At 37.4% G+C, this 128,354-nt stretch overlaps 1 protein-coding gene across 1 annotated transcript; it reads right to left on the bottom strand.

Moving 5' to 3' along the window:
* Positions 1–48,579: 48,579 nt before the first annotated feature.
* On the bottom strand, positions 48,580–110,065 carry LOC100009776 (calcium-activated chloride channel regulator 1-like). Its single transcript, XM_056815394.1, has 14 exons — positions 109,853–110,065; positions 94,077–94,217; positions 93,759–93,906; positions 90,517–90,622; positions 85,158–85,335; positions 82,033–82,254; positions 80,620–80,847; positions 76,796–76,970; positions 72,049–72,155; positions 62,245–62,460; positions 61,281–61,542; positions 58,367–58,531; positions 50,057–50,290; positions 48,580–49,241 (listed from the first exon to the last, which is right to left on the bottom strand). The coding sequence occupies exons 1-14, from the start codon at positions 110,009–110,011 to the stop codon at positions 48,796–48,798; spliced, it is 2,787 nt and encodes a 928-aa protein (XP_056671372.1). The 5' UTR covers positions 110,012–110,065; the 3' UTR covers positions 48,580–48,795.
* Between the last annotated feature and the right edge of the window lie 18,289 nt (positions 110,066–128,354).

Raw genomic sequence — 128,354 nt, 5'->3', positions numbered from 1 at the left:
GCCTAATTCCCAGAAACTGGAGGATTGGTTTTTTAATATTCTGTTTTCTCAATTACATGTAATAATACTTTTTAACATCCATTTTCCAAAATTATGAGATCCTCATTGTCTCCCTTCCTCCTTCCATAATGGTTGGATCAGTTCACAACTCCTCCAACAATTGATAAGTGTCCCAATTTTGCCATATCTGCTTCACCATTTGCCCTTTTCCTTTATGTATTTATATTGGCCAATCTGATAGTGTGCTGTGATACCTGAGAGTTGTTTTAATTTTCAAGAATGATTTAAAATATTTTTCATGAGATTATTGATAAATTTTCTTTCTTCCTCTGAAAACTGCTTGTCATATCCTTTGACCATTTGTCAATTGGAGAAAGACTTCTATATTCTTATCAATTTGACTTAGATTTTTCCATTTTAGAAATGAGACCTTTATCAAAGAAGATTTTTGCAAAATTTTTCCCAGTTTGTTTTTTCCCCATCTAATCTTGGTTACTTTGTTTTTGTTCGTATAAAACCTTTTTTAATTTAACACAATCGAATTTGTTTATTTTATATCTCATAATGTTTTTTATTCTCTTGAATGCACATAAATTCTTCCTTTCTCTGTAGATCTTGTGAAGATAGAATTAACTTTGTCTAATTTTAGTGCATCAAATAAAGAACTCAGAATACCCCTGCTTAACACTGGAGTAAGATAATTCACAAGTCACTTACTATAGAAAACTCTCACCTGCAAAGGGACTGGGCAATGTTGGAAAATTGAAAGACTGCAATTGGTTTCTGTGAAGAGGGGGAGAGCCAGAAAATGAGGTGGAAAAGGGGTATAAAAGAAGAGACCAAAATCGTCTGGGCTCTCTTTCTTTCCTTGGTTTTTGGAGAGACTGGCTCCTGAGAGACCATTCCTTCCTTGACTTTTGGAGAGACTCTTTCCTTGGATTCTGCATCTTTGAGTAGAGCTGAAGAGACACGCTTTTGCTTGGAGTCATTCCAGATTGGTGAAATTCTGACTGAAAACACCACCAGAGCTTCTGGCTGAGGACTTCCTGGAAATCCACATGGAGATGGGGACTTGGCGAAGCTCCTGCCAGGGGCTGAGCCAGATTTCACCACAGTAGCACTTAGGGCTGGTAGGCTAGACCAAGCTTTGTCTCCTTCCTATATTTCCCACTTTCACTATTTCTACCTTGTAAATAAAAGTTGCTGGCAGTCATTTTGATTTAGGGGCTAATATTTTGTAATTGGCAACCACATTATTTTTTAACTCTCATACTGAGTCAAAACCTAAATTTAATTGTTACAACCGAAAGGTACATTATTTGATGCTTCCCTAATTTGCTTATGGTGTCGCACTTTATGTCTAAATTATATACCCATTTTGACCATATCTTGGTAGAGAGTATTAATTATTGGTCTCTATACCTAGGCTCTACCTTGGAGTTTTCTAGTTTTCATAGCATGTTTTGTCAAATATTGAGTTGTTATCCCAGAAGCTAGGATCATTATATTTATCAAACACGAGATTGCTAAGGTCTTTTAACCCTTTATACTGAGTAACTAATCTCTGTCTTAGCCAGCACCAGATGTTTTTGTTGATTATTGTTCTGTATTACATTTTGAAATCTGGTACTGCTGGACCACCTTTCTTCAATTTTTTTCATTAATCCATTGATATTCTTGATCTTTTGTTCTTCCACATGAATTCTGTTATTATTTTTCCTAGTTCTCTAAAATAATTTTTGGTAATTTGATTGGTATGGCACTCAATAACTGAATTAATTTTTATTACATTAGTGTGGCCTACTCATGAACAATTAATATTTTCCCAGTTATTTAGTTCTGACTTTATTTGTGTGAAAAGTGTTTGGAAATTGTATTAACATAGTTTTTGGATTTGTTTTGGCAAGTAGATCCCCAGGTATTTCATAATGTCTAAAGCTATTTTAAATGGAGTTTCTCTTTCTCTCTCTTGCTGCTGAACTTTATTGGTAACATGTTGAAATGCTGATGATTTATGTGGGTTTATTTTATATTCTGTAACTTTATTAAAGTTATTATTTCAACTAGTTTTTTAATTGATCTTTTCAGATTCCCTAAATATACCATTCTATCATCTGTCAAGAATGATGGTTTAGTTTCTTTACTGCCTACTTTAATTATTTCAATTTCTTTTTTTCACTTATTGCTAAATCTAGAATTTCTAGCACAATTTTAAACAACAGTGATGATAATGGGCATGCTTGCTTCACTCTTAATCTTACTGGGAAAGCCTCTAACTGAAACCCATTGTAGATGACATTTACTGATGGTTTTAGATATATTCTGTTTATTTTAAGGAAAGGCCCATTTATTCCTGTGCTTTATAGTATTTTTTATTCAAAAATATTTTATTTTCCCAATTACATGTAATAATAATAATAATTTTAAATATACATTTTCCAAAATTGTAAGATCCAAACAGTCTCTCTCTCTTCCCTCCCTCTACTCGGGAATGGTAAGCAATTTGATCTGGGACATATATTATCATATAAACCACACTTCCATATTGACCATTATTGTAAGAGCACCCCCCACAAAACTGAAACCCCCAAATAAAACCATAAATAACTGATATGAAAGATGATATGCTTTGATCTGCATCCATCTCACTCCAACAGTTCTTTTCTTGGAGGTGGATAACATTTTTCATAAGTACACCATGTTAGATAGGTACTTCAAACAGACAATGCACTGGGTCAGTCTGGAATCTTTCTAGTGTTTTTAACAGGAATGGATGTTGTGTTTTGTTAAAGCACTTGTTTGCATCTATTGAGATAATCATGTGATTCTTGTTATTTAGGTTATTGCTATGGTCAGTTATGCAGATAGCTTTCTTTATATTGAGCCAACCCTGCATGCTTGATAAAAATCCCACCTGGTCATTGTGAATAACCTTGTAATATATTGCAGTAATTTCTTTGCTAGTATTAAAATTTTTGCATCTATATTTGTTAAGAAAATGGACCGATATTATCTTTCTCCGGTTTTGTTCCTTCTGGCATAGATATTAGCACATGGGCACCCTTCCTTGCCTATTTTCCCAAGTTCTTAATATAGGATAGATGATATGGTGTTCAAATGTTGAATAGCATTCACTTGTGAATATACCTAGCTTTGGGAATTTTTCCTTGTTTGTTCAATTACTTTTTCTGAGATGGGATTATTCAAGTATTCTCTTTCCTCTTTTGTTAAACTCTGAAATTTTTATGTTTGTAAATAATCATCCATTTCACCTAGATTGTAACATTTATTGGCATATAATTGGGCAAAATAGCTCCTAATGATTACTTTAATGTCCTCTTCATTGATGGTGAATTTACTCTTTTATTTTTGATACTGGTAATTTAATCTTCTTCTGTTTTTTAAATCAAATTAACCAATGCTCTGTCTATTTTATTTTTCATGAAACAACTCCTAGTCTTATCTACTAGTTCAGTGGTTTTCTTAAATTCAATTTTATTAATTTTTCATTTTGAGAAGAGATCCACAGATGATAAGTGACAGGTTAAACCCACCATAATAGCCACTGAGAGAGAGAGAGAGAGAGAGAGAGAGAGAGAGAGAGAGAGAGAGAGAGAGAGAGAGAGAGTCAGCTTACTAAGGAGGCTAGTTCTTTTTATGTGAATTAGAGAGAGAGAGAGAGAGAGAGAGAGAGAGAGAGAGAGAGAGAGAATAAAGATAGAAAGAGAAAACACCTGAAAGACTGGGAGGGACCCCAAGTGAGTGATACACACAGCACACAAAGTTTGTGGCTAGGTCTACCATTTATTATGACAAAGAGAAAAGATTTTACAGAATGTTGAGTATAAACTAATGGAGAAGGCTATTACATTTGATTGTACCACAGTGTATCAGTCTCTGTGTACAATGTTCCCCTGGTTCTGCTCCTTTCGCTCTGCATCACTTCCTGGAGGTCATTCCAGTCCCCATGGAATTCCTCCACTTTATTATTCCTCTGAGCACAATAGTATTCCATTATGAACATATACCACAATTTGTTCAGCTATTCCCCAATTGAGGAGCATCCCTTCATTTTCCAAATTTCTGCCACCACAAACATTGCAGCTATGAATATTTTTTGTACATGCCTTTTTCCTTATTATCTCTTTGGGGTACAAACCCAGCAGTACTGTTGCTGGATTAAAGGTCAGACAGTCTTTTAGTGCCTTTTGGGCATAGTTCCAAATTGCCCTCAAGAATGGTTGGATCAATTCACATTACCACCAGCAAGGCATTCATGTCCCCACTTTACCACATTCCCTCCAGCATTCATTATTTTCTGTTGCTTTCACCTCAGAGTTGTTTTGATTTGCATGTCTCTGATTATAAGAGATTTAGAATGCTTTTTCATGTGCTTATTAATAGTTTTGATTTCTTTGACTGAAAATTTCCTATTCATGTCCCTTGCCCATTTATCAATTGGAGAATGGCTTGATTATTATACAATTGATTTAGCTCTTTGTAAATTTGAGTAATTAGACCTTTGTCAGAGGTTTTTGTTATGAAGATTATTTCCCAATTTGTTGTTTCCCTTCTAATTTTGGTTGCATTGATTTTGTTTGTACAAAACCTTTTTAATTTGGTGTAATCAAGATTATTTATTTTACATTTTGTGACTTTTTCTAGCTCTTGTTTGGTTTTAAAATCTTTCCTTTCCCAAACATCTAACTTCTGTACTATTGTGTGTTCACATAATTTTTTATAGTTTCCTTCTTTATGTTCAAGTCATTCACCCATTCTGAGTTTATCTTGGTGTAGGGTGTGAGGTGTTGATCCAAACCTAATCTCTCTCACACTTTGACAGTACTTTTTGAGGTGCTATTTTGAGAGTCTGGCCCTACCATAGCATCTCAGGAAAACTCATAAGTATGTCTTTTATGGCTGTTTTCCTCAGTCGATCTAATTTGTCTTTAAATTACCTCACATATCCTCATATCCTTTGATATGAGCCTCCTGTGGGAACAACTTTTCCATCCATGCTGTCCTCTCAAGGAACTGCTTCCCATCTTGCTGTTCCACCTTGCTATCCTCCTGGTCATTCTCAACATTTTTCTCTAAATTAATAAATTCCTCTCTTTATTTTTAAGCTTTTTGGAGTCTTGCATTCTTGCAAAATGTATCCTTCTTGAACCCCAGGGGTACACCTCTGCACCCCCACAACAGGCCCTGTCAACAAGCTGATCCAACCTGATCCAATCTCTACATGCATACGCCTTGCCTCCCTTCTTGTCTCGTCCCAGGCGTGGGGGCAACTGAAATCTCTCTCACAGCTAGCTGCAGATGTAGTTAGGACACATAACCAGGAACCAAGTCTAGACTTGATTTTTGTTGCTATGTTTGCAATTCTTGCCTGTCAGGTAAAGCCAGTCTCTGTTAATGCTCACTGGGCTTACTTCCCAGAACCTCCCATTCTTCACCCTGCCACATGGCTCAATGATTTCCAGGTATATGCCAATGATTCTGAATTTCTTCGAGGTCCCACAGATGAGTACATACTGCACACGTCTTCTCTTAATTTTACAAACTCAGTATTATCACATATGCCACCTTTATGGTTTACCAATTGGGCCTGACCCAACCTCAGGTTGTCTGTCAGGAGATTTTCGCTCATATCGCACTGACTCTCCCAGCAAAGACAACAAGAGACTTGTGTGGCTACTCCAAATGTTATTCCCTGTTTTCTCAATAGATACCTTTTCCGTTCAGTTAACTCCTGAACGTCCCCCTGAAAATGTCCCTGAATGTAAACAACTCTCAGACAAATATTGGCAACAAATTGACGAGGAACATGGTTTTCCCCCCTTGGAAAGAATGTGGATTTCCCCATAAGGGTGTCCAATATTTCATAATTAATAACTCATTCCACATCTTTGATCAGTTTACTTTTTGCCCAGGTTTCGATTTCAGAACATTTCACTCTCTTATCTCTGAATTTACCAAGGTTAATTGGACTAAAGTTAATCAGATTTTTCCCTCTGAAGAGCCAATATCCCGTTGGTATGGTCCCAGGTGGCTCTCATCCCTTTTGGCCTTTTTTGAACCCCCCCTTCCCCTCCAGTCTTCCATCACTCATTTCTGTTCATGGAGAGTGATTGCCTCACTTCGTCTTGCTGTTTTGTTATGCCCCAACAACAAAAAAAGACTTCAGATATGTTCATGCTTGTGTTAGATCTCCCCATGCTTTGCTTAGTCAAACAAAGAGCAGTTTCTCCTCCGTACGACGTGAATCTCTCACAACTTTTAAGATTTCTTGTTCAGGAAGTAGTTTGACAAACCGTATTGATCCATCTATTTCTGCAACCACTGTATTCATTGTGAAACAACCACCATTTCTTATGCTCCCTGTGAACTCGACAGCTGATTGGGATGATGATACAGGTGTTTATTCCTTACAAGTGATTTCTAACAGTCTAAGTCGTACCAAACGTTTTATTGCAGCCTAAATTCTGGGCATAACTGCTCGTATTTCAGTAATTGCATCAGCAATTGAGATTTAAATCAAAGTGCCATGCTGAGTACGAATGGATTTGTGTTTCTCCCCTTCCTTATATTCAATCAGTTTTTCCTTGGGAGAAAATACAATAACACATCTTTGGAATTTGGAACCACTCAGAATTTTCTATTGATCTGAAAACACTGCCTAAACAAATTATGGATATGAGCCATGCCAGTACTTCCCTTTATTCGGCCTCATCTACTGCAAATCCATTTCATGACAATGTTCCTTTCCTATGTAGCCCATAACAGTTTCATTCACACCCTCATTGCCTGTGGATTTGCTCTGGTCTTATTTTTTCTCATTCTTGCTCGCTTTCCAATTATTCTCCCGCGTCTAGGCTCCACCATCGCCCAGTCCAAATTGAGATGAAGTGGTTTACTTTAAAAAATAAGAAGGGAAGAGAAGCCGGAGGCCATCATACCCTGACGGGTTGACAAGGTCACAGTCCAAGGAAGGAAGGTCAGCAAAGCAGACCCCAGATTGAGGGCCCCCTGCTGATCCCCCTCTGTGACTTCTTTCCCCGAATTTCCCCACTAGTGGACTTGTTATGATTATTATTCTCTCCCTAATACAGGAGAAATAACATGAGAGCAAATACTTATAGGATCAATAAATATATGCCCTACTTTAAGCCCCCGAGGTTATTACCCCCAAAGGCGGCAGTTACAGAATAAAAGCCCAAAGACTACTGCCCATGATCCCTCCTTTCTCAAGCACGAGATACGCTCCAAGGCCCTACAACTTAATGAATCTTGTCCTACAGTTACCACACTCCAGTGAATTTGTTGGAACAGAAGCCAAATAGCATGGCTAGGCACTTCCAAGTAACACAAGAAAAACAGAACTCGTAAATTGAGGAAACCCCCCAAATTGGTCTGCCTAAAGTCCTCACACCTGGATGCGAATCTGTATTGTTGTTCACCTCCCAAGCAATTCTGATGGATAGTGAAAGCTGACCAAAAGCACAATGATCCTCTCAGCAGGTCAAGGGGTTCTAACCTACAAATGGCTTTATTCACATGAATCAAATGTATCCCAGAGTGTTGTAGAAACCCAGTAAATGGTCACAGAATTCTTTGTTGTAGCAACATCACAAGAGTGTTGTTGGGTGATTCGATAATATCCAGTCAGACTGTAGAATGTCTCATATGTAGAGAATTGAGTATGTGTGTGCCAAAAAGCTATATAATAAACATACCATGGCAGAGCACTGTGTGTACGTGGGCTCAATGCACGGTGTTATCTCATCTCATTCATCTGACCGTGATATCACATCTGGGCAGACAGACCCTGGTCCTCAGAGAGGCCGCTGGATAGACCTCAAGATGTAGGTTAGTAGTATGGGTGGTGATGGGGTATTGAAAAAAATCCTAACTTGTAGTCAAAGCACCTAGGTTCGAGTCCTGCCTTTGTAATTAAGTAGCCAGCTCAGCTTGGATAAATCATTAATTCCTCTGCACCTCAGTTTCCTCATCTGTAAAACTGGGAATGCTTATGCATCTGACTCACAGTGTGTGATGGGAACTCTGTAAAAAAAAGGTTATAGAAATGTGAGCCATTGGAATTATTAAGAGCACACGAGATAATATTAACAAGGTCCTGGCTGGATTCTTCCAGCACAGATTTATACATTATAATATGGGAGCAATATCTGAAGAGAAACTGCCTTGTTTGTGGGACAACAAAAAGACAAAAGTAGTAGTTCAAAGCAGCAACACGGCTCTTTTAGGATTAGAAATTTAAGGTAGGAAGGACTCTAGATTTCAGGCTTAAACAAACATCCATGACTAAAAAAGCATACACAATTCATGCTCCATTCTTCTGGTTCTCCTCTCTCTTTCCTTCCTTGTCTTCTTCATTAGGGCATAATTCATCAAATCCATTAGAATAGCTGGGTCCAAGATTTGCTAACTCAACACCCTTTTCTGTAGCAATATAACACACACTTAACAGAACATCTATAAATCCTTTGGCAGCTGCAGAGTAAAATGCCATAAATGGGAAACAGATATTTCTCTGAGCAAAATCAGTTTATTTAACAGTAGCAGGTATAAATTTTTTAAAAAGCAGGTTGGACTAGCCCCCTCCATGCGAACAGAAACCCTCATGAGAAGGGAATGACCCTTTTTATTGATACACAGGAAAGGAGAAGATCAAGATTGGCTACAGCTGACTTCCGGTCAAGATGGCAGCTTAGAGAAAGCTAAAGTTCAGATCTCTTGAAACCCTTCCTTACCGATCTCAAACCGAATGCTCCTAGGAAACCGAAATTCAAAACGATCAACAGCATAGACCCCGGGAGTCCTCCTCCTGGACCTGGACCTGGATCAAAAGGTAACCCCCCCCCAAAAAAAAGCCAGAACCCAAGACCACTCGGACCTTAGGGATAGGCAGAAGGAAGGTCCTAGGACCCATCCCCCCCAACCCATAGTGCTGAGTCCAAGTCGAGGTAGCAGAGGCAACCTCAGAGCCCCAAGGCCTGCTATTCTGCAGGCCGCTTCCTGAAAACAACCTAACCCAGTGGAGGGGGCACCCAGACAGCAGGGAAACAGAGAGGGATGGGGGAGCTCCTAACCCTCTGGGAGGAGCCCTCGGAGCTCCGGGAAGCTGCGGACCCTCCCCCTCAGAGAGCAGGGTCTTCTGAAACAACAGTAACCCGCAGGACTGACAAAAGGACCCCAGGGCCATCTATTCTGAAGGCCACAACCTGAAAACAATCTGACCCAATCGTGGGGGCACCCAGACAGCAGGGAAACACAGAGATGTGGGAGCTCATAACCCCCTGGCTGGATCCTTCCATTGGAGTCTCACGAAAAAGTCCCTGCCTCAAGGCATACTAAATTCAACCCAGGGAAAGCTAATCTCATAAGGAGCCCTGGAGCTCCAGGAAGCTGCGGCCCCTCCCCCCACAGAGTGCAGTTGCTGGCTGGCTAAGGCACAGGAACAAGGGCCAAGCTAGTCTTAGAGCATGGAAGTAAGGCAACAGAGAAGCATCAGGAGGGTGCCGAGGAGAGGAGGGCAGTAACAGGGACACACCAGCAACTCCTGGCTTCCCGGGAAGACAGACCAACAACTGCATAGAATGGACAATCTGCCTAGGGCTAAAACCTCTGAACACCAGACAGAGATAAGAAAAGCTAATCCCCCCACTGAGATAGAGATGGCAAACTCCACAGAAGCACAAAAGTTCCAAAATTAAAAAAAAAAAAACAAGAAGGGGGCGACTTTAGACACATTTTATGAAGCAAAAATACAAAACACAGAGGAGATAGAAGAGGAAACACAAGCAAATGCTTTGAAACCTTCCAAAGGAAATGGAAACTCTCCACAAACCCATGAAGAATTTGAATCTGAAATGATCAAAAAGATGGAAGCCTTCTGGGAGGAAAAGTGGGAAATAATGCAAAAGAAATTTACACATCTACAAAACCAGTTTGACCAAAGTGAAAAGGAAAACCAGGCTTTAAAGCAAGAACTAATAAAGCAAAGCCAAAAGGCCAAGAAATTAGAAGAGAACATAAAATATCTCACTGACAAAGTGACAGATTTGGAAAATAGAGGGAGAAGAGATAATTTAAGAATAATTGAACTTCCAGAAAAGCGAGAAATAAACAGCAAACTTGACATCATAATACAAGAGATAATTAAAGAAAATTGCCCAGAGATGCTAGAACAAGGGGGAAATACAGCCATTGACAGAGATCACAGAACACCTTCTACACTAAACCCCCAAAAGACAACTCCCAGGAATGTAATTGCCAAATTCCAAAACTCTCAAACAAAAGAAAAAATCCTGCAAGAAGCCACAAAAAGACAACTTAGATATAAAGGAATGCCAATCAGGGTCACACAAGACCTTGCAAGTTCTACTCTGAATGATCGTAAGGCATGGAACATGATCTTCAGAAAGGCAAGAGAGCTGGGTCTTCAACCAAGAATCAGCTATCCAGCAAAACTGACTATATACTTCCAAGGGAAAGTATGGGCACTCAACAAAATAGAAGATTTCCAACTTTTTGCAATGAAAAGACCAGAGCTCTGTGGAAAGTTCGATATTGAAAATCAAAGAGCATGGAATATCTGAAAAGGTAAATATGAAAAAAAGGGAAAAGGAGAAAAATGTTATCTTATTCTTTTACTCAAACATACTTCTATAAGGACTACATTTATATCAATCTATGTATACTAACAGGTGGGGAAAATGTAATGTGTAAATAGGGGGAAAAGTAAGACCAAATAGAATAATCATTCTCACACAAAGATTGACATGGGAAGGGGAGGGGAAGAAAACTCCTATAAGCATGAGAGGAAGAGAGTTTTTACTTAAACCTTACTCTCAGGGAAATCAACTCTGAGAGGGAAAAACATCCAGATCCATTGGGATTTTGCATTCTATCTTACCCAACAAGGGTAGGGAGAAGGGGAAAACCAAGGGGGGAGGGGGAGAGGGAAAACAAAAGGGGAGGGAAAGAGAGGGGGAGGGAGAGGGAAGAAAAGGGGAGGGACTAAAAAGGCAAACATATCAAGGGAGGGGATAAGGGGGACTGATTTAAAGTAAATCACTGGACTAAAAGGTAAAGCCATAGCACACAAATAATAAATGCAGCCTTCTCAGATCACAAGGCAATAAAAATAATGATCAGTAAAGGTACATGAAAAACCAAATCAAAAACTAATTGGAAATTAAACAATATGATACTCCAAAATCATTTAGTTAGAGAAGAAATCATAGAAACAATTTTATCGAGGAAAATGACAATGGGCGAGACATCCTTTCAAACCTTTTGGGATGCAGCCAAAGAGGTAATCAGAGGTAAATTCATATCCCTGAGTGCATATATCAAAAAACTAGGGGGAGCAGAGATCAATCAATTGGAAATGCAAATAAAAAAATCAAAAGCAATCAAATTAAAACCCCCCAGCAGAAAACCAAACTAGAAATACTAAAAATTAAGGGAGAAATTAATAAAATCAAAAGTGATAGAACTATTGATTTAATAAATAAGACAAGAAGCTGGTACTTTGAAAAAACAAACAAAATAGACAAAGTACTGGTCAATCTAATTAAAAAAAGGAAGGAAGAAAAGCAAATTAACAGCATCAAAGATGAAAAGGGGGACAGCACCTCCAATGAAGAGGAAATTAAGGGAATCATTAAAAATTACTTTGCCCAATTATATGGCAATAAATACACCAATTTGGGTGATATGGATGAATATATACAAAAATACAAACTGCCTAGACTAACAGAAGAAGAAATAGAATTCTTAAATAATCCCATATCAGAAAATGAAATCCAACATGCCATCAAAGAACTTCCTAAGAAAAAATCCCCAGGGCCTGATGGATTCACCAGTGAATTCTATCAAACATTCAGAGAACAGTTAATCCCAATACTATACAAACTATTTGACATAATAAGCAAAGAGGGAATTCTACCAAACTCCTTTCATGACACAAATATGGTACTGATTCCAAAACCAGGCAGGTCAAAAACAGAGAAAGAAAACTATAGACCAATCTCCCTAATGAATATAGATGCAAAAATCTTTAATAGGATACTAGCAAAAAGACTCCAGCAAGTGATCAGAAGGGTCATCCACCATGATCAAGTAGGATTTATACCAGGGATGCAGGGATGGTTCAATATTAGGAAAACCATCCACATAATTGACCACATCAACAAACAAACCAACAAGAATCACATGATTATCTCAATAGACACAGAAAAAGCCTTTGATAAAATACAACACCCATTCCTATTAAAAACACTAGAAAGCATAGGAGTAGAAGGGTCAGTCCAATAAATAATAAACAGTATAAATCTAAAACCATCAGCTAATATCATCTGCAATGGGAATAAACTAGACGCATTCCCAATAAGATCTGGAGTGAAACAAGGATGCCCATTATCACCTATTCTATTTAACATTGTACTGGAAACACTAGCAGTAGCAATTAGAGTAGAAAAAGAAATTGAAGGCATCAAAATAGGCAAGGAGGAGACCAAGTTATCACTCTTTGCAGATGACATGATGGTCTACTTAAAGAATCCTAGAGATTCAACCAAAAATTAATTGAAATAATCAACAACTTTAGCAAAGTTGCAGGATACAAAATAAACTCACATAAGTCATCAGCTTTTCTATATATCTCCAACACAACTCAGCAGCAAAAACTAGAAAGAGAAATCCCATTCAAAATCACCTTAGACAAAATAAAGTACCTAGGAATCTATCTCCCAAGACAAACACAGGAACTATATGAACACAACTACAAAACACTCTCCTCACAACTAAAACTAGACTTGAACAATTGGAAAAACATTAACTGCTCGTGGATAAGACGAGCCAATATAATAAAAATGACTATCCTACCCAAACTTATTTATCTATATAGTGCCATACCCATTGAACTCCCCAAATATTTCTTTCCTGATTTAGAAAAAACCATAACAAAATTCATTTGGAAGAACAAAAGATCAAGGATATCCAGGGAAATAATGAAAAAAAAAACAGATATGAAGGGGGCCTTGCAGTCCCTGACCTTAAACTTTATTACCAAGCAGCAGTCATCAAAACAATTTGGTACTGGCTAAGAAACAGAAAGGAAGATCAGTGGAATAGACTGGGGGAAAGTGACCTCAGCAAGACAGTATACGATAAACCCAAAGATCCCAGCTTTTGGGACAAAAATCCACTATTCGATAAAAACTTCTGGGAAAACTGGAAGACAGTGTGGGAGAGATTAGGAATAGATCAACACCTCACACCCTACACCAAGATAAATTCAAAATGGGTGAGTGGCTTAAACATAAAGAAGGAAACCATAAGTAAATTGGGTAAACACAGAATAGTATACATTTCAGTCCTTTGGGAGGGGAAAAACTTTAAAACCAAGCAAGACATAGAAAGAATCACAAAATGTAAAATAAATAATTTTGACTACATCAAACTAAAAAGCTTTTGTACAAACAAAACCAATGTAAGTAAAATCAGAAGGGAAAGAACAAATTGGGAAAGAAAATCTTCATAGAAACCTCTGACAAAGGTTTAATTACTCAAATTTATAAAGAGCTAAATCAATTGTACAAATAATTAAGCCATTCTCCAATTGATAAATGGGCAACGGACATGGATAGGCAGTTCTCAGATAAAGAAATCAAAACTATTAATAAGCACATGAAGAAGTGTTCTAAATCTCTTATAATCAGAGAGATGCAAATCAAAACAACTGTGAGGTATGACCTCACACCTAGCAGACTGGCTAGCATGATAGCAAAGGAATGTAATGAATGCTGGAGGGGATGTGGCAAAGTAGGGACATTAATTCATTGCTGGTGGAGTTGTGAATTGATCCAACCATTCTGGAGGGCAATTTGGAACTATGCCCAAAGGGCAATAAATGAATGTTTACCCTTTGATCCAGCCATAGCACTGCTGGGTCTGTACCCCAAAGAGACAATTGACAAAAAGACTTGTACAAAAATATTCATAGCTGCGCTCTTTGTGGTGGCCAATAATTGGAAAATGAGGGGATGCCCATCAATTGGGGAATGGCTGAGCAAATTGTGGTATATGTTGGTGATGGAATACTATTGTGCTAAAAGGAATAATAAAGTGGAGGAATTCCATGGAGAATGGAACAACCTCCAGGAAGTGATGCAGAGCAAGAGGAGCAGAACCAGGAGAACATTGTACACAGAGACTAATACACTGTGGTATAATCGAATGTAATGGACTTCTCCATTGGTGGTGGTATAATGGCCTGGAACAATCTGCAGGGATATAGGAGAAAAAACACTATGCATAAGCAAAGGATAAACTATGGGAGTGGAAACACTGAGGAAAAGCAACTGCCTGACTACAGCGGTTGAGGGGATATGACAGAGGAGAGACTCTAAACAAAACTCTAACGCAAATATTGACAACATAGAAATGGGTTCGAATCAAGAACACATGTGACACCCAGTGGAATCACACATCGGCTATGGAGGGTGGGGGGGAGGAAAAGAAAATGATCTTTGTCTTTAATGAATAATGCTTGGAAATGATCAAATGAAATATTTAAAAAAAAAAGATTGGCTACAGCTAGGGAATGTGGGTTAGCATTCAGGTGTGCCTGATGACACTCATCTAATAATTAAGAAATAGTAATTGCTTTATTGATCTTAATGGCCTCCTATCTTGATTAGAAAATCTTCCAAATTGAAGCTCACTGTTATTCTTCTTCTTGGGAAACATCAGATCATGACTTAATAGCACAAAGACATATAAAGTGTTATCTTTGGTGGGGGACTGGTACCTATAAGCTAGTCTTGTTTCCAGAAAAGAAGCAGATGTCCTAGACACTAGTAGCAAACTAGCAACAAAGTGATAACACGTTTCTGTTTCAACGACACCTTTAAGACAGTTCCCACTGGGAGAAACTGTGTTTTTGAGCAGGGTGAGTTCAGGCTGATGCTAACCATTGTAAAAATCAATACAGCAGACTTCCAGCTAAGCATGGCGGTCAGCTAAACGTGGTTTACTCACTCTTCCCAACATACACTGACAAGGACTACCCCAAAAGACCTTAAGAATCATCTTCATAGGAGTGGAGGAGCTGTAAAATGGGGTGCAGAATTGAAGGTGCATGGGATTGGGGCTTTACCAGTCTATAAGAGGGTGAAAGGGCTTCCACACAAACGTGACCCAGCCTCCCCAACCCACACCTAAAGGGCCAGAGCCAGGGCCAGGGCACACCAAGATGATTGAGCAAGAGGCGCCACTGAAATGAGAGGACTCATCTGCACCCTTGGGGGCTGACTAGGACAGCAGGGGACCCCCTTCCCCTGCCCCCAAGGCAGCTGGGCAAAAAAACACCAACATGTGAATGAGCACAGAGGTCAGGTGCTCAGAGCCAACGCTCCAACTGCAGGCAGGCAGAGTGCCTCTGGAATGAGCAGGGAGCATTTTTTGGGTCCTTGGGAACTGACTAGGACCTCAGGGGACCCACCCCTGAAAGCAGCTAAACCAGAAAACCAGGTAGGCGAGAGATCGCAGTCACTGAGCACCCCCTTGAGGGAGGCACCCAGAAAAGCCTCAAAGGACTGGGGAGAATTGAGAGCCTGCCTCTGCTCCTTAACTCCATACACAAAACTTGCCCAGCTGACTCAGATTTCTGACCAAAGAGGGAATTGAGAACATTCGGAAAAATTGTTAACTGTGCACTCGAACCTCGAAATCACTCTAAGAAATCAAAAAAGAAAGCTGTCACCATCGAAAAATTTTACAGAGGAAAAACCCAGGCTGCAGAGGTTTCAAATTGACCTTTTCATACCCTACAGTACTGATGGGGTACAAAAAAATTGGTGAACTTCACAGAAATCCAGAGTTCAGAGCCAACCCTGGATAGAATAAGCGCTCGATGTTTCCATTCCCTTTGAAGATAAACATGGAAATAACTTTTAAGTGTTTATATCTTTCTTTTCTGTTTATTCAAATCTCAAAGTGACTCTAGGCTTAAAATGTAATTTTTGAAAAAATTCATAGTGGCATATGTGGTATGTCCAATATCACGAACAGCAGTCTTTAGACTTGTGTGTGAGAGTGAGTGTGTGTGTGTGTGTGTGTGTGTGTGTGTGTGTGTGTGTGTGTGTATAAAATGAATCAAGAAAGGGAAAGAAGTTTAATGCTCCCTCTTTGAGTTCAGGCTTTTCCCAGGATATATGTTAGCTATATGAGTCCAGAGCATAATCCTTCATCATAAGAAGCACCTCAGACCTCAGGTAACACAAATAAAGAACTTCCAAGAAGAATAAGAGTGAAGAATGTGAATCATCAGAGAAGTATAATTCAAAAAGGATGGGTGGTCAAGGGGTGAGGAGATGGGGCATAACAGGAAGATGTCCCAAATGTTCTGCTGCTCTCCTTTTGATGTGGGGAAAAATTGAGAGAGGGCTCCAGGATGCCTGTTGCCACTACTATTACTGCAGGGGCTGCTACTGCCATGACATGGCAGAAAGCAAAATGCGGAGAGGCTAAGACCGAGACTGCAGTCTAGTTCTATGGAAGCCACACAGAATTAATAGATATAGCCTGACTAGGGATACTTCTTTTATTGTGAACAAAACAGATTACTACTTACTTTCTCATTCCATGAATCGTATACATTTAAACTCTCCCGAATGAGCACAGAGCTGACTCTTTAATATTTGTTTCTTAAGAGTTGGTTTTTCTTTCTGTTTTAAACCTGGTTCACCTAAGATAAAAGATAAAGTCAACTATTGTATTACTGGTCTGTGTGGTTTGGCATTAGAAGATAGCCAGGGTGAAGCAATAGGTGCTAAAGCTTTGATAGAGGGGAGAGAAGGGAGAGATTTTTGAACTGACACATCGACGATAATAGCTAATATTGGCTAACATTTATACAGCACTTTCTACGTGCCAGAAACTGTGCTAAGTACTTTATATATAAAATCTCATTTGATGCTGAAAAGAATTCTAGGAGGTAGGTGCTATTATCATTCTCATTTTATGGCTAAAGGAAACTGGGCCAAGCAGGGTTAAGGGCTTTGTCCAGGATCACACAGCTAGCAAGTATCTGAGACTTGATTTGAACTCAGGTCTTCCTGATAGCAGGTCCAGCAGGTTTATGGTGGGGACAGCTAGTAGTAGGAGGTATGAGGCAAGATGGTGGAGGCAGCTATTGTAGATCATTTCCCAAGAGACTGAGCCACACAAGGGAGAAAACATTTAGGATAATGATAATTTCTGGGGATGGATGGATCATGTGAGAGTTTTTTGAGGACAGGGTGTGTGTGTGTGTGTGTTGGGGGCATACATGGTCTTGTGTAAAGGCAGGAGAAAAGCAGCCAGAGCACAGGGAGAGATGGAAGACAGGTGCCAGCCTGGGGGTGGTAGTGAAAGAAGTCTGCTGGAAGAGACTCGAGGAAATGAGATAATTTGTGATTTAGAGGAGTTTTCCTTGGCCAGGAGGAAGGCTACCTTAGCATGTGATACTAAAGGAGAAGACAATGTGCTAATACACAAAATATAAGACTCCCAAGTAGATGAATTATGTGGAAATCGTTACCAACATATTGTGTTTTATCTTATTTAACCTTTACCTTCTTTCTTAGTATCAATTCTAAGACAATAGAGTGGCAAGGGATAGGCAATGGGGGTTAAGTGACTTTCCCATGGTCACACAGCTAGGAAGTATCTGACTTGAACCCAGGCTGGTGTTCTATCCACCGTGTCATCTAGCTGCCCCCTTGGCACATATTAAAAGCAAGTTCGGAGTCCCCAGGCTAAAACCCCTGTATTAGGCCACATTCCCAGAGGGCAATATCTGTGGTTACAGAGGAGAAGGAGAACAGCTACAAACAACCAATGGCCCAGTTCCATGAATGCAGCACCAAAGGACTATGACCAAGCTCTGCGTGAATACTCATCTACCTCCCTCAGGATGGGCATACCTAAAGGTGCCTTGGATCTGCCAGTCCAAGGCTGATGCATTTGTAAAAGGCCCTGGATCTCTTGGCTTTCCTATGTACAAAGTCCTGTAAGCCAGGCAGAGAGGTAGTTCAATGGATAGAGAGGCACGAATAAATAAAGCAGTGCAAGCCCCCTGTTCAGGAGCCCCTCGGGTCAGTCTACAGTTTGGCAGAGCTGACAAGCCTCTGGTTGGTCCTCTCAGGAGATGAGACATGACCCACAGCCAAAGAATGACAAGAAGGGCAGCTGAGTCACAAGCTGGCACACATGGTCTCCTTGTACTTCCTGCCTGTTTTTTTCACTTTGCAAAGAACAATTATTTCTTTCCTATCCTTCATTTAATTTAAAGGGAAATATAAAAATAAAAGCCTTTTAACAATTTATGTATAATTGAGAAAAACAAATGCCTGCATTGTGTGAGGGCGCCCAATATAGAGGTTTCATTGTGTGTCTTGAACTTATTGCCTCTCGGTCAAGAGGTGGATTGCATTCTTAATCACCAGTCCTTTGTATCCTTTATTTGAACATGCACTAAATTATCATTTTGAATGGAGTAGTAGAGAGATGTTTTCCAAGTCAGAGACCCCAAGGTTCAATCCCATCTCTGAATACAGCCAATAATGACTATGTGATCTAAGGAAATTCACTTAATCTCTCAGCAACCTAATGTCACTGGCATTGGTAGAGGAAGTTTCCTATTCCAAGGAAATCAGTTTGAGCATCCTCAAGATGTTCTGGGCACTTGGGATAAAGAAGAGAAAAATTAAATAGGTAGGCTTTGCTTTGAGAAGTTTGAGTGAATGAATAAAAAAGCCTTTATTAGGCACTTAACTGAGTACCAAGGACTATGCTGAGGACACAAATACAAAAGCAGAGGAGATAGTTTCTGCCCCATGTGCGTGTCCCAAGATCTCTGCTTTTGGACTTTACCACTTCTCCTTCTCAGGATTCTCCTCAGCTCCCTTGGATTCCATTAGCTCTGTGTAGATGACTTCCAGGTCTATATATTCAGCCCAAATTTCTCTGCTGGCTTCCTCTTTCCTGTCACAGGATTCCTGCTAGACATATCTACCTGGATGTCCTATAGGCATCTTAAACTCAGCACCTCCAAAATGAACTTATTTCATTCCCTTGTGAATTCATCCTTCCTGCAAGCTTCCCTGATTCTATTGGAGGGACCCAGCCTAAAGCACAGGTACTTCATACAACTCTTCCTCCCTTCCTGATGAATCTAGGATTTGTTATAAAGTTTTTTTTAAGTTCACTCTGCCTCATTAAGAGAAGAATATCTATGATAGAGGGAGTTACTTAATCTCCCTCTGTTGCTTTAAGAGAAAGTAACAGGTAGAATGGCCCTCTGTCTATTTAAGAGACCAACTATAAAAGTAAAGAAAGATCAGTTAAGAAGTTCCTTCTCTCTGGCTTTGGAGAGAGCAGGGCTGCATCAATGTCTGTCAAGAGGATCTGACAATTACTTCTGACAGTTTGTTTCCAGATACTGGGCTGGAGAAGTTAAAGACTTAACAATTAATGTTCATTGATTTGTTAGTTGTAACAATTAAAATAGTGGGAGCCATAAACTATAACAATTAAAGAGTTCTTGCCACAAACTTTGACCGCAAATATATGTTTTTTTATATTAAAAATAAAATGGTTGCCAGGGAAAAGTTCCCAAATATGAAATATACCCAAGTCAGCTGGGTTTTTATGGAGATTTTAATTAATACAAATTAAGGTTTTAATGAAAGGGAGAGAGAGAATAAGAGGAAATAATGAGAAAGGGGCCAGACCAGCCTAGGCCAGCCTTAAGGCCAGCCTAGGCTGGAAGCCTAAGAGAGAGATCAATCAGTCTTCAATCCACTCACCACAAGTTTTCATCCCAAGCAAGACTCTAGTGTTCAGAGACATCCAGTATAGCTCCTCAGCTCCACTTCAGTTTCCAAGGCTCAATTCCCTCCCAGAGGCCTTCTGATTATCCTTTTAAAGGGAATTTTCTCCTATGTCACCTCCCCTAAGTTCTCACATCTACCAATCACAGTAGACATTTTCCAAAGGACAGACCATTCTTAATTCACACCTGAGTAGACTAAACTTTTGAGTAATTCACACCTGAGTAGAGTAAAACCTCTGAGTAAGTTCTCACTTCTTTGCCTATTGCAAGTTTACAAGTTGCCTGACCTTTATAGGTACTTAACCCCCTTTTGCATTAGATCTAAAAATAGGCCCAGCTTAAGGGCTTTTGCCTTACTATAAGTATGGGTTAAGTACTTTTCATTGTTCAGTAAGGAGTTTACAACTTTATCTTCCCCTAAGGCATGCTTAAGTATGGGTGAAATAGAGGTCTCACCTTCCTGATCTAAGTCCCTTCATTGCTTAAAATGGGGAATGGTCTTAACCAAGTGTTCTGAAGTAGGGTCTGAGAATTTTTAAGATTCACATAGTTAAGACAGAGAATTAGCCAGACAGAGTAGGCCAGATAGTCCTACTTTGTCAGACAAGAAGATCCTGCCCAAGAAATGCAGTTAGAATGAGGATTCTTTAGAGATTTTAGTATAGGGTTTTTGTTTAGACATAGTTATAAGACTTAAGAGATATACTATCCTATTTCCTACCTCCTATTTCCTATCCCTACTTCTCCTTAGAATAAATAAGAGTTCCTGGTTTATAAAATTGCTCTCTGTAGCTTTCATCAAACTGCCACCAAATATTTTTAACCTCAGCTTTTCAAACCTTTCACAATCTGTCTCTCACCTACATTTCCAGACATCTCACATACCTCTTGTTCACACACTGTACATTACAAGCAGACTGGACTACTCAGCAATTTGTAAGGACAGCCAGAGGCCTTCCATTGGAGTCAAGCTCTGGAAAAGCCTAAACTCCATCCAGCAAAGCTGTGAACAGAGTAGCCCCCAGTAGTGCTAGTGGATCCCAATAACATCAAAGCCATAGTCTAGCTAGAGCCAAGAAACATAACCCTATGACTTCACCTGAGGGTTTTTTTTTACTTAAAAAATTTTAATAAATTTAGAACATTTTTCCATAGTTACACGATTCATGTTCTCTCTCCCCTCCTCCTGCACTCCCATAGCCAATGCACAATTCCACTGGGTTGTACATGTGCCATTGATCAATTCCTGTTTCTATATTATTAATATTTACTTTAGTCACCTGAGGTTTCTAACCCCTCTGTGTTGTGCATTTTAGAAACTGGATATTCTTACAAAAACCTACTGAAGCAAGCATTCTCTGGGAATCGGGCTTAAATGCTATACACTGACATATTGATTTATCAGCCTATAGAAAACTCTGTCCAGATTCAATGGGGTAAACCAAATCCATTGTACCAATCTTGTAAATCATTGACATCCATTGTGTATGTGAAAATCCTACCTAATCCATTAGTTTCCATAATGAATAACCTTTGCCGTGATCCATCATCAGTGTGACATGGTCCCTCTGGATCTCATAAACCTATTCATCCTTCCTACCCTGCCTCCTGAATCCACAATTACCTCCAGCAGGCCTGGCAGGTGGTACCTGACTGTGGGGGTCCCCTGGAGGCATAATGAGGGATTTCAGTTAATGAGACTCTCCCAGGGCATCAAGACAGGTATACCAGTTGAGTTGGACTCCCCCCTTTTTCTGAGGCAAAGGGAAAAATTTCTGGGGTCAATAGTCAGGAGTTAAACTATTGAGGCAAATTAGTTAATTCACCAGGCTCCTCTGAGAGATCCAAATACTGAATTCCATCAAGGAGACTTAGTTTTTTTCCTCTCTCAGAAATGGCCAATTTATCAAGGACAAAACCCTTTCTTTCCCTACTCACCCCCCCCCAAACAGTGGTTGGCTACTCCACATTTTTTTCTCAATCAGAAAAACCAGTTCTCCCAACAATTCTTTGGAAAGGTTCCATTTAGTAATAACCAAAGAATATTTAAAAAATTCTTGACTTTCAAAAGTTGTTAAAAAGTCTAGTAGAGACCACCCCTCAATCCTACTGCAGGTCAGCTGAAACCTTTCCCTCTCTGCTGCTCCTATCTCAAAAAACTCTCATTTTCTTAAAAGAAACCTGCATGAAGCAAACTTAGAAAAAGCTCTCAGGTTCAATAGCAATAATCTGTTGGAGATGAAAAGAGGTGATTGAACAATGTTGTTTCTACCTCCTTATAAAAAAATTAACCCCTTTTTGAATAACAAATGTAAAAAGGCCCAGAAAAAGTGCAAATAATTTTTAGGCAGCCAATATCCATCAGAATAGGGCTTCTAATGTTAACAATACAAGTCGGCCGCACTTCTATCTATCCCTCATAAGTCCATTACTCCATTTTACCAATTAGTAGCAAAGTTAATAAGTCATTGTAGGAGTAAAAATGAATAAATATTCCTAGTATTTAAAAATATAGAATTTTTTAAAATAATAAGTCACAAGAAAAGAAAAAAGGAAAAGGTTTCTTTTAGTCAAGTGAGCAAAGAGAGCCAGAGACTCACACCTGCAGCACTTTACCAAAAGCACAAGGCCCAAAAAAGAGCCCCGTGACATGGGTCTCAGCCAAATTTATCTACCAAGAATCCTTATGTAAAATGAGGATTGTGATAGGGAAATCACTTTAAAAGACTGATATATATTAATTTTAGGTCACCAAGGAATTCAGCTATGTAATTCCTAAATGAAAACTCAAGTCAGCAGTCAACCTTTTATGGAGTTTTTTAATTACTATATCCCCTCTGCTTAGGCTGGGCCAAAGGCCCAGGGCCTTAGATAGCCAAGGCAAAGAAAAGAGATCAGTCCCTATCACTCACGTGTCCAAAATGGAGAAACAGTCTCAGGGCCTCCACCTCAAGCACCAGGCAGCAACAACCTTTCCTCCACACAGGAAGTCCCCAGCCTCCTCAGCTGTCCTCTACCTCACTTCCTGTGTCTCCCTTGTGCCAATGGTGGCTCTAGCTTAACCCAGGACTGCCCAGAGGTCTGTCCCCTTTGCTCATGTCTGTTGAAGGTCATATTCTCAAATAATTAAATCTTGAGCTTTGCTGCAGCCCTTCCTAAATCTTGTTACCCTGAGTAGGGTGGAGATTGTAGTTTCCAAGACTTGATTCTGTCATTCCAAGTATCTCTATTGTTATTGATCAGGAAATAGCCAAATCCCATCCTCTAAAGAATGGTTTGAACAGGGTTGAGTAGTTTTTGAAATTCACAACCCCCCTTGAGGGCCAAGGAAGGCTAACCTCTCCAATGGGTCTTGTAAACATACTAGCTATGAAATTACAATAGTTAGAGATAAGGGAAAAATAAGAGAGATAGAGAGAGACAGCAAAACCAATATTTTTCTGGGAACATTGACAAAAGCCAATTAATGGGCAGTCCCCTTCAGCAGAAGAGTGTACATTCAAAATAAATTCAATCAACCTTCAGTTCAAGCAACCACACCCCAAGGTTCATTCTTGATATTGATGTAATGTAGGTTTTCTGGCATCTTTCTGTAACAGTTCATGCTCTGGAATTTAGGAGTTAGCAAGCTTCTTCCTTGAAGATGTTTCTCAAACAAACAAAAAAAAAACTTTTCAAAATCTTGGAATTTTATTAAAATACAATCCCCCCTGATGTGGGTGTTAAAAAATCCAATTCAGCTTAGGATGCATTGTTGAGTTATGGGGGTATATGAGGCAGTTATTAAAAGAATTCAAAAACAATACAAACAAAAAACAAAAATATATAAAGGGAAAAAATATGGAAGAAAGTAAAACTTTTGGGAGAAAGGGAAGAAAAAAAATTCAAAATCAGAATCAAAATACCAAAATATATGTATAAAATGTTGAGTAAACAAGAATAACTTCATAATGGGCCCTTGTAAAGGTACAATTTAAAGTAATTTCTATCCCACGAGTCTGTAGGACAGAATGCAGTAATATTTCACTTACTCACTTACAGCCAAGACTACAGGAAGTTGTCATATAATAAGAAGGAAAGGAACTAGAATTTAATTTTGATAAGGAAGAGTCATTCCCTGGTCTGACTTTTTTCATTCTCAAGGATATAGGGAGCCAGCATGATAGTCAAATTTTTGTACTTGTATGAGTACTTCATAAAGAGTGTAGATACAAGGAAGTCCTACGACTTAACGTATGTCAAGAGTCACAACCTCGAGTCCACATTAGTATTTCCTGTGTTCTCTTTTGGCACTATTCAGGTAAAGTCTGTGCTCCTTCTTTTTATCCCATTTCCTGGAATCAGACACAAACATTAATCATAGTCCCATAACATTTTATCAATAAATGGCAGGTTCCCACAGTCTAAAGCTATTTGGGTATGTATATTTAAACTTATATTACTGCAGAGAGAGAGAGAAAAAAATTTAATTGTGTTTACCTTTTGTACAAGAAATGAGGAAAGGGGAAAAAATTCAAATATTCAAAAGAAAAGCAATAATAAAAAATAAGGGAAAGAGAAGAAAAAAATCAGAAATTCAATGTGTTTTTGAAAAAACAGCATCCACTTGTCAATGGATTATTATCTTCAATGCATGTGATAGGATACAGTCAATCAGTCTCAGCAGAAAATGCTCTCTTTACATGTGAGCAATGAATCCAAGAGTCCTTTTCTCCAACCTTTATAGATGTTGGAGTAGTTAACAATATTTGGAATGGTCCTTCCCATGAAGGCTGAGTTGCTCCAGTATGCTGGAAATTTTTAATATACACATTGTATCCTGGGTTCAGGTCGTGAAGTGAAAAGTCTAGTGGTCTGGTTTGTACTGCAGCTCCAGATTCATGAAGTTCACACAGTTTATGCTGTAATTCCTGTATATAGGAAGCAATAGTAGTATCTCCCCCTAATAGTGATGTATATGCCAGGGAGAAAGGCTTAGCCTGTATAGGCGGATATCCAAAAAGCATCTCAAATGGTGAAATATGTAAGTCTCCTCTAGGCCTGCTTCTAAGATAAAATAGGGCCAGAGGGAGAATTTCAGGCCATTTTAAATGGGTCTCAGTGCATAATTTGCCAATCATAGTTTTAAGTTCTTTATTCATCATTTCAACTTGTCCTGAGCTCTGGGGATGATATGGAACATGGGTTTTGGGAATTATCCCTAAGCAAGAATATATTTGGTTTAAGACAGAATCGGTAAAATGACTTCCTCTATCAGAATCAATATGTGCTGGCAGGCCAAAAAGAGGAATAATTTCCTTTAAAAGCACCTTAGCAACAAAAGCTGCTGTGGCTCGGGTCGCAGGAAATGCTTCTGGCCATCTGGTCAGTTGATCTACTATGACTAGACAAAATTTATAATGTCCAGCCTTTGGCATTGTTATGAAATCTATCTGTAGGTGCTCAAAAGGTGTATAAACCAGAGGAAACCTACCGAAAGCTGTGCCACGAAAGGTGTGTTGGTTATATGCCTGGCAGGTAGAGCAGGCTGAACACACTTTAGAGGCTATGGTAGTTATACCGGGGGCTATCTATACTCTCTTAACAGAGTCCATGATGCCCTGGGTACCAAAGTGACCATTTTTATGCACAGATTGGCAAATTTGGTGATAGAAACTTCTAGGGAGCCGGGGCTTCCCTTCAGACAATACCCACACTCCATTAATCTGGGTTGCTTTAAATTTTTGTTTCCATTTTTCCACTTCCTTTTCATTATAGGCAAGTGATATATTTAAATCATGAGTGGTTGTTAATGTTAAAATTAATCCAGGTCCTTCTATGGCTGCTAGCTTTGCAGCGGCATCTGCTCAGTCATTTCCTCTAGAGACAGGGTCAGAGCCAACTGTATGGGCAGAGCAATGAACTACAGCTAGGGCTTCAGGCAGTTTGAGAGCAGAAAGAAATTCATTAATAATTTCTGCATTAGCTATGGATTTTCCAGCTGAGGTTAAAAATCCTCTCTGGAGCCATAGCATCCCGACTGAGTGTCAAATGCCAAAAGCATATCTAGAATCCATATAAATTGTTGCCTTTTTACCCTTTGCAATTATACAGGCATGTTTCAGAGCTATGAGTTCTGCCCCTTGAGTGCTAATATTAGAGGGCAGCGAAGCTGACCACTCAGTGGCAAATTCTGTGACTATAGAAGCTCCAGTGTAGCGTATGCCATCTCTCATAAAAGAAAAACCATCAGTAAATAAGACCAGATCTGAGTTGTTTAAGGGAGTGTCCAAGAGATCATCTTGAGGCTTGTTTTCATTGTTTAACAAGGTTATTTCATATCTTGTAATTCACTGATCAGAAAATGCCTGTGTTCTGTGTCTTAGCAACAATGCTTCTACCTCATGTGGGTACATAATTGTCAATGGGCATCCCAATACTAGATCAACAGTTTTGGTCACTAGTAAGGCTGTAGCAGCTACTCCTGTAAGACATGGTGGTGCTCCTGATGCTACTGGGTCTAGTTGGGCAGAATAATAGGTAATTGGGCGCTGAGAAGGTCCCAAAGTCTAAGTTAAAAAACCTGAAGCTACCCCTCTTCGCTCATGTACATACAAAGTAAATGGCTTGTTGTAATTTGGGATGCCTAGAGAGGGGGCAGACAGGATAGCCTTTTTTAGATCTGATAGAGCTGACAGGTGTTCAGGCTCTAATTTGAGGAGTTCAGGGACCGAATCCCCTTTTAGTGCTATAAAGGGTTTAGTAATTTCCCCATAGCAAGGAATCCATTGTCTACAAAACCCTGTTGCTCCCAAAATTGCTCTTAACTGTTTCTTAGTGGTCGGAGCACTTAAATTTTGAATATTCTCAATTCATTTGGGAGAAATCAAGGGGGCACCTGCAGACAGGATGAACCCCAAATATTCTACTTTGGGGAGGCACCACTGAATCTTATCCTTCGAGATCTTATGACCTCTTTTGTGCAATTCCAAAAGAAGGTGCTTGCTATCTTCCTGACATGTTTCCGCATCTGTTGAGGCCAAGAGTAGGTCATCTACGTACTTGATTTATTTTCTGTTTTTAAATATTATATTATATTATCTGTATCTTGGCTCAAAATTTGCTCAAATAAGCTCGGGCTGTCTACGAAACCTTGTGGCAGACGACTCCAGCAGTTTTGATGACCCTGCCAGGTGAAAGCAAAGTTATGTCTCAAGTTCTCATGTATGGGTATGGAAAAGAAGGCTGAGCACAAGTCTACTACTGTAAAGTATGTAACTGTGCTAGGAATAGAAGAAATAATAGTATTGATAATGGAAACTATGGAGTGTCTTTTTATAACGTGATTGTTCACAACCCTCAAATCCTGCACGAATCTATAGAGGTGTTTGCCATCAGGCTCTCTTTTTGGTTTTTTAATGGGCAGGATGGGCATGTTGTATTCAGATTTACAAGGGATTATTATTCCCTGTGCAATTAATGAGTTAATTACTGGGGTAATTCCCTCAATTGCCTCTTTTGAGAGGGGATACTGGGGAATGGAAGGAGGTGGGCTAGATTTAGTTTTTATCTGCACAGGAACAGTCGACTTAAGTAAGCCTACATTGGAACAAGATGTGGCCCAAAGAGACTCCGGTATATTTTCAGGTATTGCAAAGGTGGGATGCTCTTTTTTCTCTTGACTCTCTGAGAGAATTACAGGGAGTAAATTTAAAGATTCCTCTGGTACTTCCAATGATAAAGAACCATCTGGGGAGCAGGTTATTATGGCTCTGAGTTTGCATAGAAGGTCCCTCCCCAGCAAATTTAAAGGGGAGTCATGCATCAAAAGGAAGGAATGTTGTACCTCTAGGGGTCCTACAGATGCCATTCTAGGAGGAAGACTTTTAACTCTTTGGGTTAGTCCTGATACTCCCATTACATTCTCTGAGCCAACAGAATAACATTGTAAATCAGGTGTTCTCTTTAATACAGATCAGGAAGCTCCAGTGTCTAATAGACAATCATAATAGGTGTTACCCACCTTTAAAGTAACATGGGGTTCATTAGTATGGGGGGGCAATGGATAGGGACAAAAGATAGGAGGACATCAGGATCCGGAAAATCAAAGGTTGTATCCTCTGATTCCTGTGTCCCAGCCCCCCCCCCCCCCAGACACCTTCATTGTGTTTGGGAAGTTCCTTGGGCACCCCCCTGAAAAGTGCCCCCCTGAAGGGCAACCCCCTGAGCGGCATTCACTCCTCGAGTATATTTTGGACGAGTACCATTTTTTATATTTTTTGTGGACTTATTTCATTTGAGTTATCATTTTCCCAATATCCATTCTTATAGTCATCATTCCTAAAGTTGTGGTTTTCATTGTCATAATTATATTTATTTCTATAATTATCACTTCTGTAGTTGTTATTAAACTGAGTATTCCTTCCTATAATCTTGAGAAAAGCTCTACACTGTACCATATTGTGGCCCTTCTTCCCACAGAAGTGGCAGGTAATGGATTGATAATTAGGTTTCTGGAGAGGGGCAATTGTCATTGGTTCATTATCATGCCCACTTTCTAATTTAGTTATCCTATCTATTACACATCTCATTTTTTTCTTCATTTCCTCCATGTCATCATTATTTTCTTCTTCCTTTTCTTTGTTTCCTTTTAAAACATATATAGCTGTTTTTTGCAATTCTTCAAGGTCCATCTCTGACCATCTTGGACATTGTGTTCTAAAATAATTCTTAATTGCTTTGTAAGAGTTATTGACAAAGATCCTTCTAACTTGTCTTAAGCTACTCTCTTTAGTTAGGTCCCAATCTAAGTATCTGTCCCCAAACTCGATTATTCTATCCATGAATGTGGAGGGTGTTTCTTCCTCCTTTTGCTTAATTTTGTCAAGTTCCATCCACTTATCTGTATTGTCTACACATTCCTTCATTGACGTAAGGATGGCCTCTCTACAACTGTATAGTTGTAGATAATCCACAGGATTGTTATAGTCCCATTTGGGATCCTGAGATCCCAATGTGCTGCATTACGCCCCCGGGTTTTGTTGACAGGAGCAATTATTTTATTTTTTTTCACATTCAGTTAAAAAATCCTGTAGCAAGTTCTCAACGTCCTTGTAAGAAGGATTATACTGAAAAAATATGTCTCCCATCTTTTTTGCTACTAGAAAGGGATCTTGTTCATATGTGGGGATATTTCGTGTAAATTCATTTATTTCTTGGGGAGTAAATGGTATCCTATGTCTTAAAGTCACCACATCCCCATTCCTTCCTATTTCAGGTACTTCTCTTAGAGGAAACAGGCCTCTAGTTGAGTTTTGTACCTATGGGACAGTTTGACAAGGACAGATTTCTCTAGGAGGACAAGATCTCCTTTGCGTTAGAATTTGGTTTTCTGTAGGAGAGGGAACATGAGAAACTGGGATTGCAGGGGAAGGGTTTGGGGGATTAAATTCAGTCAAGATTTGCACTATATGAGAGAAGCAGTCTGTTAACTGAGCTATAGGGAAGGTTTTTTCCATCTCTATTTCAGGGAAGGAAATTTCCTCATTCAAAGGTTCAGAAACAGGTCTGTTTCTGGTAGAGTGGGTGTTTGCCAATTGATTCTGTAAGAAACATTTTAGATCTTCTAATTGGGCTTGCATTTTATCATCAATTTTTTTCATTTTAGCATCTCGAAATACCGTATTGAGGAGTACAAAAATGACAGTACCTATTAATATAAAAAATTGGAGGTATCCTGCATTCCTCAATGCCCCTAATTCTTCAGCTGCTATATAAATGTCAAAGAATGTAGTACTAATTTATATATATTTTGTAATTATTTCTCTTAACAGTCTTCACAAAACACGTGGGGAGCAGGGCAAAGCAAAAAACTTTCCACAGGGTTTTTTTTCCACTAATCTAGGAAGTTGTTCCTTAAGGGAAAGGATATTTAGAAACAGCTCTTCCAGCCAGGACTTTAGGGTACTCTTGCTAAGATTTAAAACAGCTGTTTTCTATCTAACTATCAGAGTCACACAGCTGGGAAGTAACTGAGGTCCAATTTGAACCTAGGACCTTCTGTCTCTAGGCCTGGCTCTCAATCCACTGAGCCACCCATCTGCCCCTTAAGATTAAAGGGAAGAAAAAGAAAAACTGCTGATTCCAATTTAACTTAAGGAGAAAAGAGAAGAGAGAAGAAGTTTTTATACTCAATTTTTCTAGCAGCTCTGTCTTTAAGTTGAGTTAGCTGTTAAAAGGGACTAAGTGGTGAGAAGGTATTTTTTTCAGAAGTTTTCAGAATTCAGAAATTTCTGAAGAATTCAGAAGTTTATTGAGAGAATTCTTTAGACTCCCGTGTGGTCAGCCACAATGTGATATGGAAATCACTTTAAAAGACTGATATATATTAATTTAAGGTCACCCAAGGAATTCAGCTATGTAATTCCTAAATGAAAACTAAAGTTAGCATCAACTTTTTATGGAGTTTTTAAATTACTAATAGGAGGAAGAAAGGTATGAGAGAGAGAGAAAGAGAGAGAGAGAGAGAGAGAGAGAGAGAGAGAGAGAGAGAGAGAGAGAGAGAGACAGAGACAGAGACAGAGACAGAGAGGGGAGAGAAGGGAATAGGGCTTAAATACCCCTCTGCTTAGGCTGGGCCAAAGGCCCAGGGCCTTAGATAGCCGAGGCAAAGAAAAGAGATCAGTCCCTATCACTCACGTGTCCAAAATGGAGAAACAGTCTCAGGGCCTCCACCTCAAGCACCAGGCAGCAACAACCTTTCCTCCACACAGGAAGTCCCCAGCCTCCTCAGCTGTCCTCTGTCTCACTTCCTGTGTCTCCCCTGTGCCAAAGGTAGCTCTAGCTTAACACAGGACCACCCAGAGGACTGTCCCTTTTGCACATGTCTGTTGAAGGTCATATTCTCAAATAATTAAATCTTGAGCTTTTCTGAAGCCCTTCCTAAATCCTGATTCTGTCATTCCAAGTCTCTGTATTGGTTATTGATCAGGAAATAGCCTAATCCCATCCTCTAAACAGGGTTGAGTAGTTTTTCAAATTCACAAGATGTAACTTAAAAGGATGCTGGGAATGTAGCTCAGGTGTGGCAAATTTCCCATCTGCACACCATTAATAAGTAGCATTCACAGATGGATCCTCTAATAGAAAAATAGCAGTATTTTCACAGGGTCAGACTTATCCCCAAACTACAAATTATTCTTCCACCCAGTGAGCTAAATGGCAGCAGTAGTCATGTAACTTTGCACTTTATTGCCCTATGAACCCCTTAACTTCTATTTTGACAGCCATTATATATATATATATATATATATATATATATATATATATATATATATATATATATATATATATAATCACATACTCTAATGCATGGAGGCAGCTTTAATTACTTCACAGATTAAAAATGACTTCCAGAAACTCAAGACCTTGCAAGAACTAATTCAACAACATTCGGACTGTTATACAGAAATGTGACAAAATACCCTGGACCAGAGCTATGCTTGTTTTGTAAATTTATGTTTTCTGTATGTCATCTGTTTGTGATAAGTCTATGTTCTATATTCCACATTGCCAGAGAGTGTATGAAGTATACAGAATATATCTGTATTGTTGGTGTGGTTTTTGTCCATGCACAATGGGAGGGTTACATCTTGGGAAAAACAATCCTCAGATAAAAGAGGTGTCCTTCTCTCTGCTGTCTTCAGTTTGATACAGAAGAAATGGAGGAGACAGACAGAGGCTGTGTGGGAAATTTAAGAGCAACATTTTTTGGTGAATTTTATGGATTTTTGAATCTCCTAAACTTTTAGATAATTTAATTGGTTACACATAAAGGACAAATATACAAAATTGTTAGACATCTCTTTCCTACCATCCTTGATGACCACAAGGGGGTAGAAATGATAAAGACAAGAAAGGGATAATTCATTGAACAATTACAAAATATCAACAGAGAACAAAGGCAAAAACAAATGTTTTGTTTTTTTTTTTCTTCTCCTTTTTCTTGAATAGGGGAGCAGAGCAGAGAGGGGGATAGCTTGGTGGCTCAGTGAATTGAGAGCCAGGCCTAGAGAGGGGAGGTCCTAGGTTCAAATCTGGTCTTAGATACTTCCCAGCTGTGTGACCCTGGGCAAGTCACTTAAACTCCGTTGCTTAGCCCTTACCACTCTTCTGCTTTGGAACCAATGCACAGTATTGACTCCAAGATGGAAGGTAAGGGTTTAAAAAAAAGTGGGCCCTTGAGGAAGGGAAAGAGAAAAGATCACAACAAAAAAAAGGGGGGGAGGAAATTTGATCCCACAATTGGTTCACAATTTGATTTGATATTTAATTAGATTAAATATTAAATATTGATATATAACTTTGAACATTTGCTAATGATTTCAATATGCATTGTGGGTACATTATAATTTAATTTATTGTGATAATTGGTTAGCAATTAAAAATAAAATTTAGCTAAATTTAAGAATGTACAAAACTTATAGTAAAAAAAACTATTTATTAGGACTTGCAATGTATAGTGATTGCAGATTTGAATGATTAGACTTTTCAAAAATGTTTGGCAAAAGGGCCTTTCCTAAAAAAAGAATAAATAGTATATGTCTAAAACCATCAGCAAGCATCATCTGCAATGGGGGTAAATTAGAAACATTCCCAATAAGATCAGGAGTGAAACAAGGATGCCCATTATCACCTCTATTATTTCACATGGTACGAGAAACATTAGCAGTAGCACTTAGAGAAGAAAAAAAAATTGAAGGTATTAAAATAGGCAGTGAGGACACCAAACTATCACTTTTTGCAGATGATATGATTGTTCACTTAAAGAACATCAACTAAAAAACTAGTGGAAATAAGCAACAACTTTAGCAAAGGTGAAGTATACAAAATAAACCTACATAAATCATCAGCATTTCTATACATTTCCAACACTTCCCCTCAGCAAGAGTTAGAAAGAGAAATTCCATTTAAAATCACCGTTGACAATATGAAATGCTTTGGAATCTATATGCTAAGACAAACACAGGAATTATATGAACATAACTAAAAAACACTTTCCACACAATTAAAACTAGATCTAAACAATTGGAAAAACATCGACTGCTTGTGGGTAGGATGAACTAACATAATAAAATGACAATCCTACCCAAATTAATTTACTTATTAATGCCATACCCATTGAGATACCAAAAAACTTTTTTACTGAATTAGAAAAATCTATAATAAAGTTCATTTGGAAGAACAAAAGATCCAGAATATCCAGGGAAATAATGAAAACAATGTGAAGGATGGGGGCCTAGCAGTACCAGATCTTAATCTGTACTATAAAGCAGTGGTCATCAAAACAATTTGGTACTGGTTGAGAGACAGGAGGGAAGATCAGTGAAATAGATTTGGGGTAAATAACCTCAGCAAGACATTGTATGATAAACCTAAAGAGCCAAGCTTTTGGGACAAAAATCCAGTATTTGACAAAAAATTGCTGGGAAAATTGGAAAACAATATGGGAAAGATTATGTTGAGATCAACATCTCACACCTTACACCAAGATAAATTCAGAATGTGTAGATGACAGGAATATAAAATGGAGACTATAAATAAATTAGGTGTTCATGGAATAGTATACCTGTCAGATCTATGGAAAAGGAAAGATTTTTAGAACAAAAAAGAGTTAGAAAATATTACAAAATGTAAAATAAATAATTTGATTACATTAAATTAAAAGGAGTTTGTACAAACAAAAGCAATGCAATCAAAATTAGAAGGGAAGCAAAAAACCAGGGAAAAAAAATCTATATAATCAAAACTTGTTACTGAGGTCAAATTATGCAAATCTGTAAGCAGCTAAATCAATTGTACAAAAAAGCAAGCCATTCCCCAATGGATAAATGGGCAAGGGACATGAATAGGCAATTTTCAAATAAAGAAATCAAAACTATTCAATAAGCAAATAAAAAAATGTTCTGATGTCTTATAATTAGAGAAATGCAAATCAAAACAACTCTGAGGTACCACTTCACACCTAGCAGACTGGCTAACATGACAGTAAAGGAGAGTAAAAAATTGGGACATTAATGCATTGCTGGTGTAGTTGTGAATTGATCCAACCATTTTGGAAGGCTATTTGGAACTATACCCAAAGGGCTCTAAAAGACTGCTGCTCTTTGATCTAGCCAAAGTAAAAAATAAACATATATTTGAAAAATGGTATATATAAATATATATATATCAATAGCAATTGAACAAACTACTGAAATAACTATATGGAAATATCAGAAATGTAAGAGTATAAAAAACTATGGGGGGAGACTTCCGGGTGAAGATGGCTGCAATCTAGACGCCACATGCTTGTCTCCCCAGCACCGAACAAAATAGACCACACCAAAGGAGCATAAAAATCACCTCTGGAGCTATCAAACATTCAGAGAACAGTTAATCCCAATACTATACAAACTATTTGACATAATAAGCAAAGAGGGAGTTCTACCAAACTCCTTTTATGACACAAGCATGGTACTGATTCCAAAACCAGGCAAGTCAAAAACAGAGAAAGAAAACTATAGACCAATCTCCCTAATGAATATAGATGCAAAAATCTTAAATAGGATACTAGCAGAAAGTCTCCAGCAAGTGATTAGAAGGGTCATCCACCATGATCAAGTAGGATTTATACCAGGGATGCAGGGCTGGTTCAACATTAGGAAAACTATCCACATAATTGACCACATCAACAAGCAAACCAACAAGAACCACATGATTATCTCAGTAGATGCAGAAAAAGCCTTTGATAAAATACAACACCCATTCCTACTAAAAACACTAGAAAGCATAGGAATAGAAGGGTCATTCCTAAAAATAATAAACAGTATATATCTAAAACCATCAGCTAATATCATCTGCAATGGGGATAAACTAAATCCATTCCCATTAAGATCAGGAGTGAAACAAGGATGCCCATTATCACCTCTATTATTTGACATTGTATTAGAAACACTAGCAGTAGCAATTAGAGAAGAAAAAGAATAGCAGAATGGATTAGAATCCAAAACCCTACCATATGTTGTCTTCAAGAAACACACATGAGGAGGGTTGACACCCACAAGGTCAGAATTAAAGGATGGAGTAAGACCTTCTGGGCCTCAATTGACAGAAAGAAGGCAGGAGTGGTAATCATGATATCTGATAAAACCAATGCAAAAATAGACCTGATCAAAAGGGATAGGGAAGGTAAATATATTTTGTTAAAAGGAACTTTAGATAATGAGGAAATATCACTAATCAACATGTATGCACCAAATAATATAGCACCCAAATTTCTAATGGAGAAACTAGGAGAATTGAAGGAAGAAATAGAAAGTAAAACCATATTAGTGGGAGACTTAAACCAACCATTATCAAATTTAGATAAATCAAATCAAAAAATAAATAAGAAAGAGGTGAAAGAAGTGAATGACATCTTAGAAAAATTAGAGTTAATAGACATATGGAGAAAAATGAATAGAGACAAAAAAGAATACACCTTCTTTTCAGCACCACATGGCACATTCACAAAAATTGACCATACATTAGGTCACAGAAACATAGCACAAAAATGCAGAAAAGCAGAAATAATAAATGCAGCCTTCTCAGATCACAAGGCAATAAAAATAATGATCAGTAATGGTACATGGAAAACCAAATCAAAAACTAATTGGAAATTAAACAATATTATACTCCAAAATCATTTAGTTACAGAAGAAATCATAGAAACAATTAATAATTTCATCGAGGAAAATGACAATGGCGAGACATCCTTTCAAACCTTTTGGGATGCAGCCAAAGAGGTAATCAGAGGTAAATTCATATCCCTGAGTGCATATATTAACAAACTAAGGAGAGCAGAGATCAATTAATTGGAAATGTCAATAAAAAAACTCGAAAGTGATCAAATTAAAACCCCCCAGCAGAAAAACCAAACTAGAAATCTTGAAAATTAAGGGAAAAATTAATAAAATCGAAAGTGATAGAACTATTGATTTAATAATTAAGACAAGAAGCTGGTACTTTGAAAAAACAAACAAAATAGACAAAGTACTGGTCAATCTAATTAAAAAAAGGAAGGAAGAAAAGCAAATTAACAGCATCAAAGATGAAAAGGGGGACAGCACCTCCGATGAAGAGGAAATTAAGGGAATCATTAAAAATTACTTTGCCCAATTATATGGTAATAAATACACCAATCTAGGTGATATGGATGAATATATACAAAAATACAAACTGCCTAGACTAACAGAAGAAGAAATAGAATTCTTAAATAATCCCATATCAGAAAATGAAATCCAACATGCCATCAAAGAACTTCCTAAGAAAAAATCCCCAGGGCCTGATGGATTCACCAGTGAATTCTATCAAACATTCAGAGAACAGTTAATCCCAATACTATACAAACTATTTGACATAATAAGCAAAGAGGGAATTCTACCAAACTCCTTTTATGACACAAATATGGTACTGATTCCAAAACCAGGCAGGTCAAAAACAGAGAAAGAAAACTATAGACCAATCTCCCTAATGAATATAGACGCAAAAATCTTTAATAGGATACTAGCAAAAAGACTCCAGGAAGTGATCAGAAGGGTTATCCACCATGATCAAGTAGGATTTATACCAGAGATGCAGGGCTGGTTCAATATTAGGAAAACCATCCACATAATTGACCACATCAACAAGCAAACCAACAAGAACCACATGATTATCTCAATAGATGCAGAAAAACCCTTTGATAAAATACAACACCCATTCCTACTAAAAACACTAGAAAGCATAGGAATAGTAGGGATGTTCCTAAAAATAATAAACAGTATATATCTAAAACCATCAGCTAATATCATCTGTAATGGGTATAAACTAGATGCATTCCCAATAAGATCAGGAGTGAAACAAGGATGCCCATTATTACCTCTACTATTTGACATTGTACTAGAAACACTGGCAGTAGCAATTAGAGAAGAAAAAGAAATTGAAGGCATCAAAATAGGCAAGGAGGAGACCAAGTTATCACTCCTTGCAGATGACATGATGGTCTACTTAAAGAATCCTAGAGATTCAACCAAAAAGCTAATTGAAATAATCAACAACTTTAGCAAAGTTGTAGGATACAAAATAAACCCACATAAGTCATCAGCTTTTCTATATATCTCCAACACAACTCAGCAGCAAAAACTAGAAAGAGAAATCCCATTCAAAATCACCTTAGATAAAATAAAATATATAGGAATCTATCTCCCGAGACAAACACAGGAACTATATGAACACAACTACAAAACACTCTCCACACAACTAAAACTAGACTTGAGCAAATGGAAAAACATTAACTGCTCATGGATAGGACGAGCCAATATAATAAAAATGACCATCCTACCCAAATTTATTTATCTATTTAGTGCCATACCCATTGAACTCCCAAAATATTTTTTACTGATTTAGAAAAAACCATAACAAAATTCATTTGGAATAACAAAAGATCAAGCATATCCAGGGAACATGGATACATGGAAGGCATGGAACATGATTTTCAGAAAGGCAAGAGAGCTGTGCCATCAATCAAGAATCAGCTATCCAGCAATACTGACTATATACTTCCAAGGGAAAGTATGTGCATTCAACAAAATAGAAGATTTCCAAGTTTTTGCAAAGAAAATACCAGAGTTCTGTGGAAAGTTCGATATGGAAAAACAAAGAGCATGGAATACCTGAAAAGGTAAATATGAAGGAAAAGGAAAAGGAGAAAAATGTTATATTTTTCTTTTATTCAAACTCTGTTCTATAAGGACTACATTTATATCAATCTATGTATATTAATATGTGGGGAAAATATAATGTGTAAATATGGGGAAAAGAAAAACCAAATGGAATAATCTTTCTCACACAAAGATTCACATGGGATGGGGAGGGGAAGAAAACTCCGATAGGAAGTAGAGGAAGAGAGTTTTTACTTAAACCTTACTCTCAGGGAAATCAACTCTGAGAGGGAAGAACATCCATTTCCATTGGGATCTTGAATTCTATCTTACCCAACAAGGGTAGGGAGAAGGGAAAAACAAAGGGGGGGAAGGGAACTCTAAAAAGGGAAGGAAGAAGAGGGGGAAAGGGGAGGGAACAAAAGGGAGGGGCTAGAAAGGGAAACATATCAAGGGAGGGGACAAGGGGAATGATTAAAGTCAATCACTGGATTAAAAGGTTAGAGCTGAAGAAGAAAGGTTAGAATTAGGGAAGGATATCAAAATGCCAGAGAATTCACAAGTAACAATCATAACTTTGAACGTGAATGGAATGAACTCACCCATAAAATGTAGACGAATAGCAGAATGGATTAGAATCCAAAACCCTACCATTTGTTGTCTTCAAGAAACACACATGTGGCAGGTTGACACCTACAAGGTCAGAATTAAAGGATGGAGTAAGACCTTCTGGGCCTCAACTGACAGAAAGAAGGCAGGAGTGGTAATCATGATATCTGATAAAGCCAAAGCAATTTAATAAATTGAATCAGAAAATAAACAAGAAAGAAGTCAAGGAAGTGAATGAAATTTTAGAACAGTTAGAACTAATAGATCTCTGGTAATATTGAATGGGAATAGAAAGAATATATCGTATTTTCAGCAGTACATGGCACCTACACAAAATGTGACATGTATCAAGGAATAAAAAGTAAACAACCAAATGCTGAAAAGCAGAAATAATAAATGCATCCTTTTCAGATCATAGCACAATAAAAATTACAATAAATAAGATCCAGGGGAAAAGAAATAGAAAATTAATTGGAAACGGAATAATCTCATTCTTAAAAAGAGGTGCGTCAAAGAACAGATTTAAAAAATGATCAGTGATTTCATTAAGGAAAATAACAATGACCAGACCACATAAAAATTCATGGGATACATCCAAAACAATACTTAGGGGAAAATTTACATCTCTAAATGCTTATATCAATAAAATAGAGAAAAAGCAGATCAGTGAATTGGGTGTACAACTAAATAATATAGAAAACTAATAAATCCACAATTGATGGCTGAATTGATAATTATAAAAATCAACTGGGAAATTCATAAAATTTAAAGTAAGATAACCATTGAAGTAATAAATAAGAATATGAGTTGGTTTTATAAAAAAAAAAACAAAGTAGATAAAGCATTGGTAAATTTGATTTTAAAAAGGAAAGAAAAATTCAAATTACCAGTATTAAAAATGAAAAGAGTGAATTCACCATAAGGAAGGAGGAAGTTAAAGCAATTACTAGTAGAAATTTTGCCTAATTATATGCCAATAAATGTGGCACTCTAAATAAAATGGATAAATATGTATAAAAATATAAATTATCCAGATTAATGAATGGCAAAATAGAATAAGTAAATACTCCTATCTCAGAAAAGGAAATTGAACAAGCCATCAATGAACTCCCTAGGAAAAAATCCCCAGAGCATGACAGATTCACAAATGAATTCTATCAAATATTTAAAGAGCAATTAAGCCTAATATTATATAAACCATTTTGGAAAACAGACAAAGAAGTCCTGCCAAATTCTTTTTATGACACAAATATGGTGCTGATACCTAAGCAAGGAAGACCAAAAACAGAGAAAGAAAATGATAGTCTAATTTGCTTAACAAACATAGATGCAAAAATTAAAAATAAAATACTAGCAAGAAGACTATAGCAATATATCATAAGCATCATTCACTATGACCAAATGGGATTCATACCAGGCATGCAGGGTTGGGTTTACATTCAGAAAACATTTAGTATAATTGACTCCATCATTAACCAAACTAACAGAAATCACATGGTTATTTTAACAGAGTCAGATAAAGCCTTCTACAAAATACAACATTTATTCCTATTAAAACACTATGAAGCATAGCAATGAATAGATGATTTCTTAAAACGATAAGTGGTATCTATCTGTAGCCATCAGCAAGGATCATATGCAATGAAGACAAATTAGAAGGTTTCCTGATGAGAGCAGTAGTGAAGCAAGGATACCCATTACCACCAATATTATTTAATATAGTACTACAAATTCTAGCTTGAGCATGTTGTGATTAAAATAGTGGAAGACTTAAATTGTAGTAGATATAAGAGTGGGTGAGTAAATTTGTTACCGCAGAAAATATGTTTTCACTACAGTGTCTTGTTTTAAATCAAATATAAAATGGTCACCAGGGAAATATTCCCAATTATGAATATACCCAAGTCAACTGGGTTTTATAGAGAATTTAATTAATAATACAATGACGAATTAAAGAAAGAGAGAAAGAGTAAGAAAGGAATAAGTATGAAGGGCCTTAAGCCAACCTGACCTAAACCTGAGTCTTAAGAGAGAGATCAGTTAGTCTTTTATCACTCACCACAAGATCTGTCTAAGCAAGGATATAGACACCAGTTCAGCCAGCCATCCTTCTCCAGAGAGAGATTCTTCTAACTGTCCTCAAGAGCTTCTCCCAAGAGACTCCTTAGAGACTTTTTCTTCAGAGCCTCCTCCTTAGAGCACTCTCCTTCTAACAGCCTCCTTACAGATTGTTTCTCAAGAGACTCTGTCTTCTAACAGCCTGTCCTTTTCTTATATAGGGGGTTTTCTCCTATGTCACCTCCCCTAAGTTCTTCCATCTACCAATCACAGTAGATGTTTTCCAAAGGACAGCCCATTCTGAATTCACACCTGAGTAGACTAATCCTTTTAGTAATCCACACCTGAGTAGGCTAGAATCTCTGAGTAAGTTTTTTCCTCTTTGCTCCTTGTAAGTTCACAAGTTGCCTGGCCTTTATAGGTACTTAGCACACCTTTGTATTAATTCTAAAAATAGGCATGGCTTAAGTATGGGTTTAAGTATTTTTCATTGTTCAGCAAGGAGTTTTCTCCCCTAAAGTAGGCTTACGTAAGGGTGTAGTAGAGGTCTTCACATTTCTGATCTAAGTAGAGTTCTCACATTTTAGATCTAAGTAGCTTCACTGTTTAAAATGGGGAATAGTCCCAATAGGGAATTGTCCCAATGGAGAATTCCCCAATGGGGAATTTTTTTAACATTCACAAGTCTGAGAAATTTCAAGATTCACAAGCAATAAGAGAAGAAAAAGAAATTGAAGGAATTAAAGTAGGCATAAGGAAACTAAACGATCACTCTTTGCAGATGACATGATGGAATACTTAGAGCATCCTAGAGAATCAACTAAAAGACTTGAAAAATAACTTTTGCAAAGGTGCAGGATATAAAATAAACCCACAAAAATCATCTGCATTTCCTTATGGTTTTCTTGTACATTGTCACTTGCATGTTGTCATTATACTACGAGCTCCTGGAGAACAGGAGCTGTCTTTTACCCTTCTTTGTGTCCCCAGAACTTGGCCTGGCACATAGTGGGCACTTAATAAATTTATTGTTACTAACTGAATTGAAATGAAATAGAGTAAAAAGAAGTGTGGGTTTCATGAATATGTTAGAAGGAAGAGGAGGGATTCTAGTGAATCAGACAGGTTCATCCAAGATTGGTGAGGAACGACATTGGACTTTGACCCCACAGACCAAACTTTGAATCCCAAATCACTCCTCTGCTACCTGGACAGATATTAGGCTCTTCCTACAAAAGAGAAGGGCTGTAGTTTGAGACAGAACCCAATTATCCATTTCTGGGGCCTATCCTCACAAGTGTTTGTCACCTCCAGGAGCCTCCCCAGTCAGTCCATTTCTGAAGGGAGAGAGGCACATAGAGGCCACTAAGGGAGACAGTCCATCCTTGCTGTGGGAAGAGTGAATTTCCCAGAGCCCAGGATCTAGATTAAATTATGGGAGTGCAAAGGGCTTCTGCTCTGCAGAAATCATTCTCAACAAAGAGAGGAAGGCAGCCCATCACATCATCAACATCAGAACAGTCATTTATACTACTTATACTGCAGCCTCAGAATAATTTCTACCACTGGAGCCATGGTTGGGGAGAGAGATTCTCTGGTCCCAGCTGTTTTCCTGGAGCTCCTTCCCTCTTCTGGATATCCTCCCTCCCTCTCTCCCTCTCCTTTGAGAAGGGCATGCTGCCAATCCAGACTATGTGGAAAAGGTGGCAATGGTGGAGGCTGCAAGATGTTCTTTACTTCCAGACAGTCTAGTTGGAGTTCCATAGGGTAGCATACTACACAAAACCTTATGAGAAAGAAGACTAGTCTTGGGGTAGCATAGAAAATAAGTTATTCCCGTAAAAGAAGAACAAGTAATTCAATATCTTGAACACTCCTAAACTTGTAGCATGAAACTTAAACATCATAAGTAGGGCAGATACAAACATCTTGATTGCTAGAGAAGCATAGATTAACATTGGTTGAATCTGTTATCAAAGATTTTAATAGCAAATTATAGATGAGAACTGAAAAGGTTATCCATATCTCTCAACCTTCATCCTAAAACAGTCTCTACTGGGGGAAGTCAGAGAGAGAGGGTATGCCATGAAGATATTACTTCAGAGTTTCAGTGACCTCTCTAGGTACAACAATGTGATCATGTCAGTAGTAAAGATACATACAGATGGCATATGAAAAATGGAAGTCCTAGTCATGAGGTGTAACATGTATAACCCAAGAAGAAATCAAAGACAGTTTTGTGAATGAAAGCCTAATGAAAACAAAGGAAAGCCACCAGAATACAAATAAGAGAGCACTGCACATGTTGCAATTATAAAAGGATAGCACCCCTGAAGAAATATAGCCAGTAAAACAAAGGAAAACTTGCATTTGAAAGAGTAGCAGCCACAAAGCATCTATATAATATTATATACTAAGTCTCTGCCGGCCAACCATAGTTACAGAAAGGAAAAATGTTTTTATAAATGAATACATAATTTTTCTATATTCTATCTTCAAAAAATGATTACAGTGAACATTCAATAAATGTTCTAGTGAAAGGTGAAACAACAAGAATTAGCAAACTTGAACAAACAAATTGAAGTCACTATTCTTAACAAAATCTTGAGAACCTATGCATACTGCTCATATCCATTCATGAAAAACACCTGTTTAGCTTACTTGCAGGTATGAAGATATACATATGCAATTTTTACCCCCATAGATGAAGAGAGCATATGTAATCCTTACTTGCAGATATGAAGAAAGATTGATAAATTCTGACATACATTCACGAAGATTTCAACTTACTTCCATGCAAATGTACTTTTCACTCTTACTTGCAGACACATGTAAAAATCTCACTTGCAAACATGTTCGTGTATTCCTGGTTCCTGATTGATTATTCCAGTGGATCCTGATTTGAAGAACACATCTTCAATCAAGACTGGAAGGCGAGGACTGGCATGCTGACCAGATGAAGGACCAGAAAGGAAGGAAGAGTTTCTACAAGCAACATGAATGGACATGGAAGGACTTTGGAACTTTGAAATTTTGGATCTTTTGATCGTGAGGATATGTAAGAGTGCGTCATACATGTTACATCACATGTATGCATGCACACCCTACATAGAATTACACTGTATTAAGACTTCTCATGGATTGGGCAAGTATACGACATGCATAGTTACATAACAAAGAGACACACTGATTAAAAATTTCTGTGGGAAATTCAAACAGCTAGAGATATTTCTTTTCTGCATGAGTTTGAACAGAAATTTAGAATGATGTACATATATAAATCTGCAATAAATATAGATCCTCTGTACATGTGTAATTACTAATTTTCTAACAAGCTAACTTTATGGAATATTTTATTAATATATTCTAATGACTAACATTAGTGACAGTCTAGAGTATTTGTTCAAGTCCTAGGAAAGTAGAGACTGAAGTATAGAAGTAGATTGCATTGTTAGTATAAATTATTATTTGTTTGTGGTAGGTAATTTTTTTGGTTAAATTTATAGACATTAGGAAATAGAACAATTATATATTCTGCATGTTAGTGAAATTGTTGGATTGATTTGAAAAATTGTTAATTGATTTGTTGTGATGTAAAACTATATTCATGTAAATCCCTTACCTAATCATTTTCCTAACCCACTCTTAGTTTAGCATCTAGGTAGATAGAATAGTTAAGATAAGTTAGGATTTTGTTATTTTGGGAGGCTAAGAGAGTATTTCAAATGGTGCAGGGTTGAGAATAGATAGATAGAATTATTATAAAGGTAAATATCATTGAAAAATGCAAGTTGCATTTTTTTGAGAATAAAAGGGGGAATTGTGGAAGAGGCATTAAGAAAGAGAGGTTTTGCCGGACAAGCCAAGTATGCAAGAGACAAAGCTGGGGACCTGATCAGCAAAATCAAGGTGAAGACTCCAAATGGAATGTTCCCAGAAGAAGCTGGCCAGGGGAGAGGAACTGAGGAGTCTTTGGCTCCTGGGGTTACTGATCAAAGGAGAAACTTCTTCTCTGGGTTCTTGACTTGGGCAGAGAGACCTTTGAGGTTTTACAGAGTCTGGACTTGAATTACTGAAGCAGAGATTGTCTGACTGAAGAAGAAAGAAGATTTAACCATTGTCCTCCATCTCTCTTTCTGTCTCCTTGTCACAGCTGTGACAAAACTGACATTTCCCAAACCCTCCTAATTCTCCTTATACATTAGGGATGCCCTTATCCCTTTCACCTCAATCCCCATCCTGTTTGTTCCCAATAAACCCCCTTATTTGAGAAAGGAAGAGTGAAGAATATTTCTCTGACATCCCATAGTTCTCATGAGTTACTTAGGAAGTGGCTGACTAAGATTAGGGGAGGGGAAAGGGAGGCGTGGGTGGAATTGGGAGGTGAAGGGAGGAGTAGGGTAGGAGATATCTTGATTTACTAGCCCTTAGGGATCAATAGACAGCCCAGAGTAACCCCTCTAGCAGCATCTATCTCTACTAACCTCTGCAGTACTTCTATCTCCATAACAAATAGGCATCCCTGAAGGTTCCCTTAGTAGCTCTCTAGTTTTCCAGAGTACCCAGTTACCACAACCAGAGTAACCAAAAGATTATCCATTTAATTACAAAAACTAACTTATCTCACTCCCACTAGTCCTGGAGGACTTGTTTCATATCTAGGGTTATCCCTGACCTGCTCTGAGCTCCTTAAATCTACCTGGAAAAAAACCCCCAAAACTATACTAAATAAATCTATGCTAATTTATGAATATCTTTATATAAGTATTAAAGTTACTGTCTCCTTTGATTCTGTCAGCTCACTCTTCCAACTGTTACTTCTCTGACCTCAGTAGGTTTTGTGCCTGGGCAGTCTCTGGCCTAGTCGCCTAGTCAGGCTTCAGGCTTACTCAACTCTGCAGTCACCCAGAGATAAAAGAACAGGTGTTTTTTTCTTTCTTCTGGTCTTCTCACTCCTGATATTCCCAAACTGTCATTGTCTCTCTTCTCCAAACTGCCTTTCTGGTATTCCCTTTTCCAAGGAATTTCCTCAGAATTCCTTGCAGTGTTAAATTTATTTGTGGTTGAGACCGAAATATATTATTAGATGGACACCAGGGATTTAATTTCTAAATCCCAAAATGAATTACTGAAGTAAATGGAATTTATGGTAATTTATTTACAATATTTACAATAGAAGGATGATATTAAGGAATGAGAAAGAAAGAGAAAACTCTGGCTTCTTCTGATATCAGTTAGAATTTCTAAGCCCCAGCCAGGGGAAGAGAAAAGCAGGGTCACTATGTCAGCCTTTCACTCACCAACGGTGACAGTCTAAATGGAAAGAAGTCTGGATTCTGTCTTCCAGTCTCTCCTCCGTGCCCAACTCTGAGTCAAAGATCCTTCTCTAACTCGAAACTCGAATTGAATATACCTCCCAAATCTAATCTTCTTCTGGTCTTTCACACTCTTTTTAAAGAATCTTTTTCTCTTGTGTCACCTCCCCTAAATTTCACATCTACTAGTCACAGCAGATGCTTTTCTCCAGGACTTCCCACTCTTTAGTTCTTACCTTCTTTGGTTAGATAATATCTTTTTGGGTTACTTAAAATCTTTTTGGTAAGTTCACCTTTTATAGTTACTTAACACATTTTTGTGGTTAAAATGGGTAGATGTAGTTAAAATACTGAGTTATCACCTTTTTGTAGATTAAAATCTAATAATAGATTGTGGATTACAATTCTAGCTTCACTATAAAGGAAGAACTAAGTATCTTCATTGTTACAATCAGGAGATAACTAAATCCAATCTTCACACAGGAACTCTGGCCCAAGATTCTAAAGTGGGCTTGAAAACTGAACTTATAGTCACCTTCACTCAGTCTTAATCTTACTAAATCCCAAATACATAATTTGTCCCAATAGTTTCTATTAAATAAAAAAAGTATTTGTACAAACTAAGTCAATGCAACAAGATTAGATGGGTAACAATGAATTTTTAAAAAAAGTTTTATAGAAAGTATGTCTGGCAAAAGCCTCATTTCTCAAATAGATAAAGAGCTGAGTCAAATTTATAAAAACATTCCTAAACTGAAAAATTGTGAAAGGATATGAACTAGCTGTTATCAGAGAAGAAATTACAACTATCTACACTCATCTAAAAAAGCTCCAAATTACTTTTGATTAGGGAAATGCAAATTAAAACAACTCTGAGATATCACTTCATATTCACCAAATTGGCTAACATGACTAAAAAGGAAAACAATAAATATTGGAGGAGATGTGGGAAAATTGGGACACTTATACACTGCTGGTGGTACTGTGGACTGATACAACCATCCTAGAGAGTTATATGAAAGTAGGCTCAAAGTATACTCTTTGACCTAGAAATACCACTACTGGATCTGTATCTCAAAGAGATCAGAGATCACGGGAAAGGCCCTGTATGTATCAAAATATTTTTAGCAGCTCTTTTTGTTGTGGAAAAGAATTAGAAACTGAAAGATTGTCCATCACTTGGGGAATGGAACAGCAAGTTGTATATGGATGTAATGGAATATTATTGCACCATTAGAAGTGATGAACAGGATGAATTCAGAAAAATCTGTAAAGACTTATATAAACTGATAGAAAGTGAAGTGAACAAAAGCAGGAGAAGAATTTATTCAGTAACAAATATATGATGGCCAACTGTGAAAGATTAAACTATTATCAGCAAAACAAGTTTCCAAGATAACCATAAGTACTGTTAAGAGAGTTTTTATTATTTTATCCTTTTTATATTTAAGAGGAAAAGGAGCAATAATATTTTTCAGTAAGAGCCCCCTACACTGTGCAGGTTGTCAGTTGGTGCCCTCTAGGCAGTTGGTAACAGTTAGAAGGGTGTGGTTGAGTGTGTTTTGTAAGTTGCAGACCATTGGATAGGGTTTTTGCCTCTGGGTATCCTGGGGAGATGTTTGCTGCTGGCAATCTCTCTGGTTGGAGACAGAGAACCAAATTAAGGCCTTAATAGCCTTATTGATTATCAATTAACTTGGGTAGATAAGATAGTGGTCATATTATAAGATAGAGAGAGTAGTGAATATAAGCTAGGGCTTTGGCCTAGCAGAAGATACTGCACTCTGAAGCTGATAGAAGTAGGATTTTCTAGAAAAATTTAATTAGGATTGGGATCTTGTGTATAGTTATAATCTATTCTAAGATTGCTTTCATTTCCCTCCTTTCTATTTCCTATCTGTATTTCCTAATAATAAATTAAGTGTTTTGCATTTAATAAATAGTGCACTGGCTTTTGACCAAACTCCTGCCCCCGATCCCATTTAACCCTTCATAGTACTCATGATGAAAATGCTTTCCAAAGTCAAAGGAGGAACGGTTGGAATTTGAATAAATCAAAGCACACCATTTTCTACTTTATTTCCTTCATGAGATTTTTATTGTATGTGTGATGAATGTCTTCTATCATGACAAGAGCAATACAGAAATATGTATTGCATGAAAGTACTGGTATAATCTATATCAGAATACTTACTGCCTCATGGAGTGTGGCAAAGAGAGGGAGAGAGAAATTTTGAATCCTAAAATGTCAGAAAACAATTGTTTAATATGTTTCTATATATAACCGAAAAATCATGAATTTTAAAAATGTATATAGCAAAAAAATAATCCACAGTTATATTCAGGACTATTTAATACATTGATTTTACTCAGAGTATGTATATCAATTTACCTTTTATAAATTTTACTCCATGCTGCCTCTTGATTCTGTTGCTTTATTCTGACAACTACCACTAAAATGACTTTTTCTTTCTATTTAGTTATTTTGTGTGTCTGACTTGCTGGCAAAAAGTGAAAAGATTCCCAGGGATCTTAGTACTTCAGTATATTTGGGGATATAACAGATTCAATAACTGGTGAATTTGTGTGTGTGTGTGGGGGGGAGGGTTAGCAATTCTTCCTCTTACTGCTATTCCATTAATGGTTTCCTTGACTGAAATATTCCCTTTAAGTTTCAAATCCCACTTTCCTTTTTTGAACCCTTCCTTTCTGGTTTAGTAAAACCTCTTAAGACTAAAGGGCAAATGAGGTTAAGTGAGTTGCCTAATTCACACAGCCAGAAAGTATCTGAGGTCACATTTGAACTCAGGTCCTCTGGACTTTAGGTTTAGGCTCATTTTCTTCATAACTGTCCTTGTGAATAGAACAAAGAGAGCAACCATTTAAAAAAGTTCTTGCTTCAGATTAGTTACCATCTTATTTCTCAGTCCCTACATTCTTAAGAATGTAACAAAAATAGTCAGGCATATATATGAAACATTACCTTTATTTGCTGGCAAATAAATGTTTACTAATGAATTAAAGGACTGATAATGCTTTTATATTTTTACTTTAAATACATTTTCCAAATGTTTGTTTTTAATTGATTTATTCATCTTATATTAAACATAATTTTCTTTAAGAATGTTTTGTCCAAATGTATAATTAGTGTACAAAATTCAGAGAATTCTTTTATTTTGTTATAATTCCATCATTTTCAGTCTTGTTATCTTTTTTTCTTCATAACACACACTGTGACACTTACAATGATAGCAACAGCTGCAACTGTGCCAACCACAGATAGCACTATTGTTGAAATGCTAGTACCAGAAGGACTGAAAGGATCTTCTGGAGAAGGACTGAAAGGATCTTCTGCAGAAGGACTGAAAGGATCTTCTGCAGAAGGACTGAAAGGATCTTCTGCAGAAGGAATGATCAGAGATGCTTGAGCAATGTTTGATATAGGAGACGTCAAGTTGGCTTTGTCAACTGCCTTAATAGCAAGAAAGACGGTAGTGCCATTTTCTATTAGGAAATCTGGTTTGAACATGAAGTCTTCCTTGGAGTTGGCATCATTTGGAATGAGGTCAGTAGTATTCACTTGAAGAGCAGCATCAAAGTTTTCTCTTAGGGTAAGGATATCTTTACTCATTTTTATAATATACTCTTCAGCTAAAAAGAGAAGAGATTGTTGGTTCAGGACCATGGACCATAGGGGCACACAGGGTATTCACTGGGAAGTTTGTCAAACAGAGACCAGACATAAGCCATGTTGTCAAACTGAGCAAGAATTAATTCTTTCTAGGGAAGCTTAATCTTAGAGGTACCTAAGGGGGACTTGAATCTACCATATAGATTAGTAGTAAACACTGACTGAAAACTCTTCATTGGCCAGGGAATTTGATCTTAAGGTCCCTTTAAGTAGAACTGGATCTAGCCTTTGGTCCATTTGACTGATCAGAGGAAAAATATCTCCCCGTGTGTAGAGGCAGTGTTTAATGTTTTAGAAGTCTCTGCTAGGACCTAACAGAACTGAATTGGGCTGGGATACCTACCTCAGTAGTTGTTAGAGTTATCCCAAAAGCCCCCATTACTGTTTATCTTTAAAGCTATGACCTAGGAAAAGGGACAGGCCTAGTGGAGTCTGTAATTCTCCAATCATGGTCATCTGTATCCCCTCTCAGACCTTTCCCACACAGCTGCTATGACATGCTAAGAGATATATCTCTGAATAATTTCCTTAGAGGCTTTTCAAGTTAAACTTTGATTTTCCAGAACTTTGACCTTTTCTCTTTCACAGTTCTAGAATGACTTTTCCTCAAACTATATGTTTTCAATTTTAGCCAATGAATTGGCTTTCAAATCACTGTTTTTAGGATCTGTTATTTTGATCTTTGTAGCCTATCCATCATTTTGTGGGTTTTCTCCTTTTCTGTGTTGCCAGTGGGTCCCCTTGGCTCAGAATCAAAACCGAATGGGGCACTTACCTCGTCCTGTATCAAAGTCATCCCCAGGGGCTGTCCAGGTCAGATTAATGTGATCGTCTTCAACATTAGCCTCTAGGTCAATGATTCGATTTGGTGGGAATACATCAGGCACAGTAGTAGGAATATTTGATACGATAAACGAACCTCCTGAGGATGTTCTACTGAAACTTTGCATATTTGCTTGATTCTCATCTTCACTAATTTCAGGTTTTGGTGGATTCATTTTGATTTCACCTGCATAGAAGGAAGAAACATACCAATAATCTTGTCCTTGATGGTTGGTTCCATACAATTGCTATGAATTTCTGTTATTTGTTATCCCAGAACCTAGCCTAGCTAGCTCAGAGAAGTGAGATGTTAGTCGGGCCCACCTGGGCTCTAATGTTACCTCAGATACTAGCTGTGTGACCCTGGGCAAATCACTAAATCTCTATCTGCCTCAGCTTCTTCAACTGTAAAATGGGATAATAATAGCACTAATTTCCCAGGGTTGTGAAAAATACAATGAACTAATATTTGTAAAGCTGCTAGTACACAGAAAGCATTAAATAAATATTAGCTGTTATTATTATTTTTATCTTGGCCTTCTCTCATCTTCCCACCTACAAAGTAACTATTCTCATGAGCAAAGCCATTCGTAGTATGGGACAAGTTGTATGTTGACCCAGAATGCTGATATCCAGAGGGACATGCTTCTTCTACACATAGATGTCCTTTCTTCTTAGGAGGACTCATTTCCTCCACACAATCCTTCTACTGTCTCTACACATCTTGTTTCTCTACCATATTACTCTACTCTGTGACATAATCAACCCTACACTCTGTTGATCTAAAAACATCATGTAAACAAATTATGGATATTAGTCATTCAGGCTCTTCCCTTTATTAGGATTCCTCCATTGCAAATTCCTTTTATGATGTCTCTTCCTTTATTTCCAATAATGATTTAACTCATATCCTTATTGCTTGTGGATTTGCTCTTGTCTTATTTTTTCTAATTCTTTTTTTCCAGACATTATCAGATTACTAGGTTCTACCATTTGCCAACTTCAAATTGAACTGAAATCACTTCAACTAAGAAACAAAAAAAGGGGGAGATGTTGGGGGCCATCAAGACATGATGTTTTGACATGGTCACTCTTGGAAACCAGGAGATCTCAAAGTGATTCCTTTGAAGGATGGGGACATCCACTTAATCCCCCTCTGTGCGACTTCTCTCACTAACATCCCTTACTATTGGAATTGCTATGATCATTGTTCTCTCCCTAGCTTCAGGAAAAATAATATGAGAGCAAAATAAGTGAAGGATTAATACTAATGCTCCCTATTATCCCCCCAGAATACCACCAAAAGATCATACTTACAAAACCAAACCTAAAAGACTATGTCATGGGTTAACTTCTGCTTATGCATATAAGTTCTAACAAAGCTGTGCTCAGAAATTCCTCATTCCTATGCACAGGACAAATTCTCCTAAACCAGTAAATCAATCACCCTAGGGAGAGGCTAGTACATCATGCCTCAGTGACTTGATTTACCAACTAAAATCCATCTTGGAAACTCCCCATGACACACTGAAAAATGATTAGTTTAATATTAAAAGTGAATTGTGTTTCTGTTACGTCTTTGATTCCTCAACTTGGCCACAGTGTTTGTTGATTGTCGTCTAGAACTTCTGATTGACTATCTATTTTATTAAAAGTAACAAATGATTTTCTTTGATTTTCTACAAGTTCAAAGCACCACGTAAGTTAATGAAAAAACTGACTTCTAGCTACACCACCTGTGATGAAATAAATTTTCCTTTGTAAAAGCTTTGTGTGGGTTGTCAGAATTGTAAACCTTAAAATTTCACAGACTTATGAATGTTAAAAAATTTTACTCCACATTGAGGAATCCTCCAATTCCCTACTTGAAATAATTCCCTACCAGATAGTGAGAATTCTACTTGAATGTGAAAACTCCTTGCCTTGGGAGTATCCCTACTCCACCCCTACTTAAGACTGCTTTAGGGAAGAAAACTCTTTGCTAAACAATGAAAGTACTTTGACCCATGCTTATGGAAAGGACAGGAAGTTCTTGAGTCATGCCTGTTTTTAGAATTGATACAATGGGATACTAGGTACCTATAAAGGTGGGGCAACTTGTAAACTTACTTAAACCTAAAAGGGTGAAAACTTATTCAAAGGTTTTTCTTAATGAAATTAGTAGACACAGCAGCATTTTTTCTGACTTACTAAAGAGATTAATCTACTCAGCTGTGAATTCAAAATGGGCTTTCTTTTAGAAAAACGTCTACTGTGATTGGTAGATGTAAGGACTTAGGGGAGGTGACATAAGAGAATTTGTCCTTAAAAAAGAGCTCAGAGAAGAGCTGGACTCATTCTGAGAGATCTCATTCTGAGGGAGCTCATTCTGAGGGACTCATTCCCTTGAGGACTGATGCTTGAGGAGAAGTGCTCTTGGAGGAAATCTCATTCTGAAGGAGAGCTCTTTGAGGAGCTCCTCTGAGGGGCCTCTGTCCCTCTGGAGGCTCTTGAGGAAGGACTCTGGCCTGGTGTCATTAGAATGCTTGCTTAGACAGATTTTGTGGTGAGTAATAAAAAACTGACTGATTTCTCTCTTAAGACTCAGGTCTAAGCCATATTGGCTTAAGGCCCTTCATACTTATTCCTTTCTTACTCTCTCTCTCTTTCTTTGATTAATCATTGTATAATTAATTAAATTCTCTATAAAACCCAGTTGACTTGGGCATATTCATAATTGTTTCCCTTTCCCTGGCTTCACCAAAATTTTAATTATTACAGAATCAATAGTAACAATGTAAGTATATAGAATGATCACAGAATGCTAATTAAACAATTTGTTAAAAGTTAATGTAACACTTATGAAATTATATGCTTTGAACATGTATGCTGATTAATGTAGCTGTATGCCAAGAAAATATGTATTCATTGGGGCATAAAAATAAAACAAACTCTGGGCCTGGGGAAGCAGTTCTGTGCAAAGCCTGTTCCAGGCTGACACTCCCACCTGCCTTCCATCATTCATTTACTCCTTCGTTGCCACACCTAGCTGAGGACTCCTGAAGTAATGATAAGGGTTGGACCCAAATCCTGGCAGTATATAGATTATTAAAATAGAAAAATAAAAGAGTAAGTTTGAAAAAGATAGAAGTTGCAAATCAAGTTGGATCACAGACAGAACTTTATGGAAAGGTTATAAAAGATATCAGAAAGACATTTAAAGAGGATCTGAAGCCTGAGTCTGGGAGTTTTAGTTCCTGTTTTTTTCTGGAACTTGGAGGGATCACTTCTTATGAGGGAAATAACTGACTTTGTGAGTGAAGTCATTTGACTTTACAGTTGAGGCCCTCTGACCAACTTTCCATTCTCCGAATAGAGATTTCAACAAGATTTCCATCTACCTCTATCTCTTGTGTTCCTAAACTTCAGTTAAAAACATATCTGTGTTCCTGTGAGAAAAGCCAACCTGAAGAAAGACTATACCTGTCTGGGATCAAGTAAACCTACAGACTCTTAGATATAGGCCTTGGGTGACTCTACCATTGGTCACCTCCTTATCAAGCAACTTGAATTTTATTACCTTACCAAAACTGTTTTTAGGAGAGACCATCATCAGGAGAGCTAGATTTAGGGATTTGGGGGATGGACAGACAGGGTAGGTTGCGAGTTAGCCTCCAGAAAGAGAAGCAAAATTCATGAGAATCTTTTAGCATGGAGGGAGGAGAACTAGAGAATTTAAATTAAGAGAAATTAAATTAAATTAAATTAAAACTAGGGCATTTCCTTGGCCCTCCTTCCCTTTACCTTTCCTTGTTTCATATTTTAAATTATATCTTTTTTTGTTATATAACAAATCAGTCAGATTGCATTATTGAGATTCAGGTCTGAAACCCTCCATTCTGGCCTGTCAGCCTAACCCAGACAGAGGCACTTGAATTTCGAAGTTACCACCTTTATAAGTGATATGACTCTCTTATTTCAAGGTTGATATAAGAAGATTTGTGTAGTTTTTAGGTAATACTAGGGAAGGTAGTTCAATCCCTTTCTCTCTCTTTCCTATCTTTCCATCTTTACTATTTTTTCTCAATTAAAACAAAATTTTATTGAACAACTGTCCTATCTTTGTCAAACTCCTAATTTTAATCCCTATATTTCTTGGTGAGCCAGGTAAGAGTTTATTAATCTTTTAATCTTCTGTTATGATTATTTTTTTTCTCACAAGTTATTAAATTACTGGAGTGAGCTAGAATTTTTAAGAATATATAGTCAGGGGGGCAGCTGGGTAGCTCAGGGGATTGAGAGCTATGCCTAGAGATAGAAAGTCCTAGGTTCAAATCTGGTCTCAGACACTTCCCAGTTGTGTGACCCTGGGCAAGTCACTTGACCCCCATGGCCTAGCCTTTACCACTCTTCTGCTTTGGAGCCAATATACAGTATTGACTCCAAGACGGAAGGTAAGGGTTTTAAAAAAAAAAGAATATATAGGCAGTTCAGTATGGTGCTGGAGATCATGGTACATGTTGTGAAGGAGCAGTTTCCAGCCTATCTCAAACAATTCCTGCTCCCAGAGAGCTTTACCAAGCTGTTACAGCTCACAATTTTAGATTATCTCCAGTTATTACCATTTCTGAGATTATTTGTTCTGATAGGATCCTTGCAAATTTATCAAATTTGCTAAATAGTTTACCTATTTCTCTCCAATAAGAAAAAACAATGGAAAGATAGCCTAATGGAGACTTGGATAGAATTCCTTGAAAATTACATCTCTCAACTAGCCCAAATTATCTCTCAACCTACCAAAACTACCAAAACTACTTCTCATTTTACGCAATCCATCTCTCTGTTCCTCCTCCTCCTCCTCCTCCTCTTCCTCCTCCTTCTCTTCCTCCTCCTCCTCCTCCTCCTCTTCCTTTCACCTACTCCATGGCAACTCAAACAAAAAAGAAAAGAGAAAGAAACAAGAAATAATCTAGAGACATACATATTCCCCTTAAGAAAAGTATCCACCTTTAATCATTAAGAAGACATCAAACACTAGTCACCCCTCAAGACATTGAGAAATTTAAGCAGTATATTCCCTCATTTTGAGGATGAGCCTATAGTGGTTATCAGAAACCTAGAGAATATTTGTTAAACATATGACCCCACTTGGATTGACTTTGGAAATTTATTACAGGCATTTTTAATGGAAAGGGAGAAAAATAAGGTAATTTCTCTTGCTAATCAGGATCAAGAAAGGGGAGTAATTCATTGGCCCCAGCAAGACCCACAATGGAATTTGAATAATGAAAATCATTATATGAGACTGTGTCAGGCTAGGGAGCCATTCCTAAGAGCCATGAGAGCATATTCTGACAGACCTAGTTCCTAGACAAACTTTAAAGATCTCAGACAAAAGATTGGTGAAAATCCTTCCCAGTTCATGGACAGACTTATTGAGCTGGGAGGTAGATATATAGACCTGGATGTGACCAGAGAAAGGGATGTCAGACAGATAAAAATACAGTTTGTGAAAAACTGTTGCAGGGTGGTCAAGAATTATTTATTTTAAACTCAGCTGTCCAAATTGGACTAGTATGAACCTTGAGGAATTAAGGAAAGTGGCAGTATATGTATATAATGGCCATGAAAAGAGAGATGAAGATGACAGTGACTTGGTGGAGGCATTAAGAAAAGAAATAAAAGTATTAAGGGGGGAAATGAAAAAGGAAATGCAAATTATGGGGTGGCCATGACCCCTTTGTGAGAATTTACAAATCAGATACCAATGTGTCATTTATGCAGAAAAAGTGGTCACTTAATATTAAACTGTAGAATCTGGAATCAGGTGTTCAGAAATAATGGAAACTTTTGGAACAACAACAATTCTAGAAATAATAACTATTCTAGAAATAATAATAAATATAGAACCAATACATACATACATACCCAAATATTTGTGGCTGTGGGTAGTATTGGAATATCTGTGGCTTAAAACCCTGATTCTCCTACAAGTTATATATACATTTGGACTTCTGCCTTCTGTTTTTCTGGTCTATTGAATTTTGGAAGTAGGACAGATATATTGTACTTAAAGTAAGATGCACTTGGTACGCATCCTCTAAATTGCAGAATTTCAGAGTTGCAAGGGATCAGAGTGGCCATCTAATCCATGTTATATGGAAAAAAACCCTCCTATCCAATAAACCTGAGTATTCATTCAGATTCAACTTGAAGCTCTCCAGTGATGGGGAACCTATTGAAGGGAAACTCATTCTTGAAGGGAAACTCTCCTTCCTGAGGCAGATCATTTCACTACGGGAACACTATAAATGTTAGGAAGTATTCCTTTCTATCAAGCTTCAGTCTTCCTCTTTGCAACTTGATCTTCTGGAGTCAAACAGAATGAGTCTAATCTCTCTTCCATGGATTCCTTCAAATACTTGATAACAACAGATAAATGTCCTCTGGGTTAAACTGCCCCAAATCCTTCAACAACTTCCATCAGATAAGAACAATTTTTAACATGAGGTAAAAAATGTATCATAGTTCAATTATATTGTTAATTGTAATCTATTGTCAAGAATGTTGCAAATATAAATAGCCAGGAATGTTAATATAGAAATATTAAGTGGGGAGAACTCTGTGACTGTTTGGGCCTGCACAATGGATAACAGCAGGAGACTGATGTTAAAAAAAATAACCTCTATTTAATAAATATTGGAAAAGGTTTGAGGAAAGGCAAGAAAAGGGAATGAAGGTTGAGGATTAAGATCCCCAAGTCTAACAGGGGGCTAAGCTTTTACCCACTTCCCTCTAGTTCATGAGCACTTGCTTCTTGCCCAGGCTTCCCTGAGCCTAACTTACAACTCCTTATCATTGAATGAAATCCCCCAAATCTATGCTGAATAACCTATTCTAAAAATTATCCACACACACATATATGTGTGTATGTGTGTGTGTGTGTGTGTGTGTGTGTGTGTATGTATCTTATTCACTGCCTTCTTATATCCCTTCAGATCACTCCTCCAACTCCCACTACTTTCTCAGCCAAGTCAGGCTTATGGCCCTTTGGTAGGCCTCAAAGGCCCTGCCCACTCTGCAGTCACACAGAGGGTAAAATACTGCCTCTCTCTTTCTTTTATATGTCTTTTATGTCTCCTTAGATCTCTTTCAGCTTTAAATTAGTTTGGTTATTTACTCTCTCTGCCAACTGCCAGTCCTTCTGGGCCTAGCTAGGCTTTCTGGTCTAAGTGGATCTCAAAATGGCTTGGCCCTCTCAGCCGCCACACAGAGGAAACACTGCCTCTCTCTTTCTCTTTTCTGTTGGTTTCTCCCACAAACTTATTCCAGAAACTCTAATCTGTTCTACTCCTTCACCTGACACTGGGTTTCATTGTTCCAGGTATGGAAAGGAAACTAGACTAATAGTTGGTGGGGGGAAGGGGCAACTGGGATATGCAGTTGGGTCTTGTGACTAGCACTTCCTTCCTGCCGGGGGTTGGACTTGCTTCCTGGTGTTGGAGGAGAGAGGAGCTTATTCAGCCCAGTCTGGTGTGATGTGCCGACTATTCTTGGTTCAGCCCGAAGATTCAGGCCCAATCACCTCTGAAATTTAGAACTTTTCTTGTTTGCTTTCTATCTACTGCTAAGATTCTGAATTAGACAAAGCAGGACTGATATAGAGTAGACGGGAGTGGGAGAATCCCTACGCCAGCCTCTGGGCCTGGCCTCAACTCTGAAGCTGAGAAAAAACTCCAATCCCAACTGGTTATTAAACATTATAATAATTATTTGAATTTGCATTCAGATAAGTGAATTATCTTTTCTGGTCATAGAGGGAGCTGAACTTCAGTTCAGTCATTCCAGGACTGACAGACCTTATCGGACCCCTGCTGCTTCCTCTCAGCAGGGGGCATCTCCCTCCTTTGCCTCACAAAGTAATATACCCTCTCTCCCCTTAAACTCCTCCATACCCCATATAAACCTCCCATTTATCCCCCATTTTCCCAATCTTCCATTTCTTTTCCCATTAAATATTATACAGGGAACAGAAACACCAGCTTTCTCCTAAGGGGGAAAAAAAACCCTCTGGAAGACCCCCTGCTGTGCTGGTCCACAGTTGGGAAAGTCCCAAGAATCGGTCTGACCTTAAAGAAACCTTACCCACTATTCTTTACCATCTCTTTAGTTGCTAAGATCCCAATTACTCCTAATGGTCCCCATTAGCCCTAAGGCTTAATTAATTCTAATACCCCCCTCAACTCAAGACAGTACTGTATTTTTGTTTTGGGAGGTTTCTTACCATTCTCTACCCAGCCTGGTATGTAGAAGGCTCCGTTCACTTTGGGTCTAGATCTTTGGGTGTTTGTTCCTCCCAGGGCTCTCACTTTTAAGCTGTATCGACCGTTTTCCTTGTAGGCTGTGAAATATCTTGAGTAGACCCCATCATTCTTGAAAACATCAGCACCTTTGTTTGGAAATAAAGGAGTTAATAAGCAGCACCAAGATAAAAAAAATTCTCAAAAATACAGTTGGACATTGGAAGAAAATAGACTCTTCATATGTGTGTACACACACACACACACACACACACACACACACACACATCAGTCCTAAACAAAAACACATTTCTAAAGTATTTCAAAGTTTTCAATGTTTATTACAAACATGTCCTCATTGGAATCTCCCCATAACACTGTAATGTAAGTCCTACAACATTGATTGGTGCCCTAGAGGCAACTTGTATTAAAGATAGCTGATTGTTAGGTTTTCAGGAAGATAAATTTAGATTTGTTGTATTTAGAAATGTTGTATGCAACCCCCCCCTCCATCCCCAGACATTTACCAGCACAGCCCAGAGGAAAGCTATTGCATACCCATTATACCAGTGAGAATACTGAAACTGTGATTAATGATGTGACTTCTGCACAGTCAAAGAACTAGTTAGAGTAAGGGACAGGCCTGGAACCCATATTTCTTTTTCCTCTCTCAATTCCCCGGAGCCAATCTTCTGCCAAGCCTTGTGAATTCTATGTCTTATCATCTCCTATATTAATTTCTTTCTCTCTGCTCAGGCAGCCTCTACCCCCAACTCAGGCACTTGGGTGATTATAATAGCCTCTTAATTGGTCTCCCTGCTTCCAGAGAAACTCTCTGTGGTCCATCTTCTCTACATCTGCCAAACTGATAACCCTAAAATACAGCTCTGAACATTTCCCTTTACTGTGCAAAAGTCTTTAACTGCCTCCTATTGTCGCTAAAAATCTTCTATCTTTAAAATCCTTCCAGAACCTGCCTTTTACCAAGCTTTAGAGCATTACTTTCTATTACTTCTTTTCATCTGATCCTCATTCCAGATGCACTAATGGGCCAACGATGTCCTGTAAATAGCGTTGCATCTCTCACTCCTTTGCAAAAGTGTCCCACTGGGCCCCCATTTTGGAAATGTGCTTTTTTCCCTTCTTCTGATCTTTGGAATCCACGATTTCCTTCAGAGCTTAACTCCACACAGAAGGTTTTTGCAGATTATCCTTACTTGCTAGTTCCTTCCCTTTCTTCTCCCACATCCAAATTATTTTGAATTTGCTGTGATTTTACTTATCTGTTTATATGCTGTAGTCAGCCAGGTGGAATTCAAGCTCCTTGAAGGTTGGGATTTTTGTACTATGTGGATATATTTCTAGCTCCTAGCATTGTGCCTTACTTGAGTCAAAACCTAAGAAATGCTTCTCAAATTCTACACGTTTTTGTTAAATGGACATCATACAAAGGGCCGATAGAGTCCCCTCCCCATAGTGCACAATCTTTCCAGGGGGAAGAGAAGACATCTTTGTTGAAGGTGGATGAACTGGGGACAGAGGCAGGTGGTGGTGATGCTTGGTCAGTGTGAGCATTATCCTTCCTGCCAAGGATCATGGAATGACTCCTTAGGAGTCCCTTCCCTAAAGTGTTTCCCTACAGTCGAATGACTTTGAATTTTTTTTTTGACAAATGCCTTTTAAATGGGTTCGATAGTTGATTACATTCTTCTGCGGTTATTGGGGTTCATCTAACACCAAGTTACTTTGGGGAATAGGACTCTCTTGTGCTCTAAGAGAGAGCCTTAATGGTTGTTTATAGGTTACACATTTCCCCTAAGATCATAAGATTTTTTATCTGTCTTTTTTAGGTAACGAGGGTGTCATTTATGTTTCCAAGTAAACAATTTTCCTGGGTCTCAAGCCTGAGGCTGACATTCATTTAATTCAACTCAATATGCTATAGATTCCCTGGAGACATCTTAACAGAAAGAAATTATGGAAGCCTCATGGAATACAGGCATGGCCATGAGTTGTTTAAAAGTATTTTGGGGGGATAAATAAGGGCATAAATGGCAGGTATATCAAACTCGCCAATGACACCGAGCTAGGAGAGAGAGCTAAAACTATATCTCTGAGAGGGGGAAGATGTAAAATAATCTTACCAAGCTGGAATATTGGGCCAAATCCAAAAAATAAGCTTCAGTTGGCATAAATATTATGTTTTATGTGTAAGTCGTGTCAAAAAATAAAATTCACAAGTACAAGAAGATGAAGAGGAGAGACAAGGTATGCTTAGACTTTGCTAAAAAATCCAAGAACTGATGAAGTAAGACTGTCAGAAAAAGATCTGGGAGTTTCAGGAAAATGCAAATCTCCTGTGAGTCAACAACGAAATAAAAAAGAAATGAATATATGCCCTAACAAAAATATAGTATGGTAGCAAAAAAGACGCTGCGGAATTCTGAGGCTGCATTTTGAGAGGCATAGTATTCAGGATGAGCACTGTGATGACTTTGCTTTGGTAAGACAAGATCTGAAGTCTCCTGTAGAACTAAGTGATAATACTTTAGGAAAGACAAGGATAAGTTGGAGACCACCCCTATTAGCTGTGGGGAAGATATAAACCTGCATCTGTATAGAGAGTTTCCTCATATGGGTGTTCACTATATTAATGAAATCACAAATTAATCCTAATGCTGCTGTATTGAAAATGTTCTCGGAAAACCATACTAAACTAGATGGCAAGAGAGGCAGCCATTTTCTAAAGAAATTTAGGAGAAAAGAGACAAAGCTGAGTCTTTGGCAGCATCTGGGATTTGGAGATGCACCATTTTGGAGTTTGCGTGCAATGAAAAGGTATCATACTTCTTTCTTAAAAGAGAAAGAAGCTTGAGGTTTTTGTGGGGGATATATTACCTGCACCATTATCCAGGAGTTCCAGAGTCACTGTTGTTCCATCTGCTGATTCTATGAGGGCTGTTACATTGGCTCCTACAATAGGCAAGGATCCTTGGCGAACTTCTGCATAAACAATCATTGGGCTAGGGAAGCTGCTGGTGTCTTTATTCATTCTAGAGTCCACTGTGATGGGGGATACATTAGGATTTGCAGCACGAGAGGTTACTGTCAGAGTCAGGGTTTGTGCACTTGATTTAAGACTATAAGTCCAAATTCCAACCTGAAAAATGCAGAAGAAACCCATAAAAGCAAAACTATGTTCATATGTTATCTATCTTTTCTATTATCCACTATCTATCTTAAGGTCATCTGATTTATACAGGTGAAATTCAAGAAGACTGGAGAGTTTATATGACTTTGGTTCTCTATCAGCTATGATGGTCATTTCAGTTCTTATGAGAAGGGAATCTAGACTAGAAACTTCCCTGCAATATGTATGTCTATTATTTTTGAAACTTTCGCTGTGGAAAATGTGATCTTAAAGATATGCTCTTACCATAATTCCTTCTTCTCAGAAGCAAGGCAAAGATTTCAGTTGGTAGGACACAGGAGACCTCAAATTCTGGATAGAGAAATGGGGGTCCTAAGAGTGTTCTCAGCAATCAGAAAAGGTTTCTATAACTTCTTGGCCTGTCCTTTTGACCTCCCTTGGGCTCTAGCCAAGTTTCTGCCATTCTGATACCTATTTGAAAGTTCCTTCCTTGCTTCAGTATAATTTTTTAAGCCTTTGTCTTTTGTGGTCAATTTGTAGCATTTCTAAGAAAACATAGAATAAAATTGTGCTTTTTTATATTATAAAAACAAAAAACAAACAAACAAAACCCCTATTGTAACTCAAGAATACTTGGAATCCTAATATGAAAGACTTCACTCCCTTTCTTTGAATTTTAAGAAAACACAAGAAACAAAGCTGGGTCCTCACCTGGGCAGTGTTTGGTATTTGGAGGTATGCCATTTGGAAGCTTGTTTCCACTGCAAAATTTTTATATATGTTGCCACTGGGATCCATGACAAACATTTCAGGTTGTTGTGCTGTCCACATGACAAGAAATAGAGTGTCTTTTCCTACTGTGCTGTCAAAAATAACTGTGCCATTCATCCAGTCTTCATTGGTCAGAGTAACTCCCTTACTGTCAAGCTGTTAAGAAAGTGAATAAAACATTTAGTAACTGAGCAAACGAATAACTCATCAACAAGTCATATTGCAGTTAATCTGAAGGAGGTGTCAATGAGCAGAAGAGTACAAATTGCAGGAAAGTTTCCAACCAACATTGGTAAAGGGAATTGCCTCAGCTGGGAGTCCCTTTACCAATTAAATCAGAGGTCCTTTCCTAATCCCTGTGGTTAGCAACCATTAGAAGAAGACAGGTGTCATGGTTACCCAAATGTGCATGAATAATATTCCTGGCACAAAGGACACGAAAGACAGGATTAAATGAGACTCCTTCGTTTTAGTCTAAGGCAATATTCAAGTTTCACGTCTTCATTCTCTCCCTCTGCTCTTTTTGTTTTCTGTTTTCTATTCCACTTCCCTTCTAAATCGGATTCTCTCCATTGCAGATGTGGAGAACACATAAAACTCATCTAAAGAGTTTCTTGAGTTCAACTCCCTGATTTTGAATCAGCTTCCCAGCAGTAGACAGGCAATATTTTTGTTGGGTGGAAGGAATATCGTGAACAAAAGCTCACAAGGAGCTTGTGTTCTGATTAGGGAGTTGGAACATGTGAAATAAACCTTTGCATACATGATATTTATAGTGCAAATGGAAGACAACCTCAGAGGGAAGGCACTGGCCGATTCCAAATCCAGAATTCTTTCCACCGAACCCCTTTCTTCAAGGGTGTGGTCTGGCCTGGTCTTATACTTTTATGCCTCCCCAATTAACTCATTATCCACTCACCAGAAACTCATATCTTTGCTTCTTTCCTTCAACCTCCTATGGTTCCCTTTAACTTACCTTCACATCTGAGAAACTTGCCTCATGTTTCCCTGAAAAAATGTTGAGGTAATTGACTGAATCTTCACACTTTCTCCCTTCTCCTCCTCATTGCACATCTCCCAGATACCTTCTACCACTATGTTCTTTACCTTTTTCTCACATGAAGAGGTAGCCCTTCTCCTTACCAATTTCTCCAATATACAAGAGATCTAGTTCCATCTTATTTTCTCAAACAGTGTTTCCTCTCCATCATTCTCACTCTCATTTATCTCCACTATATTTTTGTCCACTTGGATCCTTGTCCTTTTGGCTACTTCTCTACTACAAATATGCCCATGATCTGTCCATCCACATAAGCTATCATCTCATAGATGTTCTGAATTCCTGTAGTAAACTTGAGAAGGCAGTCTACAATAGGTGCTTCTGCTTCCTTTTTTTTCATTCTCTTCTTAACTTTCTACAGTCTGACTCCCAATCTCATCCTTCATGTGGAATCACTATGTCCAATGTTGATTGTCACTCTCTTGATCACCAGTTCTAATGACCTTTTCCCAGTCCTTAGCCTTTCTGATCTCTCTATAGCCACTGACAGTATTGATCACCTTCTTCTCCTTAATGTTTTCTTTTGTTTGGTAGTTCATACTACTCTTTCCTAGTTCTTCTCCTACATTTCTGACCTATTCTTCTTTGTTTCCTTTCCTGAGTTTTCCTCAAGATCAAGGCTCTGTCTTGGGCCTTCCTCTCTTCTCCCTCTAGACTGTTTCATGCAGAGATCTCACTAGCTTCCATAGATTCAATCATTATATTTAGGCTCATGATTCTCTGATCTAATTATCCCACCACAATAGCTCTGCTGACCTCCAGATTTGCTTCTGCAGCTTCCTATTAGATATCTCAAACTGGATGTTCTATAGATATCTTAAATTCAGTATGTCAAAAATTGAATTTGTTATTCCCCCCCCAAATCTCCCCTCTTTGTAACTCTCTTATTACTGTGGAGAGCTACACTCTTCTCTTGGTCACCCAGGCTTACAACTTATGCATTCTCTCACTTTGTGTTGTGCAATTTTTGTCCAATGTGCTGCGAAATTTTCCTTGATGACATCTCTCACATATGCTGCCATCTCTCCTCTGACACTGTGGGCTCATGGTGTATGTCCTCATTACCTCACTCCTGGACTATAGCAATAGCCTGCTCATGGGTCTGCCTCCTTTAAACTTCTCCATTTGCCACTTTGTTTTCAAATCCCCAATAGATAAACTTGAAGGACTCCCTTTTGTCCTCAGGATCAAATATCAAATCCTCTCCTTGGATTTTAAAGCCTTTTAAAATCAGATTCCTCCCTCCCACTCCAAACTTAACAAACTTCTTACACATTCCTACCCTAGACCCTGCACCATGTACCATGCAATCCAGTCAACAGTGGCCTCCTTGTTGTTCCATGTACAAGACACACTATTTCTAGATTATGGACTTTTTCCTTAAGTGTCTCCCCTGGATTGAATACTCTCTTTTCTCATCTCTGCCTCCTGACTTTTCCTCATTTCCTTCTAGCTCCAGCTAACATTCCATATTCTAATGGTCTGTCTCCTTTATTCCTAGTGCCTTCCCTATGTAATTATCTCTAATGTCCTCCATCTAGATCTAGTTTGCATATAGTTGTTTGTTTTCATGTTGTTGTCCCCATTATACTGTCATCTCCTTGGATTTAGAGAATTCAATATCTTTGTATCCCGAGGCTTAGCACAGTATGTGGCACATAGTAGGTGCTAAATAAATACTTGTTTTTTTTTCCTTTTAAACATTATTTTATTTGGTCATGTTCAAACATTATTTGTGTGAAACAAAGATCATTTTCTGTGAACCTTAAAAATTCTCAGACCCTACTTCATAAGGTTTGGTTAAGACCATTCCCCATTTAAACAATGAATGGACTTAGATCAGGAATGTGAGACCTCTACTCCAACCCTACTTAAGCATACTTTAGGGGAAGAAACTCCTTGCTGAACAATGAAAAATACTTAAACCCATACTTATAGTGTGCCAAAAGTTCTTAAGCTGTGCCTATTTTTAGATCTAATACAAAAGGGTGCTAAGTACCTATAAAGGTCAGGCAACTTGTGAATTTACAAGGAGCAAAGAGGTGAGAACTTACTCAGAGGTTTTTTCAGGTGTGAACTTAATCAAAAGTTTAAGCTACTTAGGTGTGAATTAAGAATGATCTGTCCTTTGGAAAACGTCTTCTGTGATTGGTAGATGTGAAAACTTAGGGGAGGTGACATAGGAGAAAATTCCCTTTAAAAGGAGATGAAAAGCTGAGATGAGGACTGTCTCAGAGTACTCTCTCTGGAGATGGAGCTGGCAAAGCTGAACTGGTGTCTCTCTGAACACTAGAATTTTGCTTGGGACAAATCTTGTGGTGAGTGGATTGAAGACTGACTAATCTCTCTCTCTTAAGGCTGGCCTAAGCTGGCCTAGCTTTTTTTTCCTCATTATTCCATCTTTCTCTCTCTCTTTCTTTAATTCCTAATTTGTATTAATTAAAATCTCTATAAAACCCAGTTGACTTGGGTATATTTCATATTTGGGAATTTTTCCCTGGTTTTGTTTGTACAAAACTTTTTAATTAGATGCAATCAAAATTATTTATTTTACATTTTGTGATTTTTTTTCTAGCTCTTGCTTGGTTTTAAGATCTTTTGCTTCCCAAAAGTTTGACAGGTATACTATTCTGTGTTTGCCTAATTTACTTATAGTTTTCTTCTTTATGTTCCAGTCATTCACCCATTCTGAGTTTATCTTGGTGTAGGGTGTGAGGTGTTGATCCAAACCTAATCTCTTCCATACTGTCTTCCAGTTTTTCCAGCAGTTTTTATCAAATAGTGTATTTTTGTCCCCAAATCTGGGGTCTTTATGTTTGTCATAGTCTGTCTTGCTGAGGTCATTTACCCCAAGTCTATTCCACTGATCCTACTTTCTGTCCATTAGCCAGTACCAAATTGTTTTGATGAACACTGCTTTATAGTATTGTTTGAGATCTGGGACTGCAAGTCCTCCTTACTTTGCATTTCTTTTCATGATTACTCTGCATATTCTTGATCATTTGTTCTTCCAAATGAACTTTGTTATGTTTTTTTTCTAATTCAGTAAAGAAGATTTTTGGTAGTTCAATGTGTATGGCACTAAATAAGTAAATTAATTTGGGTAGGATTGTCATTTTTATTATGTTAGCTCATCCAACCCATGAGCAATCAATATTTTTCCAATTGTTTAGATCTAGTTTTAACTGTGTGGAGAGTGTTTTGTAGTTGTGTTCATATAGTTTCTGTGTTTGTCATGGCAGATAGATTCCTAAATATTTTATATTGTCTAGGGTGATTTTAAATGGAATTTCTCTTTCTAATTCTTGCTGCTGAAATGGGTTTGAGATATATAGAAATGCTGATGACTTATGCGGGTTTATTTTGTATCCTGCAACTTTGCTAAAGTTGTTGATTATTTCAATTAGCTTTTTGGTTGACTCTTTAAGTAAACCATCATATCATCTGCCAAGAGTGATAGCTTGGTCTCCTCATTGCCAATTTTAATACTTTCAATTTCTTTTTCTTCTCTAATTGCTATTGCTAGTGTTTCTAGTACAATGTTAAATAATAGAGGTGATAATGGGCATCCTTGTTTTACTCCCGATCTTATTGGGAAGGCTTCTACTTTATCCCCATTGAAGGTGATGTTTGCAGATGGTTTTAGATATATACTGTTTTTTATTTTTAGGAAAGGCCCTTCTATTCCTATACTTTCTAGTGTTTTCAATCGGAATGAGTGTTGTATTTTATCAAATGCTTTTTCTGCATCTATTGAGATAATCATGTGATTTTTGTCAGTTCGCTTGTTAATATGATCAATTATGTGGATGGTTTTCCTAATATTGAACCATCCTTGTATTCCTGGTATGAATCCTGCCTTGTCATAGTGGATAACCCTTGTGATGACTTGCTGGAGTCTTTTTGCTACTATCCTATGTAAGATTTTTGAATCTATACTCATTAGGGAGATTGGTCTATAGTTTTCTTTCTCTGTTTTTGACCTACCTGGCTTTGGGATCAGTACCATGTTGGCGCTGTAAAATGAATTTGGTAGAACTCCTTCTTGGCTTATTCTATCAAATAGTTTGTTTAATATTGGGATTAGTTGTTCTTTGAGTGTTTGATAAAATTCATTTGTGAATCCATCTGGACCTGGGGATTTTTTCTTAAGGTGTTCTTTGATGGCTTATTCAATTTCTTTTTCTGATATGGGGTTGTTTAGGTAATTTATTTCTTCCTCTTTTAGTCTAGGCAATCTATGTTTTTGTAAGTATTCATCCATATCACCTAGATTGTCATATTTGTTGCCATTTAATCGGGCGTAGTAGTTTTTAATGATTACCTTAATTTCCTCTTCATTAGAGGTGAGGTCTCCTTTTTCATCTTGGATATTGTCAATTTGTTTTTTTTTTTCTTTCCTTCTTTTAATTAGAGTGACTAGTACTTTGTCTATTTTATTTGATTTTTCAAAGTACCAGCTTCTAGACTTATTTATTAAATCAATAGTTCTTTGACTTTCAATTTTAGTAATTTCTCCTTTGATTTTTAGGATCTTTAATTCAGTCTTCATCTGAGGATTTTTAATTTGCTCACTTTCTAATTTTTTAATTTGCATGCCCAATTCATTGACCTCGGCCCTCCTTAATTTGTTAATATATGAACTCAAGGATATAAATTTCCCCTGAGTACTGCTTTGGCTGCATCCCATAGGTTTTGAAAGGATGTCTCATCATTGTCATTTTCTTCAATGAAATTATTAATTATTTCTACGATTTATTCTTTAACTAACTGGTTTTGGAGAATCATATTGTTTAAATTCCAATTAATTTTTGATTTACCTCTCCATGTTCCTTTACTAATTATTATTTTTATTGCCTTATGATCTGAAAAGGTTTCATTTATTATTACTGCTCTTTTGCACTTGTTTTCAATGTTTTTATGCCCTAATATATGGTCAATTTTTGTGAATGTACCATGTGCTGCTGAAAAGAAAGTATATTCCTTTTTGTCCCTATTTATTTTTCTCCACGTGTCTACTAACTTTAATTTTTCTAATATTTCATTCACTTCTCTTACTTCTTCCTTTTAATAATTATTTGTTGATTGACTCACTACCTGATTTTTTCCCCTTTTATAAGAGAGGGCCTTAGATCCATTCAGAGGATTGCTGTTGGTATAGTTTGCTAGGAATATTGCTGACCAGTATAGCCTTGATCTGTCCTATATCCTTTCAATTAAATCCACTCAAACCCTTTCTGTCAACAATTCAGCCTCTAGGATGGGGAATTATAAGCACTCATCAATCCACAGCTCAGAAAGCTTCCCTTTAAAGCAAAAAACCTGCTGATCCTATTCTGATCTTAACTTTTGATTCTAACAGGGCAGGTAGGTGGTTCAGTGGATTGAGAGTCAGGCCTAGAGAAGGAAAATCCTGGGCTCAAATCTGGCGACAGATGCTTCCTAGCATAGTATTGATTCTAAGAAGAAAGGTCAAGGTTCTAGAAAATGTTCTCTTCTTGGTTGGATCAAACTCCCAGTCTATAAGTAAATATAAATCCCAGATCTGGGTCCTTGTGAGATTCATCAGCTCTACTGTGACAGTGTTCCTTCCTTGCTAATATAATAACTTGAATTTAAAAAAAATTATAAAGTATCTTTCATTATTACTTTTTTCCTTCTTTTATTATTAAAAGGGAATTAATGACCAAACAAGATACAGATAATATTATTAGATGTAAAATGAATAATTTCAATCACATTAGATTAAAAAAGTACCAATATAATCAAGATTATAAAGGAAACAACAAACTAGGCAAACGTTTTTATATGAAGTCTCTCTTACAAAAGCCTTATTTGTCAAATAGAGAACTGAGTCAAATTTATCAAACTATAAATCATTCCCTGATTGATAAATGGTCAGAGTATATAATAGACAGGTCTCAGATGAAATTAAAACCATCTTTAACCATCTGAAAAAATACTCCAAATCATTATTGATTAAAGAAATACAAATTCAAACAACTCTGAGTTATCACCTAATATTTATCAGATTAGCTAATATGACACAAAAGGAAAATGACAAGTTTTGGAAGAGATGTGGGGAAACTGGGACACCAATACCGTGCTGGTGGAGCTTGTGCATTGATACAGTCATTCTAGAGGACCATTTGGAACCATCAAACTCTGACCTTTGACCAAGCAATACTTTTACTAGACCTGTATCCCAAAGAGACCAAAGTTATGGGGAGAAAGGTCCACTTTCTTAAAAAATATTTATAGCAGCTCTTTTTGTGGTGGTAATCAATTGGAAATAGAAGGGATGTCCATCTGTTGGGAATGGCTTAGTTGCTGCATAGGCATATAATGGATTATGGTATTTCCTTGTGTTGTGCCATAAGAAATGACAAATAAAGTGAGTGATCCCCTCGAACCCAGAAAGATTTATGTGAAAATGCAAAGTGAAGTGAGCAGACCCAGGAGAATGTTGTATATAGTAACATTAATATCGTTTGATGAGCCAACATGAATAACTTAATTATTATCAACAATACAAGGATCTGAGACAGCTCCCAGAGACTCATAATTTAAAAATAGCTACCCACTGTTATAGAAGGAACTGAGTCTGAATGCCAATTGCAGTATGCCATTCTTTACTTTATTTCCTTCATGAGGTTTTTCTTGAATGTGAAATATGTATCTTCTTTTGCAATCTGGCTAAAATGGAAATATGTATTGCATGATAGTGCATGTGTAATTGCATCTTTTGTTGCCTTGGGAAAAGAGAAGAAGGAGGGAGAAGATTTGGATTGCAAAATGTCAGAAAACAAAGGTTAAAAGTTGTTTCTGTATTCAATTGGGAAAATTACAATAAAAAGATTAAAGGGGAGAATATTTGGTTGTAAGAATATTTTACTATTGATGAGGAAAAAAATAAAATAATTTATGTTGTATATGAAACACATCTAACTATTTGAGCAGTAAAAGAGAAATTAAAAAACATATTTAATGATAAAACACTTTGGAGATAGCTTTGTTGTCCATTTTACTACTTTTAGTCGGGGAGAAAATTGATCAGAGGTTTAGAGCTGGAAGCACCTCATAAGTCATCTATTCTGGTTCCTTCATTTTACAGATGCGGAAACTAAGGGAAAGAGGGATAAAGTAAGAGCCTGAGGTCACATTTTAACTGAGAGATTTCTGACTCCAGGCCCATTGCTCTCTTCACTGGTGGTGAAACCTACTACAGGTAGCTAGCAACAGAGGTGACTGTGCTGTACCCTGGCCATCATCCTTCTGCCATGCTCCCCACTGTGGATCACAATGCCTGGCACATAAAAGGCGCTTGATAAACACCTCTTTCTTCCCTTTCCTCCTAGCTCCTAGTGATGCTCTCTCCCTCTGACCTTGGATTTACTTTGTAAATATTTTGCATTTATTTACAACTGATCATGTTTCTCTTAAGTAAAATGTAAGCTCATTGCAGGCAGAGCCTGTTTCATTTTTTCTATCTATCCCTGATGTTTAAGACGATGCCTCACATACAGTAAGTACTAAACAAACGTTTGCCAAATCAGTATTGATAATGTTAATAAATTATAGCAGAATAATGAAAAGGGACGTGCTAATTCTGCGCAGATTTGGCTCTGACATCCATTCTCAGCTTCCTAAGTTCTACTTGGATAACCCTGCCTTTTATGGATCGTTAGAAGAGATTCAATTGTTGGCAATAGATTCAGACGACCTTTAAGGTGCTCAAATATTTGGCTTTGTAGAGAAGTCATGCTATAGCTAGAAATCCAATAGAAAGAAGTGATGGAGATGGTGTTATGGGTCAGGGGTGGCATGGTGAGGGGAGTAAGTTTTGGACAGAATCCTTCACTGATAGTAGGATGCATCGTTCACAATGCAATTCAGTGTTGCAGTCTTCTAAGGATGTGGAAGGAGGTACCAGGACTGGACAACTTCTCAAAGCAGGCTGGGGGAAGGGCTTGTGGCTTATGCCAGGGGGCAGTTAGAGCATCATGTGAATTAGCATCATGGTATTCGTGGCCTTTTTTTTTTTAAGTTAAACAAGACTTTTGGGCTTATACTGGATAGCCAGGGGGAAAGCCTGTAGCCTAGAGGTTGCTAGGTGGCACTACTGTATATAGCTCTAGACTTGGAGTCAGGAAGACCTGAATTAAAATTTGACCTCCATGAGTGGTCTTAAGGAAGCCACTGAACTTCTGTCTGCTCCAGTTTCCTCATCTGCAAAATGGGGGTAATAATAGTAACTATTTCCCATGGTTGTTGGAAGATAAAATAGGGAAATATTGGCAAATTTGTGTGTGGCACAGAGTAAGTGCTTAAGAAAACTTGTTTAATATATATAAAGAAATCCTTATGTTTATACTTTCAATGCCCATCGATTCTAATAACACAGCCAGCCTGGTGTTGTGGGAAGAATGCTGGATGTGGAATCAGGGCTAAAGTTTATATTCCCTCATGACCACATGTGACCTGCATGACCTTGGGCAAGTCCATTTGCCTGTTTCCTCATGTTTAAAATGTGGGGTTTGGATTTGATGAACACTGAAGTCCCCTCTAATTCTATATCCATGATGTATGATCTCATGGCCCTCAGAGGTTCTTCTAAGCTCTAAATCTAAAACCCTGGAATGCTATAATCCCATAGACCATGAACATAAGAAATCGAAACTGACCTGGATGGACCTTTGAGTGATGGCTCCATTTCCTGATGAGAGGGCACTGAATGCATCAATGAGCCCATTGTTCTGAGCATTGTCTGTAGGTGATGTCTTCACGCCTCCTAAAGGAGGATTGCAATGATAAAAGTTGAATAGTTGGCATAATTTAGTAAAACATTAATAGTCTTAACAAAGTTATTTTTTAATAAAGTTTCATATTATTTCATGAACTGAAACCATTCTACAGCTGGTAAGAATTCAGACTCATTCTAGGAGTTCCATGTGAAAACTCCAATCTTGGGGAGTTTAAGCTATACCTTATACAACAATTAAAGCCTCTTTATGTGAAACACAACCCAGGCCTTGACAAGAGTCAAAAAAAGCCTGATGAAGAGTCAGATAAATGTCACAAACGCCATGAGGTAAACCAGTTCATGCACTTGTGCTCTGTTATTAGCATTTCTCCATCACTTTATTAAGTCTAGAAATCAATAAACCAATAACTCAGTCCATGATTTGTAGCATTTCTTGATTTCTGAGGTAGAAAACTCACATTGAAAATTAAATAGTTGGCTCTCATAAGCTAGTACAATCGAACTTTGGCATACCCTTATCTAAATAAAATAACTGATGATGCTGAGTCATCAAGAAAAGGTTCAGGGAAGTTCTGATGAATAATATAGAGAAGTGCATAATGTATTTCAGACAGCTTTTCTTCCATATTGGCTGAAATTTAAAACCAGTCACTCATGGCAGGTAAGTAAGCTTTACCTGCCTGGCAAGTTCACTCATTCACCAATTGATGCTGGCAGGCTTTGATCTACTGAAAAGAGTCAAGTCTGACTATATTCAGTATCCCCTGCTGATTCCTCCCCATTTAGCAAATGATTTGGCCCTTGGAGCGGAATAACAAGACCAATCTTTCTGGTATCCTAGTGTCCATGTCTCAATCTCTTTCTCATCCCACATTAGACTATCACATTATGGAGGACAGAGATTGTGTCATTTTTCATCTATTTGTCTACCTGTAACTCTTACCATAGTACCTTTAATGTAGAGGGCTCTGGATTAATGTTTACTGATTTTTTTTCTATTTCAATTATCTATTTTCTGTGGTGGTCTTAGGAAAATCCAAGAGAGCACAAAACCTTCAAAGATGCGTGTTGTTGAATTAGAAAGAACAACTTTGGCCTTACATGAGAAATGAGACAAAAGCTCTAACCCACTCCTTTACCTATGTTGGAGGTCCACAGCTGTGGTAAATTACTGATTTCAGACTTTTTTCCTATATTATTTGGTTTTGCTGATTTTTCCTCCTTCTGTTTTTCATTAAAATTGTTATATGGGATAGTTTTTGGGAGGGGAGGAGAGGAGAAATACTGGGGGGGGGGGAATCTGGAGATTTAAAAAATAAGAGATAATAAAATTTATTTTAAAATGAAAATAAAAGAGAACAGAGAAGGTGTCATAAGAATAAGGAATGGGAAATATCCATATTTTTAAAGAAGGCAACAAAGAATTCTAGGTTCCTGGGTTCATAACTTTGGCATCTTCATTTTCTCTCATTCATTTATCTAATTCGTTTCTAAATCTTGTTACTTCTACCATTACAACACAGATCACATCCAAATGCTTCTCTACACTCCCAAAGCTACCATCTTAATTCAGGCTCTCCATTCACTTCTTACTGAGATTATTGCAACAACCTCCTTCTTGGTTCTCAAGTCTCAGATCTCTCCTTTCTCCAGTTCAGGTTACACACTGCTGCCAAAGTAAGTTTCCTCACACCTAGATCTTATCATGTGACTTTTCTACTCAACTCTAGTGGCTTCCTCATTCTTCAGGGATAAAATATACATCTAGGTCTCCATTGAGTGCAAATAATGAATTTCTTTCCTTAAGTAGACTCCTTATTGTAATTATTAATATTTCCACACCAATTACCACATTATATACAACTATATCTTCAAATAGTACAAATTTGAATCCATGCAACAACTTCAGGGGATTAGTCACACTAATTGGGACATTTCTTTTAAGTCTTCTGATCAGATTTGAAGGTCCATTGCAATCTGACTCACTTCCCCTCCTAAATCCTGCAATGTGGCCAAGCTTTCTTTCCTCTTATGTACATAATCTGCCTTCTGCCTCTGTGGCTTTGCAGTGGTGGTCCCATTTGTCTGCAATGCACTTCCTCATTTTTGCCTCATAGGTTTCTTCTCTTTAATTAAGATGTAGCTGAAGTGCCGTGGTCTTCTTGAAGCCTTTCCTGATGCCTTCAACTATTAGCACCGTCTTTACCAATTTACTTTGTTTTGAACTCCTTGATTTACCTATATATTCATTCACTTTATACTCTTACAGTAAATATGTTTGTTGGCCTTCTTAGTAGAATATAAGTTCAATAAGAACAGGAATTATTTCATTCTCTGTATTTGTATTCTGGGCACCTAGTAGAGTGCCTCTCAGATAGTACGCATTTAATACATGTTGATTGATCTGCAAACTGTGATCCAAACAGCTTTACTTTGATTCTTGGAAAAATTCTCAAGCTCATTATTAAGGGAAGGGCAGTGATTCTTTAGAGAAGGAAGTAAAATCAACTATGAGCCAGCAAAATGACTTGATGAAGATTATGACACATTTCCCTCATTTCCTTTCATGAAAAGGTTGTTTGGCCAGAAGAATTGTTATATAGATTTTAGCAGAGCCTTGGACAAGGTGACTCTGGTTCCTTTTCTAGACAACATGGAGTGACTTAGCTGATTATAGATTTAATGCCAAGAGAGGTCACCAACACAGTCATTTTATTATAGGAAACCAAGGCCCAGATACTAAAGTCTCTTCTGCAAGATCACCTGGGAAGTGATAGAGGTGGTGTGTTAATAGTTTAATACAATTTAGAGATAGTTGAATGACTGAACACGAAGAGTTGTTGTGAATGGTTTAGTGACATCTTAGATTGCACGATCAGGTTACAGGGCACTATAAATAAGGAACACTAAAGGAGAAATAATATGAAAATGTCATAAAATAGATACACAAACAACAAAAAGAGAAGACAGGCTAGTCATCTGGTGCCATCAGTTACACCAGTTTATAGCCTGAGTACTCTAGTCTCGAGAAGGCCTCAAACATGTTGGGGAGACTCTCTGAGACAGCATTATGGAAGGGCATGGACAAACAGCCATGATGGGGTGGGAGCAATACTCATATCAGTAAGATCATAGATCAGTTGTAGATCCACTGAAACAACTTGAAAGCAGGTCTTTAGTGTAATGTTCCAGGGATATGTACTTAGTTCTTTGCTGCTTAACACTTTATCAGTGGCATCAATGACATACTTCTCAAACTTGCAGCCGACAGAAAGCTGGGAAGTCTACTGAAGTGGAATGAGATGATTGGAAATCCAAAAGATGCTTTGCCAGGTTTGAATCAATATTTGAAATCTAATATTTATCATTAAAATTTTAAAGAGAAATATGTAATGGCTTATGCTTGGGTTGAACAAATCATATTCCCAGGTGCAAGATAGGGGAGGGCAGCAGTTCATGTGAAAAAGCTCTGGAGGGTCTTTTCGTGGCCTGCAGACTCACCAGGAGTCTACAATGAGATGGGCCATAATAAGACAGACTTAATGTCTAATGCTAGAGAAGCTAGTGTGCTCTGTTCAGAGAATCCCAGGCAGGGTACTGGGTTGAGTTCTAAATACCACAATGTAGGGAGGTTATTGAAAAGTTGGAAAGCTCAGGAGAAAGGTCACTAGGATGTTGAAAATTGATAGAAGGAACTGGGCAATTGGCCTGGAAAAGATGTACCATCTGTCACTTAGAATAAGGTTGGATCATTTGAGCAATGAGTGGTAGATACACAGAAACAGATTTTGATCTGGCATGAGGAAATGTTTAAAAATTATTAAAAAATGGAATGGATTTACTTGGAAAGTAGTTGGTTCCTTCTAATTTGAATCAAAGATTGGATGATCAGTGGTTGTAGGAATCCTTTCTTGGGTATGGATTGTACTAGATGGTCTTGGACGGATCTCAAAGATCAGCTGTGAGATGCTGTAATTCTATCATTGGGCAGAAAGTCCTTGAGACTTACATTAGAAAAAAAAATCATCACAGAGCAAAATAGAGATGAGCCTCTCTCAGAATATAGCTCAGCATGTCTTTAGATGACAGACCCACAGGCTGTTGTTGGACTTATATGAAGTCTCTCCAATTTTGTAAGAACAGTCATCTCACTTCCCACCCAGCTGACTCCTCTGGACTTCTCCATTCTGCCTCATCATCCTGCAAGTTCACTTGGAACTCATACTTCATCAGTCCCCTGCCTGTCTCTCAGGGGAAGGGATGGAGTGTGGAAGGCAGAAGGTAGAGAGCAGAAAGTTCCTCTTATAGATTCCATTTAAGTACGGTGCCCAAGATAGTCATTTCCTCATTTTGTCTCCATATTGGGTACCTTCTTTTTCTCTTCCCTCCCACTTTTGACCTTTGTTATATGTGTTACATGCCCCCCACCCCATTAGACTGTGAACTCCTAGAAGAACGTGATTGACTTTTGACTTCCTTTGTATCCTGAGCCAGCATACAATGCTTGGCATTTAAATATTTATTGCCTGACTTTCTGAGCTTGTGCCCAATTGTCTTAGCCTTCAGAAACCCTGGGTCACCAGTAGAGGCCAACTTGAGTGGATGTTTACATAGAAATGATCATTTCATGCCTACTGACAAAACACATTCTTATGATTATATTTTACCTGTCATCTTTGCCAGCTCTTCTAGGCCTGGATCTGCAGAAGGTCCCAAAGCGACTGTGTGGATAATGGCTCCACTTTGTTTCACTTCATCAAAACATGAGCTGATTGTACTGTCTTCCCCATCAGTCAGAAGGACAATCTCTGAACCATCAGTTGAGAATTTGTTTTTAATTACCTGAAAGCACAGATTCACCCCAGGCATTAGTAAATAGACCATTAGAGTTGCCAGATAGCCCTGAGTGAGTGGAGAAGATCAGGAATTAAAGAAGGGAAAAAAAGAAAGAATTCAGGAGACTCAAAAGGAGCTTCCTGTCTTGCAATCCTCAAATAGGAAATGTGAAATTTTCAGAAACCCAGCCATGATCTCTTTCTCTTGTTCTAATGTAGAAAAATCCCCACCAGTGTTGCCATTTGGAAGCAGGGCTGTTCTGGTTAAACTGAAGGTTAAACTCTTCTGTACTTGGTTATCTGATCTCCACCAGGGTATCTGTTCTTTCAGGTTCCAGAACACTAAGAGGTTGATGTAACACTAGAAAGATGAATACCCACTCTGTGAAGGAACCGTTACAGACTGTTTTGATATTCTTGGGAGGGCTAAAGAGGAGAAGCTTAGGAAGCTTAGAGGAGACATGATATAGTAGAAAGAGCTGTGGCTGTGGAATATGAGTTCTGGTTATACGTTGTTTACTCACCTGTAAAAGGAAAAGATAGGTGGTCTGTGAGGACCCTTCCAGCTCTAACTCTGTGCTCCTTTGATTGTTCTTACCTACTTTATCTGGCTAAACCATTTCACATTTGAGAGTGTTCTTCAACTAAAGGATGGGAAACCATCCCCTATTTAAGTTGCCAAACAGCACTATTAGAAACAAAGGCATGACTAATGATGCCCAATTTAGAGAACATTGTATAAAATCCTGGGGTGGGAACTTCCTCCAATAAACCAGTTAATGAGACTTAAAGTGTTGTCCAATATATATTGATGTTCAGTCATTTGGGCAGGATTAGAGCTAAAAAGCTCTAGCAGCAGAATTTGAACCTGGGTCTTTCTCAGTATTCTATCTGTGAAACAATGCTGGCTTTTCAAGAAACACCATATTCTAATACTCCAATGGATCTAGAATTCCATCTACATTTGTGTCTTCTTCAGAGATACAAAACACAACCCATCTCTGCCTGCCTGTTATATGAGACATCTCAGTAGAAGAGCATATAGAACTGGACCTGGAGAGGGGAAGACCCACGTACAGTCATAACTTTCTTCAGCTGGATGATTCTGGATAAGTCATTTAGTGTTCAACACTGACTGATTGTCAACATCTCTGTTCTTTCTCCTGAACAATGGAGAACTGGTACAGAAAGCTCTCCTACCATGGTCTACATATACCAAGTGGATTTGAATCAGATCTTTTCTATACTAATCCCATTTACTTTTTCTTGATTCTCTAGCACATTCTTCATAACATTTGTTCCAACCACTTCCCTATATCTGAGACCCCAACTTTAATCCCCCTACAGTATATGACATCATCTTTTTATTTTGCTGGAAAAATTGAAGCCATCTGATTAGCTTTCTGGTTTTTTACCCATTTCTTCCCTCCTGTCACAGAGGAAATAGAGGTGCTAAAATGTCAAAGCCAACCCCTCTATTTTGTCCTTGATCCCTTTCCTTCTCTTTCTTCTTGCACCCTGATCTATTGACACTCCTTTCTTTCCTTCTTATATATCTTTGGAATCCCCTTTCTGTGAATTTCTGCTTCCATTTGTACAAATATGATTGTGTCCCATGCTATACAAATAAACTTTACGTAGGCTATTTGTTCAAGCTCTCTTTTCCCTTCATAAAAAGGAATTCTTTATTCCTTGTTTAATTTAGTGGGGGACCTGGAGGTCCTCTTACCATAGAGATGTGTAGGGATCAACCAATCCACAGTGACAGGAAAGAGAAACCATAGAGACAGGAAGAAAGAACCATAGAGAAAGGAAGTGAGAGAAAAAGAGCTGTCAGTTTCTGACAGTTAGGGCTGACATTTGTGGGGAAGTTGGCTGCTGGGAGTGTTTTCGGTTGATGGTTTTGATTGAGCTGGATTGGGTTGGAACTTTGTGGAGTGGCTGTTATTAGTGGTAGTTATAGGCAGTTTATAGGTAGATAAAGGCAGTTTTAGGTAGTAATTATAAGTAGTTATAGGATAACTAGTATAGATATTAGGAAATTTTCTTCTCTACCTCTTTCCTATATCTCTCTCTTTTACTATATTCATTTTACTATCTTTATTTTAATTAAACTAAATTTTTAATTGTTAAAAGCTGCATAAGTTTTCTTTTCTCTGGTTTAATGGGATAATATTAATTTATAATTCTACTATATTCTCATTAATACTTAGATTATTAAAAGCTGCTCTCTTATTTTGTCAAATCCATATTTTAACCCCTACACCTTTCTCTGTTAAACTTCATGACATTCACTTTTATTCCACTTAAATCTGTCTGTACAATCTGGGTTCTACCTATACTAGTTTTTTGAAGTTTGTATCTCCACAGTCATCATTGACCTGTCAGCCCTCATCCTTCTGGACCTTTTATCCCATCTTTCCTGATCTTCTCTCCTTTGACTTCTATAACACCTTTTCATCCCTGATCTCCTTCTCCATCTCTGAAGTATTCTTTACTTTTTCTACTTCTCTCCTCCTACCTTTTCAGCATGGACATTTTCCAAAGCTATGTGTATGGAACTCCTATTCTCTCTCCAGTCTATCATTTGTCATTTCATCCACTGTATTACAGACAAGATTGACAGCTCACAATAGGTTTCAAATTGACCTTGTCATACCCTACCGTACTGATGGGGTACAAAAAAATTGGTGAACATCACCGAAATTCAGAGTTCAGAGCTAACCCTGGATAGAATGAGTGCTCAAAGTTTCCATTCCCTTTGAAGATAAACATGGAAATAACTTTAAGTGTTTATATCTTTCTTTTCTGTGTATTCAAATCTCAAGGTGACTCTAGGTTTAAAATGTAATTTTTGAGAAACTACACAGGTGGCATATGTGGTAGGACCAAGTATCACGAACAGCAGTCTTTAGACATTATTGGTGCACTGACAGGAGGAAAGTCCTCAGTAATGAGCACTGAACAATCATTTCTTCAACCTTGGCTAATGCTGGAACTCCTGGTATGGAGATGTCTAACAGCTCTTTGTCTCAATGTTTGTATTAAGTCAACAGAGCCAAAAATGTCTGGCTTTGTGAGAATGGAGCCTAGTTTCAAGATCATCACACTGTGTGGTTGCCGTGCATGTTTCTATTGTGTATTATGCACCTTATTGCATATCATGCAATATTGATTTTATAATTGTATAGTCACTATGGGTCAGAGTATTATAGATTTAGAGCTTGAAGGAACCTGAAAAGTCATCAGGTCTCCTCTTATTTTGTAGTTGAGAAAAATAAAGCCCACACAAATTAAGTGGCCTGTCCAGGGTCACATAGCATGTTTCTGAGTCAGAATTTAAACAGCTCTTCCTGACTCCAGGTTAGTTATTCTATCCACTATACCAAGCTGCCTCTCAGGAGGGAGTTAAGCCCAAGTCTTCCTGACTCTATAGTTGACTTTATTCCTTCCTCATACTAAATGCTGAATTAAATATAAATAGTGTTTTCCTACATCATCATTTGTCGCTATTTTTCCCACACTAGAAATACATTCACTTTTTTAGATGCATCAAATTGATACCAGAAAGTAAGCATGTGAGATGTATTCAGAATAAAAATTCAACTTAGAAAATATCCACTACAATAGAGACAGTGGAGAGGAGACGCTTTCACCGTAAATGCTGTTCTGAGTCCAGAGCAGATCGATGTTCCTCCTCCAGCAGCAGTAGGTAACCTTGAAATGAGTGAGTTCCGCTGAGCATCCGTCTCTATCTGTATCAGTGCACTTTGAATAGTGGCTGAACTGTCAAATGTGACCATCCCAGTCCATGATCCCTTTTCAATGATCTGAAGCAGGAAGAGTTGGGAGGCTTGATTCAGCCGATTTAGCCGATCTCCACCCTGAAAAGCATAATTCAAATTGATAAGCTGTCAAGTTGTTATCTATAAGCAAGTTGTAGCAGAAGGGACTAAGCTCAGATATTGAATTCCAGGGACAGTGGGTTCCATTGTGGAGACTCTATGTTCTCCAAGGCTAGGACAATGGCATACAAGCCTTGGAATGTTCTAGGCTAGGGAGCATTTGAGGATAGGCTGAAATTTGGAGCTAAATTTGGAGAGACATACCCAGGTGGCCATTGGGTTGATAAATGTTTCAGCCACAGTGACTCATAGCTCAAGTGGTGGAAGGCTCTGTCTGTGCATTGTTGGGCCCTCTTTAACAAATGAACACATTTTCAAAATATTGAAATGGGGAATTTTAGTGGGAGCATGGCTGTAAATTATTGGTGTTGGGCATAGTAGATGAAGGAACTTTTAGAAAATATTTTTAACCTTAATTTGAGGGATGAACTACCATGTAGAAGAGTGACTAGATCTGTGGTTCATCTATACAGGGGATTCCCAGATGAGGATTCTCTCTCTATTAATGCTAATGCAGATTGGCACCTTCCCTGCAGCTTACAGTTTCATCAGGTGTGGGCCCTGAACCAAGAGCTTCCTGACTTAGAAGTTAGTTCTTCATCTGCTATATCACATTGATGGATTATTTTTGACCAAAGCAGCTGATGAAATAGTATGGGAGGACTGCTCAATCATTGTAATCATCAGGGATCATAAGGGTGGATAAATGAAGTTGTAGGTCTTTTAAAATAAGGAATTTGAATTCTGCATTTTTAGAGAGAGTGTTTGATATCTTTTTACAATCATCAAAAAGGAGGAAGATATGAAGTCAAAGTTGGTTGGATGGTTTGTTAATAGGGACCACAGGTGTTCATGGAATGAGAAACTAACCATAGAGCAAATTCTTAATTTAGACTTTCTTTGTCAATTCAAATATCATCTGTATAAAGGAATGGAGTAGTTAATTGGTCATGCATATTTGTTGGAGAAAATGTTTGTGGAGAGAGAGGGCAGTAGTATGTATGTGAAGGCTTAAAGGAAAACTCAGTGAAGGATAAATAATTCTCTGGTCCTTAATTTCTTTTAAGTTATGAGATCAATGTTATTTTTAACCAACCCAAGATTTTATGGAGCTAGCATATGCTGTAAACAGATCTCTCTAATGCTAAGCAGAATGGGGCTCACCGCCATGCTTCCAGACTTATCCAGTACTAAAATCAGGACTCTTTCTCTTATCTGCTTCAGTGAGAAGATGGGATGAGGTGGTTTTGCTTCTGTCATAGGAATTGAATTCTTGTAATCTTCTGAATTCTGGATCACTTCCCATGTGCTCCTCGAATTGCACATCTTGTTTTGAGGATTTGGAGCAAGTGTGTTATGGTTCTTTTCTGTACAAAATTCAACTACCTGAAAAAACCCAATTGTAAGATAAATAAGCCAGGGCTTTTAATCTGGGGTCCATTAATTCAAATTTCAAAAGATATTTTTATGATTTTTTCAATATAATTAGTTTTCTTTGTCATCCTGCACATTTTATTCATTTAAAACATGATTCTGGTAAGTCCCAACTAGCCAGACTGTTAATGGGTTCATGCTACAAAAAGAATAAAGAACCGCTTTCTAAACCACTCATATAAATAATCCAACTTACAACCTAATTATGATTTAGGAGAGAAAAATCACTCATTGGAAAAACTCATCAACACCACCTAGATTCAACTCTAGCCCTTCCACTATCTTAATTAAGTCATTTAACCTCAGTTTCCTCATTAGCAAATGAGACCAGTAGGTTTCAGAATTCATTTACACTTAAAAATTATTGAGGTGCTCCTTTCCCCAAGAGCTTTTTTGTTTATTTAGGTCTTACCTATTGACACCACATTAGAAATTACATTAAATCTTAGTATTATTATGAATTAGTTTTGACCTGAAAGACCCCAAGAAAGGATCTCTAGAGTTGCAGGACAATGTGGTTGAGCCCCCTCTAATGGGCTGTCAAGAGATAATTGTTTAATTTTTAATGTTTATATCTTAGAAATCAGCATATGCTACAAATCAGGACTTGGTTTATTGTTTCATTGAGTTAATAGGGTGTCACAGAGGCAGTCTATGCTATTGGGAACAAGATTGGAAAATGTTAAGAAAATAAATTAAAATAAAATAGAGATAACAGTACATTTTAAAATCAACTCAGCATGCAGGTACAGAAATGCTTCTTTATGGATTAGTGGACGTGTTTCTATTTGGCACTCCTATCTAGACTTTAAAAAGTGATAGAGAAAATGTAATTACTGAAAGAGAGCAAAAGTTCCTGAGGAACTAGTCATCTCTGACCTCGATTCAATTCATCATCATTTCAGTAGACAGGTAGATCATGGAAACAGCTCAGGTAGCTGGATTTCAGGAAAGTATTTGAATAAGTTTCTTTGTGGATAAATTGAAGAAATGTAGAAAGAATAATAATATAGCTAATTGGGGTAGCTCTGGGTGACAGACTCCACAAGTGTTGATTAATGTAATAATAAAGATACTAATTGGTTTAGTAGAATGCCACAGGGTTATTTCCTTGGCCAGCTCTATTCTTTTTTTTTAATCATTGAATGGCATTGGATGAATATAATAAAAGAAACTAAATCCTTCACTTGGGTTAAAAAATCAGAAATACAGAATAGAGAGATGTGTCTAGAAAGGCATTCAAGATGAGAATAAAGGAGTTTATTAAGGTTCCAGGCACTCTGCTAAGTGCTTTACAATTATTATATCATTTGATTCTCACAATAACTCTGCTATAATTATTGTCATTTTACATATGAAGAAACTGAGGCAGAGTGTAAGTGACTTTCCCAGAGTCACATATATAGAAAGTCTCTGTGGCTGGCTTTGAACCATTTCTTGGTGCCACATTTTAGAGAGGACAGTGTCATAAGTGTCCATAAGGAAATGACAATGATTGTGAAGATGGTCTGAACCCTGTCATGTGAAGATAAGATTGAAGGAGTTGGGGAATGCTTGCCCGAAGAAGAGAAGATTCAATAGGGACAAGAAAGTTTTTTCTAGGGTCCAAAAGCACTAAGCACGTCCTAGTATTTGTCAAATGCTCTTATTAGAAGCCAACTGTGTGCCAGGCCATGAAGGAACCAACTACACTGTTGTTCCTTTGGAAAACTAGTGCTTGAGTGTTTCAAACATCCCAGATCAACTACAGAAACCTGGCATAAATGATAGATCTATGCCACGAGTTTGAAAACTATTTATACCTTTTGATCCAGTCATACCACTATTAGGTTTATTTCCTAAGTTGATCAAGAATAAAGGAAAGAAACCTATATGCTGCTTTCTTTGTGATGGGAAAGAACTGGAAATTGAAGGGATACCCATGACTTAGGGAATAGATAAACAAGTTGTGCCACATGGTCATGATAGCATACTATATAGCACCATAACAAGTGACGAGCAGGTTAATTTTTAAAAATATAAAGACCTATGTGAAATTATAAAGAGCAAAACAAGCAGAAACAAAATAACATTATATATAACAACATAGTTTGAAGAATGATCTTTGTATGTTCACCTCCAGAGAAAAAACTGATAAATAGAAATAAATAAGATATAATTAATATAAACATATCTTTATCAAATGATGCCTTCCCTAATGGGAGGACTTGAGGGAGAGAAGGGGTCACTGGGAATTTTAATGTAACAAATGACCTAAACATTTTAAGAAAATGAATGCTAAAAATTGTTTTTACATGTAAATGAGAATTAAGAGTTATTGAAGATATTCTGGCCTCTCACTCCCTTCACCACCAAGAAAATATGACCCCCTCAAAGTCCCAAATTAGCTTATTTATTTTAGGGCTTTATGGGATATTTACAGTAATTTCAAGATCCTAAATTCAAAGAGCCACAATATGTGTGTGTGTGGCGGTAGGGGAATAAGAGGATGAGAGTATTGATGATGGTGTTCTCTTATGTTCTCCTGATATTGTATCTTCTGCCTTTTAGAGAAATAATGGCTTGCTGAGTCCAGCCCAAGGTGTCTGCCTCAGGCGTTCTGGGCCTGGTGTTTCTGATAGTAGCTGACTAGTGTAATGGAGAGAGCCCTGAGCTAGCAGTGGGAGGGGCACCACTCACTTCATTTCTCCAAGTCTGTTTCCTCCTCTGTGAAATACGAATGAGGGTTATGGCAAATGAGGTCATTCTAAGCATCAGAGAAGGCCTAGTCAAAGGGTCTTGTAAACATCAACACTAAGTAAATGCCAGCTATTAGGCCCGTTTTCTGTTTACAAACTGATGATCCAAATACTTACAGAATCGATGCTTTGCATGAACATGATGGAGGCTTTCTCACCCTGAACTTTATCGGGTATGAACATACAGTCTTTGTTTAACTTTCCTGTTTTGGGATCTGTCCGACAATTTCTGATGGAACAGCTTCCTCCAGAACATGCATATACCTTATTTGTACCAGTGATACCGTCAGAACACCTGAAAAAATGAAGATTAGACCATATGAACAATAACCCACTTAAAGCCATTCCGCCGCCAAAACACTTCAACCTATGTGTATCTCTGATGCTATTGTGAGAATCATTCATTTCTTTATCACAGAGAGTGTGTATCAAACAACCCAATCAGGCAGCAATGTTTCAGGCAGCCAGAAAAAAACCATTTGGGTTTGGCAAAAAATCCCTGCAGGGAATTTTAAGTGGGTTCTTTGGAATCTATAATACATACATTTTCCTCTTAATCTATACATGAAAAGGAAAACAATCCACATAACTAAAATATTTTTCAGAAAATAACAGATCAGAAGATGATTTTGAGGTGGAGCCAAGATGGAAGAGTAAGGCACAAACCCTTTGAGCTCTCCCAAATTCACCTCCCAACAACTATGAAAAGCTAATCAAAACTAATTCTGGAGTAGTAGAACCAAAAATAGTATCTGGTGAAATAATTTTCCTTCTAAGACAACTTAGAAGATCAGCAGGACATTTCTTTTTCAGTAAGATCAGAATGTATTTCAGCATGGGCAGTATCCAAAGAAAGCAATAGTAGGCTATGCCTCATGAAGCCAACAGCCAGGCTCTGTGTCCAGGCTATCAGCAAGGTCTTGCACCTTCACCAACACACATAAGCAGGGAGACCCTACACTTTCGCATAGGCTGGTATCAAGTCCTCATGTCCCTCGTGCTGGGTGGTAGGATTCTGCTTTTCATCTGCCCCCCCCCCAGCACAAGAAGCTTGGCAGGACTCCTCTTTCCATCCCTTATACCAGCACAATGCCCCATCCACTGCAGGAGCAGAGTCCAAACTTTAAAATATAAAGTTAATTAAAGCAATAGAAAAGGACATATTTTTGCAAAAATATTTATAGATGTTCTTTTTTTGATAGCAAAAAATTGGAAACTAATTGGAGGATGGCTGAAAAAATTGTGGTATATGATAGTAATGGAATACTATTGTGAGATAAGGAATGATAAATGGGATGATTTTAGAAAGAACTGGAAAGATCTCCATGAACTGATGCAGAGTGAAATAGGCAGAACCAGGAAAACATTGTACACAGTAACAACAATATAGTGGAACAATCAAATGTGATAAACTTTGCTACTAACAGCAATGCAACAATACAGAACAATTCTGAGGGACTTATGAAAATGAATGCTATCTACTTCCAGAGAAAGAACTGTCGGACTAGGACTGCAGATAAAAGTAAATGATTTATCACTTGTTTATTGAGGTATGTGTTTTGGGGGTTTGACTTTATAAGATTATTCATTTAAAATGCATAATATGGAAATGCTTTGCATGATAATTCATGTATAACCCAGATTGAATTACTTGCCAGCTGCAGGAGCAGGGAGGGAAGAAGGGAGACAATTTGGAAAAATTATGTGGAAATTTATTAAAATAAAATAGAATGAAGTTAAAGATGAAAAGTAGGCTGGAAAAATGAGTAAGCAACCATAACAACAACAAAAAAACCTGACCATAAAAACTTCCTATTGTCTCAGAAAAGGTGAAAACACAAACTCTGAAGAGGACAACAGGATTAAAATTGCAGAATGGGGACAAGTCACTTAAACCTGTTTGCTTAGAGCTCTTGCTTTTCTGTCTCAAGAGCTGTTATTAAAAGAGAGTATAAAGGTTTTTTAAAAAAAATATACAGAGTGAAGTAAACAGAACCAGAATATTGTACACAGTAATAATAATCCTGTACAAAGAATATCTGTGAATAATGTAGCTATTCTTAGCAACACAATGACCCAATACAATTCTGAATGACCCATGATGAAAAATGCTATTTACCTCCAGAGACAGAAATGATAAAGTCTGAATAATGATTAAAGGTTACCATTTGTACTTGATTTTCATCTAATATACATGTATGTGTCATCTCCCACAACATGATGAACATAGATATATGTTTTGTATGATAGCACATGTGTAACCAATATCAAAATGTTTACTACTCAGGGAAAGGGAAGAGAAAGGATAGAATTTGGAACTCAAAATATTATAAAAAGAATGCAAAAAATTGTTCTTACATATAATTGGTAAATAATTAAATATTACTTAAGTGAAAAATTCCCACCTAAATGTACTAGGCCTAAAAAGCTATTAAACTGCATACCCTTTGATGCAGCAATTAACTAGGTCCATATCCCAAAGATCAAGGAAATAGGAAAGGACATACATATATATATATATATATATATATATATATATATATATATATATATATATATATATATATACAAATAAAATAATAGCAGCTCTTTTTGTAGTAGCATAGAATTTAAAACTGATACTCTAACAATTGGGAAATGGTTGTACAAGTTACAGTATATCAATGTGGTGAAATATTATTGTACTAAAAGAAATGATGAAAGGGATCAGTTCAGAAAAACCTAGAAAAACTTGTATGAACTATTGAAGAGCAAATGAGTAAAACTAGGAGAACAGTTATCCAGAAACAGCAATATTGTAAAGGGAATTAATTGTTTAATATAGAGTAATGCTGATTGATACAGTGACGCACTAACAGTTCCAAAGAACTCATGATGAAAAATGCTGTCCATTTCAAGGCTGAGAACTGATAGACTCAGACTAAAGACTGAATTTTTCCCCCTTCCTTTTTCTTTGTTTCCTTTTCAGAAAAAGGCTAATGGAAAATTGGTTTTTCATAAGTTCAAATTTGTAATGGATCTTTCATTTCTTGTCCTCTTAATAGATGAGGGTGAGGGTTAAGGAGAGGAAAAAATATAAAACTGAAAGTAAAATAAAATTTAAAAAAAAACTTCAATTTTTTCCTAAGATATTAGGTTTTAGGTTGAACATTTTAACCCAAATTAAAAAGAACCCTCAAAGAATAATATGCAATGGAGTAAAAAACTGCTCAAAAAAGATTTGAAAATAAAATAGGATAAATATAGGAAAAGTTGGTGAAAGAAATGGAAGTGAGGCAAGAGAAGCATGAAAGAAGAGGGAACTACTTGGCAAAGGAAACAAAGAAATAGAAAAAGAAATATAAAAAATTTTTTGAAGATTCTATAAAAGGAATCAGCCAAATATCAAAGGATACGGAAAAGTGCCCTGAATAAAACAATTCCTTAAGAATTAGATTTGGTCAAGTCAAAACTCATGACTCCATGAGGTATTAAGAAACTATAAAATAATATCAAAAGAGTGAAAAATATAGAAGAAAATGTGAAATAGCTCATTAAACATATAACTGACTTAGAAAACAGAAGAGAAATAATTTAAGAATTACTGGATTATGTAATAGTCATGATTTTATTTAAAAAGCCTGGATTTCTTATTTCAAGAAATTATCAAGGTAAGCTGCCTTGATATCCTGGAATCAGAGGGTAAGATAGAAACTGCAATAGTCCTCCAATCACATCCTGGGAGAGATCCCAAAATGGAAAACACTCAGGAATATTGTAGGCAAATTCTCAAGTTCTCAGGCTAAGGAGAAAATATTGTAAGCTTTCTAAAAGAAGTAATTTAAATATTGTGTAGTCAGAATAACACAGGATTTAGCAGCTTCTATATTTAAGGATAAGAGGGCTTAGAATGTCATATATTCCCAAAGCAAAGGAGCTAGGATTACAACTAAGAATCATCTATTCAGGAAAATAGCTTAATCCTTTTTTTTTTTTAAATCCTTCAGCGGAAAATGGTCATTTATTGAAATAGGGGATTTTTAAGCATTCCCGATGAAAATACCAAACCACAAACTGGTTTTTCAAACAGAGGACTTCAGAGGAGCATAAAGATGTAAGCGGAGAGAGTATCATATTCCTTACATATAACTCTTAAGAGTTTTGTCATCAGAGCATTTAAAAGGAGTATACATAGAAAGAGGTCATGGACAGGAGTTGACTATAATGAAGGGATGCCTAAAAATAAATTAAGGCTTGAGTAAAGAGGAGTGACATGGGAGAAAAATTAAGGGAGAGGTAGAATGGGGGAAAATCATATCAAATAAAAGAGGCACAAAAGAACTTCTGAAGTGGAGGGGAAAGATGAGGGTATGAAGAGGGCATCACTTGAACCTTACTATCAATGGAATTAGCTCAAAAGAGGGGATAACATATATGCTTATTTGGGCATAGAAATCTATCTCACCCTATAAGAAAGTAGAAAAGGATAAGAATAAAGAGGTAATAGAAGGAAGAACACATTGGAGGAAGTGTTGATAAGAAGAAAAATATTTTAGAGGGTGGACAAGAAGAAAGGATAGAGAGTAAGTTCACCAGAAAGGAGAATAGGATGGAAGGAAATACACAATAATCAATACTAAAATTACATCATTTCTCTAATAAAGGCCTTATTTCTCAAAAAATATAGAGAAATCAGTAGAGAGGATAAGAAAACAAGCCATTCCCTAATTGATAAATGGTTGAAGGATAGTAACAAAAATTTTCAGACAAATCTTTAAAAACTATCTATAGTCATATGAAAAAAAGTGTTACCTCAGTATTGATTAGAGAAATGCATCTTAAAATGATTCTGAGGTACCAACTCACACCTATCAGATTTGCTATTATAACAGTGAAGGAAAATGTCAAATGTCGGAGGGGAGTTGGGAAAATTCAGATGTTTTTGTACAGTTGGAGGGGTTGTGAACTGATTCAACTATTCTGGAGAGCAATTTGGAACTATATGCTAAGGTCATAAAACTGTGCAAACCCTTTGATCCAACAATACCACTTTTAGGTCAGTATCCCAAAGAGATTTTTTTAAAAAGAGATAAGGATCTATTTGCACAAAAATATTTATATCAGCTCTTTTTGTGGAGGCAAAGAATTGGGAATTAAGGGGACATCTCTCAAATGGGGAATACTTGAACAAGTTTTGGTATGTGAGTGTGGTAGAATATTATTGTGCTATAAGAAATGATGAAAAGAATGGTTTCAGAAAAACTTATATGAGTTGATGCAAAAATAAAGTAACCAGAACCAAGATTCTTCTGTGTCAAATTGTTTGATATCTCAGGGAGGGAAGGAAGGAGGGATGGTGGGAGAGAATTTAGAACTTAAAATTTTAACAAGTGAATGTTAAAAATTATTTTTACATTACAGTGAGGGCCCTCCCCCACAGAAAGAGAATATGATTTCAGTTTGATATAGTTCACAAAAAGTTAGAAGATCATCATACTTTACTGGTACATTTCTTCCATCATGCTGGTAGAAGGGTTCTTCTTCATTGTATTCTTCAAACACTCCCCACCGTAAATGGGCCCATTCATGAACTAAAATTTTACCTGTTGCAACATATTTAAAATACAAACATAATTACTTCCACAGTTCAATGGTTCAGTGGGTATCCCCTCAGACCTATGTCCGTATTCCCTTCATCAATGCAGATTGCACCGTCATCATGCTTTCTTATTCTTTGAAATCCTTATTCATATCTTCTCCTATGTCATCTGTAGAGAAACTATTCATGGCACTGAAATCCTTCTTCTAGATCTTTTATATTTCATGGCTATCAGTGTAAGATCCATGCAATCTAAGTGGTTCAGTGGATAGAGGACTGAGCTTGGAGTCAGGAAGATCCAAATTCAAATCTAGCCTCAGAAACGTACTAGCTGTGAGACCCTGGGCAGGTCTTTTCACTTTTGTCTCATTTTGCTCAAATATGAAATGGAAGTCCTAACAATATATATATATATATGAAAATATATATATATGTATATATATACCTCTCAGGTTTGTGAGGATCAAATGAGATGATATTTGATTTTTTAAAATTTTAACCTTTACTTTCTGTCTTAATAGCAATTGGAAGACAGAAGAGCAAGGGCTAGGTAGATAGGGTTAATTTATTTGCCCAGATTCACACAGCTAGTAAGTGTCTAAGGCCAGGTTTGAACCGAGGTCTTTCCATCTCCAGGCCTGGCACTCTATCCACTGTGCTATCTAGCTGCCCCTGAGATGATATTTGTAAAGCACTTAACATAGTACCTGGTACTTAGTAAGTTAATGATCAGCCTTCCTTCCTTCCTTCCTTCCTTCCTTCCTTCCTTCCTTCCTTCCTTCCTTCCTTCCTTCCTTCCTTCCTTCCTTCCTTCCTTCCTTCCTTCCTTCCTTCCTTCCTTCCTTCCTTCCTTCTTTCCTTTCTTCCTTCCCTATTATCCCTCACACTTGTTTAATATTTGGATGGGTCTATGATCTCATCAATTAGAGTCATCAATGTTACAGATTGCAATTCATTCGTGTCTGCCCATCCTATGGGCCTATGCCACCACATATCAGAGAGAATTTACCCAGCATTTTGGGAGAAAAGTATATCTTTGTATAAATCTCTTAACATTATTTAGATATAAATGGAATATCTACCAGTTTTTCCACATAGTCCTTGCTTTGTTGTTTCTAACTCTTTATGACCCCATTTGGGGTTTTCTTGGCAAAGATATCTGAGAGATTTGCCATTTCCTTCTCTGGATCATTTTTCAGAGGGGAAACTGAGGCCAATATGTTAAGTTACTTGCTCTGGGTCACACAGCTAGTTTCTGAGGCCAGATTTAAATTCACAAAGATGAGTCTTCCTGAACTTAGACCTAATACTCTATATACTTTGCCATCTAGCTTTCCCACAAAGGTCTGTTGATTTTACTCCTACATCATCTCTTAAATATGTCCTACTCTCTCTTCTGATGCTGCCACCAATTTGTTACAACCCTTCATCACATCATACCAAGACTACTGCAACAGCCTGCTGGTGGGTCTACCTGCCTCAAGTATCTCCACACTCCAATCCATCTTCCATTCTGCCACTAAAGTTATTTTCTGGAAGTACAGGTTAGATTATGTCACTATTTATCCTCAACAAGTTTTAGTGGCTCCCTAAAACCTATGAGATTTGATTCAAAATTCTGTTTGGCATTCAAAGCCCTTCATAAACTAACCCCCTTCCGCCTTTCTAATCTTCTTCTTATACCTTACTTCCCAACATGTACTCTTTGAGCCAGTTGCTCTAGTCCCCTGGTTGTTCCATGAATATGACACTCCATCTCTCAGCTCCAAGCATTTTATCCAGCTGTCTTTCGTGCCTTGGATATTCTCCTTCCACTCTTGACTATTAATTTCCTTGGCTTCCATTAAGTTCCAACTCAAATACCATCTTTTACTGGAAGCCATTCCCAAAGTCTCTTATTTCTACTATCTCCCCTCTGTTCATTACTTCCTATATATCCTGTATATAACTTGTTTGGACATATTTGCTAGCTGTCTTCCTTAATAGATTGTAAGCTCCTTGAGAGCAGGGACTCTCACCTCTCTTTGTATCCCCAGTGATTAGCACCCAGTAGGTGCTTTTTAAACAGACCAGGAGGCAGTCTAGTCTGACTCTAAACTGTATGGAGTCAACAAACCAAAGAGAGAGGAGATAAGCCACATCTCATCCTTTCTGCTATAATTTTGTATCCAACACAACCAATACGTATCCTAATTTTCCAAACTTTACTCACTCTACCCTCCTCCTCTGCATTCACGTTCTCAACCTTTCATCTCTTGAGCTGGGTGTTAGCATCCACTAAGCAATTATAAATAAACTAACTCAACTACCCATAGTAGCTGTCCAGATGTCAATGGAAAAATTCTGGCCTTACCCCAACTCCATCTGGGGGCAATGATCAGTGAATAAGACTCTCAAGACATCCTTTTCATTGGGGGGGGGGGCAGAATCCACATAGAATGAGTTGGTATAGGTCAGTTGCAATTTGGCTCCTTACATTAGCCTTTCTCCCAAACTAACTTATCTTTTAAATTTCTCTGTTCTTTCTTAAGGAAATGACCACTTTTACGTATGCCCTCAGTTGTCATATATTGTCAGCCCCATCTCCATATCCATTCCCTTCTCTCTATTAAGGTAGCCAACTCTGATTCAGACCTTCTTCACTACATATCTAGATTCTTGTAGTAGCTTTCTGATTGGTCTCCTATCCTTTATCTCTCCCTTTAATTCATCCTACACACAATTCTCAAAGTGATCTTCCTGAAGAGCAGGTCTGACTACATCACTCCTGTACTCAAACTTCCATGGCTCCCTATTCACTCTAGGATCAAAAGTTATTTAATTTTTCTTATCCTTTAAAAATATCTGCTATATGAAAAATTTTGAGGGTACATAATAATTTATATAGTTTTATTTACATATATTTTGTAATTAAGGTGTGCTCAAAATTCAGAGATTACCAATCTAAAACAGTTATATTCCCAAATGCGGAGTTAAATACTGATACCCCCTTTTAAGATGAAAAGAAGGTATGCCCCTGCCATATTTTTGGCATATCTGCATTGTTAAATCAAGATAATCATATTTCTTGTGTGCTATGAACCACGTTATAAAGTATGCTTTAGATGTGATGAACACTAAACTCTCATCAGTAACTATACCTTGTGGTCCATATTCATTCAGTTTTTCCCCCAGTACGATGGCAGGAGTTAAACGGATTCTCTCTCCCTTATCTCCACATTGTCCAAACTGGTCAGTTCGTGGAACATCAAAGCCTGGGGGATTAGGGACTTCAATGACAATATCTGCCTAGAAATGTTTGCAAAGAGGTTTCTGTTATATAGCGTATCATAAACAAAACTAGCAATATTAGGATGGAAAGATTCCAAAAAAATGCATTAGTTATTATGAGAATTATATTTTCAAAAATTTAGATCCAGTATGAAGACCTAATAAAAGTGAGAATCTGATGATCTTACCTTTTTGTACGTCTCAAGTTTTGGTTCCTCATATTCGTTTTTTTTCTGCCATGTTTCAGGAATCAAAATCGAGACTGCCTTGAAGTAAAATCTCTTTTCTGTGGCTCCATACAGGTAAGTTGAAGCCTCTGTCACCATATCCTACATGAAAAAAAAGAAATCCATCAGAATGCCTGACAGCTGACTGAAATTTAAACAACTCATCATTTAACTTCACACTGAAAATTGCCAGTAGAAAAAGATTACATGGTCATAGGAAGCTCTGTGATCCAAGCTTGGCTTCAAACGTATCCCTTTAGACTAAATACATACACCCATATTTACAAATCCACTAAGAATCAAGGGCACACCATGACAATTTAAGTTATTTTTTGTTTTGTATTTTAAACAAATGTGCTCAAGGTTTGTTGTTTTTTTTTTTTTAAATAAAAATTCCCATGTCATGTCACAAGTGAGCATGGGTGTTACATCCATGTTTCAGGGAATCTTAACTCTTTGATGTGTGTCTTCTCTCCATCTTTTAATATAATACATCCATAATTTTCCATTTGGTGGGTCCCTTGTCCATGCTGTCCCATAAATTCTCTTCAGAACATCCCCCAACATGGGTTCTAAGACTACCGAAGGGATATTGGTAGAACGCATGGGCTCTGCACCAATGTAGGAGCTTGCAAGCTTTCATCATCTATTTGAAAGGAAGTTCCTTGGGAGGATGGAATATTTATTCTTTGTATTTGTATAGCCATTGCCTAGTACTTAGAAAATGATTAACAAATGCTTTTCAGTTGGTTGGCCATAGTATAGCGCATTGATTTTGCTGTAGTTACTACAGTCATTACTTACATTTATTGACCCATTCTTATCAAGATTGATAAGGACTGCCATGAGTCAAAGACAGTATGGGAGGGGAATGTACGGGAAGTATGGGCCTGGGAGTCAAGTGTTCTGGGTTCAAGGGTCATACCTGCCATCCTAATAGCCTCATAATTGCTGTAATTTTGAATAAGACATTTAACCAGGCTCTCAGTGCCCTCATCTGTTAAAGAAAAGAGTAAAATGTTCTCCTTCCCTCACCATTAGAAAGCATTTAGTAAGGACAGACTGACTGGGATACTTTAAAGTTTTGCTAAAGATTCCCCAACATTTATCATGAAGCTTGATAACTTTGTACCTCAGATCCACACCCTTGAAGGTTCCATCCATTTCCTCCTGGGATGCTCAGGTAAGTTTGTCCCCACCCTTAGAGTCACTAAGGGACTTTGCTGTCAACATGACACAATTCAGCTAAAATCAGTGCCACCAACAGCTCTTAAGAACCCAACATTTGCAAAACACCACTGAGGATAGAAAGATGGACCCAAGGGAGACCCTGCTATTTAGGAGTTTACAATCTAATGACTGGGAGGGAGCCATATATGCAAAGAGTTATAGAGACAAGGGAATAAGAGATAAATGCAAGGAGGTGCCCAGTGCACCCCATGTACTTTGAGAAATGTGAGTCCTGACCCCTTCCACCATTGAGAAGGGGACGCTTGGCTTGTGTGACCCTCTACAAGTTGTTTTAGCTCTTAGTGTCCCTACCAATTTTCTAGGACCATTCGAGAAGAGTTTCCAATCTGTGTTGGCAAATCAGAGGTTCTTGTAGTAGGGTCTGTGAATTTATTTTTAATACTTTGATAACTGAATTCACTATAATTGGTTTCCTTTATGCACTTCAAACATCCTGAGCTGAGGATCCTTTGGTTTTACCCTAGTAACAAAGGGTTCACAGGGCAAAGAAGACAATAGGAGCACGTTTGTAGAGGGATATTTCTCACTACGAATTTCCTGTACCTCTGATCTCACTCCTCCGCACCAGAATACCCTCCAGAACTCCACTGAGATAATTGAATTTTTTAGTGAAAAAATAGTTACAGACCCTAAAAACAGTAAAAGTTTCAGGTCCTTTCCTCACCCCAGAAGCAGAAACCTCTCCCATTAGACTACTGACGAGAAACTAGAATTGGTAGTGTGAGATATTTTTGGGTCGTCCATGTTTTCCCGAGAAATCAATTATTGATAGGCATTAATTAAGTCACTGATGTTTTCATATGCTGTCCTAGGCTCTGAGGATACAAAGACAACATTACAATAATAATAACTATAGAGCTAATAGAAAAACGCAATAATCTTCTAAGGAAAGTTTTTATATAGGATTTGTATATATTTATACATAGCATCTTTTACATTTACATAACACTTCAAAGTTTGGAAAGTGTTTTATATCAGTTCACCTTTACATGATATCCTCCGTGTGTGGAATGTTCTCCTTTCTCATCTCCTCTTGGCTTCCTTCATGTCTAGCTAACATCCCACCTATAAGAAATCTTTCCAATTGCTCTTAATACGAGTTGTCTTTCATCCTTTTCTTTTCCCCCCTCTTTTTCCTTTTTAAATAAAAACACATCTTGTCTTCTATAAGCAATACCGTATATTGGTTCTAAGGCAGAACAAAAAGAACTAGGCAATGGGGGGGGGGGTTAAGTGACTTGCCCAGGGTCATACAACTAGGAAGTATCTAAGGTCACATTTGAACCCAGGACCTCCTTTCAATCCAATTAGCCACTGTGTTACCTTGAGCAAGTCATTTAACCCTGCTTGATTCCATTTCTTCAATTGTAAGCTAGAGAAGAGAATGGCAAACCATTCCAGTATCTTTGCCAAGATAACTCAAATGGAGTCACAAAGAATCAGATGTGACTGAAATAACGGAATAATGACAAGAAAATACAGTTTTAAATAAATGACTTTTTCTATAGCAAACAGTTGATGACCATTAAAAACACTGAACAGTTTTCCAAATGAACTTCGGCCTGGTCTCTGCTCCTACACAGTTCCGGGCAGAATCACTGTTGTTCTGCAGCAGCTATCTAAATACATATGCTGGTGATGTAATGGATTGCCAATCCATCAGCATGTTGGGGGAGTGGGAGTTTTTCATCTACTTTGTTTATCTCTCTTGTTGGTTAGGCCAAATCTTGCTCATCTCATTGTGGCTTTTGCTGAGGAGTCTTTGTAGTATTCTGGGGTTTGATGTACAATCTAATTTGTGAATGGTAGCATTTAGAGAACTTCACTATCAGCAAACACATATAATAGAACATGAATACGAAAGCTTGGGGTGATGATCTGTGAGCAATATTGAGCATTGTAAAGCTCGGAATGACCTAAGTCTAGAGCAGAAACTGAAGGACAACAAAAAAAGATGTTGTTGTTTTTTCTTGTTTTGGGTTTTTTCTACATTTTGAAAAAAAGAGATGGATTAAGAACAGATACAATCTATGCTTGGGGTGCATGGGATGATAATAATTGTCATTTGAGGGGGCAAGTAGGGTTACTTGCTCTTTTGATTGAAAGACAGAGATTTACTTATGGGAGGTCCTGGGTTCAAATGTGATCTCAGACGCTTTGTATATTCCTAGACAAGTCACGTAACCCGTATTGCCTAGCCCTTACCACTCTTCTGCCTTAGAACCAATATATAGTATTGTTTCTAAGATGGAAGGTAAGTGTTTAAATAAATACATAAATAAATTGCCAATAGAGTGAAGGGAAAGCTATCTTATTCTTATTTTGTTTTCTCTGAAAAATTTCCAGTGAAATGTTAGGAATCCTCACAGATAATTCTTTGGAGAGATATAGAAAGGAGTCAGCAGAATTGGTTTTACCATATGCCTGAAGACAACAAGAAATAGTTTCATGGGACATTTGGTCCTTATATTGTCATGCTTATCATAAATATTTATAAAAGGGCCACCATGAAACTTCTTGTGACTTATAGGCCCATACCAATGTCAGACAATGAAAAGCAGAGTAATTCCACCAAGAACTTAATAAGACCATGGCAATAAACGCTGGGAATTCAGAGAAATGCAAAAGAAAGTCATTATTCTCAAGGAGCTGCCATTATGATGAGGGTAACAATATAGATATGTGTGGGGACCAATACAGAGACATCTTCCCTAGTTTCTTACTAAAGGACATGTGCAACTCAGTAGCTCCAAATTGTTCCCTTAATTTCCATGAACTGCACATTGGTAACCGAGCCAAGGATGGCTTCCTACTCAGTAACTATGGAAATCCTGAGAAGAAAGGCTCTTCCTTCCCTTTTAAAGTACATCACTTTGAGACTCCGTCACCTCTTCCTTGTACTTCTGAGAGGTAGCTTGAGGATGTCTTCCCCAGTCATGGCGATGACAATCCATGGCTCCAAAATATGTATTTACATCGGTACATCTGAAACTAGACCTAATGCCCCTGAATGCCTCTTCTGTTTTATGTTACTTTCCTTGAGCTCAGTTTATACAGAAATGAACACTTCTCCTTCTGGGGGTGGGTGTAATGTGAACAGGAGAGATGGGGTGTACCAAAGTCAGTTCTGGTCACTCAGCTGGAGATGTTGCCTAACTAGCATTTTTTGGAAGAGACAATATCTTTTAACAATACCAGTCTGAACCATATAAGACAAAGGAGCACTGCCTGCCTAGGCAGGAAATTTGGGGCTCATGTCCAAGGGTCTCCCCAAATGCCTTTACTTTGACAGGAGATTATTGCATGGATTATGTATTGTTTTACATTCCAAGTCATTCATATGTGCTTATAAGTAAGTCATGTTTTAAGCATTTCTTCTGTAGTGCAAAAATGAACCTCATACCTGGCCTTCCCTTTTAGGAAAACTTAGACAAGAACCTATACCAAAGCTTTCTTTAGAGATTTTCCATATATATGTACACATTCCATATAACTGTATGTCTTCCCTATATATAAAATTATATATAAGAATATTCCATATTATACAAATAAATATCTATATGTGAAATATTTGTTTACATATTTTATATATAATATATAAAATTTTATATATGTATAATTTATATGTGTGTGTGTGTGTGTGTGTGTGTGTAAAATTAACCTAGACATGGAAAGAAGTTTAATGCTCCCTCTTTGAGTTCAGGCTTTTCCCAGGATATATGTTAGCTATATGAGTCCAGAGCATAATCCTTCATTGTAAGAAGCACCTCAGACCTCAGGTAACACAAATAAAGAACTTCCAAGAAGAATAAGAGTGAAGAATGTGAATCATCAGAGAAGTATAGTTCAAAAAGGATGGGTGGTCAAGGGGTGAGGAGATGGGGCATAACAGGAAGATGTCCCAAATGTTCTGCTGCTCTCCTTTTGATGTGGGGAAAAATTGAGAGAGGGCTCCAGGATGCCTGTTGCCACTACTATTACTGCAGGGGCTGCTACTGCCATGACATGGCAGAAAGCAAAATGCGGAGAGGCTAAGACCGAGACTGCAGTCTAGTTCTATGGAAGCCACACAGAATTAATAGATATAGCCTGACTAGGGATACTTCTTTTATTGTGAACAAAACGGATTATTACTTAGATGAATCATATACATTTATACTCTCCCGAATGAGCACAGAGCCTGACTCTTTAATATTTGTTTCATAAGAGTTGTATTTTCTTTCTGTTTTAAACCTGGTTCACCTAAGATAAAAGATAAAGTTAACTACTGCATTACTGTGTGCTTTGGCATTAGAAGATAGCCAGGGTGAAGCAATAGGTGATAAAGGATAGAGGGGAGAGAAGGGAGAGATTTTTGAACTGACACATCGACGATAATAGCTAATATTGGCTAACATTTATACAGCACTTTCTACATGCCAGAAACTGTGTGAAGTACTATATATATATAAAATCTCATTTGATGCTGAAAAGAATTCTAGGAGGTAGGTGCTATTATCATTCTCATTTTATGGCTAAAGGAAACTGGGCCAAGCAGGGTTAAGGGCTTTGTCCAGGATCACACAGCTAGCAAGTATCTGAGACTTGATTTGAACTCAGGTCTTCCTGATAGCAGGTCCAGCAGGTTTATGGTGGGGACAGCTAGTAGTAGGAGGTATGAGGCAAGATGGTGGAGGGAGCTATTGTAGATCATTTCCCAAGAGACTGAGCCACACAAGGGAGAAAACATTTAGGATAATGATAATTCCTGGGGATGGATGGATCATGTGAGAGTTTTTTGAGGACAGGGTGTGTGTGTGTGTGTGTGTGTGTGTGTGTGTGTGTGTGTGTGTGTGTGTATGGGGGGGGGTCTTGTGTAAAGTCAGGAGAAAAGCAGCCAGTGCACAGGGAGAGATGGAAGACAGGTGCCAGCCTGGGGGTGGTAGTGAAAGAAGTCTGCTGGAAGAGACTCGAGGAAATGAGATAATTTGTGATTTAGAGGAGTTTTCCTTGGCCAGGAGGAAGGCTACCTTAGCATGTGAAACTAAAGGAGAAGACAATGTGCTGATACACACAATATACGACTACCAAGTAGATGAATTATGTGGAAATAGTAATAGTGGCATCATTCATAGAACAGGAAAGGTATACCAGGTGAGTTGGACTCCCCCCTTTTTCTGAGGCAAAGGGAAAAATTTCAGGGGGTCAATAGTCAGGAGTTAAACTATTGAGGTAAGTGAGTTAATTCACCAGGCTTCTCTGAGAGATCCAAATACTACACTCCAGCAAGGAGACCTAGTTTTTTTCCTCATTCAGAAATGGCCAATTTACAAGGACAAAACCCTTTCTTTCCCCACTGACCTCCCCCCCCCAAACAGTGTGGTTAGCGACTCCACATTTTTTCTCAACCAGAAAAACCAGTTCTCCCAATAATTCTGTGGAAAGGTTTCATTTAGTAATAACCAAAGAAATATTTTTAGAAGTCTTTACTTTCCAAAGATGTTAGAAAGTCTAGTAGAGACCACCCCTCAGTCCTACTGCAGGTCACCTGAAACCTTTCCCTCTCTGTTGCTCCTGCCTCAAAAAATCCTCATTTTCTTAAAAGAAACCTGCATGAAGCAAACTTGGAAAAAGCTCTCAGGTTCAATAGCAATAATCTGTTGGAGCATGAAAAGAGGTGATTGAACAATGTTGTTTCTACCTCCTTATAAAAAAAATTAACCCCTTTTTGAATAACTAACAAATGTAAAAAGGCCCAGAAAAAGTGCAAATCATTTTTAGGCAGCCAATATCCATCTGAATAGGGCTTCTAATGTTACCAATACAAGGCGGCCGCACTGCTATCTATCCCTCATAAGTCCATTACTCCATTTTACCAATTAGTAGCAAAGTTAATAAGCCATTGTAGGAGTAAAAATGAATAAATATTCCTAGTATTTAAAAATACAGGATTTTTTAAAATAATAAGTCACAAGAAAAGAAAAAAGGAAAAGGTTTCTTTTAGTCAAGTGAGCAGAGCAAAGAGAGCCAGAAACTCACACCTGCAGCACTTTACCAAAAGCACAAGGCCCAAAAAAAGAGCCCCGTGATGTGGGTCTCAGCCAATTTTATCTCCCAAGCATCCTTATGTAAAATAAGGACACAATTTAAAAGGATGCTGGGAATGTAGCTCAGCAAATTTTCTATCTGCACACCATTAATATGTAGCATTCACAGATGGATCCTCTAATAGAAAAATAGCAAGGAAAACATTGTACACAGAGACTGATACACTGTGGTACAATTGAAGTCAATGGACTTCTCCATTAGTGTCAATGCAATGTCCCTGAACAATCTGCAGGGATCTAGGAGAAAAAACACTATCCACAAGCAGAGGATAAATTATGGGAGTAAAAACACCAAGGAAAAGCAATTGCTTAACTCCAGGGGTGGAGGGGATATGACTGAGGAGAGACTCTGAATGAACACTCTAATGCAAATACCAACAACATGGAAATGGGTTCAAATCAAGAACACATGTGATACCCAGTGGAATCGCATGCTGGCTATGGGAGAGGTGGGGGGGGGAGGAGGGAAGAAAAGAAAATTAATTGTGTTTACAATGAATAATGTTTGGAAATGACCAAATAAAATAATGTTAAAAAAAGAAAAAAGAAAAATAGCAGTATTTTCACAGGGTCAGACTTATCCCCAAAGTACAAATTATTCTTTCACCCAGTGAGCTAAATGGTAGCAGTAGTCATGTAACTTTGCACTTTATTGCCCTATGAACCCCTTAACTTCTATGTTGACAGCCATTATATATATATGTGCATATATATATATAACACATACTCTAATGCATGGAGGCAGCTTTAATTACTTCACAGATTAAAAATGACTTCCAGAAACTCAAGACTTTGCAAGAACTAATTCAACAACATTTGGACTGATGTGATAAAATACCCTGAACCAGAGCTATGCTTGTCTTGTAAATTTCTGTTTTCTGTATGTCATCTGTTTGTGATAAGTCTATGTTCTATATTCCACGTTGCCAGAGAGTGTATGAAGTATACAGAATATATCTGTATTGTCAGTGTGGTTTCTGTCCATGCACAATGGGAGGGTTACATCTTGGGAAAAACAATCCTCAGATAAAAGAGGTGACCTTCTCTCTGCTGTCTTCAGTTTGATACAGAAGAAATGGAGGAGACAGACAGAGGCTGTGTAGGAAATTTAAGAGCAACATTTTTTGGTGAATTTTATGGATTTTTGAGTCTCCTAAACTTTTAGATAATTTAATTGGTTACACATAAAGGACAAATATACAAAATTGTTAGACATCTCTTCCCTGCCCTCCTTGATGACCACAAGGGGGTAGAAATGATAAAGACAAGAAAGGGATAATTCATTGAACAATTACAAAATATCAACAGAGAACAAAACATATGTTCTGTATTTTTTCTTCTCTCTTTTCTCGAATGGGCTCTTGAGAGGGGGCAGCTGGGTGGCTCAGTGAATTGAGAGCCAGACCTAGAGATGGGAGGTCCTAGGTTCAAATCTGGCCTTAGATACTTCCCCAGTTGTGTGACCCTGGCAAAGTCACTTAACCCCCATTGCCTAGCCCTTACCAATCTTTTGACTTGGAGCCAATACACAGTATTGACTCTAAGAAGGAAAGTAAGGTTTTTTTTTTTTAAAAAGTGGGCCCCTGAGGAAAGGAAAGGAAAGAGAAAAGATCAGAACAAAAAAAAAGGGGGGGGGAGGAGATTTGATCCCACAATTGGCTCACAATTTGATTTGATTTTTAATTCGATTAGATAATAAAGATTGATATATAACTTGAACATTTGCTAATGATTTAAATATGTATTGTGGGTATAGTATAATTTATTTCATTGTGATAATTGGTTACCAATTAAAATAAAATTTAGCTAAATTTAAGAATGTACAAAACTTATAGTGAAAAACTATTTATTAGGACTTGCAATGTATAATGATTACAAATTTGAATGATTAGACTTATCAAAAATGATTGGCAAAAGGGCCTTTCCTAAAAAAGAATAAACAGTAGATGTCTAAAACCATCAGCAAGCATCATCTGCAGTGGGGGTAAATCAGAAGCATTCCCAATAAGATCAGGAGTGAAACAAGGACGTACATTATCACCTCTATTATTTAACATTGTATTAAAAACATTAGCAGTAGCAATTAGAGATAAAAAAGAAATTGAAGGTATTAAAAAAGGCAATGAGGAGACCAAGTTATCGCTCTTTGCAGATGATATGATGGTCCACTTAAAGAATCCTGGAGAATCAACTAAAAAACTAGTGGAAATAAGCAATAACTTTAACAAAGTTACAGGATACAAAATAAACCCATTTAAATCATCAGCATTTCTATGTATTCCCAATCCATTTCAGCAGCAAGAATTAGAAAGACAAATTCCATTCAAAATCAGCGTAGACAATATAAAATACTTAGGAAGCTATCTACTACGACAACCACAGAAATTATATAAACACAACTACAAAACACTTTCCACACAATTAAAACTAGATCTGAACAACTGGAAAAAACATTGATTGCTCATGAGTAGGACAAGATAACATAATAAAAATGGCAATCCTACCCAAATTAATTTACTTATTTAGTGCCATACCTATCAAACTACCAAGAAACTTTTTTTACCTAATTAGAAAAAAGTATATCAAAGTTCATTTGGAAGAACAAAAGATCAAGAATATCAAGGGAAATAATGAAAAAAAATGTGAAGGAGGGAGGCTTATCAGTCCCAGATCTTAACCTGTACTATAAAGCAGTGGTCATCAAAACAATTTGGTACTGGTTGAGAGACAGGAGGGAAGATCAGTGGAATAGACTTAGGGTAAATAACCTCAGCAAGACAGTGTATGATAAACCTAAAGAGCCAAGCTTTGGGGACAAAAGTCCAGTATTTGACAAAAAATGCTGGGAAAATATGGGAAAGATTAGGTTAAGATCAACATCTCACACCCTACACCAAGATAAATTCAGAATGGGTGAATGATTTGAATATTAAAAGGAGTCTCTGAGTAAAATAGGTAAACATAGAATAGTATACCTGTCAGATCTTTGGGAAAGGAAAGATTTTAAAAACAAACAAGAGTTAGAAAATATTAAAAATGTAAAATAAATAATTTTTATTACATTAAGTTAAAAAAGTGTTCGTACAAACCAATGCAACCAAAATTAGAAGGGAAGTAAAAATAAGGGGAAAAATCTTTATAATCAAAACCTCTGACAAAGGTCTAATTACTCAGATTTATAAGGAGCTAAATCAATTGTATAAAAAAGTGAGCCATTCCCCAATTGACAAATGGGCAAGGGACATGAATTGGCAATTTTCAGATAAAGAAATCAAAACTATCAATAAGCCCATCAAAAAGTGTTCTAATCTCTTATAATTAGAGAAATGCAAATCAAAACAAATCAAAACAACCTAGCAGATTGGCTAACATGACAGCAAAGGAAATAATAAACACATTAATGAATTGCTGGTAGAGTTGTGAATTGATCCAACCATTTTGCATGATAATTTGGAACTATGCACAAAGGGTGCTAAAAGATTGTCTGCCTTTTGATCCAGCCATAGCACTGGTGGGTTTCTACCCCAAAGAGATAACTGTACAGAAATACTTATAGCAATGCTCTTTGTGGTGGCAAAAAAACAATAACTGGGAAATGAGGGGATGCCCTTCAATTGAAGAATGGCTGAACAAACTGTGGTATATGTTGGTGATAGAATGCTATTGTGCTGAAAGGAATAATGAACTGGAGAAATTGCATGTGAACTGGGACAACTTCTAGGAATTTATGCAGAGTGAAAGGAGCAGAAACAGGAGAACTTTATACATGGAGACTGATACACCATGGCATAATCGAATATAATGGACTTCTCTACTAGCAGCATTGCAATAATCCAGGACAATTCTGAGGGACTTATGAGAAAGATGCTATCCCCATTCAGAGAAAGAACTGTGGAAGTAGTAACACAGAAGAAAAACAACTGCTTGATCATATGGGTCTATGGGGATATGATTGGGGATGTAGACTCTAAGCACATATTAATAATATGGAAATAGGTCTTGATCAATGACATGTAAAACCCAGTGGAATTGCTTATTTTCTATGAGGGTGGGAAGAGAGGAGAGGAGGGAAAGAACATGAATCATGTAAACATGGAAAAATATTCTAAATTAATTAATTAAATATTTTTTCAATTAAAAATGCTTGGCAAAACTGAATTTGAGATTTGATTAAGTGTATTTAATAGCTAACCTATGCAAAGTATGTGCAACAAATATTAGATCAGAATATTATTCATGAAATTTAATCAATTATGTAAAAATATTCTGAAGTATCATTTGAAAGTTCTAAAGTTTTAAATCAATATCCATTGAGAATAATTTAATATCAAGGTTAAAACATGTAAAGTTTATAAGCATAGTATATTTTTCCTCATTTCCCAAGCAATATACACCTAGTAGGATGCAAAGCCAAAAATAAATTAAAATCAGGACACTTTTAGATAATATTGCAAAAGACTTACAGCTTCCTATAAATTTATTAACCACTTCCTCACATTAAACATAAATTTTAAACCTAAGGTATTAATTAGCAACGCCATTAACTTTTAATCTGGTATGAAAATAATACTGCAACCAAAGTTAAAAATAAAAATATATTTGAAAAATGATATATATATATATATGTATATATAAATATATCAATAGCAATTGAAGAAACGAATTAAACATCTAAATGGAAATATCAGAAATGTAAGATTATAAAAAATTATGGGGGGGAAATCTAGAATGTGTCTTTATACCAAATGCAAATTGTATAAATTTTTAAACAAACAAAGCACATTCAAAAACTATTTCAACAATGACTATACACCACTGGGACTCTGATTAATCTCCAATTAACATGTCACAAGTATTGGATTTTTGACAAATTTGTTATATATTGAGTGTTACCAAGACACATACTTTGTGCAAGCACGATTCTACAAAAACTAAAAATATGTGTTTAAGTTTCAACTATGTGTAGAAGCAATTTGTTAGAATTTGTTTACTTGCATTTTTTGTTTACATGTTTACTTGCAATGATATATGATTGATATTGTAAACTAAAAGTTTAAGGTAAGTTGGCTCTGACAATATATAAAAAATATTATGTTATGTATTAGGATAATGTTGGTTCTCTTCCAAGTCCCTAACTAGCTCCTGTTATGCCAGCCATCATTAATCAAGATAATGTTAGTGGAAATTTAATTCCCAACAAATTCCTTAACCCTTCTTTTGTATAAATTGGGAAGAATTGCCAAATAGTTTAAGAATTGTCAGTGAGTATTGAAACTCAAAAGGAGTCCAGAAAATTATTGGAAAGAAAAATTGGTTATCGTGACTTTTGAAATCAAATCTTTTCATTGTGTATGTAAATCTTGCAAATTTTTCAGCTCTAAGCTGCAATTGTGAGATTTGCTGTTTAAGGTAAAAGCTTTTGAGATTGCAACTAATATTATTTTTTGAGTTTTGAATTCAGGTGTAGTTGTCTGATAGATCATTGAACTGTATCCACCACTCAAGAGAAAAGACAAGGAAGGTTTTGTGAAGTACAGTTGTCACTGCATGACTGATGAATAACCTTGACTCTTACCTAAAGTCAAACAGTGTTATAACCCTTTCCCTGCTTTTCCTTTCAAAGCAAATTGTTCAGCAATCAAATTCTCAACCAAGAGGGTAAGATAGAAATAGAAAGAATCCACTAATCAGTTCCAAAATAAATCCCCAAATGACATCTCCTAGCAATATTATAGCTAAATCTAAGAGCTCCAATTAAAATATAATGGATTATATAGGATTTAGCAGTTTCCATATTAAAGGTTTAGAAGGCTTAGAATATGATATTCCAGAAGGCAAAGGATGTAGGTTTACAATCAAGAATTACCTACCCCGCAAAACTGAGTATATTCTTAAAGGAGAAAAAATGGTCATTTGATAAAATAGAAGATTTCTAAACATTTCTGATGAAAAGACCAGACTTAAACAGAAAATCTGATGTTCAAATACAAGATTTAAGAGAAGCATAAATAAATAGTAAAGAGAAAATTTAAGGGATTTAATAAGGTTAAATTGTAAGAGGAAATAAACGTGAAAACTATTCAAGTGGTGGACCTCAACTTCTCCCTCTAAGATCTACATAAATTGAATCAGAAAATAAACAAGAAAGAAGTCAAGTAAGTGAATGAAATTTTAGAAAAGCTAGAACTAACAGATCTCTGGAGAAAGTTGAATGAGAAAAGAAAGGAATATATCTTCTTTTCAGCAGTACATGCCCCCTACACAACATGTGACATGTATCAGGAATTAAAAACTAAACAACCAAATGCTGAAAAGCAGAAATAATGAATGCATCCTTTTCAGATCATAGCACAATAAAAATTACAATAAATAAGATACAGGGGAAAACAAATAGAAAATTAATTGGAAACTGCATAGTCTCATTCTTAAAAAGAGGTGGGTCAAAGAAAAAATTTTTAAAATGATCAGTGATTTCATTAAGGAAAATAACATAAAAATTCATGGGATATAGTGAAAGCAATACTTAGGGGAAAATTTCTATCTCTAAATGCTTACATCATTAAAATAGAGAAAAAGCAGATCAATGAATTGGATGTGCAACTAAAATATATAGAAAACTAACTAATAAATCCCCAATAGAAGGCTGAATTGGAAATCATAAAAATCAAATGGGAAATTAATAAAAGTAAAAGATCCATTGAACTAATAAATAAGACTATGAGTTGGTTTTATATAAAACAAAGTGGATAAAGCATTGGTTAATTTGAATTTAAGAAGGAAAGAAAAAATCAAATTACCAGTATTAAAAATGAAAAGAGTGAATTCATCATAAATGAAGAGGAAGTTAAAACCATTACTAGTAGTAATTTTGCTTAATTATATGCCAATATGTGTGGCAATCTAAATGAAATTACAAAAACATAAATTATTCATATTAATAAATGAGAAAAGAGAATACTTAAATGATCCCATCTCAGAAAAGGAAATTGAACAAGCCATCAATGAACTCCCTAGGAAAAAAACCCCAGAGCATGATGGATTCACAAATGAATTTTATCAAGTATTTAAAGAACAATTAAGCCTAATATAATATAAACCATTTTGGAAAAAAGATAAAGAAGTCCTGCCAAATTCTTTTTATAACACAAATATGGTGCTGATACCTTAAGCAAGGAATATCAAAAACAGAGAAAGAAAATGATAGTCTAATTTGCTTAACAAAAATAGATGCAAAAATTATAAAGAAAACACTAGCAAGAAGACTATAGCAATATATCATAAGAATCATTCACTATGACTGAATGGGATTGATACCAGGCATGCAGAGTTGGTTTAACATTCAGAAATTTTTAGTATGATTGACTCCATCATTAACCAAACTAACAGAAGTCATATGATTATTTTAACAGAATCAGATAAAGCCTTCAACAAAATACAACAATTATTCCTATCAAAACACTAGGAAGCATAGCAATGAATAGATGATTTCTTAAAATGATAAGTAGTATCTATCTATAGCCATCAGCAAGTATAATCTGCAATGAGAACATATTAACAGGTTTCCTGATGAGATCAGTAGTGAAGCAAGGATACCCATTACTACCAGTATTAAATGTCACCTCAAATGCCTACATTAGGGGACAGGCATTTCTGAAGCATCTGTTCTGTGCCAAGCACTGTCTTAGGCACAGGGGAGTCAAAGACACAAAGCAAACAGTTTCTGTCCTGAAAGAACTCTGTCTACTGTGGGAAAAGTGAACACAGATGAGTAACTACAAAACAAGCATGAGGAGTCATTTCAGTTTCTGTCATGGGTGGAGAAGAATATAGAATTCCCCAGGCATCTGCCAGGTAAAAGCAGAATTCCCTTTGCCTTGTCCAGTGCAACTATGATAACGGTGACTTCTAACAGGGACCAAAGAACCACCCATTCTGTGGGTTACGAGATCCCCAAACTAGGAATGGGAATACGAAGGGATTGGCAATTCTTTCTGGTAGTGATGGCAAGACAGCTCACCAAACTCTTCCAAATGTATTAGCTGGCTCTGTCTTTGTCTTCTGTGCCAGAATTTGCCATGAATAGGACTTAGATATTTCTGAGAAAATATCTCCTTCTTTCCCCTTTAAAATGAATGTAAATACAAAAAAGCTTCAATAAACATATTTTTAAAGGATTGTATTAGTTTTCCTGCTTGCCACATCATGCTGTCAATTCAGGTGGAATTTTTAAGCCTATGAAATCTTAGGATCACTTGCAAATAAAAAATAGTGATACAAGACACCCCCATTACACACACACACACACACACACACACACATACACACACACAAACTCTCTCTCTCTCACACATTCCAAAATACAAATAAAACTGAAAAGCAAACATTTAAAACCTCTCTTACCTGTATTTGCTGAATAAGTTTTTCATCCTCTGGTACATTTGGGTCAATTGCAATGACCACGTCTTCATAGCCATTGCCATTGAGCTTAATGAGGGATGCACCTGCTCCCTGAAGCAGAAATAGAGTCAGGATTAAAACAAGCATCTTAAATGACACCATGACTGGTGCTGCGTTCTGTTCTTCCTTGGCCTAAAAAGCCTCTCTAGGAAATTTACTTCCTTTTGTCCCTCTATATATGCTCTTCAAAGTTAGCACCAACATACTGAATTCTGACCTCACTTCCAATGAAATACAACTCTATTGTTTTGTTTTTCTCCTGCCAGAAAGACTCACCTCAATCACACTTAAAAAGGGGGGGGTGGGGTTGGCTTGTTTATGCACCACCAAGGAACACTGTCCAAAGCAAATACTAATCATAAATATATATATATATATATTATTATATATATATATATATATGTAGGAGGAAGAGGTGGATGACAAAAACCCTCTGTCTTGCCACTACACTTCAGTGTCTCTAGAAGGGGAATGAGGACAACAACTTTGTAAATCCAATTCACAATATACTCTCCTGGGTCCTTTTCAAAATGAAGGATGAACATACTGGCAATGGACTTTAAGAGCTCGGGGTCATCCACTGCATGGCTAAGAAATCATAATGGTGGAGATTATTGTTAATAATAAGGATAATGATCAATTTAAAATTATGACTACTTTTTAAAGTGTTCAGAACTTATTGTAAATATATTATTTTCCAGGTTTGGTAAAGAATAATGTGTATTTTCATTAGAATATTAATGACTTTTAATGTTGGGAATTTGGGAAATTAAATTATACTATGAATGTTATGATAATATACTGTTCAGTGACTTTATAACATGGGAAAGAAAACTGATCACAATAACAAAAATAACACATCTAAATAGGACAAAAGTTCTTAATCTGGGGTCCACGGATAGATTTCAGGGAGTCAAAAAAATCCAACGGAAAAATAAATGACATCTTTATCCTCCCTATCCTACACCCAAAAGTGTGAATTTCCTTCAAGTATTTAAAACCAGGATTCTGAGAAATCCATCGGTGTTGTTTTGTTTTTTTTGTTTTGTTTTTACCAGATTGCCAAAGGAACCCAAGAAACAAAAAAGTTCAAGAACCTGCCATGAAATAGACTTTACATCTGCTGTGCCTTTTTCTGAATATTGTTATTATCTCACTGGATCCTAACCACAATCCCATGAGGAAGATACTAGTATTCATTCAATGGACATTCATGACTCATTGAAGCACCTCCTCTATCCTATACCCTAGGCTAGGTGGAAGGTCTGGATAGAAAGTCACAATGATTTTCTCTATGCAGCAAACAGGATCATAAAAAGAAAAATGCATCTGAAAAGAGGGAAAGAAGAAAATGGAGTCACAGGAATCAGCTTCCCTGGTCAGGAGGTGATGGGGACATTGGACTTCCTATGTTGAAGAAAGGTTTCCCATAGACTTGAACAAGTCAGCCAGATATGATTGCCATTCCTTGTGCCTGCCAGCCTGTTACAGGCTGGACTTTGCCCTATGGCTTCATCTTTTATTGCTGCTTCTCCTGACCTATGCCTTCACTGGCAGCTTCTGCCCATTGAGACCACTGGGGCTCTGGAGTTGGAAGCTTTGAGACTGATCTCAAATCTTGGTTCAGTCACTGATTCACTCCGACTCTGTGCAAGTTCCTTAACCCTTGCTTATCCTGATCGTGGGGTTCAGGGGCCAGTTCTTCAAATCCTTTTCCTATTAGCTGATCTGGCCAAAACTTTTGGTAATTGACCAATGAGATATTGAGTATGAATTCCAATCTTCAAACGAAAAGTATATTAATTTGTTTGTCGATTTATAAACCATATAGAACCATGAGATGTAGAATGTGGGAAGCATTTCTAGCTCAGCATAAATCCATTGAGATGAGTTGAGAATATAGTCCTCAGTACCACCCCACAATGAACAAATACATGTATTCTAAAGAGGAAAATGGAACAGGGTCCATTTTCCAGACCCTGTTGGGGTGGAAGACTGTACTAAGGGCCCCTAAAGCCAATCCAGCCTTGTGAAAAGAATCAGGGAAATGGAAAGAGAAAGAAAATGGGCTGAGAGACCTTTCTACAAATGTTCCATAACACTGTCCCCCCTCCCTGCTCTTCCCAGTGAGGCTTCAAACCAGCAGCAGCAGCTGCTGTAGAGAGAACCTCAGAGCCTCAGTGCTGGCTATTCTGAAGGCCTCTCCCTGAAAACAACCTGACCCAGTCGAAGGGGCACCCAGACAGCAGGGAAACAGAGAGAGACTGGGGTAGCTTGTAACCCCCTGGCTGGATCCTTCCATCTGAGTTTCAGGGAAGGTTCCTGCCTCAAGGCATACTCAGTTCAACCCAGGGAAAGCTAATCTTATCAGGAGCCCTGGGAGCTCCTGGAAGCCGCGGCCCCTCCCCCCTCAGAGTGCTGGCTCACCTGGCTGGCTAAGGCACAGAAACAACCACCCCACGGAAAGAAGGGCCAAGCCAGGCTTAGAGCATGGAAGTAAGGCAATGGAGAAGCATCGGGACGGAGCTGAGGAGAGCAGTAACAGGGAAACACCAGAAATTCCTGGCTTCCCCAGGAAGACAGAACAACAACTGCATAGAATGGACCATCTGCCTAGGGCTAAAACCTCTGAACGCCAGACAAAGATAAGAAAAGCTAGTCCTCCCCACTCAGATAGAGATAAAGCCCCCAAATTCCAAACAAAACAAGAAAAAGGGGGCAACTTTGGACACATTTTATGGAGCAAAAATACAAAACACAGAGGAGATAGAAGAGGAAACACAAGCAAATGCTCCGAAACCTTCCAAAGGAAATGGAAACTGTCCACAAACCGATGAAGAATTTGAATCAGAAAGGATCAAAAAGATGGAAGCCTTCTGGGAGGAAAAGTGGGAAATAATGCAAAAGAAATTCACACATCTACAAAACCAGTTTGACCAAACTGAAAAATAAAACCAGGCTTTAAAGCAAGAACTAATAAAGCAAAGCCAAAAGGCCAAGGAATTAGAAGAGAATATCAAATATCTCACTGACAAGGTGACAGTTTTGGAAAATAGAGGGAGAAGAGATAATTTAAGAATAATTAGACTTCCAGAAAAGCGAGAAATCAACAGGACACTTGACATCATAATACAAGATATAATCAAAGAAAATTGCCCAGAGATTCTAGAACATGGGGGCAATACAGTCACTGACAGAGCTCACAGAACACGCTCTACACTAAATCCCCAAAAGACAACTCCCAGAAATGTAATTGCCAAATTCCAAAGCTCTCAAACAAAAGAAAAAATCCTACAAGAAGCCAGAAAAAGACAATTTATATATAAAGGAATGTCAATCAGGGTCACACAAGACCTTGCAAGTTCCACTCTGAATGATCGTAAGGCATGGAACATAATCTTCAGAAAGGCAAGAGAGGTGGGTCTCCAAGAATCAACTATCAACCAAGAATCAGCTATCCAGAAAAACTGACTATATACTTCCAAGGGAAAGTATGGGCATTCAACAAAATAGAATATTTCCAAGTTTTTGCAAAGAAAAGACCAGAGCTCTGTGGAAAGTTCGATATCCAAAATCAAAGAGCATGGAATACCTGAAAAGATAAATATGAAGGAAAGGGAAAAGGAGAAAAATGTTTTCTTCTTCTTTTACTCAAACTCTCTTCTATAAGGACTACATTAATATCAGTCTATTTATACTAACATGTGGGGAAAATGTAATGTGTAAATAGGGGGAAAAGAAAGACCAAATAGAATAATCTTTTTCACACAAAGAATCACATGGAAAGGGGAGGGAAAGAAAACTCCTATAAGAAGGAGAGGAAGAGAGTTTTTACTTAAACCTTACTCTCAGGGAAATCAACTCTGAGAGGGAAAAACAGCCAGATCCATTGGGATCTTGAATTCTATCTTACCCAAAAAGGGTAGGGAGAAGGGAAAATCAAGGGGAGTAGGGGGGAGGGAACACAAAAAAGGGAGGGAAGAAGAGGGGGCAGGGGGAGGAACAAAAAGGGAGGGACTAAAAAGGGAAATATATCAAGGGAGGGGACAAGGGGGACCAATTTAAAGTAAATCACTGGACTAAAAGGTAGAGCCAAAAAAGGAAAGGTTAGAACCAGGGAAGGATATCAAAAGGCCAGGGAGTCCACAAATGATAGTCATAACTTTGAACGTGAATGGGATGAACTCACCCATAAACCTAGAAGAACAGCAGAATGGATTAGAATCCAAAACCCTACCATATGTTGTCTTCAAGAAACACACATGAGGCGGGTTGACACCCACAAGGTCAGAATTAAAGGATGGAGTGAGACCTTCTGGGCCTCAACTGACAGAAAGAAGGCAGGAGTGGTAATCATGATATCTTATAAAGCCAAAGCAAAAATAGATCTGATCAAAAGGGATAGGGAAGGTAATTATATTTTGTTAAAAGGGACTTTAGATAATGAGGAAATATCACTAATCAACAGGTATGCACCAAATAATATAGCACCCAAATTTCTAATGGAGAAACTAGGAGAATTGAAGGAAGAAATAGACAGTAAAACCATATTAGTGGGAGACTTAAACCAACCATTATCAAATTTAGATAAATCAAACCAAAAAATAAATAAGAAAGACGTAAAAGAAGTGAATGAAATCTTAGAAAAATTAGAATTAATAGACATATGGAAAAAAATAAATAGGGATAAAAAGGAATACACCTTCTTCTCAGCACCATATGGCACATTCACAAAGGTTGACCATACATTAGGTCACAGAAACATAGCACACAAATAATAAATGCAGCCTTTTCAGATCACAAGGCAATAAAAATAATGATCAGTAAAGGTACATGGAAAACCAAATCAAAAACTAATTGGAAATTAAACAATATGATACTCCAAAATCATTTAGTTAGAGAAGAAATCATAGAAACAATAATTTTATTGAGGAGAATGACAATGGTGAGACATCCTTTCAAGATGAAAAGGGGGACAGCACCTCCGATGAAGAGGAAATTAAGGCAATCATTAAAAATTACTTTTCCCAATTATATGGCAATAAATACACCAATTTAGGTGATATGGATGAATATATATATAAATACAAACTGCCTAGACTAACAGATGAAGAAATAGAATTCTTAAATAATCCATATCAGAAAATGAAATCCAACAAGCCATCAAAGAACTTCCTAAGAAAAAATCCCCAGGGCCTGATGGATTCACCAGTGAATTCTATCAAACATTCAGAGAACTGTTAATCCCAATACTCTACGAACTATTTGACATAATAAGCAAAGAGGGAGTTCTACCAAACTCCTTTCATGACACAAACATGGTACTGATTCTAAAACTAGGCAGGTCAAAAACAGAGAAAGAAAACTATAGACCAATCTCCCTAATGAATACAGATACAAAAATCTTAAATAGGATACTAGCAAAAAGACTCCAGCAAGTGATCAGAAGGGTCATCCACCATGATCAAGTAGGATTTATACCAGGGATGCAGGGCTGGTTCAATATTAGGAAAACCATCCACATAATTGACCACATCAACAAGCAAACCAACAAGAACCACTTGATTATCTCAATAGATGCAGTAAAAGCCTTCGATAAAATCCAACACCCATTCCTATTAAAAACACTAGAAAGCATAGGAATAGAAGAGTAGTTCCTAAAAATAATAAACAGTATATATCTAAAACCATCAGCCAATATCATCTGCAATGGGGATAAACTAGGTACATTCCCAACAAGATCAGGAGTGAAACAAGGATGCCCATTATCACCTCTACTATTTGTACTAGAAACACTAGCAGAAGCAATAAGAGAAGAAAAAGAAATTGAAAGCATCAAAATAGGCAAGGAGGAGACCAAGTTATCACTCCTTGCAGATGACATGATGGTCTACTTAAAGAATCCTAGAGATTCAAGCTAAAAGCTAATTGAAATAATCAACAACATTAGCAAAATTGCAGGATACAAAATAAACCCACATAAGTCATCAGCTTTTCTATATATCTCCAACACAGCTCAGCATCAAAAACTAGAAAGAGAAATCCCATTCAAAATCACCTTAGACAAAATAAAATACCTAGGAATCTATCTCCTGAGACAAAGACAGGAACTATATGAACACAACTACAAAACATTCTCCACACAACTAAAACTAGACTTGAACAATTGGAAAAACATTAACTGCTCATGGATAGGACGAAGCAATATAATAAAAATGACCATCCTACCCAAAATTATTTATCTATTTAGTGCCATATCCATTAAACTCCCAAAATATTTCTTTACCGATTTAGAAAAAAGCATAACAAAATTCTTTTGTAAAAACAAAAGATCAAGGATATCCAGGGAAATAATGAAAAAAAAACAGATATGATGGGGACGTTGCAGTCCCAGACCTTAAACTATATTACTAAGCAGCAGCACTGGCTAAGAGACAGAAAGGAAGATCAGTGGAATAGACTGGAGGAAAGCGACCTCAGCAAGACAGTATACAATAAACCCAAAGATCCCAGCTTTTGGGACAAAAATCCACTATTCGATAAAAACTGCTGGGAAAATTGGAAGACAGTGGGGGAGAGATTAGGAATAGATCCACACCTCACACCCTACAGCAAGATAAATTCAAAATGAGTGAGTGACTTAAACATAAAGAAGGAAACCATAAGTAAATTGGATAAACACAGAATAGTATACATGCCAGACCTTTGGGAGGGGAAAGACTTTAAAACCAAGCAAGATATAGAAAGAATCACAAAATTTAAAATGCATAATTTTGACTACATCAAATTAAAAAGCTTTAGTACAAACAAAACCAATGTAACTAAAATCAGAAGGGAAACAACAAATTAGGAAAAAATCTTCATAGAAACCTCTGACAAAGGTTTAATTACTCAAATTTATAAAGAGCTAAATCAATTGTACTAAAAATTAAGTCATTCTCCAATTGATAAATGGGCAAGGGACATGGATAGGCAGTTCTCAGATAAAGAAATCAAAACTATTAACAAGCACATGAAGAATTGTTCTAAATCTCTTATAATCAGAGAGATGCAAATGAAAACAACTCTGAGGTATCACTTCACACCCAGCAGATTGGCTAACATGATAGCAAAGGAAAGTAATGAATGCTGGAGGGGATGTGGCAAAGTAGGGACATTAATTCATTGCTGGTGGAGTTGTGAACTGATCCAACCATTCTGGAGCACAATTTGGAACTATGCCCAAAGGGTGATAAAAGAATGTCTACCCTTTGATCCAGTCATAGCACTGCTGGGTCTGTACCCCAAAGAGACAATTGACAAAAAGACTTGTACAAAAATATTCATATCTGCGCTCTTTGTGGTGACCAAAAACTGGAAAACGAGGGGATGCCCATCAATTGGGGAATGGCTGAACAAATTGTGGTATATGTTGGTGATGGAATACTATTGTGCAAAAGGGAATAACAAAGTGGGGGAATTCCATGGAGACTGGAACGACCTCCAGGAAGTGATGCAGAGTGAGAGGAACAGAACCAGGAGAACATTGTACCCAGAGACTAATACACTGTGGTATAATCGAATGTAATGAACTTCTCCATTGGTAGTGGTGTATTGGCCCGGAACAATCTGCAGGGATCTAGGAGAGAAAACACTATTCAAAAGCAAAGGATAAACTATGGGAATAGAAACACCGAAGAAAAGCAACTGCCTGACTACAGTGGTTGAGGGGACAAGACAGAGTAGAGACTCTAAGGGAACATTCTAATGCAAATATTAACAACATGGAAATGGATTTGAATCAAGAACACATGTGCCACCCAGTGGCATCACGCATCAGCTATGAGGGCTGGTTGGAGGAAAAGAAAATGATATTTGTCTTTAATGAATAATGTTTGGAAATGATCAAATAAAATATTATTTAAAAAAACACTAGAAAGCATAGGAATAGAAGGGTCGTTCCTAAAAATAATAAACAGTATATATCTAAAACCATCAGCTAATATCAACTGCAATGGGGATAAACTAGACGCATTCCCAATAAGATCAGGAATGAAACAAGGATGCCCATTATCACCTCTAATATTTGACATTGTACTAGAAACACTAGCAGTAGCAATTAGAGAAGAAAAAGAAATTGAAGGCATCAAAATAGGCAAGGAGGAGACCAAGTTATCACTCCTTGCAGATGAAAATTGGTGCATAGCATCTATTGCATTTGAATAATACCTTTCCTCTTGGTCTCTTCTTTCAGATGTGAGACAAGATTAAGAAATCATTCACATCCACTCTTCTTTTTCTTGGTCTTAAGATATTTGTATGTGTCGTGGATATCAGATCCTTATTAAAGAAACATACTACAGTAATTTTTTTTCCATCTAGCTACATTAATTTTGCTTGTTCAGAAGATTTTTAATCTTCTGGAATTGAAATTATATTTTTTCATCCTTTGTATTCATTTCAGTTCCTTATTTACATATGTATTCTGGCCAATCTGTATCTGTGAACAGTATATCTTTCTTCTGTCTTTAATTTGTTTATGTTGACCTTGTATGTTTAGATTATAGATGTTTGGTGTTGATGATGATATATTGTGCATTTTTTCTCTTCTATTGCTTTTGTTGTTATTGTTGCTAGTCGCTTGCAGAATGCTAATGATTAGTTTGGAAAGGAGCAGTTACTATTGATTCCTTAATTAGTTATCTCTTAACTGGGATAGGGCTTTGAGAAGTTTTCTTTCTAGTATAAAGCCCAGGAAGTGCCCTTAGACTGGAAGAGTGAACCTGTGGGTGAGAAACAGTTCTTAGAAGAGCTTGCAAGAGCTATGAATAGTGTCTACCTTGTTTTGAGAGCTTATTCACCTGTGTTAATTCTTTTACTTAATGGGCCCTTGAAAGGTAACTGAGGGACTACAGATGGAAAAGAAGAGTGAAAATAAAGTTATATTCTGGAGAGGATTTTTATTGACACATTTATTGATGCCTATGATTTCCTCTTAGCTCTGGAATCTGTGTTCATTCTTGAAATTACCTTTCATATGCTTTGATTTGATCTTTGTATATGCTGTAAGTCCTAGTAGAAAAAAGTACAAAAGGACAGAGAGTGTTTGGGGCATTTTTTTTTTGTATCTCCAATATATAGAACATTGCCTTACATGCAGCTGATGATGCCTGTTAAGTTGAATTTGGCCTTTTCCCCTAAATCAAATGTGAACTTCAGAGTTACTTCATTTGTGATCATAGTCATCTCCAGGAACTGTCCGTGTCAGATTAATATTGTCTCCTTTAGTTTTAGCTTCAAGGTTGGTGATTTTATATGGTGGGAAAAAATCAGGTTTGTGGTCATTTGGAATATTTTTGCCACAACTGAATGCCCTGAAGATATTCTGCAGAAGTGTTCTTGTTTATCTTGACCTCCCTTCTCAGTTTCAGGTTTGGGTGGATTCCTTTTTATTTCAGTAAAGGAATCCTTACCCTTTGATTTTGTATAATATTAGAGGTTGAAAAATTACTACTCTTTAAGAACAAGTCACCTCAGTAAAACAGTCTAAAAAGAGCAAGTTTCAAATTGATGTAAGGAAAATCATCCTAACAATCAGATCCTTTTCAAAGTAGATTTGGGTAACTTTTGGAGGTTGTGAGTTTCTCCTCATTGTGGGTTGATGCAAGCAACTTGCAGAATTGCCAATGATTTTGATAAACTACAAATGTAGTGTATTGTGGTATCTGTTTGCAAAGTAAATGCGAAATTTTGCCAGATTTTTAGTGAGCACAGAAACTCCTGGTTAGAGGGTTCTTTTGTTAGATCTTGCGATGCATAATGGTTTCAGTGAATTGAGGATTGTCTCAATGTGATTGATAGCAAGCCTGACCCAGAGAGGAATGTTTATTCTATAAGGACAGAAATTGTGCTGGCCACTTTATAGATGTAAAAGTCATCCAGGAAAAGTTGCTATGTTGTTGAGAAGAACTTATTCTAGAATTTAAACTTGGGGTTTTTCAAATCAGATGTTATTTTAATATGTGCTGTCAGAAGTAGAAGTCATGTGACACACAAGAAGTTTTTAAAGTGGTTCATCTGTGCATGGGATTTAATGATATAAGTGCTAAGAATCTGATACTTTGCAAAGGAGGGAATTTTCGAACAGTGTTGTCTTTGACCAAGGTTATATGAATTGTTTTTTAAAAATGTGCAAAACGCATAGAAAGGAATTTGTAATCTAGAGATGAACACGTATTCAGATACCAAATGCTGGAAATTAGTAATGCTGAGTGAATGCAAAATATGTATGCATTTGTATGATGAAGAGAATTAAGTTTTCCACCTACATAGGTGAGGGGTATATCATATGTAAACTGTATGTCCTTAACAAGACAAATTTAACCAGCCCTGAAATCAAGAGGGCTTAGCATGAGGATTAAATACAATTCCATATGGTGTCTTTCCTCTACTTACAATAATGGGAAAGAGGAGAAGCCAGAAGAAATAATGAAGTAATCCCAATAAGAAAAGACAATAAAATTGAAGTAGATGAAGCAGATCTATCCCTTCCTACATTTTTTTAGGAAACAGACCCAGCCCCCTCCCCCTCAGGAGGTCAAGCAGTTTAGGCAGGCCACAGAATGGACTCCAATTAGCTGAAGAATGAGAATTAGGAAGGTTGGGAAACAAAAGGAGCTCCAGGAATATCAAAGAGGTCAGGCTGGAATCCCAGGTAACATGTAGCTAACTAGGGAGATGTGATTAAGTACATGTGAAAGTAACCAACCCCTGAGGACAAACCTAAGGATGGTCCACTCATCACTAACCTCACATAACTATGTTTGTAATGAGGTTTGTTTGATTGTCAAAGAAGAACCTGTATGTGAAAGGAAATAACTTTATATCTTATAACCTAGCTATATAAGTTAATAATTGAATTTTGGGGTGTCTGGATTCGTTTTTTGAAGTGTTCAACTGCAATAAGAGTAAGGAATAGAGATACTGACTGATAGTATGAATTCTAGTATGAAATAGATATAAATTGTAATAATGTTGATGGAATTTAATCAGGAATGTAGCAATGTTTTGAGCTAAAAGAAAACTAAACTGGAGGTTCTATTCTACTTTAGACAGAGGTCTGAGAGGAGTACAGGTAAATGCTTTGCACTTCAGTTTGGATACACTGAGAGATTGCTAAAAGTTTTAATCAAAGTTATTTGGAAGTGGGGAGTTCAAACTGAAATCCACTGAGAGTAAATTATTTTGAAAGGGGGTTTGATGCATTCAACATTTTAAATTATAGTAAGCTCACTGGTTAAAGAAGGATGGGACATAAATAAATAAAAGCCAAGCAGCCTTGGGATCAATTGCTCAGAAGTTATTAACCCCTTCTTTGCACACAGGAAGGAGAAGGAAGTGGTGATACTTGTTCCACACTGATACTTAGGCACTGAAATAGGGATCTCAAAAATGTTGACAATCACCGTGTGTTAGAACTTAAAGATGAGTATATTTTAAATGTATATTTCGGAGCTTTTAAGATGCTCAAGTTTGGAGCTGTGGAATCTCAATGCAAACATTCCATGCCCAGAATGATAAAATGAGTTAAGTGATATGTAATTGATAAGTTACATCACATGAATTTTGGGAATATGCTGGTTCATATTTTGTTAACATTTTTGATCTGTATAAAGATATTTGTGGCACATAGTAGCCAAGGACTGGGTAGGATGTTAAAAATGGCATATATGTGAAAAATGTTTGCTCAGAATTTTATGATTTTTATGTGAGTTGCTGCTAAAATATGTGTTTAAGTATTGTTTGGATGTAAACATCAGCTCATTGTAAACCTATACCATAGATTTTGTTCAATACTCAGTGGTTTCCTCAGTTTACCAATTTGTATTCTGAAATGAAATTAATAACTGATGTAATCTCTTAAATCAGAATTCATTTGGGTTACTGACTAACAATTGCAGTGATACAACTGTATGTTTCTTTGACTTAAGCAAGTGAGAGAAGATGGGAAGGTATGAAGAAAGGGACTTTGATCAAAAGTCCATAAAGTTTGAGTATGCAGATTTGTAAGGAAGAATGGAAGTCTGTTTCTGCTTTTTAATCAGTGTTTGGGAAAGAGACAGAGAGATAGAGAGAAAGAGAGATGGAGAAGGAAACACATAGGGAGGTAAAAGAGAACAGATAGATGTTCTGCTCTCATACTTGGATCCTTAACTTAGGGATAATATATAGAATTAATGTACATGTTGGGGAAAATCACACATGATTCTTTAATTTCTCTGGAAAGTTAATCTGAAGTGATTCCTGTATGGCCTTGTCTTAGTCTTTCAGAGGGCCTATGTCCAGGAGATGACACAGCTCTGATTTATATTACTATGGAGCTACTCAATTCAGCACTCATGTTTTTTTTTTTCAGGTTTTGTGACTAAAGTGCGATGTGTAACTTATTGCCAAAATATGTAAGAATAACTGCTATAATGTAGACTCATAGGCTTTAAGGAATCCTTAGAGAGGGTAAATGATCAGAAAAGCTTGTTTGAGGGTATGGAGATTTGTTTCTGAACTGCCGATAAGCAGAATTTCTCTCAGCTGACCTGGGTGAGACTTGTCTTTTAAAGCAAAAGAAGGCTTCTGAGATTTTTTTAAATAACATTATTTTATTTGGTCATTTTCGAGCATTATTCATTGGAGACAAAGATCATTTTCTTCCCCCCCCCCCAACTATCCCATAGCCACCATGTGATTCCACTGGGTATCATATGTAATCTTGATTTGAACCCATTTCCATGTTGTTGGTATTTGCATTAGAGTGTTCATTTAGAGTCTCTTCTCAGTCATATCCCCTCAACCCCTGTAGCCAAGCAGTTGCTTTTCCTCGGTGTTTTTACCCCCACAGTTTGTCCTCTGCTTGTGGATAGTGTTTTTTTCTCCTAGATCCCTGCAGATTGTTCAGAGACATTGCATTGCCACTAATGGAGAAGTCCTTTACGTTCGATTGTATCACAATGTGTCAGTCTCTGTGTACACTGTTTTCCTGGTTCTGCTCCTTTTGTTCTGCATCACTTCGTGGAGGTTGTTGCAGTCTCCATGGAATTCCCCCACTTTATTATTCCTTTGAGCCCAATAGTATTCCATCACCAACATATACCACAGTTTGTTCAGCCATTCCCCAATTGAAGGGCATTCCCTCATTTTCCAATTTCTGGCCACCACAAAGAGAGCAGCTAATATCCTTGTACAAGTCTTTTTCCTTATTATCTTTTTGGGGGTACAAACCCAGCAGTGCAATGGGTAGATCAAAGAGCAGACAGTGGTTTATTGCCCTTTGGGCATAGTTCCAAATTGCCTTCCACAATGGTTGGATCAGTTCACAACCCCACCAGCAGTGAATTAGTGTCCCTACTTTGCTATATCCCCTCCAGCGTTCATTACTTTCCTTTGCTGTCATGTTAGCCAATCTGCTAGGTGTGAGGTGATACCTCAGGGTTGTTTTGATTTGCATCTGTCCAGTTATGAGAGATTTAGAACACCTTCTCATGTCCCTATTTATAGTTTTGATATCTTTATCTGAAAACTGCCTATTCATGTCCCTTGCCCATTTATCAATTGGAGAATGGCTTGATTTTTTGTACAATTGATGTAGCTCTTTGTAAATTTGAGTAATTAAACCTTTGTCTGAGGTTTTTATGAGGATTGCTTCCCAATTTGTTGCTTCCCTTCTGATTTTGGTTACATTGGTTTTGTTTGTACAAAAACTTTTAAATTTGATGTTATCAAAATTATTCATTTTGCATTTTGTGACTCTTTCTAAGTCTTGCTTTCTTTTAAAATCTTTCCCATTCTGTGTTTGCCTAATTTTCTTATAGTTTCCTTCTTTATGTTCAAGTCATTCATCCTTTTTGAATTTATCTTGCTGTAGGGTATGAGGTGTTGATTGAAACCTAATCTTTCCCACACTGTCTTCCAATTTTCCCAGCAGTTTTTATGAAAAAGTGGGTCTTTGTCCCCAAAGCTGGGATCTTTGGGTTTGTCATATACTGTCTTGCTGAGGTCTCTTTCCCCCAGTCTATTCCACTGATCTTCCTTTCTGTTTCTTAGCCAGTACCAAATTGTTTTGATGACTGCTGCTTTGTAATATTGTCTGAGATCTAGGACTGCAAGGCCCCCTTCCTTTGTATTTTTTTCATTATTTCCCTGGATAGCCTTGATCCTTTGTTCTTACTAATGAACTTCGTTTTGTTTTTTTCTAAATCAGTAAAAAAAATTTTGGCAGTTAAATGGGTATGGCACTAAATAGATAAATAAGTTTGGGTAGGATGGTCATTTTTATTATATTGGCTCATCCTACTGTAAACCTTAAAATTTCTTAGACTTATGAATGTTGGAAATTTCCCTGTTGGGAAATTCATACTTGGAAAAAATTTCCTACTGATAGTAAGAACTCTATTGGAATGTGAAAACCCTTGGCATGGGAGGGTCCTTCTCCTCCCTTCTTAAGATTACTTTAGGACAGAAACCTTTTGCTAAACAATGGAAAGGGCTTTGACCTATGCTTAAGCATAGAACAGGAAGTTCTTTGAGTCATGATTGATTTTAGAATTGATACAATAGAGATACTTGGAATGACAGAACCAGGTCTTGGAACTTACAATCTCCACCCTACTCAGTCTAACAGGATTTAGGAAGGGCTGCAGCATAGATCAAGATTTTATTTGAGAATATGACCTACAATAGACATGTGCAAAGGAAACAGACCTCTGGGAGGTTCTGGGTTAAGCCAGAGCCAGCATTGGCACAGAGGAGACATCTACAGTGATTGGTAAATGTGAGAACTGAGGGGAGGGGACTTAGATGGTTTCCTTAAAGATAGCGGGGTCTGAGGAGAGGAGGAGGAGAGGTTTTGCTCTGAGAGAGGTGGCTCTGAAGGAGGACTGAGGAGGTTGCTCTGTGGGAGGACCAGGAGAGAAGGCTGGCTCTGAAGGAGGAGAATTCTCTGGAAACATTTCTTGAAAGGAGGCTCTCTTGAAGGTGGAGCCTGAGGTTGGCATGAGAAGCCTTACCTAGAGAGATCTTGGGTGAGTGATAAACCAACTGACTGATTTATTCATTCTTATTCCTTTCTTCCTTTCTCTCTTTTTCTATTGATTAATCAGTGTATTATAAATTAAATTTCTCTATAAAACCCAGTTGGCTTGGGCATATTCATAAATTGGGAATATATTCCCTGGCGACCATCTTATATTTATATAAAACCAAGACACAGTAGAAAACATATTTCAGCAGTCATAATTGATATATATATTTCCCTTGCTCCCAAACATTTTAATTATCACAGTTTATGGCTCCCACTCTCTTATCTACAACTATTTAACACTCAAAACTATTTTAAATCTAACACTACCCATGAGCAGTTAATGTTTTTCCAATTGTTCAAGTCTAGTTTTAGTTGTGTGGCGAGTGTTTTGTAGTTGTGTTCATATAGTTCCTGTGTTTGTCTCGGGAGGTAGATTCCTAGGTATTTTATTTTGTCTAAGGTGATTTTGAATGGGATTTCCCTTTCTAGGTTCTTGCTGCTGAGCTGTGTTGGAAATATATAGAAATGCTGATGACTTATGCGGGTTTATTTTGTATCCTGCAACTTTGCTAAAGTTTTTGATTATTTAAATTAGGGCTTCTGGGATTTAATGGTGACAAAGCACCCCAAGAACAGAGAATGTCCTGGGGTGGTGCAGAGGCATGTTCTGGTGTCACCTGGGAATGGACCTCTTCTGAATATCTAGGCTGTGTAAAAAATGGACTTGAACTCTGGAGTACAATCCCCACAAGCCTTTGCTCCACTTCCCCAAAATGCTTTGTAATCTCACGGGAATTCTGAGGTGGGCCGAGATTGAGGAAGGATTTATGCTGGTGACAAAGGTTTTGGGTCTCTTCTGGCTCTTTTTCCTTCTTTTGGACTTCCGTTTTGGAGCAGAGGCGTCTCTTGCATGATGTGAAGTTTTTTTGTCTAGGCCTCTGACCTAGGCACGTGTTTTTTCTTAATCCTGTATTTTCTTTAATCCTTACTCCTTAATAAACCTCTAAAAAATATAATACTCCTTGTAGAGAGAAACAAATTTCTACCTGCCTCAGTCTCCCCATATTCCTAAATTTTAATCTTTACAGCTGCTACATGAAACTACTTACTTTGTCCTTTGTGACATGAGGAAATCTTTTCCCTGCCTTTTCCTATAATTAGCACATAATGCAAATTGTAATATTACAGTTTCCATTGCCTCAAACAACCTTAATAATTGAAAATTCTTAAATTGTTAGGGAACATACATTGAGATGTAGGTGAGGTTTATTCATAGATGACTTGTATTTGTAGCCTTAATTTTCCACAGTTGAAGTTTGGACTTTGAGCTTGAATCTATAGCTCAAAGTTTTTTTGAATTTCTCCCAGAATCTAAGGTAAGCAATACATCCATAAAATATTGTTACTCAAGTGTATATAGATGGTTATAGTTAATGTGTGCTTTGCAAAAGGATATTCTTTCAACTCAGGCATCTATTCCTGTCAGAAGATGATTTCTGAAAAAGTCTGTTGGCTAAGATACCCAAATGCAAATGTGTAATGCCAATTGCTATTGTACTGATTTTCTCTGTTTCTATCTGGTGTTCTAGTTTTTGCCCTAGTCCTGGTTTCTACACTTCTCTCTTAGGAGCTGACTCTCCCCCTTGTGACCTGTCTGCCAATCAGGGGAAGCAGTTACAGGTCATCCTTCAGATCTCCAAGCTGTTCCCCACCTACCTAGGACCCATGCATGCACTAAGGACACGCCCCTAAAGCCCTGGACATTGCTTATAGTCAATACCTCTCTCTCCTAACAGTAGACAGGGACAACTCTACAACAATTCTCAGCTCTGCTCTGAAGAAGCTACAGAAACCTGAGACCATTGCCCCTTTTCCCTTAGATATTTGGAGAGAGGGGAGATGACCCCCAGGAATTCGGGGAGAGGAAAAGAAAATGATCTATGTCTTTAATGAATAATGCTTGGAAATGATCAAATAAAATATAAAAAAAAAAAAAACCTGAAACTGACTGTGACTCAAATAAGGAACTCCTTATGGCAAAACTCATATTTAAATGAAAGAAAGAAGGGAAAACCATCAGTCTGTTCACGTTTGACCTAAATAATACCTCATATAAAGATTTAAGGAATTAGATGTAGTAATTAAAATACCTAATGAAATAGAGAATGTAAACTGATGAAAATGTTTCTTGATGCAATGACTCCTGTACTCTGGCTCATGAATAGAGAGAGCTGCTAAGGGAACCTGAAGCTGTTTATTTGTGATGGATGGTAGGAATAAGAAATGCTGAGGGATGCTAGTACAGGGAAGCTGCCACACAGGGGGACTGCTCTGAGGAATGCCTACTGATCCCTACCAATGACTGATGGATCAATCTATTTCCTAACCACCTCCTCCTTTTCACTCCCTCCATTTTCCAACCCTCTCCTTCCTGCCTCCCTCACCTCCCAGTTCTTCTTGAAGCCTTTGGCTTCTTCCCTCCCCCCTGAGTGAACTATAAAGGTACTCTTTTCTTTTCCATTTCAAGTCAGGGGGTTTATTGGGATAACATGACTGGAAACTGAGGTAAGAGGGATGAGGATGTCCCTAATCTAAAATGAGGGCAAATTGAGGGTTTGAGAGAGCAGTCTAGTCACAAACTGTGACAGAGAGACAGTTAGAGAGATGGATGAAGGACAGCTGTTGAAAATCTTCTTTTTCACCAAGCCACCAAAAAAATCTCTCCTTCAGCTTGGCTTTCCTCCAACTCTTGGTCAGTCAAATCTCAGAGAGTGTAGAGGTTTCCCCTTGATCAGAAAGCCCCAAACCAAGCCAGCCCTACAAGGTCATGGACAGAAGCTAACTGGGACCAGTTCTCAGCTTCTTCTCTTCCAGTCAGGCTCAACTGCCTCTCCTCCTCCTGGGAACATTCTGTCTGGAACCTTCTTCCTGATTGACAGACAGGTCCCCATCCTTGCCTCTTGCATCTTGGCTTGTCCTGCAAAACCTCTCTCTCTCTTCCTGTCTCTATCACACTAAGGAACTGTGGCCAGAAGTTCACAATATTGTATGGGAAGCAGCAACAGAAAACATTCCAAAGGAAAAGAAGAGCAAGAAACCAAAATAGCTTTCTGATGATGCTTTATAATGGATGAGAAAAGCAAGTACAAGAAACTGAAAGGAGAAAGGAAATGTATGGGATGGAATTGTGCATTATTCCCCAGTATACATTAATAATCATAGATTGGCAACTTCCTATAGAAAATTAGTGAGTTAGGTGCCCTTTTCTAGGGAGATATCAGTCTCTCCTTATGAAGAGTAGAGAGATCCCCCTCCCCAAGCAATTTCATATATATTCATACCTAAATATAGACCTTTAACATACTCTTTTCTAATATGACTAAGAGATGCCCC

The sequence above is a fragment of the Monodelphis domestica genome, chromosome 2 (assembly GCF_027887165.1).
Source record: "Monodelphis domestica isolate mMonDom1 chromosome 2, mMonDom1.pri, whole genome shotgun sequence".
Taxonomy (NCBI): Eukaryota; Metazoa; Chordata; class Mammalia; order Didelphimorphia; family Didelphidae; genus Monodelphis; species Monodelphis domestica.
This window is presented reverse-complemented; position numbering and strand designations above follow the sequence as displayed.

Excerpts from the sequence above, each read along its gene's own strand:
- LOC100009776 (XM_056815394.1), bottom strand. The coding sequence starts at position 110,011 with ATGGTGTCATTTAAGATGCTTGTTTTAATCCTGACTCTATTTCTGCTT. Across the intron at positions 90,623-93,758 it reads GAATGAATATGGACCACAAG|GTAAAATTTTAGTTCATGAA; the intron begins GTATAGTTACTG and ends ATGTTGCAACAG. Across the intron at positions 72,156-76,795 it reads AGAGCTGGCAAAGATGACAG|GAGGCGTGAAGACATCACCT; the intron begins GTAAAATATAAT and ends ATCCTCCTTTAG.